The 144,179-nt window shown below is 31.7% G+C and overlaps 1 protein-coding gene and 3 long non-coding RNA genes across 7 annotated transcripts; all 4 read left to right on the top strand.

Moving 5' to 3' along the window:
- Positions 1-44,865: 44,865 nt before the first annotated feature.
- On the top strand, positions 44,866-52,245 carry LOC143043600 (uncharacterized). Its single transcript, XR_012968494.1, has 3 exons — positions 44,866-44,971; positions 48,637-48,680; positions 51,870-52,245. It is a non-coding gene; the product is annotated as an uncharacterized LOC143043600 (long non-coding RNA).
- Positions 52,246-59,193: 6,948 nt separating this feature from the next.
- On the top strand, positions 59,194-63,625 carry LOC143043599 (uncharacterized). The gene is made up of 3 exons (XR_012968493.1): positions 59,194-59,259; positions 61,762-61,804; positions 63,359-63,625. It is a non-coding gene; the product is annotated as an uncharacterized LOC143043599 (long non-coding RNA).
- A 14,238-nt stretch (positions 63,626-77,863) lies between these two features.
- Positions 77,864-98,181, top strand: LOC143042700 (uncharacterized). Of its 3 annotated transcripts, none has more exons than XR_012968096.1 (6): positions 77,864-77,949; positions 89,460-89,500; positions 90,750-93,438; positions 94,650-94,736; positions 95,441-95,461; positions 98,167-98,181. It is a non-coding gene; the product is annotated as an uncharacterized LOC143042700 (long non-coding RNA). The 3 variants fall into 3 exon arrangements; XR_012968098.1 differs by lacking the exon at positions 77,864-77,949 and adding an exon at positions 81,654-81,678; XR_012968097.1 differs by lacking the exon at positions 77,864-77,949 and adding an exon at positions 83,345-83,440.
- Positions 98,182-104,680: 6,499 nt separating this feature from the next.
- Positions 104,681-114,677, top strand: LOC143043598 (uncharacterized). Of its 2 annotated transcripts, XM_076215831.1 has the most exons (6): positions 104,681-104,806; positions 105,246-105,311; positions 109,292-109,401; positions 109,946-110,032; positions 111,882-111,949; positions 112,906-114,677. In XM_076215831.1, exons 1-5 carry the CDS (start codon positions 104,743-104,745, stop codon positions 111,909-111,911), a joined length of 357 nt encoding a protein of 118 aa, XP_076071946.1. In that variant the 5' UTR covers positions 104,681-104,742; the 3' UTR covers positions 111,912-111,949; positions 112,906-114,677. The 2 variants fall into 2 exon arrangements, with proteins under 2 accessions (XP_076071946.1, XP_076071947.1); XM_076215832.1 differs by lacking the exon at positions 111,882-111,949.
- Positions 114,678-144,179: the final 29,502 nt, after the last annotated feature.

Raw genomic sequence — 144,179 nt, 5'->3', positions numbered from 1 at the left:
TGATGAATTCTTGACTAAGGAAATGAAATAACAATAAACAACAATTAGTTTCATTATTGTCAGCCTTTCTATATGTTCTAGCTGTTCTTTTGCTCATTCTTTGTATGTAGACTATCAAAAGATACCCCCCTAAAAATTGAAACAATGGCCGTCTTTTCCCTCAGAGCTCTTCAGCTCTTTGATTTTATATATTTTGTAAGTTCTTCAAATAGAAGCTCTGCCAACTCCATGTAAGAGTCAGCATCTGTTAATGTTAATGCTGTCTGCTTGACAGGCTGAGGAACATCATTGTATGGCATTTTTTTTATGTAGGCCACTGGTTGCTGGCTGCGTGGTATTTGAAAATAGGTTTTTCTTTGACCCTATTTCACTAGGTCGAAAATCCAACTTGCATGTGATCCACCATTCATCGTCGAAGATCCAACTTGCATGTGATCCACCATCCATCGGCGAAAATTCAACCTGCATGTGATCCACCATCCATCGGCGAAAATCCAACCTGCATGTGATCCACCATCCATCGGCGAAAATCCAACCTGCATATGATCCACCATCTGTCGTTGATTTACTCCCAACTGACCTAGCTTACCTACTCTGTTAATTCAGAGTCCCTGACTAGGTTGCTCAGTTATCACCGGCTGAAACATTACAGGCAAATCTACCTGTGATGCTGTAGAACAATTCCCTCTACCAATATAAGTTATGTGATCGTATAGTTTTATGTACATCTAATCGTCTGCGTTGTGTCCAATAATCAAAGCCAATATCCAATACTGGATAATGGTTCTTAGTGGCTGGTTCTTGTAATGGTGCAGAAGCTATTTTAACATCTCTGGAGGCAGTACCATCGCCCTCAACATTAGTTGACACCATTTGATCGCCACCAAGGTGTCGTGTGACTATTTGAACCTCTCTATTAATAAATTCTCTTGGCTAAACACCTATTATTAAACTTAAGAATATTTTAATAACAAAATACCTATAAATATAGCAACAAAATGAATTAATACATTTACTAAATTTGATAGTTCAAAGTCGTCCTCAAGTTCTAACTGCTTTAATTTGAAAAAATTAAATTATCGATATGTTATCTATTTTAAATAAGAACAAAAAATAAAAATAAACTCAAATACAAAAACAATAAACTAATAAGATAAACTTTTCTCTAGTTAGGACTGAAAAATTATTTAAATAAGGTTTGACATCCAACCAACACTTTCCTTCCTTTTTCATAAACAAAGCTGTGATTCAGAGATTACTGATATTTATAGGATTTCTAAACAATCAATTTTTCAGCGATCTATCTGAAGCGAGAATTAAAATGATTAATCAAAACAAAATTATTTTATATACACATATATTCATTTAAAAACAATCATCACGAAGCCTACTTTTACGACATGTTAGTCGTTCATTTTATTAAGATAACAAGAAACGGTTGAGAGAAAACTTAAAATTAATTCGTCTTTCTTTTCAGACTTTTTAACATTTCGCGTATTTTTCTTTGGTATTATGATTTCATCAACAGGCATGTCTTGGCTATTTTCTAAATTATATCTATCAGAACTATTATTATTTGTCATATCACTTAAACCGGAAGTTATAGATTACCTTATGCTTCTCTTTGTCTCATTTTTTTCTTGGGTTGCTAATTTTCTTTTAATTCAATCAGGGTCACATTAAAATATTTGCGGAAGATGTATCGCGTTATAATTGTTTATAACGATTAATCATATGATACTTATTTCCATATTTTAAGTCCTAAATTGTTTTATTATGAAAACATTTCCATTTTCAACCCTTAGTATAGATTTATATACTCTATAATTAATCTTATATTTCATCTATCGCTAAATACTGTCAATACTTTTAAAACTTATAAAACCCTACATTTCCCTAAGAGTGGACTTAAACAATAATATCAATTTTTATCATTTAAGTGCTATTTTCCGAAGATAGTTCCGCAATTCTTTAAAAATACCACAATAACTGTGCGAAAATCAAGGTTTGGATTCTAAATACCATAGAATATTTTGTTTCTCTAAACAAATGTGCTTACGCACTTACCCAACTGCGCAACCATATTTTAACAACCATATGATTATAACATCGCAGAAATACCCTTAAATTCGTCGCCAAAAGTGTTCTTATGAAACTTTCTTATACCAATGTATATAGGCGCGTATATTCTAGAATTACAGAGTGTCTCTTCAGAAAACAGCTCAAAATATGAATTAAAAATTAAATTATTATATTCAAAATCAAGGTATGTTTTAATATTATCATTATTCCTGCAGTTAAATACTTTAAAATATAACCAACATCTTTAAAATATTTTTACCTATTGTTATTTAATTCTTAAATACTAATATTCAAGTGTTGTTTTTTTCTTATTTAAATATCTATTCTGTCTTTAAAAAAAACAGCATATAAAAACTTCTCATTATATCATTACAATATACACGCAAATCTTATGTATTGACTTATACTATTAAATACCTAACAAAGTTGCCAGTCTTTTATATTGACTAAAACAATCAAATACCTATTATAAGTACCTTCACCCTTATGATAATGATTACATAAAAAAAATATCAATTAAAAAATTAAACCTTCACCATTGATTCATAAAAAAAAATAAATATCTACATTTTCGCTTAAAAAAAAACATTATTCAATAAAACCTTTTTTTTTTTAATGAGTTAATCAGCATCTGGATCATGAACAATTGTGCTCACATCTGATACACCTATTCCTAATGTGTCTGATTTTGAACCATCAAAGCTTTTAATCGAATTAATGCCGTTTTTAAATACCTTTTGAGTGAGACTTTGAACTTGTGTTTTTAAATTTAGAAAAACAAACCCTGCATTAAATTCTTGTCTAGCCATTTTGAGAAATTAAGTAAAGAGTATCAAATAAAAAGTCACTTTACCTTAATATCCTTTGGTCACGGTTAACCAAAAATAGTTTATAACAAGATGGAATTTGTTATCGTTTATTAGCCTGCCTGAGCCGGTGTGATCATACAATAAAATCCACAAGTTTATATACAGAATATAAGGTGTCAAGGTTTCTATTAATTTGACCATTATAGTCTTAAATCAAAAGATACAGGGATGAATATATAATCCTAAATATAAATATAAATATATATCTATAATACTAAAATTACGAGGTCCAATTTGTCAGCCGTCATCGGGTAAAAACGACAAATCAAAGAATTCAACTTTATATATAGCTTATATAGGACAATGGTGTAGATTAAAAATTACACCACTCCAGACCCTTTTGTTTTCCACATAATTAATATTGCCAATAATTAACAAGTTCCGGGTCGAATCCGATACCGATACCAATAGTATATTCACCTGTTAGCTAATACCTTATCTGTACATTCCGCATTTGACAGGCGCACCACCAAACGGTGTATTTAGGATTTTGCTATATACACGGGTCATAATCAAAGGGCTGACACTACTAAATTCAATCATTGTCAAATTGTTCCCTATTGTAGTTTTATTCAGCAATCAGCAAAACTTTCTAAGATAACTAATATAGGACAGTGCTGTTGATTAAAAAATACTCCATTCCTGGATAGCCAGGACCTTTTGTTTTCCAAATAAAAACAAATAATATTACCAATAATTGATAAGTTCCAGGTCGACCGGTTCAAACAGAAAGATTTGAAAGCAGAGAGAAAACTGTGTATCTTATAATCGACATGACTTTATCAGATGACAATACCAATTACTAAAATAAGGCTTAGGCATAGTTATATACTTTAATTCAGTCACGGACCCGCGATATCACGGGTGTGTACTTGTAATATATATTTATATATACATTTTAAGCCATCATATTGTCACACAGTGCTTACAATGAATTACCATGGTTTCCAAGTGATATAAAATTAATGCGTTGTTCGGTCACTTGTTGACTATTTTTCTCTATTTAAATTCTTCCATAACTTTTTTTTAGCTTTTGATCATTCACAACCTTCTGTCCAAGTTTCGTACAAATCCAGGATAGTTTAAGAAAGTTATTAAAATTTTAAACTTTAGCTGCCACAGAGAAAATGAAATGTTTACTAAGAATAAAAACCCCATTTATAAGTAAAATAGTACAAAACTTTAACTGCAGAGTGAATATTTGTGGAAGCCGCTGCCAACGCAATGTAGAATCGTGATGTCTCCCTTCTATGACAAAAGTCGGAGACTCAACAAAAATGAGATGTGGTATGATTGCCACACATGATCAGACACAAAATGAAGTGGCGATAAGCAATGATATGACTTCATACATTCTTAAATAAGTTAGTGCTAATATTATAAGTAAAACAGCATATTCCAGATAGTAAAACTTACAAGTAAATGGTCAGTATGGACTTCTTTTACATCAACAATTGAAATAGGCAATGACCCAAGGAACTCATCATTTCAGTTTCATTTTTTCATGCCTCGTCTTCTTTATCGCTGCCATGTTCTTAATGCTGAGATATTTTAACCTACCCAGCAACTGTAAAGTGCTACAATTTTAATGTAAATAGCACATAAACAGTTACCAGCCAGGTAATATGGCATAATGCCAAGAGTTACCCTGCCTGATCTTCTAGGAAGCTATATATAAAAGTAAAAATAGCATGTGCATGTTGAATAAAAAAGTTTACATCAGCAAATACCATTAAATTACAAAACTAAATAACATAATGAATATAAACAAAAGTGGAAAAACTATATAATGCCTATGTACCAGACCGTATGAGTAATTGGACCGTACACGTTTCAGTCCGTACTTTTTTTTAAATACTCATATGGTCGACCGTACGCGAACGATCTGACTAATTTAATAGTCAAGTTTATTGGATACAAATGCATATAACAGATCAACATAACTTTACTCTCAAATTAATATAAAAAGTTCAATTGTAATTGAAATAAGATGCTTATTAAATCTGTTAATCTCTTATATTTAGCATGTCCATCAGTAATTCATTACTTGAATTATGGCCACTGAAATTGAAGTTATTTGAAGTAAATATAATGTGGGAGGGCAATTGTTTTATAATATTAAGCAACTTTACAAAAAGTGCAAATGCTTAGGATCATGCATGAACTGCAACATGTTAATATAAAAAAATATTACGTTACTTGTGGTAGCAAGTGTTACCTTGGGCGAGAGAACCAAAATAGCATTCAGATTTAAAATTAATAAAATATTTAATTTCAATTGTTCGCTTGTTCACTTTATCCATCTAATTGTTATAATTTCAACTTTTAAAACTAAAGGAACTTCAGTCAAAGATGTTTGAGACTGTATAAGATCCAATTTTAACTTTTAATACAGTTTTAACGTCAATTGCTGACAGAACTATTCCTAAGACCTCGGCAAATCCGAAACATCCCAGCAAACCATGGTTTGATGACGCTTGTGATCAAGCCATAGGTGACCGTAAAAAATCTGAAAGACGGTTCAATCAACAACCAACGACGGAAAACTTGAGTAATTTCCGTATTTTTCGCGCTATGGCACGGCGGACTTGTAGGCAAGCCCGACGAACATCCTGGAAAAAATTTGTCTCGGGGATTACATCTCGCACTCCGATGACAAAAGTTTGGAATATGGTAAATAAAATAAAAGGTAAAAATTCTAAAGCCACTGTAAAACATTTGAAAGACGGCAATGATTTATTAACATCTGAAAAGGATATTGCCAACAAGCTTGGTGAAACTTTTGCGAAATCTTCTTCTTGTAACAACTACAGGGAAGACTTTAAAAAAGTTAAAAAACAAAAAGAAAAAATTAAATTAAACTTTAAATCAAAAAATGGTGAAAATTATAATAAACTATTTTCTCTTGAAGAACTTAAAATATCTCTGTCAAAAGCCCATGATACCGCTTGTGGGCCTGATAATATTCACTACCAACTCTTAAAACACTTGCCAGATTCCTCGCTCGAAGCTCTCTTGCAGCTCATGAATAACATCTGGGAATCTGGTGATTTACCATCAATCTGGAAGCTTGCAACCGTCGTGCCTATTCCAAAACCAAGTAAAGATCATACGGATCCTATTAATTATCGACCAATTGCTCTTACCAGTTGTGTCTGTAAAACGGATGGTCAATGATCGCCTTGTTTGGTTCTTGGAATCCAATGGGCTATTAGCCAATATTCAGTGTGGATTCCGACAGGGCCGCAGTACTCTTGATCATCTTGTTCGATTCGAATCATTTGTCCGTAATGGTTTTGCGAAAAATGAACATGTGGTGTCGGTCTTTTTCGACCTTGAGAAGGCCTATGATACTGCATGGAAATATGGTATTTTAAAAGATTTATTTGATATGGGGTTGAAAGGTAATATGCCTAATTTTATTTCTAATTTTCTTTCTAACAGACAATTTAATGTTAGAGTAAATTCGACCATGTCTGATCTGTATGATCAAGAGATGGGTGTCCCTCAGGGCAGTATTTTATCTGTTACATTATTTAGTCTTAAAATCAACAGCCTTGTTGAAGTTTTAAAAAGTAATATTGAAGGTTCATTGTACGTTGATGATTTTTATGCAGTTAAGCTGCATTATGCGAGCACCCTAGATTTGTGTTCTACCCAATAAATCCTGAAATACTTGCCATTGTTATTATCTAGCTTGTTACTATGTTATATATAACTAATTAAACACTTTTTTAATACTTTTTATTCTGGATTACAAATAAAATGACCAGAAAAACCTTAAATGATCGTCGATTTATCCAAAAGTTTTAAAGTTACACATAGGAAGTAGTGCTTATTAAAAATCCTTGTGTAGTTCATTATGACTTGTGCTTTTAGCTAAGATGTCAAAGAACAATTGTATGAAATATTTAATCACCGAAAATCTCTTTAAGACAAGCAGTTTAAATTTCCCAAATGACAAAAGTCGTAGGAATATTGTTTGTCATCAATACGTAGTACAACTACGTCAGTAGTCTATTATATAATTCAACTGTCCATGCTGTTGGCGGCAATTTCAAATTAGAAAAAGAAATTTTCGTAGCTTTTCAATCTGGAGGCAGGTGTGCAAATTAGCGGTGGTCCGAGACCTTCCACTTATGCAAGCGGAATTTCGACTAGGATAGTTGGTTTCTAGCTACGCCCGACGTAGTCGCCTTACATTTGAAAGAAAATAAGAAATTACTTTGCAAACCTTTTCACCATGTTCACCAAAGTCTCGATCCAATTAAACGAGCTAAAAACTTATTTTTATCATTATTATTCATGACGGTGATGTTCATTTTGTTCAACCGCTAGCTTTATACAGAAAATCGCCGACAAATATTGTATAAATTCGAGTAAAATCGTATCTGATTGACAAAAACAACATTGTAAACACATAACAATGGCGGCCGTGAAGACAAAATTTTACAAATCGGAACCGATTCCGGAAGCGGATAAGGGTAATTCCGGGTTTGACGATCATTTACAAAATAAATCCAAGCAGGTGAAAAAATACATCTATGCATGGTTAATGAATATAAACACTAGTATTGTAAACCAAAAGGTATATGTAAAAGAAAGAAAAAGCAGAAAAATATTTTATTCAGAAACTAAAAATTACTTTTTGATAAATTTTAATTTAAAAATCCAATATAACGTGACAGCTGGGAACAGTATATCTAACAATATACATGTTCATGGTCACAGTCTAAATTTTCTTTATAAATGATAAATGATGATAATGCATGTGAGATGCTTTTAAAGTGTAAACATATTACTGTAATTTCGAGGGGTTATTTGTTTTTTCTCAATATTGAAGGGTCAATTAAAGTAGCTGAAAGTTTCATTCTTTATTTTCACAAATAATGCAACTATATGATATATACCTTAATGTAAGTAAATCATATGATATATAGGTGGCATTCTTTGGGCCACTCTACCCCCTCCTGTTTGATAACTTGGAAACGGTCGAGCTCCCCACCCCTAAACCATATGAGGGGCAGATCCAGGATTTTAGGTTAGGAGGGGCGCAAAATTCAATTTTTGCCGAGCAGAGCGAGGCTAAAAAAAATTGAGGTAAAATTATCGGACAACCCATGCTTTGCAAATTTAAGGGGGGTGCAAGCCCGCAACCCTCCCCCGTCTGAATCCGCCCCTGCATATATTCAAGTATAGGACAATATAATAAATAAAAAATGAAATATAGGGGGAGTCCCTGGAGTTACCCCACCCCCTCCTGTTTGAGAACTTGGAAACGGTCGAGATCCACACCCCTTAACCATATATATTCATGTTTGTGACAATATGAAAAATCAAATGAAATATAGGAAGAGTCACTAGGGGTCACCCCACCCCTCCTGTTTTAGAATTTAAAAATGGTCGAGATCCCCATCCCTAAACCATATATATTCATGTATGGGACGATATAACAAATCAGATGAAAGATAGGGGGAGTCCCTGAGGTCACTGTTCACCCTCCTGTTTGAGAACTTGGAAATGGTCAAGATCCTTACCCCTAAACCATATATACTCATGTATTGGACAATATAACAAATCAAATGAAATATAAGGGAAGTCCCTGTGGTCATCCCAACCCTACTGTTTGAGAACTTGGAAACGGTCGAGATCCCCACACCAAAACAATATATATTCATGTATGGATCAATATAACTAATTAAATGAAATATAGGGGGAGTCCCTTGGGTCACCCTACCCTTCCTGTTTGAGAACTTGGAAACAAATGAGATCCCCACCCCTAAACCATATATATTAATGTATGGGACTATATAACAAATAAAATGAAATGTAGGGGAAGTCCCTAGGGTCACCCTACCCCCTGTGGCGGATCGAGAAATTTTCATAAGTGGGGCCCACTCACTGACCTAAGAGGGCCCACTCCAGTCACGCTTCAGTGATTCCCTATATAAGCAACCAAATTTTTTCCCAAAAAGGGGGGCCGGGCCCCCTGCCCCCTAAATCCTCTGCCTACCCCTACCTGTTTGAGAACTTGAAAACCGTTGAGATTCCCACCCCTTAATTATATATATTCATATGTATGGGACAAAATAACAAATCATTTACATTTACTATGGGCAAGTCAGTCAGACCTCATCTTTGATCCCTGTTGTAGTGAACATTTGTCTGATTCGTGTCTCATAACTTTTGTACTATAGAACACAAACTCAGTTTTCTTTCCAGGGAAACCAGTCCATTCATACTATTACATGTTCATACTACGTCAAATTGAACTTCTAGCAGTCAAATAAAACCAAGGTTAACTACCAAGTAGAACAACTGCAATCATTGGGAACTTGTACCACTGCAGACTCACCATAAAAAATATACATTGATATATGCATTGCTTTTGAAACCTTGATAACATATAAATTATTTGCCTTAATAAATAAATCATTAGATAAACATGAATGTACTATATATGAATGTTTAATGTTGAAGCAACATTGCCACAGTTTTCATAATTACGGTTGCCTTGGTTTTAGATTAACTGCCTTCAGCGCTTACAGCGCTTTGATTTAAGATGTTACAGAGGCAAAAATATGAATAACATAGAAAGACAATTACAATTATGTCTTGGAAGAATTGAAAAATGGGCCTCGGAAAATGGTTTTAAATTTTCCACGTCAAAAACGGTCGGGATGCATTTTTGTAACAAAAGGAAATTGCATCTTGATCCAGAACTCACTTTGTACGGCAACCCAATTAAAATGGTTGATGAAACCAAATTTCTTGGGTTAATTTTCGATAAAAAGTTAACCTTTCTACCCCATATCAAAATGTTAAAATCGAGATGTTTAAAAGCTTTAGATATTTTAAAAGTTGTCGGCAGCACTGACTGGGGTGCTGATCGCAACATTTTACTTAATTTATATAGATCTCTAGTTAGATCTAAACTAGATTATGGCTCTATAGTGTATGGCTCTGCAAGGAAGTCCTACATACAGATTCTCGATGCTGTGCATCACCAAGGTTTGCGTCTCTGTCTTGGCGCATTTAAAACCTCACCAGTTGAGAGTCTGTATGTAGAGGCTGATGAGCACTCACTCTCTGACAGACGTTTGAAGCTTGGACTTCAATATGCTGTCAAACTAAAAGCCTATTCAGATAATCCTGCCTACAGCTGTGTTTTTAATCCGATTTATGAAGATATTTTTGCAAAACATGAAAATAAAATTCCTCCGTTAGGTATACGTTTAAAACCACATTTAGCGTCTTTTGATTTAAAATCTGTTGCTCAAGTTAAAATTTGCAAATGTCCTCCATGGGAACTTCCCAAACCAAAAATGATATTTGATCTCCGTGAACACAATAAAAATAAAACAAATCCTCTTTTAATTCAGCAACACTATGCTGAAATTAAAGCCGATTATCTAGATTTCTCAACTGTCTATACTGATGGATCAAAAGATGGTGACAGAGTTGCATCTGCTGCTGTCTTCAGGGACAGAGCTGCAACTCTCCGTTTGCCATCTGATGCATCCATCTTTACAGCTGAAGCAGAAGCAATACTTTTGGCTTTGAAATTTATTGCTTCTTCAGATAAATCCAAATTTATTACATCTTCGGATTCACTTTCATGCTTACATTATACGAAATACTAAAATTAAAAACCCAACAATTCTCAAAATTTTATATGTAATGAGGAATTTAAAAATTCTTCTGAAAGAAATAATATTTCTATGGGTTCCGAGTCATGTTGGAATCCTTGGAAACACAGCTGTAGACCTTGAGGCAAAGAATGCCCTGGGTGACCCTCTATCTAACTGTGATATACCATATACTGATTTTAAATCTAATATTAGAGAATATGTTTTTAATATATTGAAAAATAAATGGAGTAAAAAAGATGATAATAAATTGCATGAAATTAAACCTAATTTAGGCAAACCTTTTAATAATATCATGTGCAGAAAAGATCAGTGTGTTATTACTAGATGTCGTATTGGTCATACTAGAATAACACACGAGTATCTTTTAAAAAATGAAGATAAACCACAATGTGTTCCTTGCAACTGCAAGTATACTATTAAACATGTTTTAATTAATTGTATTGACTTTGCTGATATTCGTAAGAAGCATTTCAATGTCAATAATATGTATGATTTATTCAAAAATGTTCCTTTTACAAATATTGTTGCATTTTTAAAAGAAATTGGAATTTATTATAGAATATAAAACTGTTATTATATTTAAATCGTTTTTAATTTTTATCACGTTATTTTACTGTTGATTTTTATTTGTATATAATCAATTTGCTTTAGTCAAGAATTTTAGGATATTGAAGGACGTTTTGTCTTATTTTAAAAATATGCTTTAAATTGTAAAAATATTTGAATTAGCTCTCGCCGCGATATAGCCTTTTTGTGCTAATGCGGCGTAAAGCAACCAACAATCAATCAATCAATTTAAAACTAAAAATAAAGATTTTGATAAATCTTTATTTCAATTTAACTCAAATGCGGGGTAAAGCAACCAACAATCAATCAATCAATTTAACCCATATGATTCAAATACATGTATAGTCAGGTCCATATACTCATGTGGTCTGGAACACTGATATGGTTTTATAGCTGACTATGAGGTATAGGCTTTGTTCATTTTTGAAGGCAGTAAAGTGACCTATATAGATAGCTGTTAATTTCTGTTACATTTGGTCTCTTGTGGAGTGTTGTCCCAATGACAATCATATCACATCTTCTTTTTTTGTATATAAAATCTTGCTTAAATAACTAGATCATTTTAGTAAGTTGGTAGTCATCCAGAACCCGCTTCAAATATATTATATTCAAGATGTACATGTATAATGTAGGTTTCATGTTGGTACAAATGTACGTACATGTACAATGAATGTATTTAACTCAAAGCTGACATGTCAACATAGCTGGCTAACTTAGCATACATTTGAATTTTAATATTTATTTCTCACTTGCCTTCCTTTCTGGCATGCAATTTCTCGATATATATAGTAAAATTGTACCCAGTTATAGTGAAAGGACTGAAGCATTCATGGAGTCACTCTAATAGTGACATCATGACATGACAATCAGAGATCTATTGAAGTTTTTTAACATAGATGACGGGAAATGTTTATGTATATACAGTGTAGCTGGCACATGACTTCTTTTCTGGCATATATGTGCCTATGTATAGTATATTGATTTTTTTTGTCCTGTATGAAAATGAAACGCATTCAAAAATGATGATATGAAAAGCAATATGTCCATAGGGTTTTATGTGATAATTATTACTCAAACTGACTATATATATGGACCATAATTTGCTATTGGGCTCCGTTTCCTATAACTATAGAAAAGTGATAAAATGTGAATTACTGTAAGAAAAGTTGTAACTACATCTAAAGATGCCATTATTTTTATCAACATACAAGTGTATGCTACTATTCCCTAGAAAAAAATTCTACAACCGTATTTTTGTGTCGTTTCTCGCGTTACTTTTTGCTTCCGAAGAGCATAACGCTGACTGATTTATAGATAATCGTCACCGGCAAATTCGTAACTTTTGCTTTCAAATAACAAAGAACATCGACCAATAAGAATAGTGAGAAGAAAATGCCGAGAACTATAAGTATTTATGTAGCAGATGTAAGAACAGTGGCGTGATTTTTGTGTCCGATTTCGTAACGCAAATTTTAGATGATGTAATCTGCTTTGTTGTAATAGAATTCTTAACCAGATGATCCGCAGGGCGTAGCTTTATACGACCGCAGAGGTTGAACCCTGAACGGTTGGGGCAAGTATGGACACAACATTCAAGCTGGATTCAGCTCTAAATTTGGATTGTGATTAAATAGTTGACACAGCATAGGTTTCTGACACAGAATGAATGTGTTCTAATGAACTTAAAATTTTTATTTTCTCTTAGAGCAATTCACTATGCTGTTGAATATTAATCCTCTCAAAAAAATGTTTGAAGAAATTTTCTTTTTATTTATGAAATTTCAAATGAGAAAAATTGAACCCAATTTTTTTAATCACATCCCCCTTTCCCTTATTCCAAAACTAATCTCAATTAAAATTTCTAATGGAGTTTGCAACAATAACTACTCATTTAAATACATCATAAAATATTAAGATGTAAAAAAACTGCTTGTTATCACTGAATGGTAAAGATTATTTTAATTTATCAGTTGGTAGTAAAAAGTGAATATACATTGTATATTGTATATAACAACGATTTAAGTTGATTCTGAACAAAGAAAGATAACTCCAATTAAAAAAAAAATCTTGCTATTGCACAATATTGTGAATTTAGATATTTCTTGCTTACTATTCTGGACAAAGAAAGATAACTCTAATTAATTTTTTTTTAGCTATTTCACAATATTGTGCAATACTGTGCAATTGAAAAGACTTGCTATTGCACAATACTTAATATAATAATTTTAGATCCTGATTTGGACCAACTTGAAAACTGGGCCCATAAACAAAAATCTAAGTACATGTTTGGATTCAGAATATCAAAGAACCCCAAGATTTCAATTTTTGTTAAAATCAAAGTAAGTTTAATTTTGGACCCTTTGGACTTTAATGTAGACCAATTTGAAAACAGGACCAAAAATGAAGAATCTACATACACAGTTAGATTTGGCATATCAAAGAACCCCATTTATTCAATTTTTGATGAAATCAAACAAAGTTTAATTTTGGACCCCGATTTGGACCAACTTGAAAACTGGGCCAATAATCAAGAATCTAAGTACATTTTTAGATTCAGCATATCAAAGAACCCAACCCATTCATTTTTTGTCAAAATCAAACTAAGTTTAATTTTGGACCTTTTGGACCTTAATGTAGACCAATTTGAAAACGGGACCAAAAGTTAAGAATCTACATACACAGTTAGATTCGGCATATCAATGAACCCCAATTATTCAATTTTGATGAAATCAAACAAAGTTTAATTTTGGACCCTTTGGGCCCCTTATTCTGTTGGGACCAAAACTCCCAAAATCAATACCAACCTTCCTTTTATGGTCATAAACCTTGTGTTTAAATTTCATAGATTTCTATTTACTTATACTAACGTTATGGTGCGAAAACCAAGAAAAATGCTTATTTGGGTCCCTTTTTGGCCCCTAATTCCTAAACTGTTGGGACCTAAACTCCCAAAATCAATACCAACCTTCCTTTTGTGGTCATAAACATTGTATTTAAATTTCATTGATTTCTATTTACTTAAACTAAAGTTATTGTGCAAAAACCAAGAATAATGCTTATTTGGGCCCTTTTTTGGCCCCTAATTCCTAATCTGATGAAACCAAAAACTCCCAAAATCAATCCCAACCTTTCTTTTGTGGTCATAAACCTTGTGTCAAAATTTCATAGATTTCTATTAACTTAAACTAAAGTTATAGTGCGAAAACCAAGAAAATGCTTATTTGGGCCCTTTTTGGCCCCTAATTCCTAAAATGTTGGGACCAACACTCCCAAAATCAATACCAACCTTCATTTTGTAGTCATAAACCTTATGTTAAAATTTCAAAGATTTCTATTCACTTTTACTAAAGTTAGAGTGCGAAAACTAAAAGTATTCGGACGACGACGACGACGACGACAACGCCAACGTGATAGCAATATACGACGAAAATTTTTTCAAATTTTGCGGTCGTATAATAACAATATGCAAATATGAACTCTCGCGAGATGTTCAAACAGGTAAATCAGAGATGATTTACATTCTTGTTTTGATCTTCGTAATAATTAAGTAAGAAAATGTTGTTATCGTTATGCGTTACATTTCACACGAAACAGAAGTCCAGTTATTTATTAAAATTGTTTTTGTCCTTAAGTTCTAATCATTTCCGGTCATACGTGAAACATGTGACTAACATGTGATAACGCCATTACGGCCGGATGTACGAAATACTAGGTCTACACATTGTTTTTGTTTCCAACGGGATGTTAGCAAACATAATCTGTAGACTTGTTTCGTCTTGTGTAAAAGAGGAAAATACAATTGTCAAAGAGATTGCGCCGGTGGTCTGTTATTTTTCCTATGTGCATAATGTTACATACGATCCTGTGTGAAAATAAATGCCCAATGACTTGACAAAATCGATTTCATATTTGACAGACGTTAGAACACACTTCGTTTCCCGATAATGACGTGAAGAGTCCTTGGAAAAATCAATCGAAATTACGTCTCTTATCATTGTACCAATGCTCGTTGGATTGATTTAACTTCAGCAGTAAATATTACTGGATATTTTAGGTGAATAAATATAATTTAATAAAAAATACATGTTAATATACCGTTACACTTGGAATGTACAAAGTTGGCATCTTTGTCACAGTTTTTAATTAATATTTTTTATTCATGTTCTGCAAACACTTATCAGAAACGCAATAAACTTGTCAAAGGAGAAGTAAACTTTTACCATGCATGACTTGAGAGGAAGTACTTTATTGATTTTAGCCCACTAAAGTAGATTAAAATGTGGAAACCATGTAGATGGTGTACAGGTCACAAGTATCACATTGTGCCTATTTTATAGATTTTAATTCCAAGTTAAAAGTTTTTTTTCTTTACTGGATTTAAAGAATGTTACATTGCCAATGTTTTGGAATAAATTGTATATAACTGGAATATCAAAACCAAATATAAATACATTGTTTTGGCTTAAACATCAAGATACAACGATTATGGTATCCTGTATCAATAAAGAAAATATGGAAAATTCTGAATAAATTGTACTAATTGTTTTCAAAACAAGCACATATTTAGGAGTTTTATAATACTGTTAAATTTAAGATGGATTTTAAGAAAAAGTATACTGTTCAGATTATTTTAAGCAGATTTTGCAATAAAATAAAACTAAAAAAATGCTTTCGGTTTCTTATGGTTTTATTGTCAGGTTTAAAAAAAACTTTAATATAACATTGAAAATAGATTTTAAATATTAACATGAAGCAAGTAACACTAGTAATGGTGTTTATTTATGCCTTTTGAATTATATTGTGCAAAATAAAGAAAATAAAGATTGGTTTCCTGTTTGGTTTCATGTCACGTAAACGGTGAATCAAAATGTATTAATTTTTTCTCGAAAAACTCAATTGTTCCATTCATACTATTCTAACACCAACACAACCCACAAAATAAAAGTTAAAATTTTAGAACTTATAAAAAAGGATACAAAAAGAAACCAAAGGCCGAATACCAAATTATGGTCCATATAGAGATCAATACATGATCTTTTCCATATCAGCCTGGGTATCATCCCGAGACCCCCATATCATGTGAATAAACTGGAAGTGTACTGCAATCATTTTACGATATTGAAGATCTAAACACACTGCAGACACATCGGTATGGTTCGAGACCTTGTTATCACTGCATGCAGTTGCAAAGAATGCTAGTTTAATTGTCACTTACAAGCAAAAGATGTTAATGAAAAGATTCGTGCACAACCAAGACATGCAAATGCAAAAAAGCTATGATATAAACGTGTGGAAGTAAATGCCATCCTAAACATACATGCAAAAATAAAATTAGAGATGAAAACTTAGATCAGCTGACTGTGGTATCTATGTTCAATGTATATGTATAGCCTTTGATTTATAGAAACAATACATTTAAAATGTGACAAAGTGTATTGTATTATTGAAATGTTTCTAATGCATATTTAAAAAAAATACCTGTACTAAATGGTCAAAATACTCATATGGTCCGGCCCGTTCATACCCAAACGAGTATATATACTCATACAATGTATGGTCCAGAACATATATTATATATATATATATATATATATAATGTGTTTACCAATCTGTCTAGCATCAATATTTGAACCATGGTAACAGTATTACATGTCAACAAGGCTGAGCACAAGCATAGTGTGTTCACAAATCAGTCGTAGGAAAGTGTCATCTTATTACATGTATATGTAAAAATAACATCTTTCATGTATCTCAAATATTAGTATTATTATTATTTGGAGTACTGTACAGCTTAACTAAGCTGACAAGGTCATGTTTACAATTAGTTGAAGATAAAGTCCACGTAAAATATTACACATAACTACGGTACATGTATATGTCACGTGTTACATTTTTAAAACAACGCTGATCATTAAAAATAACGCTGATCAAAGAGTGTTTACAAATCAGTTGAAGAAATGTATCAAACAGACATGACAGACAAAAGTGAAAATAACATGTACATGTATCTCAAATATCATTATCGTTAGAAACTACTGACTCAATACTGTACAGGTTTTAAATATATGCCTCAGTTACTAAACTAATTCATGTAATTATTGAGTCTATTCCAATCGGTCATAAGAAAATGCCAAAGTAAAAATAACAAGTATTGAAAGTGTGACATCACAATTCTTAATAGGAAGAACAACCAAGAGACGAGGATAATATTGAGCTACGCCATTTTTAGAATTTTGAGAATTCTGGTATAAATATATCACTTTCCTGGCTTGAAGACTATATGAACATGATAAAGGGGTATAATTTCACCTTCTTGTAACAAATGTGCCCCCCCCCCTTTTTTGTGTATATCTTCATTTGTAAAGGAAATGCATCAAACATTCATTAAAATCAACAAAAATGTGAAAACAATAGAATGGATCAGTGCAAATAACTTATTTTATCCTAGAGAATGGATAAATTAGGCTTGTTAGACACCCAACAGTGTCGGAGGCACAAAATCGCAAGTCGGAGGCCTGATATTTGCAGACTACTCCGTTTAAACGTACCGTTTCCATTTTTTGTGATGTTGTTGGGTTAATTCTTACTAAATATCTATCTAGATTAACACAAATTCCACATTTCTGTCCATATTTCCTCTTTTTCGTCACATTACAGGTGCTCGAGAAAAATGTTGATGCAAGCTTCTAAATGAAGCCGGTATTTTTTGATTGGCTAAATATTCGTAGAAGGCGGGGCTTAATACTCGACAGAAAATCGCCTAAATCATATAATTTATCCATGACTTTTTATAATTTTTCAATAATTACCCTGACTTGGACCATTCCGCATCCTAAGGCAACGATTGCTGCAACGTTGTTCCATCAAAAACTGGTGAACTGGACATTTTTGTCTCCATCATGGCGTCGCGTGTACAACGACGCATGAATATTTAATGAAATTGAACGGAGTTATCTGCCCTTGTCGAAAGTAGTGTGAAAACGGCCTTAATGTAGCTGCGAATTCATATAAGCAAGATAAAAAAATTCAACTGGGAAATACGTCTAGTCGATTCGGCCCTGTCGTGCTGAATGGCTATATCACACGAAGCGTGGGAACAACTAACGGTTTATGGGAGACAACTGGAAGAAATTAATTTCAATCTAATTCAGTTCCTTCAAACGGTTGAAATTACATTTATCGTTTTGTGAAGAACTTATTGACTTTTATTTAATATTGTTTCGGTTCAATGAATTTTAATTCAGTTAAAGAGCTTGGGATCAAATAAAATGACAAGACAATTCTATAAACAGCAGTTTATTTGCATTTTATACAGGAATACTGTTATATTTAGATATATATGATAGTTTCGATTATTTTAGTCAACAACAAGTTTCTTTTTGACGGCGAATGTAAAAATAGCATCATGGTAAAACTTGTCTTGAACGGTGCTTACTGTCTAAGGTATCGTGTGCACATTTATATATAGTATATTTAGTTTTAAGAAATTAATAACAGAAACTAGGTTTTGATGAAACATCTATTATCTGACTTAAACTTGCCGTTAAACAAGTGGTCGAATTGAGTGGTGTATTCTATATGCTGTTTTATGCACTGTTAAAGTGAGACGAAATGGAATTGATCTCCTTTATGGTTGTGTATTCGAATCGTGATAATAGTTATCAAAGGTACCAGGATTATAATTTAGTACGCCAGACGCGCGTTTCGTCTACATAAGACTCATCAGTGACGCTCATATCAAAATATTTATAAAGCCAAACAAGTACAAAGTTGTAGAGCATTGAGGATCCAAAATTCCAAAAAGTTGTGCCAAATACGGCTAAGGTAATCTATGCCTGGAATAAGAAAATCCTTAGTTTTTCAAAAATTTCAAAGTTTGGTAAACAGGAAATTTATAAAAATGACCACATTATTGATATTCATGTCAACACCGAAGTGTTGACTACTGGGTTGGTGATACTCTCGGGGACGAAACGTCCACCAGCAGTGGCATCGACCCAGTGGTGTAAATAGTTATCAAAGGTACCAGGATTATAATTTAGTACGCCAGACGCGCGTTTCGTCTACATAAGACTCATCAGTGACGCTCATATCATGATAAAATAGCCTTATAAAAGTTTATACAAGTATTGTCACGAAAAAGAGCCAAAAGAACAATTAAAATGCAACTAGTCACTGGAGGAGTTGTCTCATTGACAATCTGCAATCATAAAGCTACTGCTGAATTTTTGAGTTTTCCCAAATATGACTAGAAACCATTTAATCCCATTAATTAAAAAAAAATGTGATTGTGTTTTGATAAAACACTCAGCTGAACGTGCATCTATTTCATACAATGCGTTTTAAAATATGATTGCATTCTCATACTTTATTTAATATCGGTTATAAGCACGTAATAACAGACACAAACAAAAAGTTTGAATATAATTAACTTTAATTATAAAAACTTGAATTTAAAAACGTGAATTTCATATTATTAATGTTTTGTAATCCTTCAGCCCTAAACCAAGTCAATACAAGACATCGTTTACACCAGATCACTTGAATTATTATGTCACAGCATGACTGCATAAACAGGATTGTGTAACAGGCTGCTATCTGTTTACACAAACAATGTATCCTGTTGACAAATAAAATTGATAGAATAAAAACTTAAAGTCGCCTACTTTTAAATCAAATTTGGTGCAAGAAGACAATAACCAATTTAAGATTAAACTACACCACATTAAACTATAACTTTTCATCTTTCTCTTGGTCACAACAACTAAGGAATGCCATCAGTTAAAGTATTTTATTTATTTTATTAAAGCTGACCACTTTTCCAAAAAAATACATTTTCTGTAAGAATAACAGCAAATGTAAGCCATTTGACATCACTGTATGCACAATCTTAATTTGTTGCATGAAGTTTAAACGTTATTTTAAAATAGTTTATATCATTAAAAAGAAGACACATTAAGGATTATGATGATCAGAACAGCTAAGAAAATCGAATATCGTATGTTAAAGATTATTTTCCATATAACTTTTATATAACGATTGTATCCATGTAGGGTATATGAATTTACGCATGTGCAATGTTGACCGGACTGATTCTTGACAATGAGAAAAAAAAAATAGAACAAATTCCAGCTGTATGCGTACTCACAGTACTTTTAATTTATTACTTTAAAAATATATAAAAGTTAAAAATATGTATGACGAACGATTCACAAACAATGAAATGAATTTAGTTATTTCTTTTGCTTGTGAAGATATTGTGCTTGTCTATTTTTTGGCAAACTCTCATAAACGTATTGGCTGCCTCAAGCAATAGACCTCTCTGAATTCCATCCTGACACACATTTAGTTTAAAATCGTGAGCCCTTGAAAAGTCAGGTATATCGACTCTACTTTCTTTCTAGAAACAATAGGCCTGCTAGATTGCTCTTCTTCCAGAACCAACTCAACAATAGTTTTTTATTGGCTTTTTTCACTCCCTCATCAACTGCTCTCTTTCTTGTACATTCAGCATTTTCAGTAATCAGGTTTGTTGAAACATGGGTGGACATGACAGTCATCGGTTCGTCCACTCATCAATATCGAATGAGTTCGTGGACCTGAACGATAATGTGAGGCTGGTTATGATTTCTTCAATGATTTGAGGTGATAGAGACATATAAGCACGAAGCATTTGAATCTCGGGTCTTTTTCTAAAATAAGTTCTATCAAAACTGTTGATTCTTTACCAAGAATACCACTATTCCCCATGTGAAATCGAAAAATCGCCTGAAAAAAATAGTCCACAATACATTATGAATTTGGTACCATACGCTATACATTTATTACTTACATATAACTTTTCTTCTTCAAATATATTTAAATATACTCAGTATTTAACCAAGATCAATAATAGTTGATTATAAAGATCATCCATTATAACTTAAATTTATTGTTGGTTGCTTAACGTCCAGTGGCAACTAGTTCATGCATGTTCAGGACGGGAACGAGATAATAATTAATACAATTGGTAGGTCTTGTCATACTAGAGGCTATTCGGGATGATGGTCGTGGAAATCTGGACTGCCATTGGACAACGAAGGTATATTGGATAGGGACAGAAATTTTGCCTTGCAACAGGCCACCTACAGACCACTCAAATTTACTTAACAAATATAAAACAAATAACAAAATTAAATATAACCACAAGAAAGATAATGATCATTTATGTATCATTTATTTTTGAACAGCGGTATACTACTTTTGCCTCTATTTATATATTAGCGACATTGTTCCAATTTAAACAATTGACAACACATTATTCGTCCTGTTAAACTGACTTTTTGTCCTGAAATTGTTTTCCCTTTATGTCCGTTTACCCAGAATTTGTATATCACATTTGGCCCCCAACGGTGACTTGGGAATAGAAATATGGTCGTTTGGTCTTTTCCCGCCTGGCAGTAAAACGCTTGCCGAAGTGGGGCGTCCGTTTGGCTTTGCGGGATGTATTAAGTTTTCAGTGACGTCCGGACAGAATGGGGACATTAAATCCGATGTCTCGTGTAAAGAGAGTACCACGTTCTTGGCAAGTTTAGAACCCTTGTAACAACTTTTTGAGTGCCCGTAGGTGGCCTGTTGCAAGGCAAAATGTCTGTCCCTATCCAATATACCCTCATTTCCCTGTGGCATCCCAAATTTCCCCGACCATCATCCCGTACGGCCACTATTATGACAAGACCTACCTATTGTATTTTATTGTGAACTTGTTACCGTCCTGAATATGCATTTAATAGTTGCCCCTGGACTTTGAGCAACCAACAATCAATCAATGTATATAATGTATATAAAATATATATATAATCTATTCTTCATATTGTCTCGCAGTGCACCCATATGCAATTGTGCATATGTTGATTGCCAGAGAAACACAAAGGCCAAGTTTCGTCATCACCTTTATCGTTTATGTCCCGCCATACTTAATTTTTGGGGTTCGTTTTTTTTATTTCATTTTGAGTGAGATCGAGGGGAGCTAATTCAAATAACCTGATAGTGCCTTATTTATGTCACTTCAGTCTCTTACCATCATGCTGCTTTTGTTAAATATCACGACGCTTTCGTTTAAAATACTTCAAAAAATCAGCTGTCATCCTCCTGCTCAAAGTGAAAGTAGAGAGTCAGCAGCAATGATTCGTCCGCCAAATATTAATATCATATATTTAGATGCATTTTAAAATTAAAACTACATAATATCTTGTTTTTATTATATAAATGACGGATATTCAAATTAAACGTAAAATCGGGTAGAATTAGTACTTCAATTCGAAACCAAAGAGTTGTTTTAATGATTCGAAACAACTTCCGGTTTGATGTGAATGGGCTGATCTGTTGATCCAACAGATGAAAAGTTGCCGATTTGAAGAGTTCTTTGCATAAAAAGGTGAGAATGATGGGTATCCAAACATTAATACCAAAAACAAAGATGATTTAATAATTACTAATGTGATCGAAATTGTCCTTATATCGTAAATCGACACTCAAGTAAGTGATCCCATACCCCAGCGCCATCACGGTGCTTGTAAACATTGGCAAAAACATGAATAATTTTCTCTTTTTTTTCTGTTTGTAACCGAACTTATATTTAAGTATAACAAAGTAATATAATTTGAAGGTAAGTGAATAAATTTTAGTGAAAATTAAAACATACTGCTTGAGACATAAAAATATGAGGCTTGACATTGACATCAGTACTAGTTAAGTAGAGTCATAGCAAGCATTTTAAAAATAATGGGTAGTAAAAGGAAAACGTCGAAAACCTTTGGACTAGGCTCTGGACCATCAAAGGGCAAAAGAACAAGTACAAGATGTGGAAGACCAACTGTTAATTTTATAATTAGGAGAAAAAGGATTAAGCGGAAGTCTCTGCCGCTGTCCCTTGTTTAAAAGAGAATCAAACAGACAATAATTAGTAAGAAAAAAAAACACCAAAGAATGCCATAAATTTTTCACTTCCGAACTATTAGAAAATGGATTAAAACTGAAAATCAGAGAAAGGAAAATACATAATTTAAGCCCACAAGGTGAATTTGGACTCATTACAAGGACATGTCAGTGAAATAACTATGCACGTATGTCTGTGTCCTTCAGCAATGGAGCTAAGTTCTAAAAACCAATCACCAATAAAACTTGTAAGCGAGGAAAGGAAATTAGGACTTGCAACCGTTCTTTGTGCTCGATGTGAAGGATGTCATAAACAATTTAAATTCTGCACTAGCCCATCATTGCCAGAAAGTAAAATGTTTGATGTAAACGCGAGAGCTGTGTGGGGAAGTATTACCACTGGAAATGGACCGTCTCACTTAAATGAAATCATGGGGACAATGATTTCACCAGGACTCTCGTCAACTTCATTTTCAGCAATTGAACAAGAAGTAGGTGGTTAGCAGCTCTCCAAGAAAATATGTTACAGGTAATTATAATTGATTAAAACATAATTGTAAAATGAATGCATGAACATCGAAAAATAACATAATATATAATAAATGTAAATGAGAATCCCCTCAATCCCCCCACCACACACACACACACACACTCAAAAAAAGAAAACTGAATAAATAAATAATATATGTTACTTTTCCTAGGTTGTCATTATAACATGTCATACATCATATACATGTATCAATATTAAACATGATCTTAATTACTGCCTGTGCCAGTTAAGTCACAAGATAACTTTTTTAAATAAACATCTTATATCAAGAAATGACCAGATGCAAGCCTTCATTGAATCTTGAACATTTTGTTATTTGGATGAGAAACACAAAGACTTAAAAAAAAAAAAAAATGCTAATATTGCAAACACTCAACAGATGCATGGGTTGGAAAGGGGGGAATTTTACTTAAATCTGTTCTTTTAATTATATGCATGTACATGTATGTCTGTAAAATTTGTACGGCTCCTAAACCAGTTGTCTATTCTAATGAACAAGCACTACAAACTGCTCAGAGTATGAAAAGACCATATTTTGTGCTCAACCAGTATTAAAGTCGGGCACATATTATACTTGACAAGACTTGACATAATCTTGACACTACTTAACTGCACTTGATTTTGGTCTCGACTTTACGTAATAAGTCTGATTGAGTATTTGCTAATCTTGATATAGTATGAATATGGTCTCGACCTTTCTTGACTCAGTCTTGAGCTTTGAAATTAGTCTAGAATGGTCTGAATCAGCCCATTTAACTCAATTATACATTGATCTTACAAAATTTGATCATTGCTGTCAAATTAATGGATACAAAACTATAATTGTTAATTCTGATTAAATTCATATCTATAGTCACCTTTAATTATTACTATTACTTTATCACATTAACTTTGATTTTTAGCTCACCTGCCCCAAAGGGCCATGTGAGCTTATGCCATCACTTGGCGTCCGTCGTCGTAAACTATTTCAAAAATCTTCTCCTCTGAAACTACTGGGCCAAATACATTCAAACTTTAATAGAATGTTCCTTAGGGTATCTAGTTTGTAAATTGTATCCGAAAATTTAATCCATCAACAAACATGGCCGCCATGGCTAAAAATAGAACATAGGGGTCAAATGCAGTTTTTGGCTTATATCTCAAAAACTAAAGCATTAAGAGCAAATTTGTCAAAGGTAAAAATGTTCAATAGGTCATGATCTATCAGCCCTGAAATTGTCAGACGAATCTAACAATCCATTGTTGGGTTGCTGCCACTAAATTGGTAATTTTAAGGAAATTTTGCAGTTTTTGGTTATTATCTTGAATATAAAGATAAACTGTAAATGTTTGGCAAAGTAAGATCTACAAATAATCAATATAATCAACGTTTAAATGGCAATTAAAGCAAAAATAATAATTGTGAAAGGTTTAGGTAAAACGTTTCAGGTGAGCGAATCAGGCTCTTGAAAGCCTCTTGTTATAAATGTTTGTAGCTATCTCAACTATATATTGGCCTTACAGAATGCCACATTGTTTGGTAGTTTGTTGTATTGCTGTCAAATAAAAGTATTAAATTAGTACACGTAATTAAAAATAAAACTAGAATTTTCAGTTTGGGCTCAATTCAGATAGTCACTTTTAAATTTTTTATAACCTTTCCAAATTAACTAGGTTTTACATAAAACTATACAGCTATCTCAATTATATATTATTCTTACAGAACGCCACGTTTTTTCATAGTTTGGTGTTTTGCTGTTTAATTTAAGGACTTTTAATTAATAATGTAAAAAGAGCTAGAATGTTCTGTTCAGACTAAATTTAGATAGTCACCTTTAATTTTTTTATAACTTTTTCAAATTACCTTGAAGTTACATAAAACTATGCAGATATCTCAATTATATATTGATCTTACAGAATGCCACATTGTTTTTTTATTTTGTGTATTGCTGTAAAATTCAAGGATTAAATTAATAGATAAAAAAAGATAGAATTTTCTTTTTTGACTAAGTTCAGATAGTCACCTTTATTTTTTTTTATAACTTTTACAAGTTAACTTGGATTTACATAAAACTATACTGCCATCTCAATTATATATTAATCTTACAGAACGCCTTGTTTTTTCATAGTTTGGTGTTTTGCTGTCCAATTTAAGGACTTTAAATTAATAGGTAAAAAGAGCTATAATTTTCTGTTCGCACCAAATTTAGATAGTCACCTTTAATTTTTTTTTCAAAAGTTTTCAAAATTAACTTGGATTTACATAAAACTATTCAGCTATTTCAATTGTATATTAATCCTACAGAAAGCCACATTGTTTGGTAGTTTGGTGTTTTTCTATCAAATTTTTTCCAATGTTAATTTCTCAATTATTATAAATAATAGGATAACTTAATAAGGTTAATATTTCGGAAGGTAGAAGACCTGGATACTTAATACTTTTATATAGATGCCTTATGTTACGAACTGTTCGTCTGTCATATGACCATTGGCCTTGACCTCATTATTATGGTTCAGTGACTACTTGAAAAAAAAGTTCATTTTTTTTGCAATGTTAATTTCGCACTTATTATAAGTAATAGGATAACTTTATTTAGTATGTGTGTACCTTGCAAGGTCCCGATGTCTGTCAGTCGGTTTTCACATGACCTCAACCTCATTTCATGGATCAGTGAACAAGGTTAAGTTTACAGGGTGAAGTCTATATCTCAGAAATTATAAGCAATAGGTCTTCTGTATTTGGTGTCTGGAATGATTGTAAGGTGTACATGTCCAACTGGCAGTTGTCATCTGACCGTGACCTCATTTTCATGGTTCAGTGGTCAAAGTTCAATTTTTGTGTTTAGGTCTATTTAAAGATACTATTAGCATTCATTCAATTATATATGGTGTATTGAATGATTGTAAGGTGTACATGTCCAACTGACAGGTGTCATCTGACCTTGATCTCATTTTCATGGTTCAGTGGTCAAAGTTAAATTTTGCAATTTTGTCTATTTCTCAGATACTATAAGCATCATGTTGATTATATTTGGTGTATAGAATATTTGTAAGTTGTACAAGTCCATCTTGTAATAATCATCTGACCTTGACCTCATTTTCATGGTTCATTGGTCAATGTTAAATCATCAATTATTTGGTCTTTTTCCGACGTAGTCGGTAGAGTTTCGGTTTGTGAACTTTGAACTTAAGGACGCTTCACTATGGCAACAGACTACGCATGCACGAAAATCCTTTCTGTGAATGGTCAAAATGCTGTCATGGTTGGTGATTTGGTTGTGTTTGAAAAAACGTCTCGAAAATTATATCGTGATGGAAAGCAAGTGAAAAACTATAAATATTTGATCTAGGTCTTACAACGATTTATATCTTTATTAAAATAATTGTTTCTACAATAGCTCTTTGCATCCATGACAGCTGTTTATTCGGGACAATTATATAATTTTTAATGAGAACCTTGTTGTACGAACGTACATGACTTTTAGAACGCACCTACACATGTGAGATTTCTGCGGGGTTTTGGTGAATGTAAACAGAAAGAAACTACTTATACTACCAATAGTTTCTAGCTTTTTTAACCATGAATTAAGTTTAATGTAAACAGTAGTAAATGTATATTTGTTTCTTTTTATTTGCACTAGATTTTTTGACAAATAATCAAGGGAAATAGACACACCAGAAATTGACTTCTGCAAGAAAGAACATCTATAGAGGAGTATACGCTCAAAAAGGCAGAACAACATGAGAATGTATCTGTTAAATCTACTGGTTTGCTAATTGCCCATGAACACCCATTTTTGGCTGCTAGTGCAGATGGTATAGTTTCGACTGCGTCTGGTGATGGTCTTTTGGAGGTAAAAAATCTTCTGCACAACAAACCTGTCAATCTCTACCAAGCAAGTGAAAAATCATCATTCTGTATGAAAACTGTCAGTGGTCATTTAAATTTGAAAAGTACCCACAACTACTTTTATCAGTGCCATGGTTTAATGAATATTTGTAATTATCCTTGGATAGATTTCGTTGTGAGGACTCTTAATCCACACCAGTTGTTTATCCAAAGAATATTTAGGGACAATACCTTGTGGGAAAAAATCATGCTGCCAAAACTAAAAGCATTTTACTTCAATGCTATTCTTCCGGAATTGTGTTCACCATGTAATGACAAAAGTCCTGGAATAAGGGAACCAGGAATCTGGGTGAGTATTTATGAAAAAAAGTGGAATGTCTCAAGCAGTATACAAATGTTCAAATGAATCGTGGTATGTATGGACATTGAACAAAGGATCATATGTGTATTTTAATACTACTTGTACATATATATTGAAGTGTAATGTGTTAGAGTAGATAAGACACACATTAAGTGTGTGCTTCCTTGTATGTATTCACCAATGCACTACCATGGTAGAACGTGGAGTATTCATTGGGGGTGTAGGGGGTGTACGCCACCCCACCCCCACCCCCTTTTTGAAATTCCAGGGTCCAACCCTGGTAGACACACATCTATATGAATTATGATGTTAAGAGTTATAAGGGATCTGTTTTATTTTTATTTTGTTACAGATCAACAGACCTGTTATTTTAGAGTTTGAGAAACTAATTTTTGATTTAAATTTTATTGCTGACTTGAAAATTACTCATTGAACATTTCATTTAAAAATTAATAGAAATTTGCAACTGAGTGCCAGATCTGGAAAGGGGATTCAATTGCATGGAATTTTGAATCATCATTTTATTTTTGAAATTTGTTCTTTTTCAACTGAAAAATTTGACAAAGAATGGTAAATAATGTCTTACGGACAAAACCACACTTTTTCTGAGAAACCAACAAATAACAAAAAGGTGTCTCACGATTAATGCAAAGTGTGAAAATATATTATACCCATACAATGTTCCTAGGTTATAAAATGATTTGTGCATAATCTGTTTTCTTTTAGTATATTTTAGATATTTATGATTTGAAAGATATATATTGGACCATACACTAAAAATGATGTGTTATTTTTTCTGTTACAGTACATTGCACCCACCCAACCTGGCAAAAACAACGACTGGTAGAAAGAAAAAGAATACAGCAAACATTGAACCATCAGCAGACCAAACACCCTGTACTAGAAGGTAAACATTGCTGATAAAATCATATGAATCAATTTGTTACATATTTTTTATCCCTTGGAATTTTGCATTTGTTCAATGTGATGATCTGCTGACTGAATAATAAGTGTATTTTTTTTAAGAAAGAAGATTTGGTGTAATTGCCAATGAGATAACTCTTCACAAGAGACCAAATGACACAGAAATTAACATATATAGGTCACCGTACGGCTTTCAACAATGAGCCAATCCCATACCGCATAGTCAGCTATAAAAGGCCCCGAAATGACAAATGAAAAAATATTCAAACGAGAAAAGTAACGGCCTTATTAATGTACAAATAAATGAACGAAAATCAAATATGTAACACAGCAACAAATGACAACCACTGAATTACAGGCTCATGACTTGGGACAGGCACAAACATAATTAATGTGGCGGGGTTGAACATGTTAGCGGGATCCCAACCCTCCCTTTAACCTGAAACAGTGGTGTAACAATACAACATAGGAACGAACTATAAAAATCAGTTGAAAAAGGCTTAACTCATCAGATCGATACAAATAAAAATACATCTTACAAAAACAGAGGGGCTCAGCACTTATACATCCTAACGACAAAAAGACTATTAGTACAGATCTGAGAGTACCCGCAGTTACTGACACCTAGTTCAAAGCCAATAACAACTAATAAAAAAAATCATGCATCTAAGACTAAACTATCAATCATTACACATCCAACATCCAATGGATTTAGAATAAAGACGTCATCAACAGTCGGAGATTGTAGATCCATGAATGTGCATATGTATATTTATATAACAATGATATTTAGTTTGCTTTTAGTTTACTGATAACAAAATCAATATTAATACCAATAAAAACAATATTCAAAGATCTAATTACAGTGTTGAATTGGTTACCTTTTAGAATAAGTTTATTTAAAGGACCGATAAGCTTACCAGGATCGTTTGTAAATTTCCGAGCACGGTAAACAACATCTCCGTAAAAATGAGGATGTGTTATACCGTTTGAAATAAGTTTTCTACAGGTACAACCAAACTTCTTTGCTCTTAAATGGTTTATTTTAATGTCACGACCACATATTTGAATATAACATATTGTTACTGATGTCTGTATGTTCATATGTCCATCATACTTTGTAAGAATGATATAGATAACAACAATTTCACATGACCACATTTTCAGTCTAACATACCATAAGAATCACTGGCAATAAGGTGTCCAGGCACTCATCAATTAGAGGCAAAGGAAATAAATCACGAGACGTAACTGAGTTCGGTTTCCTATAGTTTATGCACCAGCGTACTCCCCGTCCTTCTTCCTTATCAACACTGGAGCTGAGGCCCATTCTGACATGGAAGGTTGTATGACTCCAGCGTCTAACATCTTTTGTAAATGAGCTTCTTCCTCATCCACGAAACAAGCAGGGGTTCTCCTCATTCGATGTTAAATAGGCTTAGCCTCCCCTGTATCAATGGTATGTTCAATGGCGCTGAAGCTTCCAAGATCAAAATCTTCTTTGGTGAAAACATCCTTATATTTGATAAGCAATTGTCTAAGTTGTGTTTTTTGTGAAGTTGACAATACAGAACAAGAGTCTTCGTACAAATCTTTAAAATGACTTGGTATTCCAGACTTGGGACTGCCTTTCTCCACGGTACTATGGGTAGTGCAAGTACCAACACTTGACACAGGTTCTACGTCCATTGATTGTATGACACTGAACTCTTGTGTATATCCTACCTCATCACCCTTTGGAATTCTAACAGAATTATCTGTAATGTTTAGGAAACATAAACTTGGTTTTTGACCTTTTGCACTTGGTGACCAAATCTTTTGTTTATGTTTGAAGTGATGTCGGAAAAACTGGCTGTCCTGTTATTTTCTAGAAGTAAGATGTAGTACTCACTAGCCGCATCTTCTAAACACCAGCAGAGCTGTTCACGTTTTTGATCATCTGTCCACTCTGCAATTTTAGTATAGCCAGAAAACTTTGTATAAAAGGCTTTCCAGTTACCTTTCCCGTTGAACCGTAATGTTCTAGGGATGGAAGACAAAAATTGTCTTTTCTCTATTTTATCTTTCTTATGTTTACTACCACGGCTGTATCTAGAACGTCGTCCATCTGTGTCTGAATCTGATGGTGACTCAGTTAACCGTCTAGGACTCGCACGAGTCCGGTGTAGAGGAGAACTCCTTATACTCCTTATAGGTGAAAATTCTTCTCTGTTATACTCAGGCTCTGACCTCCGCTTATTTCTGGTCTGGCGAAATGCTAATACATCTGAGGTGTCAGAATCACCTGTATATCTATACCCTGGATCACTTCTTCGTTGTTTCCCATAGAAGTCACTGTTATACTCCTTAGGTCTTGCCGAAGGTTGGTTGTAATATGGTTGAGGCTCTCCTGATCGTAAAGGTTGTTGTTGAATACCAGGAATAGGTAATTGTTGGTAAGGCGTCTGTAATGGTTGTTGCTGAAAGCCTGTAAGGTTAGACTGACCTATACCAGAATAGGTAGCACCAGGTATGTATTGTTGGTTGTAAGGCGTAAAATTTGATGGTACCTGTGGGTGTGGTCCACCTCTAGGAGGTTGAAACATTGATGTTGGGTGACCAATCATCTTAGGTTGTTGAATTATCGGTGCAGAACGTGGTGGTTTGAACCTTGGTTCTGGATAATTTTGTTGATGGACAATTGCACTAACCTGATGTTGTTGATGCTTCCGTTGATGTAAAGAAACCGGCGCTGCAGCACGATGTTGGTGTTTTTCAGGTTGAACAGAATTATTCACCCCTAGTTGAAGATGATCTAGCCTTTGTTGTAGGCCTTGCACTTGGTGTTGAATTTGCACACTTCGTTGAATATGTGACAAAGGTTGTTGTACTCTGTTGACGCCTTGTTGTTGGTTGGTAGGACAACTCCCATGCTGCCGAAACGATGGTAACGTATGATGATCGTAGATATCATCTGGATTTTTAATGCCTGGTTGTTGACCTTGGTTGGCTTCTAGTCGGTGCGGACTGTTGTAGTCATGTTGATATTGGTTGACGTCTTGTTGACTGTGGTCAAATATTGGTTGATGAAGTTGTGCAAATTGTGGTGATGTTTTTGGTTGACGGTCAACAAGGAATGATTGGTCAAGAGGACTGTTGACGTCTTGTTGACAGTTAATGTTATCATGTTGAACCGGTGGTTGAAACGGTTGGACCCTCCGTTTGCCATCTGATGCATCCATTTTTACTGCTGAAGCAGAAGCAATAATTTTGGCTTTGAAATTTATTGCTTCTTCAGATAAATCCAAATTTATTATATGTTCGGATTCACTTTCATGTTTACAAGCTATACGAAATACTAAAATTAAAAACCCAACAATACTGAAAATTTTATATGTAATGAGGAATTTAAAAATTCTTCTGAAAGAAATAATATTTCTATGGGTTCCGAGTCATGTTGGAATCCTTGGAAACACAGCTGTAGACCTTGAGGCAAAGAATGCCCTGGGTGATCCTCTATCGAACTGTGATAAACCATATACTGATTTTAAATCTAATATTAGGGAATATGTTTTTAATATATTGAAAAATAAATGGAGTAAAAAAGATGATAATAAATTGCATGAAATTAAACCTAATTTAGGCAAACCTTTTAATAATATTATGTGCAGAAAGGATCAGAGTGTTATTACTAGATGCCGTATTGGTCATACTAGAATAACACACGAGTATCTTTTAAAAAATGAAGATGAACCACAATGTGTTCCTTGCAACTGCAAGTATACTATTAAACATGTTTTAATTAATTGTATTGACTTTGCTGATATTCGTAAGAAGCATTTCGATGTCAATTATATGTTTGATTTATTTAATAATGTTCCATTTACAAATATTGTTGCTTTTTTAAAAGAAATTGGAATTTATTATAGAATATAAAATTGTTATTATATTTAAATCGATTTTAATTTTGATCACGTTATTTTACTGTTGATTTTTATTTGTATATACTCAATTTGCTTTAATCAAGAATTTTAGTATATTGAAGGACCTTTTGTCTTATTTTAAAAATATGCTTTAAATTGTAAAAATATTCGAATTAGCTCTCGCCGCGATATAGCCTTTTTGTGCTAATGCGGCGTAAAGCAACCAACAATCAATCAATCAATGAAACGGTTGGACACGTTCAACTGTTGGTGTTTCAGGTCTGTATATATTTCTATATTGTATCATATGCTCACCAGTTGACGACCTATGATATTCCGGTGAAGCCTGTCGAAGATGGCTGGCTACCCGATGATCTTGTTGAAGGTGGCGCTCCTATTGAACACTTGATGAAAAGTGAACCTGTTCAGGTGTAGGCGTATGTAAAAACCTTGGTTGTTGGTGGTAGTTAATAAGTGGTTCAGGACTATATCTTGGTGGCGTCTGTTGCACCTCTTGATGACGGTTGCAATCCTCGACTACAGGGTGTGGAATATTCCAGTCAAGGGTATGCGGTGAGAACACTCTGTCATCTGGTTGTTTTGAGCATCACGGTCATGTTGACTATCTGGTTGAGGGCGAACAACCATGTTGGTTCTAGGTGATGGAGTACGATACTCACTTCGACAAACATTACTATCTGAGTGTAAACTTTCCGAAGATAAGCTTTCTTGTGGTGGTTCACAAAGCGACTGCTCGGACAAGGTGGAATATGTCGAAAGAAAAGAGGGACGAAAGATACCAAAGGGACAGTCAAACTCATAAATCTAAAACAAACTGACAACGCCAAGGCTAAAAATGAAAAAGACAAACAGAAAAACAATAGTACACATGACACAACATAGAAAACTAAAAAATAAACAACACGAATCCCACCAAAAACTAGGGGTGATCTCGGGTGCTCCGGAAGGGTAAGCAGATCCTGCTCCACATGTGGCACCCGTCGTGTTGCTTTTGGTTTTATAGCTTATTTGTAAGCAATAACCCTCTATCAAGAAAATCATGATAGGAAATGCAAGTGCGGGAATATCGTATCAATTGGGAGATATATACCCGTATGCAGGTGCTTCTGGAATGTTGCTACTTAGAAATGGAAAATTCACAGTTGGAAAGCTGAAATCATCTCTTTTGTCGTAAAGTTTTGTTTTCAACCGACCCTCACTGTCAATTTCTAGATGTAAGTCAAGATATGAAGCCGACTTAACTGTAGTATCCTTTATCTCCAATTCGATGGGATAGATGCGTTCCACATAGTCACCAAATTTTGAATTGTTTAGTGAAAGAACGTCATCTATACACATGGAAAAAAGTATTGCAACACCAAATTGAAAGAGGTAGAGCCAATTTGCCGGCAATTTGTTTCATTCGATAAGATAGGTAAATCATGTTTTAAATAGCCCGATAGATGATAATTATAGTACATGAAAATACGTCACATCATCTATTTTCATACCTTGAACAGGTATTCCAAAAAAAAACAAGGCCATGACTATTGATTTTTAATATTGATTTTATTTTATTATTAACATCCTTTATGCAAGGTGCCATACCATGTAACTTGTCAAGAAGCCAAATAATATCGAACTACTTCAAATCGTGATTTTCTCATTCTGAATATGTATATCTGTATTTGTCCTGGTCTTTTAAGGTTTTATCGTCTATAAGATAAGATAAGATAATACATGTATATATTTTAACCGGAGAACATCTTACATCAGTTGGTCATAGGTCACCCTGTGTAACTACCACATGTTACATTACCTGTTCTGTCATTTTAACAAATCGGCCCTTCGTTGTGATACAGATGCTACAGCTTCTTGATTTTTGTACCTACAATCACGATTTGTAGTGTAATTGATTTGTTCTGTTATGCTGATTTATTTTGCTGATGAGTTAGGTACCGGTGTAGGGACGGTGGTAAAAATGTCAGTACTAATATCTATACAGTTTGTGATTTGGCGACAAAATTGTTGTTGACTACATTTGTTACATATAATACCATGTTCAAAAAAGGTTTCGAAAAATTGTTTTTTGTTGTTATGAAACTTGTATACAATGGCCTTATTTTAAGTTATGTGTATATTACACCCGCAACATGTAGGCTTCATTTCTATAGAATTCATTCTCCTGTTATATTAGTTATGTACAGGCACCTACATCAGTTTGACGGCAGTTGTCTCTTGAATATATGTAATAAATGTAAACACATGAATAGAAAGTAATTCAAGAGTATGGACAGTCATAGGATTGCACACAATAAGCGATACATTATTTTTTCTTTGATACACGTAAAATTATATACTAGTAAACTAACTGAATAGTCTAAATGAACCAGAATGACTATGAATTAAGCAAACATCCGAAAAAATATGATAGAAACTTTAAAATTTAATATAACAACACAAAAAATGCAAATATTCTGAGCGAGGTTCGAACCCTTCCTTCAAAAACCATCATTTATTAGCAGTTCTGTGCTCTACTGGTGGAACTACGGCAATGCTTATCATTGTGACCCTTATTTAGAAGCTATATCTGTACAATTTATCGATGTTACAATTTTTTCTTTAGAAAGTTTTTTTCTTTTATGTAATAAGGACACACCAAACCATTTCATTTTTGAAGTAAAAAGTAGTATGAATAACAACAGTCATAAAAAGCATAACTTTTTTTTTGGTTTGAAATGTCCTTATTTGGTGATTCCCTGTTTTTTCCACTTAAAAACACTCGAAAATCCGGATATTGGACTTTCATCCTTTTTGAGGGTTAAATTAACTATTGATCACACATAGCATAATATATGTAAATCGAGATATTGATCAATTGTTTTATAGTAAATATTATTCTGTCGGCACGTTTTGAGATTGGCCCGTCTGTGAAAAAAATCCTCGGCATATTGGCCCTACCTCTTTAAATTAAAAAAACACTCTTTATTTTTTTGTGATATATTTTGGTAAAATTGAACTAGTTAAACATCATTTAAGTATCACCTGAGTTTAATCAATAAATATCGACTCGAAGAGTTTTTATCTGCACATGCAGCTACTGTACCCGTTAACAACAAAACAGATGTTTTTATCCTCATTGTTTTCAACACTTTAAATAACCAAGTTTTTAAAGTTATGTGATTGACACCATGTAATGGGTCCTTGCCAACTCTTACCTGCAGCAAGATGGCAGATTATTGGCATAAGAGAAGCAGGGATGTCGCAGTAACAACTGCATGCATTGTTGGTCATCACCATTCCACTATAAGTCGTTTTGAGAATAAAAATCAGGCAATAAAGGCTGTTAAAGACCTTCCGAGATAATGAAGACCCCCTATACCATTTGCTAGAGAAAATCAAGCATAATGAAGATTGGTCAGAAGGAAACCCATTGAATACAAGTCAATTTTAAAAACAGAGGTGGCCATACAGGAGCCTTTTAACAAGAACTCGTCGTGATCAACCTATCGCTACTGGTTATCGTGCGATAAGACCATTTCGGAGACCTTTGCTAACGAACAGAAACACATTTTCCGTATCCAATGTAGTGCAGAGCTCGCCAATGTTGGAAATTAACATCGTGGAGGAAGATCCAATGTTCAAATGGAATTTGGTTCATCTTCCTTGGCCCGATCGTAGCCCGGCTTTGAACCATATCGAGTATATATGGGACACTTTTGGGCGGAAAGTGCGCGAAAGGACACCCCAGTTCAAACACATCATGAAATAAACAATGCCCTTTATCAGAAATGGTTGCTGCTACCTTAGCAACAAATTAGTCGATTTATGGTAAGAATCAGAAGACGTTAAGATGCGGGTATCCGTTTGAATGGAGTACTAATTCGTTGGCGTATAACGATCAACCATGATGTGAACAGTCATTAGAAGATTAATTTTGAAATGTCTGACATTGTAAAGTTCGACTACAGTAAAAGTTGTAAAATGCATTTTTTTTGTTAAAAAAACACTTCATTTTGTTATTAAAATTGTGGTTATATAAATTTATTTTTTTTTCAAACATTTTTTGTTGGTTTCAATGCCAATGTTATCATAAACTATGTTTCAATAATATTATACACATATTTTATTATATTTCATCCAAAAAAAGAGGCTGATTTTTCAAGATTTAAAAAATCAAGGTGTTGTAATACTTTTTTCCATGTGTATATATAGCGGAAAGTAGAGTTAAAGGATATTGCTAACTTCTTATCTTTCTTCCTAAGAAGTTCCTACATGAAGTCAGCCTCATAATAATGAAGAAACAAGTCGGCAAGTAGAGGGGCACAGTTTGTTCCCATTGGGACGCCGACAGTCTGGTTAAAAACACGTCCTCCAAACGTAACAAATATGTTGTCAATCAAGAAATCAAGCATCTTGATAATATCGGTTTCAGAGAATTCTTTGTTTGAATCAGAGTGATTCTTTACAAAGTAGGATTTATCCTTCCCTAAGACAAGATATTTGTATCTACGTTGGCCATTCTTTTTTATGAAGCAAAGTAATACCAACTCTTTCAATTTGTCTTTTAGTTTGTAATGTGAATACTTGTGTAAAGAGTAGAAAAGTCAAATGTTTTAATACTGTTACAAGATGAAAGAGAGTTAGATTGTATGTACTCTAAAAGATCTTTGGAATTTTTAAGTATCCACATCTGATTCACGCCACCTCTAGAATAGGCAGTTTCACAATAACTTTGAAGCCCGTCTTTGATTGCTGATAAAATAGATGTTAATAATTAAGAAAGAGATTTCGTGGAGCACTTGGAAGACCCAGCAATGTACCGTAACGTTGTTTGTAAGGACAATTATGTAGTTTAGGTATCCAATACAGTGATGGAAGATCTAGTTCTTCATCTTTTGTTACCCCTAAGGGTGTTTGGGGTATAGAAATATGGTCACTTGGTCTTCTCCCGACCGGCAGTATAACGCTTGCCGAAGTGGGGCGTCCGTTTGGGTGTGCGGGATGTATCAAGTTCGCAGTCACGTCCGGTCAGAAGGGGGTCGTTAAATCCGATGTCTCGTGTAAAGAGAGTGCCACGCTCTTTGCACGTTAAGAACCCTTGCAACAACTCTTTGAGGGGTCCGTAGGTGGCCTGTTGCAAGGCAAAATGTCTGTCCCTATCCAATAAACCCTCCTTTTCCCATGGCAGTCCAAATTTTCCCGACCATCATCCCAGATGGCCTCTTTTGTAACAACCTACCTATTGTATTTATTGTGAACTTGTTCTCGTCCTGAATATGCATGCACTATTTGCCACTGGACGTTAAGCAACCAACAATCAATCAATCAATCAATCATCTTTGGTTGAAATACCACAGGAACAAAGAACAGACCTATAATTATCCAGGATTTCCTCTTTGGTAAGTGTCGTGAGGGTATATGTTGAGTTTCCAGGTGAATTGTCTATACCTAATTCGTTTATCAAGCAATTAATGTAATGACTTTTACAGACAAACACGATGTTATTGGGGGCTTTGTCTGCGGGGACAACAACATATTTATCATTGAGGTCGGAGAGGTGTTTAGCAACATTTGGGTCTTTAAAGATTGACGTAGCATGGGCATTGATGGACCCATTCAGTTTCTTAATTCTGATTTGTATTAATGACCTCACTGCCTTAATCCATTCGGATAAAGTGTCTACGTCTTCCTTCTCGCGCTTAGCCCATTGCCTGGAATAATCTTCGACTGAATCCATCAAAATTTTAAAGTTGTATTTCCAATTGATGGATTTAGGCTAACGATATTGCGGACTTTTCGATAACACATTTCGTAGAGAAGTGTTATTAACAATGTTAGGGTCACCGGTAATAACATGGCCAGCAGGATTATATGTGAATTGGGAATTAGCACAAGTGCAATCAGAAAGGTGTAATTGTTATTGTAAAGGACATTGTTCAAAGCTACGGCAGGTTACTTCCTCTGAGCAATATGATGTGTCTTCATCTTGTGTGTTGCATTCTTCCAATCATTCCCGTATGTTAGCGTTGACATCTTGCAGATGTGCTATCTGTTTCTGATCTTCTGTCCGTGTATCACTAGGGGCAGGACAATAAGGTGGTGCCTCATCCTGTAGGATGCATGACATATTTGTACCCTTTAAATCTGTACCTTGACACTCTTCTGGGTCCATATCAATAATAACGTGGTCAGCCTTTTGAGTGGACGTACTCACAGATCCTGGTCTATCACCATGTAACTCACTAACTTCTGCCTGTGGTCTCGGTGAGAAATCAATAAGGCCTAGGGTACCCTCTGTTACTTTCATGTATGGAATTTTGGACAAAACATCTTGATCGATATGTATACCCTTTTCCCTAATATCCATAATTTTTGTTGCTGTAGCCTCCCCGCTGCCAGGTATGCAGGTAAGTATAACTCTAGGGCAGGTGTTTATGTTGATCATATACCCCTAACGACTCTGCATAATGACTTATGGTTATTTACTCAGTTTAATAAATTTATTTGACTTTATTTCAATATCAATCAGAAACAAATATATATATTCAAAACAATAATAGTTTTTTATTCAATAAAAAGTCAAGTCAGTAATAAAATACACAACGGAACAATGTAAAATCGCTCTTCTGTTTGTTTACATCCGTTTGTTTACATCCGTTTGGTACAAGATGGCGTCCAAATCTCGCGGCAAAACACCTCGCGTGACCTCGCTATGAACTTAGAAACTTCTTTTTAAAATTTCAAAAAGTTTTTCCCGGCCCAAAAAGTACTCAAAAACGATGTAACTATCTAGCCTTTAATCGAAAAGTTAAATAAAGGAACTAACAATACCCCCCAAGATAAAACTACAATTCTCAGGGTTGACTGTCTGCACTCAAAATTTTGCAGATGCCAAGATGGCGACCAAAATTTAAACCCCCCGCAACTACCAGTAAAGTGTTACTTGGCCTGTCTAGCTGGGCTCTACGTATACCCCTAGGATTATGTATGCAACAGGTGTAAATATGTGTAGATATTTACCTTATGGTTTAGTTTCCTACAGGGATTGATCTCGTCTATTTGTAGATAGGTTTATTCCGTGATTATCTAGGTCAAGAAGAGGCTGTATCCGATCAAGCGTGACCCTTGTGTCATGTCTCCATTCGGGGCACTCAGTCTCTACCAGGCCATACACGTCCCCATTCGGGTCTCTCTGCTCTTTACCAGTAGACCACACCAGACAGAGGAAACCCCCTAGAACTACTGGGCAATTACACAACAACTTCAAGATTTTTTTTTTTTTTTCAAAACCAGTTTTTCTCTAAAGTGAATATTGATCAATATTTTCGAAGGGTTAAATATTTCTCAGTGGTGTCTTGCCATGGCTTTGTATGAACTTGTTAGTTTGCATTTTGGTCTTGAATGTTTGTCTCTAATATTTTATTAACTGTGCATTTGCAATCAGATATCGCAGATCAAATTTATTCGTTCATTGTGTATTAATTTACTTTTTTTGATTGAGTTAAGACTGACAATTGATATTTTATCGTGTGTTTTTCTATGTTGTGATGTTATGCTATTGTTTCAGAAAAAGAAAGAAGGTTTGGATCCATTAAAACGTTTAATCCCGCTGCAAATGTTTGCACCTGTCCTAAGTCAGGAATCTGATGTACAGTAGTTGTCGTTTGTTTATGTAATATATACGTGTTTCTCGTTTCTCGTTTTTTTATATAGATTAGACCGTTGGTTTTCCCGTTTGATTGGTTTTACACTAGTAATTTTAGAGCCCTTTATAGCTTGTTCGGTATGACCCAAGGCTTCGTGTTGAAGGCCGTACATTGACCTATAATGGTTTACTTATTTTTAAATTGTTATTTGGATGGAGAGTTGTCTCATTGGCACTCACATCACATCTTCCTATATCTATTTTTGTCTTATTTTAAAAATATACTTTAAATTGTAAAAATATTCGAATTAGGTCTCGCCGCGATATAGCCTTTTTGTGCTGATGCGGCGTCAAGCAACCGAAAATCAATCAATCAATCAAAATGTAAAAAGTTAACGCCGACGACCACGGACGCCAAGTGATGAGAAAAGCTCACTTCGCCCTTCAGACCAGGTGAGCTTATGATAGAACATAGGGGTGAAATGCAGTTGTTGGCTTTTATCTCATAACATTTAGAGCAAACCTGATGTGATGTAAAAATGTTCATTCGGTGATTTTCCTTGAGCTATACAATTTTCAGATGAATTCAACAACGCATTGTTGGGTTGCTACCACTAAAATAGTAATTTTTAGGAAATTTTGCAGTGTTTGGTTATTATCTTGAATTATATTAATGATAAAGATAAACTGTAAAGAGCAAAAATATTCAGCAAAGCTCAATCTCCAAATAAGTCTGTATATGAAAAAAAATGTCTATTGACCCCCTTCTTTTTTATGAGTTATTGCCCTTTAAATACACGTTTTCACAATTTGTTCATCAAATTTGCTTGCTTTAAAAATTAATATTTGCTTTTTCCGTATTGGCCCTGTTTATAAAGTCATATTAATATTAAAGAATGTACATCACATGGCAAATTTACCGTAATAGATTATTTATAATCATATCATGTAAAAAACACTTTGATAATATCAACTGTAATTCAATTGTCCGCAATAAAACCTAGATGCGGACTTGACATAGTAAGTATGTGAAAGTTTATTTTCAATGACTGTTCCCTGTCGTGTACATGATGTAATGATGTTTAGAAGTCAAACTATGTTTTACAATTTGAGTGACTTGAAATTTAAATTATCATGATTGCCATTCCAATGCACTTTATAAAAAAAAAACTTTTTTCGATTCGAGAGTCACTGATGAGTCTCTTGTAGACGAAATGTGCGTCTAACGCAAATTCAAAATGTACAAGCTTTATCTAAAGTTTTATTCAATATCTTTTTTCATTTGACTTTTTTGTATCTATTTACATTGATCATGAATGATATCCTTCTCATTTATTCCAATAAAATTACCGGTACCAATTTTCTTGCATCAGATGCGCATTTCCACAATATATGTCCCCTCAGTGATGCTCGTGGCCACAATATTTGAAATCCAAAGCTTATATAAAAGATGAAGAGCTATAATCCAAAAGGTCCAAAAAGTATAGCCAAATCCGTAAAAGGAATCAGAAATTTGCATGAGGGAGATACATTCCTTAATTTATAATAATTTCTATCATTTTAATAACACAAAAAAAATCCGTATTTTTACGAAACGCGCGTCTGGCGTATAAAATTATAATCCTGGTACTTTTGATAACTATTTACACCACTGGGTCGATGCCACTGCTGGTGGACATTTCGTCCCCGATGATATCACCAGCCCAGTAGTCAGCACTTCGGTGTTGACATGAATATCAATTATATGGTGATTTTTATAAATTTTCTGTTTACAAAACTTCGAATTTTTTGAAAAACTGAGGATTTTCTTACCCCAGGAGTAGATTACCCTAGCCGTATTTGGCACAATTTTTTGGAATTTTTGGTCCTCAATGCTCTTCAATTTCGTATTAATTTGGCTTTTTAACTATTTTGATCTGAGCGTCACTGATGAGTCTTATGTAGACGAAACGCGCATCTGGCGTATAAATTTATAATCCTGGTACTTATGATAACCAATTAAAGTTTTAGTTTCCTCAATAAGTTTAATGTCAATATTTTCATTTTGTGACACATTTTTTGCAATAGTATACCAAGAGTATGTTCCCTCAGTATAACAATCCGTATTTCCAACATTCCTGTCGTGTTGTGCTGTTTCAAATCTTGCTTTTACAAAAAAAAACAAAAATGCATTTGAACAGCATGTTTATTGATTTATATTTATACTAAAGTAGCCAATACACGATAGCTAGTGGTTGTTATCATGTATGTACATCCCGCACGCTTATAAGAAATTACATAACATTTGTTTTGCATTGTTTTGATTCATCATCTTTCAAAGTGGAAATTTCCAGGTTAAATATAGAAAATAAAATTTTGTCGATACGATGTTATAAAAGGATGCGATCAACGGTAGTATGTATTAAAATACAGTCTGTTACAACTGTTGTTGTTTTTACAAATATGAACATGTCGTATATTACTGGTAAGTCTTTATTCTATTTTGTATTCATGAATCACGAATGTCTTTTTTCATTTATTAGTTTTTATGTAACGTGTTTTTATTTTAATTTTTTAATATTTTTTTTCAAATAAGGCATTGATCATTCGTCTCAGGAATGTTATGGGAAAGGAAGAATAAAAACATTTTATCAATTATTTAGTGCTTTAATAAAAAAAAGATATAACCTACAGCAGACTATTACTTGTTGAAACTTAATGATTTATTTTTACTTTGCCATAACTCAGATAAAAAAAATGTGTATTGACTACTTTTGTATTAATATTAATCAAAATTAAGCAAGAGAGATTAATGGGATATAAATAAATAAAATGATATACAGTCATATATGATAGACACATTCCTTGACATACTTTATTTAACCATTTAGTCTATTTATAACTAGGAATTTCCATTATCTTATTTAAATATCCAATACTAAAAATAAAAACGCAAAAAAATACGATATATATTGTGTGGCGCACACTATTTTAATTAATGTACGAATATATGTAATGTTTAAATTAAACAATTTGTTTAAAATACTGATGATAATTCAAATTGAAAACAAGTTGAATATATTTAATTTGTTCACTATAAAACACAGGTTCATAGCTTTCTTTTGAAATACAATCAATTTTCAGACTGCTAATGGCTGAGGCTAATGGATTATTGTCTTCCGGTGCTGTGATTAGCCAAAAGCTTTTTTTATTTCATCCAAACAGGTCAAAAAAGTTAAAAAGAATTGGAAGACAAAACATAGTCAATAATTCTCTCATTTTTAACAAACACGTTTGAAAAGGAAACATGATTAGCACTGGCCTTGCACCATTTATGTGTTACTATTAATACTATCAATAGGAATTTCCGTCAACTATTTTAAGACATGAATTCCATAAACTATTTTTAGACTTAAAATTTTTAACCTCTATTTTTAAATAAAAATGTATGATCAATCACATTGCAATGATATGTGGTATTCCCGTGACCTAAAATCTAAATGGTATTTTTAAGCATACTAAGGCATAGAGGTAATTTTATTTTCAATTAAAAAAAAAGCGCAAATCATTAACATTTAGAGACTGGTGACAACATATGTGAAACTAATTATGTTTTCAACAAAGATATAAAAAACTATAATGTTGCTTAATATTTGTTGTTACTGTTGAGAGAATGTCATGTCACCCTACCCGAGCACGCTGCCAAGAGAATTTTAAACAGTTAAGTTAAAATGAAAAAAAAATAAAAGTGATACAAAGAAAGTAAAATATTGTGCTCTTGAGAAACTATGTATAAACAGCTTGTTGTAATTTAATATTAAGACTATTATGGTTATTTATGATGAAAACTAAACACATGTGTTGTGGTGTTTACTGACCTAATCTTTTTCTGTCCGAAAACTAAAAAAGTCTACTTTACATTTTATAATGCCCATGTTTTCAATGGAGTTGGCAATACATGTTTCCATTGTCGGTCCGTCTGTCGGTCTATCCGTCCGTTCGCACGCCCTAAAATTTGTTTCTGTTCTCGAATTTTAGTTTGTATCAACCAAATGTTATGAAATATATACTAGTATCCACAATTTCACAATACGCATCCCAAAAACAGATCAAGTTCGAATTCTGATGGCGTCACTTTTATTGTTCTTCATACATTCCCTTTTTTAACGTTATATGCCAAAGGGGGGATAATAGGTTTCTTTACTATAAAACGCACCTAAATCTTATGCACATTTTCTTACAATCTGGAAAGCAACGTCAATACATTCAATTGAAATGAGTACAAACAATTACCATTTTTGTTTCCGATTTATTAATTTATGATGACTTTGATCATGAATAAATGGTAGTTTTAATTATAAATACTGCAATTATTAATTAGTTAAATGTTGCACAAGAAATCCTGATTTTACAGTAAAGGGGCTGTATGACCAGACAGCTTTGTTTTTTTAAATGACAATGATAGCATCCACTTCATGTCGTCATATGGCCTTATCATAAAAATGGAAACACATATCGTTTTGAATAAGCAGACCCGGGATGACAAAATGTGAAATAACTAATAAAAAAGATCTCTCATTGTGCAATATTTGTGTGGTGACATCCGATGATAGTATATAGATGATTGTACTGAGATTTCTTCTTGCAGGACCTACTAAACAGAGGGTGCTTAAACAGACTAGCAGACCTGGTGTAAGTAAATTAAAACAATCCTTACGTAAACGGTATTCAGACAATTGGGAAGTTAGTATCGTTTATTAACGATTAATTAACAATAAAAATGATAATGCAACGAGATAATTCCAGTAAATTGATCTATTTTATCCCGATTCAATATCGGTCTAGCTGCAAATCGTGAAAATAAATTAAATGTTTCCCCATAATTTTTTTTAAAAAGAAATGGTCCAATTCTCAATAAGTACTTATTTCTTTCTCTATAGGTAGAAACGTTTGAAAATATTTGCTTCTATCCCCGTGTGTTTTTGGTTTATTGATACCATGGTATATATCATATACAGTCACCTAGAAACCTAGGATCAATATAAAGTTTGTGTCGTTTTGTCCTGCAATGACCTCAACATATTTACAGGTATATTAATATAATCACCATGTTTTCCCCTCCGGTAGCAATATCAATTAAATACTGGTTCGAATATTTGATGTGTTGAACAAATATTACCCGCACCATTAGCATTGGGATTATAAAGTCAAAGATATTTCTAAGGATAGTCTATACTTAGAAATAAATTCAATGACCGAATATATTATTATTTTATGTTCATTTTTTTTATATGGTTAAATAAAAGAAGTTTGCTAGTTTGGTTGCAAGATGATATTTTAATGTCATATATTTTTTTTATTTCTTTGCTCAAATTTATTTTTATAGTATTTTTTACCGAAATTCTTAGTCTCCATTTTTTATTTTAGTTACATCTTTGGGTTGGCTAATATTATCATCAGACCTAACATGATTTACATAATTATGTGAACCATGAGTGTAAAATATAAAAATGTTATTATATTAAAAACGATTTTAGTTTTAGTTTTTATCGCTTTATCTTACTGTTGATGTTTTTTTTGTAAATAATCAATTTGCTTTAGCATTTTAGTTAATTGAAGGACTTTTCGGCTGATCTTAAAATATGCTTTAAATTGTAAAAATATTCGAATTAGCTCTTGCCGCGATTTAGGCATTTGTGTGCTCATGCACAAAGCAAACAACAATATATCAATTAACTCAATGACTGAGGACGTCATTTTGAAAAGTTAACTAGCTACATGTCAGACATCAATGGATTATTATTTCTCTTTGAAATGAAATAAATAAACAGTTTGAACTAACACTTGATTATTACAATAAAAGTTATCATGGTTATATTTGTCTGTATCTATGAAAAAACTTATCATAAATACCAGGATTCAGATTTATTATTTGTGCCAAACGAGCGTTTCATCTACACAAAACTCATCAGTGACACTCAAATGAATAAAAATTAAATAAATGAAGTCAAAATAAAGTAGGAAGTTGCATGGAGGACCAACAATTCCTAAAATTTAATTTTGATATATTTCATTGTTATTAGCTCACCGTTCCAAAGGAACGGTGAGCTTTAGCCATCACTTTGCGTCCGTCGTCGTTCGTCGTCGGCGTCCGTCTGGTATAAACGTTTGTATAACGTGACGTTTTCCATTAAAGAACAAATTAAAATAGGGGCGAACGATACCAAAGAGACAGTCAAACTCATAGGAATTTTTTGCCACTGTAAACTATTTTGTAAACCATAACTCGCGACTAATATTTTTTTTAACTAAATGTTTTTATTTTTTCCTTAAAAACGCAAAATATATATAAAAAAATATATTTTAAATTTTGTTTTCACTAATTTGAGTTTTCGAAGTTATCTCAATATCAAACCAGGGAAAATATAAATAATAACGGGTCAGCATCTATGTTAAATTTACCTGATGGTTTTAGACGCTGCCACTAAAAATAATAAACTTTAACAGTCTTTAAATTATAACTAAAATAAAAACTCTTCAAAGAAGAAAATTGTATACGCAAGTTATTTGACTGGGGTATAGAAATATGGTCACTTGGTCTTCTCCCGACCAGCCGTAAAACGCTTGCCGGAGTGGGGCGTCCGTTTGGATGTGCGGGATGTATCAAGTTCGCAGTCACGTCCGGTCAGAAGGGGGACGTTAAATCCGATGCCTCGTGTAATGAGAGTGCCACGCTCTTTGCACGTTAAGAATCCTTGCAACAACTCTTTGAGGGGTCCGTATGTGGCCTGTTGCAAGGCATAATCTCTGTCCCTATCCAATATACCCTAATTTTCCAGTGGCAGTCCAAATTTCTCCGACCATCATCCTAGATGGCCTCTATTACAACCACCTACCTATCGTATTCATTGTTAACTTGTTCTCGTCCTGAAATATTTGCCACTGGACGTTAAGCAACCAACAATCAATCAATTTAACTGGCAAACCTGGAATCTGAAGTACAGTAATTGTTGTTGTTTTTGTGATTTATACGTTTTTCTCGTTTCTCGTTTTTTATATAGATAAGACCGTTGGTTTTCCCGTTTGAATGGTTTTACACTAGTAAATTTGGGGCCCTTGTTGTTCAATGTGGGCCAAGGCTCCATATTGAAGGCCGTACATTTACCTATAATGGTTTACTTTTATAAATTGTAATTTGGATGGGGAGTTGTCTCATTGGCACTCACACCACATCTTCCTATATCTATCTACTGGCTGAGTAAAGTAAATCTGTATGTGAACATATTTTCCACATCCCAGATTTTGCATGCGACTAGAAATACATAGAGCCGTGGTCTTGTGAAAGGATTAACGTTAAGCATTGCATGCGTATCTGTTGTATCTAATTCACTCGCTTCAAAAGTGCACTGGAATTTGTTGTACTGATTATAATGTAACATTGGCCATCAACATTTGTGTTTATCCCAGCCATCATGCTATTACTATGTCGATTTATTATATTCTATTTTTATAACGTCAAATTGTCAAACTCCAAATGAGCACTATATTATAACACAGCACCCGTTTAGTCTATTACTAAATTTAATTGCCAATATGTCTCCTTTTCCATCATGCCCCACCTACGATAATAGAGGTTCATTATGTTTTCTGGTCTGTGCGTCCGTCTGTCCCGCATCATTTTAAAAATTTTGGTTAAGGTAGTTTTTGATGAAGTTCAATCAACTTGAAACTTAGTACACATGTGCCCTATGATCTTTCTAATTTTAAGGCCAAATTAGAGTTTTGATCCCGATTTCGGGGTTCACTGAACATAGAAAATATTAGTGCAAATTTCAGGTTAAAGGTTTTGGTTAAGGAAGTTTTTGATGAAGTTAAGTCCAATCAACTTGAAACTTAGTATATATGTTCCCTATGACATGATCTTTCTAATTTAAATAGAGTTTTTACCCCACTTTCGGGGTCCAATAAACATTAAAAAAAAATGATAGTGCGAGTGGGGCTTCCGTGTACTATATACACATTCTTGTTTTCCTAAACTATTCTTCCTACTTTAACATATGTTTAAACCGCAATCAGATCTCCTGCAGTTCATCTGGCAATTAATAACGTCGTGATTGCACACAGTTTATAAGCAAAATGACAACTGTAAATTCCGCTCCTCGTCTCCTTTCGGCCTAATAAGAAAAAGAAGAAATACATGTTAAAAAAATACTCAATCATAAACCCAGGATCACAAGATGAGAAATATAATCATAAGAAAACCAATTCTGAATAAGCATAAACACTCATAACAATTGTGAAATAATAAGATAGTTATATATATAGATAGATAAGTGAAATAAGATTTCTTCTTGCAGGACGCAAAGAACACAGGGTGCTATAACAGACTAGCAGACCTGATGTAAGTATTTAAAAATAATCGTTACTTTAACTCATTTAATTGGTACGTTATCGATTATAAAGCAAAAACACAGCAACGAGTTGTTCCGGTAATCATATCTACTTTACCCTAATTCAATTTCGGTCGTATTGCAATGTCGTGAAAATCATTTAATATAACGGAATTTGATGAGACTGTTATTAAAGTGAGAGGGTTAGCGCTATAGAACCAGGTTTAATCCACCATTTTCTACATTTGAAAATGCCTATACCAAGTCAGGAATATGACAGTTCTTGTCCATTCGTTTTTAATGCGGTTTGTTATTTGATTTTGCCATATGGTTATGGACTTTCCTAATTGATTTTCCTCTGAGTTCAGTATTTTTGTGATTTTTACTTTTTAATGTTTTTCGCCTTAAAAAAATCCCAAAAAATAAGTTGGTTCTATTTATTTTATTTGTAATTGACTCCCACCTCAACTTTTAGTTTGTGTTTGTCTAGATGCAATATCTCTTGTTTCTATCAAAGTTGTTATCAGTTTTTATGGTATTTGGTTAGTTATTACCTTGAAACGTAGGATTTAGATAAAATATGTTTCGTTTTATCCTACGTTCACCTCAAACTTTTATACAAGCATATTAATATGATCACCATGTTTTCCCTCGGGTAGAAATATCAATCAAATACAGGTTCGAATGTTTGATGTGTTAAAAAAATATTACCCGCACCATAGACATTGGGATTATAAAGTCAAAGACTCAAGTAAGTACATTGTACTGAGTGCCATGCGCTTTGGATATGAAGCGATATCAATTGTCCCAATACACAAAATTCCACTTCTCCTGTAAGGTAAAAGTCCACCTTGGGAATTTTCAAAACTCAAATTGATTTTTGATATCTGTAAATATAATGAAACTGAAACAAATTCCTGAAATAACAAATGATTTTTCAACAGTTTATATTTCTACTAGTTCTGAGTCTTTTGAAATAAAATCAAATATAGCTATCTTAACCTTTTAATATATTTATGTGCAGAAAAGATCGGTGTGTTATTTCTAGATCTCATATCGGTTATACTAGAATAGCATACGAATATCTAAAAAAAAAAGAACCACGATGCATACTTTGCAACTGAAAGTGTACTATCAAACATGATTAATTGTATTGACTTTGCTAATATTCATAGGAAGCATTTCAATATCAACAATATGTATGATTTATTTGATAACGTTCCAAGTACAAATATTGTTTCTTTCTTAAAAGAAATTGGAATATGTTATAAAATATTAAGATGTCGTATAAATTCAAAAAACTATTTTTATCGCGTTATTTATGTAGTGTTTTTTTTTTATTTTTGAATAATCAATTTATTTTAAACTTGAATTCTAGTTTACTGAAGGACCTTTTGTCTGATTTTAGTCTATACTATACGGTGTTTATATATCTCAACTTGTTCGATTCGCTCGTGTATTTAACAATGTTTTAAATTTTAACAATATAAATTTATGAATTACTGAAAAATTATTACACCAGGGTTTTCGATATCACAAACTAGTCAAAACATTTACTAAATTTTATCATCGGTATAAGGACATCATTCGTTAATAAAGCTCCACATGCAGACTTCTTATATGTTCAGGTATTTCACATCCAATTTTTTATGGAAATATTCTTTATAAAGCACAAAGGTGTCAGTATTCACCTCAGAAACTTACAAAACCTTTGAATAGACTTATCAAGTAGGGATATAGCTACGATACTGTTGCCAGGTCATTAAAGATTGCATATTTTGGCGTTAATATTGATTCACTTATAGGGTCTTTGCATCGGAACTGAACACATTTATTCAAAAACCAGTTGTTGGCATGACACGGGTTATGTTTTTCTTATATATGTTATGATGGTATGATACTAAACCCCTAACGGGAAGGATTGTGCCTGATGTTCATATGATGAAATCATAATCTTTCAGTCAGTTTTATTGAAGTCTGGAGCTGGCATGTCAGTTAACTGCTAGTAGTCTGTTGTTATTTATATATTATTGTCATTTGGTTTATTTTCTTTGGTTACATCTTCTGACATCAGACTCGGACTTCTCTTGAACTGAATTTAATGTGCGTATTGTTATGCGTTTACTTTTCTACATTGGCTAGAGGTATAGGGGAGGGTTGAGATCTCACAAACATGTTTAACCCCGCCGCATTTTTGCGCCTGTCTCAAGTCAGGAGCCACTGGCCTTTGTTAGTCTTGTATTATTTTTATTTTAGTTTCTTGTGTACAATTTGGAAATTAGAATGGCGTTCATTATCACTGAACTCGTATAAATTTGTTTAGGGGCCAGCTGAAAGATGCCTCCGGGTGCGGGAATTTCTCGCTACATTGAAGACCTGTTGGTGACCTTCTGCTGTAGTTTTTTTCTACGGTCGGGTTGTTGTCTCTTTGACACATTCCCCATTTCCATTCGCAATTTTATACTTTAAATTGTATAAAATATTTGGATAAAGCGGTAATAAATTTTCCATCAAATCATAACCATGTTTACATAATTATAATACATGTATGGCCTTTGTTAGTCTTGTATGATTTTAAATTTTAGTTTCTTTTGTATAATTCGGAGTTTAGTATGACGTCCATTATCACTGTACTATTATGCATATTTTTAGGGGCCAGCTGAAGGACACCTACGGGTGCGGGAATTCTCGCTACATCGAAGACCCATTGGTTGCCTTCGGCTGTTATCTGCTCTATGGTCGGGTGGTTGTCACTTTGACATATTCACCATTTCCTTTCTCAATTTGATCAATCCCAATTTTAGATATATGCTTTGATTTGTTAATATATTCCAAAATATGAATTCGTTGTACTAGTTTGATTGTCTCATTTTTTAAACGGAACACGTCTTGTTTTGATATTTAAAAAAGCTTTCACCCGATAAAGCCTTAATGTGTCGATGCGGCCTGACGCAATTATCAAGCAACCAATCCACTAGTATTATAATACTTCTGCCTTTATCATGCCTGAGTATTTGTAAAAAAAAATCAATTATATTGATTAAATCATATTCGTATGAATATGAATGAAATATTATAAATCAAACGTTAAGAAACCAACAAGTAATCAATTATGATAGTGCCTCATTTAACAAAGTCTGTATTAGATAAAGTGCAAACGTAATATTTTTTCTCACAATTGTCATCTTATTCTATTTTAGGTTCGATATGAACAAAGCAGAATAAAGACTCAATGTGGGACTTTAACACCATGAAAATATTCGTCTTGTGGAGGAACGACGTTTAAATCATCGACTAAATACCTCCACGTTTCACAAGTGTCATATTAACTTTGTCAAGAACTTGCTTGTTTTTTTTCTACTTTTATATTCATATTTTTATATTCATATCCTTTCGCTTAATTCATCACTCGAACTACATGTATGGCTATTTTGAAACGTTAAGTGTATTGCTTTCAAAATGTTTTTTGTAAGAACTGTTAATTGTACTTTGTTACTCTAAATAGAACTCAAGGATTTTAATTTAAAATTTCACATGATTATATAATTCTTTTGAACGGCTCTTTTAGTGATAAAACTAGAGGCTCTTAAGAGCCTGTGTTGCTCACCTTGGTCTTTGCGCATATTCAACAAAAGACACAGATGGATTAATGACAACATTGTGTTTTGGTGATGGTGATGTGTAGATCTTACTTTACTGAACATTCTTGCTACTTACAATTATCTTCATCTTCAATGAACTTGGTCCATTACTTACAGAGGAAAATATTTTGTTACTTAATTTATGAAAATTGTTAAAAAATGACTGCAAAAAGCTGTAACTCCTTAAGGGGTCAACCGACCATTTTTGTCATTTGGACTTAATTGTAGATCCTACTTTGCTGAACATTATTGCTGTTTCTTTATCTACAATAATATTCAAGATAATGACCAAAAAACGGCAAAATTTCTTTAAAAATTACCAATTCAGGGACAGCAATCCAACAACCGATTGTCCAATTTGTCTGAAAATTTCAGGGTACCTAGATCTTGACTTCATAAACAATTTATCCCCATGTCAGAGTTGTTCTAAATGCTTTGGTTTCAGAGTTATAAGCCAAAATCTTTATTTTACCCCTATGTTCTATTTTTAGCCAGGGGGCCATCTTGATTGGTTGGCCGGGTCACCGGACACATTTTTAAAAACTAAATACCCGAATGATGATTGGGGCCAAGTTTGGTTAAATTTGGCCCAGTAGTTTCAGAGGGGAAGATGTTTGTAAATGATAACAAAAATTACGAAAAATTGGCAAAAAAATACTATAAAGGGCAATAACTCATTAAGGGGTCAACTGGCCATTTTGGTTATGCTGACTTATCTGTAGATCTTAATTTGCTGATCATTATTGCTGTTTACAGTTTATCTCTGTCTATAATATTATAAAAGATATTAACCAAAAACTACAAAATTTCCTTAAAATTGCCAATTCAGGGACAGCAACCCAACAACCAATTGTTCAATTTGTCTGAAAATTTCAGGGTAGCTAGATCTTGACTTTAAAAAAAGTTAACCCTTTGTCAGATTTGCTCTAAATGTTTTTGTTTCAGAGTTATAAGCCAAAATCTACATTTTACCCCTATGTTCTATTTTTAGCCATGTTGGCCATCTTGGTTCGTTAACTGGGTCAGGCCACATATTTTTAAACTAGATACCTCAATGATGATCGTGTCAGAGTATTGTTAAATTTGGCCCAGTAGTTTCAGAGGAGAAGATTTTTGTAAAAGATAACAAAAAGGAGAAGGTCCGGTAAGGACCGATTTTGGCCTCAAATTTCAAGTTCATCTGACGAAAAATTTTGACCACTTTTTAAACACTAAAGTGTCTATTTCATTTCAATCAATTAGTATATATGAAAGATTTTAACTGATTTAGTCATTTAAAACGATCCGATTCAAGCTCAAATATAAAAAATCTATAAATCATGCGTCAAAATGGCACTTTTCAGATGCTTTTGTCAAAAATGAAAGTGGCCGCATCCGTGTTCATCCTCAACATTTATATATGTTATGTATTATCATTTCAATATTAAGGATGAACACGAATGCGGCCACTTTTGTTTTATACGAAAACCGCCTGAAATTTAACTAAAATGCTAGAATTGTGAAGATTTCAGTGAATAACCATGACTTAATGGTGCTAGTACCCGATATATGTGCATGGCATTGTCAAAAACAGCCCATATGTATGAAGCAGAAGCATTCAACTGTCCAATAGATAACTAAAGATTTACATTTTAACAATTTTGTAAAACTGCTATATTTTTGGGCCAAAAAGGGGTCTTACTGGACCTACTCCTTTACAAAAAATTGGTAAAAAATGACTATAAAGGCAATTACTCCTTAAGGGATCAACTGACCATTTTGGTTATGTAGACTTATTTGTAGATCTTACTTTGCTGATCATTATTGCTGTTTACAGTTTACCTCTATCTATGATAATATTAAAGATATCAACAAAAAACTGCAAAATTTCCTTAAAATTGCCAATTCAGGGACAGCAACCCAACAACCAATTGTTCAATTTGTCTGAAAATTTCAGAGTAGCTAGATTTTGACTTGATAAACAATTTAACCACTGTCAGATTTGCTCTAAATGGTTCGATTTCAGAGTTATAAGCCAAAATCTACATTTTACCCCTATGTTCTATTTTTAGCCATGGTGGCCATCTTGGTTCGTTAACTTGGTCATGCCAAACATTTTTTAAACTAGATACCTAAATGATGATCGTGTCCAAGTATTGTTAAAGTTGGCCCACTTGTTTCAGAGGAGAAGATTTTTGTAAAAGATAACATAAAATTACAAAAAAATGGTAAAAAATTACCATAATGGGCAATTACTCCTTAAGTAAACTGACCATTTTGGTTATGTAGACTTATTTGTAGATCTTACTTTGCTGATCATTATTGCTGTTTACAGTTTATCTCTATCTATAATAATATTAAAGGTATTAACCAAAAACTGCAAAATTTCCTTAAAATTGCCAATTCAGGCACTGCAACCCATCAACCAATTGTTTAATTTGTCTGAAAATTTCAGGGTAGCTAGATTTTGACTTGATAAACAATTTAACCACTGTCAGATTTGCTCTAAATGGTTCGGTTTCAGAGTTATAAGCCAAAATCTACAGTTTACCCCTATTGTATATTTTTAGCCATGGTGGCCATCTTGGTCGGTTGGACGGGTCACTGGACACATTTTTTAAACTAGATATCCCAATGATGTTTTTTCAAAGTATTGTTATAAAATTTGGCCCAGTTGTTTAGAGGAGAAAATTTTTGTGAAAGATAACAAAAATTAACGAAAAATTGGTAAAAATTACCATAAAGGGCAATTACTCTTTAAGGCGTCAACCGACCATTTTGGTCATGTTGACTTATCTGAAGATCTTAATTTGCTGATCATTATTGCTGTTTACAGTTTATCTCTGTCTATTATATTATTAAAGATATTAACCAAAAACTACAAAATGTTCTTAAAATTGCCAATTCAGGGACAGCAACCAAACAACCAATTGTTCAATTTGTCTGAAAATTTCAGGGTAGCTAGATATTGACTTGATAAACAATTTAAACCCTCTGTCAGATTTGCTCTAAATCGTTCGGTTTCAGAGTTATAAGTCAAAATCACATTTTACCCCTATGTTCTATTTTTAGCAATGGTGGCCATCTTGGTTTGTTAACTGGGTCATGCCACACATTTTTAAACTATATACTCAAATGATGATCGTGTCCAAGTATTGTTAAATTTTGGCCCAGTAGTTTCAGAGGAGAAGATTTTTGTAAAAGTTAACAAAAATTTACAAAAAATTGGTAAAAATCACCATAAAGGGCATTTACCCCTTAAGGGATCAACTGACCATTTTGATTATGTTGACTTATTTGTAGATCTTACTTTGCTGATCATTATTGCTGATAACAGTTTACCTCTATCAATAATATTATTAAAGATATTAACCAAAAACTACAAAAATTCCTTAAAATTACCAATTCAGGGACAGCAACCCAACAACCAATTGTTCAAGTAGTCTGAAAATTTCAGGGTAGCTAGACCTTGACTTGAAAAACAAGTTAACCCATTTGTTAGTTTTGCTCTAAATGGTTCGGTTTCAGAGTAATAAGCCAAAATCTACATTTTACCCCTATGTTCTATTTTTAGCCATGGTGGCCATCTTGGTTTGTTAACTGGGTCATGCCACACATTATTAAATTAGATACCCCAATGATGATCGTGTCCAAGTATTGTTATATTTTGGCCTAGTAGTTTCAGAGGAGAAGATATTTGTAAAAGATAACAAAAATTTACAAAAAATTGGTAAAAAATCACCATAAAGGGCATTTACTCCTTAAGGGATCAACTGACCATTTTGATTATGTTGACTTATCTGCAAAATTTCCTTAGCATTGCCAATTCAGGCACTGCAACCCATCAACCAATTGTTCAATTTGTCTGAAAATTTCAGGGTAGCTAGATTTTGACCTGATAAACAATTTAACACTGTCAGATTTGCTCTAAATGGTTCGGTTTCAGAGTTATAAGCCAAAATCTACATGTTACGCCTATGTTCTATTTTTAGCCATGGTGGCCATCTTGGTCGGTTGGCCGGGTCACTGGACACATTTGTTTAAACTAGATATCCAAATGATGATTGTGTCGAAGTATTGTTAAATTTGGCCCAGTTGTTTCAGAGGAGAAGATTTTTGTAAAAGATAACAAAAATTTACAAAAAATGGTAAAAAATGACTATAGAGGCAGTAACTGCTTATGGGATCATCTGACCGATTTTGTCATGTTGACTTATTTGTAGATCTTACTTTGCTGTTCATTATTGCTGTTTACAGTTCTCTCTATCTATAATAATATTCAAGATATTAACCAAAAACTGCAAAATGTCCTTAAAATTGCCAATTCAGGGACAGCAACCCAACAAACTATTGTTCAATTTGTCTGAAAATTTCAGGATAGCTAGATCTTGACCTGAAAAACAAGTTAAACCCTTCTCAGATTTGCTCTAAATGGTTCGGTTTCAGAGTTTTAAGCCAAAATCTACATTTTACCCCTATGTTCTTTTTTTAGCCAGGGCGGCCATCTTGGTTGGTTGGCCGGGTCACTGGACACATTTCTTTAAACTAAATACCCTAATAATGATTGTGGCCAAGTTTGGTTAAATTTGGCCCAGGAGTTTCAGAGGAGAAGATTTTTGTAAAAGTTAATGACGATTGACGCCGGACGCCAAGTGATGAGAAAAGCTCATTTGGCCTTTTAGGCCAGGTGAGCTAAAAATGTTCCATCAACAGTTCTAATTCTATTTTCTTTTACATTTTTTTTTCTTTAGATTCCTCTATTGGCCGTTGTTTAAATGGTACTAAATAAATGTGCTTAATGAATCAAGAAAGATACGTCTGACACATTTTAAACTAAGACAATAACAATCAAAACAAAGGAAATTTGCACTAACAGTTATAAAAAAGAAATAAGAAACAACACGAACTCCACTAAAACCGGAAGGGTAAGCATTTCCTGCACCGTAAACGGCACCCGTCGTGTTATTTCTTTGTTCAGTTCGGTAATAATGGAAGGTTATTATGACTGAGGAAGAATATTAGAATATAATTTCTGACACACTTTTGTCATAATGGCCAATCAGCTCATGATGACGACCGAAAAAGTTCTCGAGTGATGACCTTAATTTGATTGATTCATAGCCCTGTCTTAACAACTTTTGAGAAAGCAGTATTCCTCGTTCAACAAAATCAACGTACTTTGAGCTAGCTCTAGAGTAACGTATCAATAGAGACACATATACTACATATATTAGAATATGCGTTTGTCATGAATTTTGGTATTCAATCTACCATCAGCTGACATTTAAAGAAAACAGTTTAAATATGAAGCAGATTTATCTGTGTCGGTAGTATCTTTAATTTCAAGTTCACTTGGATATGTCAAATGTAAATGATGACTGAATAATTTATTATTAAGAGACAGTACATCATCAATATACCGAAAGGGGACATTAAAAGACTGGGCTAATTAAACGACGATAATCAATCCCATAATTCGTTATTCGACGATATTGTTGACCCTGTATAATCATCACACATAATTTTTATACACATTGAAAAAGGTATTGCAATATTTTGATTTTTCATAACTTGAAAAATCAGTCACTTATTTTGGATGGAATGTGATAAAATATTTGTAAAATAATATTGAAACGTAGTTAATGTTAACATTGGCATTAAACGAACAAAAAATGTATGAAAAAAAAGTTTTATCTAACGTGACGTGACTTGTTTTTTGTACAAAAAAGGCATTTTACAACTTTTACTGTAGTCGAACTTTACAATGTCAGACATTTCAAAATTAATCTTTAGATGATTGTTCATATCATGGTTGATCGTTATACGCCAAAGAATTAGTATACTTTGTGCGCAGCCTCCATTCAAACGGATAACCGCATCTTAACGTCTTCTGATTTCTGCCATAAGTCGACTAATTTGTTGCTAAGGTAGCAGCAACCATTCTTGACAAGGGGTATTGTTTATTTCATGACGTGTTTGAACTGAGGTGTCCTTTCGTGCAGTTTACGTCCAATAGCGTCCCATATATGCTCGATATGGTTCAAATTTGTGCTACGATTGGGCCAAGAAAGATAAACCGAATTCCAATGGAACAATGGATTTTCCTCCACGACGCTAATGTCCAACTTTGGCGAGCTCTGCACTATATTGGATACGGGCATCTGTGTGCCTGTTCGGGAGTAAAGGTCTCCGAAATGGTATTGTCGCACGATAACCAGTCGCGATGAGCCGATCTCGAACATTTCTTTTTTAAAGGCTCCTGTATGGTCATCAATCTCTTTTTAGGATTGTATTGTTGGCAATGAGTTACCTTCTGACCAAACTTCATTATGCTGATTTTACATATAAGGGGTCTTCTTGACCTAGGAAGGTCTTTAGAATCGTTACTTGCCTGCTTTTTATTCTCAATACGACTTATAGTGAAATGATGATGACCAACAATACGTGCAACTGTCACAGCGACATACCGGCTTCCCTCCTGCTGATTATCTGCCATCTTGCTGAAGTTATGAATTGTGGATGACCAATTACAAGGTGTCAATCACATTAATTTATAAACATGGTTTTTTAAGTGTTGAAAACAATGAGGATCACAACATCTGTTTTAGTGTTTACGAGTACTGTAGCTGCTTGTGCAGATCAGAACTGATAGAGTTGATATTTATTGATTAAACTCAGGTGATATTTAAATAATGTTTAACTTGTTCTATTTCAACAAATTATTTAACAAAAAAATAAAAAGTGTTGTTTTTAATTTGAATTTCAATTTGGTGTTGCAATACTTTTTTCCAGGTGTATATTATCATTGGCCTAGATATATCTGCTATCAAAATAACTTTTAAAGATTAAAAGCAAGATAAGATACGGCCGATGTATAAAAGGGACTGAATCAACGTCTACAGGTAAATATCGACTTTTAACTACGGTTGAAGCTGTTTTTTCACAAATATGTGTGTTTCAAATATCACAAGTAAGTCTTATACATTAATCGTATTGAAGGGACTTGTACTTATTTAACGTGCCTTTTTTAACAGAAATAATCTGTAGTATTTTAAAATTTGCTAGCTGTTTATCCTAGTTTCAAAAAAACCATTAACGATTAGTATTCGTTTTTTCACAAGCAAATTTATTTATCCAGGTTCATGTGTTTTTGTCACCTTACACTTCAATACTATATATTTTCTTTTTAATATGAAAAAAACACATCTGGTTTCCCTATCTTCCCTTTTTACTTTTACATTAATTATTTAAAAGCGTGTCGCAGAAAAAAGGCTAATTAGTCATGTCAATGTAGCATACATTTAATCCTAACCTTGAGGTAATTGCAACAGAAGATTTTTTAAGTTTTAATCTTTAGCATTATGACCCATTATTACACAGAAAAAAGTCCATCAAAGGTAACTTGAGGAAAACTAAAAAAATCATGATTTTAACATTCCTATGAAGATTTACATTGATATAGAAGATAACTCTGCAAAAAAGGCAGAAAAATCAATAAAGTTGATACAAAATTGTAACGTTATGGCTTCTATTGAACAGAATGCATTGCTTCCTGATATTTTAGCCGTGTTTAGAGTATAAAAAATAACTCTGAAGGTGTCTTCACATCTTTTATCAAGCTACAACCTATATTTCATAATTCATTAGTTGACCATTTGATAGATTTTTCAGCATGTCAAGGTAGAGAATCTAAAATTGAATAACATTGATTAAGCATATATATATTCTTCTTTTTGTGGTTTAAAGATTTCTTTATACAACAAGGTAGATGCCGAAAAAATATAATTTACAGATAAAAAACAATACCCAATCTTCACATTATTATTTCAAAATGGTCACAAAGCCTTAAATTTCCAATTTTGTTAATAAAAATTTGAAAAAAAAACAAATAACAATTTCCATACCACTTCACTTTGTACATTTCATGAGCAGAAGATTATATAATATAGTCAAATATGAACTTATAACCCCATCAAAGAATCATATTTTGCATGAGTTTAAAGAAAATCAACCAACAAGTGACAAAATAGACTCATTTTTGCAGTGTTTTCTCGTGATTGCCAATCAACATATTAAATAAAAAAAATATTTGAAGCTTAATGTTAAAACAATTCGACGTGTCAATAAAAAAATCGAATAAGCAAAATATTTCAAAGTTATACTCATGCATTGCTTAAAATATTTTTTTCTTCTAATTTCTGTCAATAAAAGACGTTTTTACACTTGTATACACATTTGTCTGCCACTACATAAAATCACACAGGTTCCCTTAAATTTTGACCTCATAATTCAAAACATTTGACGTCACAACTAAAAAGTGATTGTTGCTTGACGTCCAAGGTTATTCGGAGGTGATATAAGGTCATTTGGAGGCACAATACAGCTAAATACTAAAATTGTAAATACGTTTATGTATGAGTGTTGTTTTGCAGCGACGCCATGTAGGATAGTCACGAAATATTTGAAGTGTTCGACCCAATCTACGCTTTATTTTATTTTTTGGCCTATTTAGTTAAAAGATAGCACCCCATTATTCTTTATGACTGCATCTCTAATTGATGACTGGGAACATACAATATGGTCATCATTGGTTCTCTTCCGAACGGCAGTAAAACCCTTGTCAAAGTGGACTTCAATTCGGTTGTGCGGGATGGATATCATGTATAAATTCACAACCACATCCGGTGAGAATGGGCAAGGCAAATATGACGCCTTTTGAGAAGGCGTTCCACGCTTACTGTTTGATTTCAACCCTTGCACCAACTCTGTAGGTGGCCTGTCAAAAGGTAAAATGTCTGACTTTATCCAAGTTACCTTCCTTTTCCAGTGGTATTATACATTTCGACTTTCTACTATAACTTTCAACACGCCTCTATTACAGGACCAGTTGTATTTTATGAACTCATCTCTCTCCTGAACATGCAAAACATGTTTGCTAGTAGACGTTAAGCAACCAACAATCAATCCACCAATTACTTATTCTATTCAAATAATTATCTATTCTGTAAACCTTAATCAGACGCAGAACAGCTGACACTTTTGTCAATAACTGCACCTTAAATGCGTTCAAGAATACATTAGAAGCGAATGGTAAATCGCAATCATTTTTCTGATTTGTCATACGATGATGACATTAAGATGGTTATCTTATAAACAATAAACTGGAAAATAATCTGATGAAAGAAGCAAGAAACAATTCATAATTTCTAAAAAAAAAAAAGAGGAAGTAGCATAAGTGAGTCAAATATCTACAAAGATAAACAAAAACGATGTACGCAACTGCATACCCCCATATGGCCTTAAACACAAAACTAATATCGTTTTCTAAGTAATGAAAGGCTTGGGATGAAAAAGAGAAAGAAAACTAACGGCCTGGTTGAAACTTAAACGTTAAACTGAGACTTTTTTCCCAATATTTGTGGTGTAAAAATGAGTTATGTAAAAGGCAATTGCATTTATATTTTTCTTACAGGACTTAAAAAATACAAGAGCCATACCATACTGCCAAACCTATTGTGAGTATTTAAAATAAATGCTTAAGTTAACAGTTATCGTTTAACTTGATAATTACCTAGTTTTAAGCTAACCTGGCCCGAAGGGCCAAGTGAGCTTTTCTCATCACTTTGCGTCCGTCGATAACTTTTACAAAAATCTTCTCCTCTGAAAATACTTAGCCAAATTAAACAAAACTTGGCCACATTGGGGTATCTAGTTTAAAAAATGTATCCTATGACCTGTACAAGCATCTAATATGGCCGCCAAGGCTAAAAATAGAACATAGGGGTAAAATGTAGATTTTGGCTTATTTCTCTGAAACCAAAGCATTTAGAGCAAATCTGAAATGAAGTAAAATTGTTTATCAGGTCAAGATCTATCTGACCTGAAATTTTTGGATGGATCAGAGAACCCGTTGTTGGGTTGCTGCCCCTAAATTGGTAGTTTTAAGAAAATCTTACCGTTTTTGGTTATTATCTTGAATATTTTTATAAATAGAGATAAACTGTAAACAGCAATAATGTTTAGCAAAGTACACATGACCGAAATGGTCAGTTGACCCCTTAAGGAGTATTGCCCTCTATAGTTATTTTTCTTACAATTTTTGGTAAATTTTAGTTATCTTTTACAAAAATCTTCTCCTCTGAAACTACTAAGACAAATTAAACCAAACTTGACCACGCTCATCATTAGGGTATCTTGTTTAATAAATGTGTCTAATGACCCCGACTGCGAACCAAATTTTGTCATGAATCCTTCTGTGTCCTTTGCTCAATATACACATAGACCAAGGTGAGCGACAAAGGCTTTTTAGAGCCTCTAGTTTTAACAACGAGGATTTTCGTAGTTTGATTAATGCCAAAACAACTGTTTCCAATTCAAGCAGTGTCGATTTGGATTTTTAATAATTGAAACTTTTACAGGTAAAACTTTTCTATATCAATCGATTAGGACTATCTAATTAGAAAAAAATCTTTGGCAAATATAAAGATAAAAAAGTATGGTATAATGAACAATAATACAACTATCTATCAGAGAGCGATCTAGCACAAATGTAACTGAGATGCCCATTCACTAGCCTGATTTTTTTTTGGTTTTCATGTCAATGTATATCGGTCATTTCGCTTTAACAAGGGTATACGAGTATATCCATCATTGATGTTTTTGTGTTTACATCGTTAGAAAATCCCTAAATAAAATGGTGTAGGGTAAATTAAAACCATCCGCCTGGTTAAAATTGTCACATCTGATGCCTAGGGTAAGTTTTGTACGAATAACAAAAGGGAAGTTGTAGATATTCACTACTGTATCACTTCAACAATATTAATGGTGGTAATATTGTGCCAATTCTACAGAACAATCATACTGATTAATTCGTAACCAGACCTGAATATCTTCTTCTGTATTGAAGAAATCAACAGACAACATTGACTCAGTTGTACATATTTTGATGTAGCATTTATCAATTGATTGCAAACTATAAAAATATCTTCTTTTTTTATTGTGTACCACAATTGATGTAGCCCTTATTACTTAATTGAGTAACATGTAATACTGTTTTTATTATATTGTAGGTTCGAAATGAACATTGTGAAATAACGTCTCGTTGGGAGACGAATAAGCCATGACAATCTTCGTCTTGTGGAGGAACGAAGTTCATAGCACCTACAAAATATTTCCACGTTTCACAAGTGTCGTATCGACTTTGTCAAATACTTGCTTGGTTTTTTATTTCTTATTATGTTTTTAAAAAGTTATTATAGTTCAATGTCATGTTTAATATAGTATAAATTATATAATTTTTTCAACTGCAATTTTACTGATAAAATATTTGTTATTAATAGCATTATTCTATGTTTGCCAGTCTTATTTTTTTACTCTTCTCAGCACTGGCCTCCTGTGAATATTTGATCGTTGTGAAAAGATACAAACAAAAGCGTTGAATGATTTTGTACATACCATACATTAAAATGTTGAACAAGTTTTAAGTTAAACCGACCGTGGCTTATGTTGCTTGGCAAGAATATATATATAAATACACGTGTAGAAAGACCTATTTAAACGTGCTCAATATCTTTTAAAGCACAAGAGCACTAAGAGAGGAATTATTTGAAGAAATAGCAATACTTTGTATAAACGATATGTTATACAAAAAAAGAAATTGGGAGTGGAAAAATGTGAATGTAGAATATGTGAAAGAAACAACAACCCGACCTTACAGCCGAAAATACAACAAACTGAGGTGGGTCTCGGCTGGCTTCCTGATACATATGTATATTAGTTCATTAAAAATGGACGTCATACTCAACTAAGAGCAAAAAAAAACCCAAATAAAATCAAAAAGCATACATACAGTGAAACTTAGTTTAAAAAGAAGACCGAGTCCGATGCCAGAATAAGTAATAAAGTAAAGTGAGAAAAATTTCGATTATACACAAATTAACAAAAACTACTAGTAGTTACAGACATGACAGCTTCAGACCTCAATTAAACTGATTGAAATAATAAGTTATTCAAAGTTTTGTTTTTTGCAGTTGATGTTGGTATCTAACACATGTTTTCAAAGATCAACAAACATAATTAAAATTAAAAGAAAAATAATTCTGTGAACGTAAAAGTGAATGTTTTGATGCGGGTAAATTCAATGACGAAAGGTAAATAAATAGATTTATACCAGCAACACCTATGACTTACGTCAGCGTGTTTTCCTTTTTATAATCAACAGATAAAAATAGATCTTTAAAATTCCCATTTCTAAAAAAACTACGACAACTTTATCAATGAAATCTCATGTACTAAATATCTTAATTTTTATTTATTGTTTTGCTAAACAACCTAAGTCTAATGAAAAATTCAATATTTTGTAACCCTTTTATATTGACCGTTCTATGGCATATCAACACGTGAGGTCTTACTGTACTATCATGCGTTGTAAAAATTGATAAAAGATACCGGAATTTCATTGCGATACATAGGACGCGTGATTCATTTTCATTAATCTCGACACTGCACTGAAATCAGTAAAGCAAACATTAGCATGATTAATACATTTAAGACACAATCATTGACATACTTTTTTTAACCATTTAATCTTGTCACACTGGGAATTTTCATAATCTGTTGTATCCAATACTTAAAATAAACGCAATATGGACTGACAACCCTTAATCATGTGGGGTACAGTGTGAAGTTACGTACGAATAATTAATATCTGTATATAACAACGTGTTTAAAGTTCATATGATACTTCAAATTAAAAACAAGTTTAAACTGAGTGTTTCATGTACATGATAGGCTACGATTTACTACAAAACACGCGTACATTCACTTTTATTTTTAATTAAAAAAATCAATTATTGACTCATATTAGTTTGAAAAGGAAGCATGATGAACATAGGCCTTGCAGTATTAAGTTTACTATTAATACTAGTAATTGGAATTTTCATTTACTATTTTTAGCCATGAATTCCATAAACTATATTTAAACTAGGACTTTTAAGAGCTATTTTTAAACGTGATTTTTTTATCACTCACATGACAATATAACTTAATATTCCAGTGACCTACAAATAAGAATATTGTCAAATGTTGCCGGGTACACTTAGGTTAGTTATTTGTATTTCAAGTTAAATATCAAACGAAGAACCAATTACCTTTGCTTTTGATTGTATGATTATTTTTTTATATCAATCATTTGAAATAAATATGCAACATATATTTCTTTTAATGTCTTCTGAAATTAATTGATGAATTCTAAACACATGTGTTGTGATTTTACTGTCCTATTACTTTACTGTCCGTCAATCTAAAATTATATACTATATTTCTACATATTGCTATGCCGCATATTTCACAAGAGTTGGCATTTAGTGTAATACACACGCCGTCCGTCAATCTGTCTGTAAGTACGTCTACAATTTGTATAAGTTTTCCTCAATAAAATGTTATATGCTTGAAAAAGGGGGTCATGTGTATACCATGGTTACATTATCTAGTTAATAATAATATCAAATCGGTATGATTTACGTGTTTTCATGATTTAACTAGGTGTTACGAATTATCACACATCAATTAGTTTATGGATTCAGGAAATTGCAATTCTAGCTATAGACTATCTTTATATATGCTATTGTAAATAAGCTTTTGTCCTAAATAAGTAGACAGTTTAAACAATACTTTTTAAGATAAAAAAAAACGGTTTTGAAAGGATATAGGTCTATATTTAAAAAAGAAATCAAGTGGTATCAGAACTCAATTAACTGTTCACCGAATTGACCCGTATACTCAGGTATTTAAGAGGTTACGTACATTAGCCTAGTATATCAAATGAAAAAAACCGAAATACAATGTATTGAAATTGATAAAATACGTCTGGATAAATAAAATAATCAGTCGAAATGACCTTCGAATACTGGCGACGGCTATATATTCCTAATACAGAAAGATAGATAGGCTAGCACGTGCGATGGTTAAAAGAACGACGATTTTATGATTGTATGACAACATATTCTAGGTATGAAATAAATATACAACATGTGTAATAATACATGGTCAACTAAAAGAATGGTTTTGTTTTGTATCATTCAGTCACCCATTCATCAATAGTGTTATCTCGGGGATATCATTTTGAAATTTTACAAAAAAAATTCTGTTTAGTTTTTCAGTATATTTCCGTGTAAACCCTAATACATCCTATCCTTCAAACCGATACATTTTGATAATAAATTCGATACCTCTGCAGCTAATGATGGTTTAAAAAACTTTACGACTTAATTGATTAAAATTGTTTTACTTGTTCTGATAGTTTTCACAAAAATACTGAACTCAGAGGAAAATTAATTCGGAAAGTCCAAAATCGCATGCTTAAATCAAAGAACAAAACGCATCAAAACCGAATGGACAAGAACTGTCATATTCATGACTTGGTACAGGCATTTTCAAATGTAGAAAATAAAAGTATGGTATAATTTACACTAATAAAACTCTCTATCAGAGGGTGAACTAGCACAAAAGTAGTTAAGATGTCCATTACACTAGCCTGATCTTTGTTGGTTTTCAGTTCAATGTATGTCAGTCATTTTGCGCTGCGTTGACTCCAAACTTTTACAAGGGTATACGAGTATGTTCATCTTTGTTGTGTTTGTTTTGACATCGTTAGAAAACCCCTTATTAAAATGGTGACTGAATAATGCTATAGGGTAAATAAATACGCGAACCATCCGTGTGATTGAAATTATCACATCTGATGCCTGGGGTAAGTATTGTAGGATTCACAAAAGGGAAGTTGCAGTTATTTACTGCTGTATCACTTCAACTATATTTATGGTGGTAATATTGTGCCAATTCTTCAGAATATGCCAATTATATTGATTGATTCGTAACCAGACCTGACTATCTTCTTCTGTATTGAAGAAATCAACAGACATCATTGATTCAGTTGTACAAAATTTGATGTAGCATTTATCAATTGAGTTCAAAGTATAAAAATATCTTCTTTTTTTTTTATTGTGTACCACTATTGATGTAGCCCTTATTACTTAATTGAGTAACATGTAATAATGTTTTTATTATATTTTAGGTTCAAAATGAACATTGTGAAATAACGTCTCGTTGGGAGACGATTAAGCCATGAAAATCTTCGTCTTGTGGAGGAACGAAGTTCATAGCACCTACAAAATATTTCCACGTTTCACAAGTGTCGTATCGACTTTGTCAAAGACTTGCTTGGTTTTTTATTTCTTATTATATTTTTAAAAAGTTATTATAGTTCAATGTCATGTTTAATAAAGTATAAATTATACAATTTTTTCAACTGCAATTTTACTGATAAAATATTTGTTATTAATAGCATTATTCTGTGTTTGCCAGTCTTATTTATTTACTTTTCTCAGCACTGGCCTCCTGTGAATATTTGATCGTTGTGAAAAGATACAAACAAAAGCGTTGAATGATTGTGTTTATACTTTAATTTAAAATGTTGAACAAGTTTTAAGTAAAACCGATTGTGGCTTATGTTGCTTGGCAACAATATATATATATAAATACACGTGTAGAAAGACCTATTTAAACGTGCTCAATATCCTTTAAATCATAAGAGCACAAAGAGAGGAATGAAAAGGCATAAAATTTGACGAAATAGCAATACTTTGTATATATGATATGTTATACACAAAACGAAATTGAGAGTTAAATTTTGAATGGGGAATATGTCGAAGAAACAATAACCCGATCATACAGCTAAAAATCCCACAACCGGAGATGGACTCAACTGGCCTCTACATTAACATGTATATAAGTTCAGTAAAAATGGTGGTCATACCCCCTAAAAAGCAAAACAATAACTCAAATAAAAAAGCATACATACAGTGAAACTCACTTTAAAAAGAAGACCGAGTCCGATGTGAGAATAAGTAATAAGAGATAGGGAGAACAGTGATACACAAATTTACAAAAACTACTATCAGTTACAAACATTGCAGCATCAGACATTTTTTTGTCAGACCTCAATTAAACTGATTAAAATAATAAGTTTTAAAAGTTTTGTTTTTGGAAGTTGATGTTGTTATCTAACACATGTTTTCAAAGATCAACAAACATAATCAAAATTAAAAAAAAAATATTCATTGAACGTAAAAATGAATGTCATAATCCGGTTAAATCCAATGACGAAAGGTAAATAAATAGATTTATACCAGCAACACCTATGACTAACGTCAGTGTGTTTCCCTTTTTATATTCAACAGATAAAAATAGATCTTTAAAATTCCCATTTCTAAAAATGTAATAAATATTTTATTTTTTAATTTATTGTTTTGCTAAACAACCTTTGTCTAACGAAAAATTCAATATTTTGCAACCCTTTAAAATTGACCGTTCTATGTCCATATGTCATATCAACACATGACGTCTCATTGTACTATCATGCGTTGTAAAATTTATCAAAGATACCAGAATTGCGATATATAGGACGCGTGATTCGTTTTCAATAATCTCGACTTTGCACTGAAATCAGTAAAGCAAACATAAGCATGATTAATACATTAAAGACACAACTGGGAATTTCCATAATCTTTTATATCCAATACTAAAAATAATTACGCAATATGGACTGATAACCCTTAATCATGTGGAGTACAGTGTGTAATAACGTACGAATTAATATTTAATATCTATATGTAACAACGTATTTAAAGTTCATATGATACTTCAAATTAAAAACACGTTTACACTGAGTGTTTCATTTAGTGAAACCAGGTTCAATCCACCATTTTCTACATTCGAAAATGCCTGTACCAAATCAGGAATATGACAGTTGTTATCCATTCGTTTGATGTGTTTGGACTTTTGATTTTGCCTTTTGATTTTGGACTTTCCTTTTTGAATTTTCCCCGGAGTTCAGTATTTTTGCGTTTTTACTTTTTACCTGATAGGCTACGATTTACTACAAAACACGCGTACATTAACTTTTACTTTAAAATAAACGAATCAATTATTGACTCAAGAAACCAGTTTGAAAAGGAAGCATGATGAACATATGCCTTGAACTATAATATTTTACTATTAATAAAATCAGTCGGAATTTTCATTTACTATGTTTAGCCGTAAATTCCATAAACTATATTTAAACTAAGACTTTTAAGAGCTATTTTTAAACGTAAATTCCTAATCACCCACATGACTATATTACGTAGTATTCCGGTGACCTACAGAATAGCAATGGTATTATTTAGTGTTAACGAATATATGTATTTTAAGACAAATACAAAAGAGGAACCCATTACATTTTTAAAGTGATTGACATGATATGAAACCAACTTTTTGTCAACACTTTATACTGCTGCTTGATTGTACTTCTTGTTTTTCTATTTGCTGTTACTTCTAACAGGATGCCAAGCTGTCCTACCAAAACACATGCCGATTCAATAGTACAGTCTATGATTTGAACCTACCGGGAGCATTGAGAATAGTTAAGGTTAACATTTAAATAAATAGTAAGAGGGATACATAGAAACGGAAAATTAGGCTCTAAGAGAACCAATGTACAGCATTTTTAAAGTTGATATAATTATAATTTATCGAGGGCGGATTTACGCGGGGGCGTAAAGGGCGTGCGCTCCCCTTAAAATTTGCAAAGCATGGGTTGTCTTCAACATATTTTAGTATCAGAAGAGACACTTCCATCTTTTTTAACATTCAAAGTATATAAAACAGTCAGTTCAACATAATCAACGTGATTACTAATCAACTGACCGGCTATGATTTATTTAATTATATAAATATTATATACTTCAAAGGAAGGTATCAAAGGCGGAGCTAAGTTTGGTGAAAAAAAAAGGTTTTTAGCAGTTAAAGTACAAACAATTGTTGCATTGTGTTTGCGGAAAATCCATTATCATGCGTGCCACACTCCCTATGTTAGAGTTTAAATAGTTACAGAGAACAGTATAAATAATCAAACATGAATACCAATAAATGTTCAACTAAGAGTATTTTGTAGTTTTGTGCCATTCAGTTGTCTATTCAACAAATTTTTTTTTTGTATCCAATATAGCCCCAAATCAAATATATTTCTACTCTCTGCTCCAATATAGAAATATATTTTTTTTTCTCTGGATCTCATTTTCCTTCGTAAATCCCCAGTTCAATCTCATTCTATAACAGTTATTTTTATAACTGGTCCATGGCCATGAAGCTATATAAATTATTCCGCTGTATTTTATATATCTTAAACGTAAAAAGGAAAATCTGTTTAATTCTCTAGAAGATTACAACTACTACCAGACTGATTAATAGACGTTAATAAAGGTACATATAACGACATTGACATTGGCCTAATTTTTAAATAAATTGTTATCAATTCAATTACAGTGCCAAAATAAACTCCCCGTAAAAAACCTAGTAACTATATCTTTCATTCCGATACATTTTGACCAGAACTTCGATACCTCTGTAGCTTATGGTGGTTACAGCTATACCGATCCTCGAGTAAATTTAGAATATGGTTTTACTGGCCCTGCTAGTTTTTCCTGGTTAACGGTAAGACTTTTTTTTTAAATGACATAACATTTATTGGACAGATTTTATAAGCAGGTAGTTTATTCAGGTCGGCTTCAACTTAATGTTTTATTGATTGTGTTGTTGTGTGGAATGAGTGTTAGTTTGTTGAAATATATTCCCAATTGTGTCTTGTCTAAGTTACGTGTAACGATACAATGTTAACCCAATGTGTTTTAAAACGTTCATAATGGAATGTTTTTATGGTGTGGGTGTGTATTTAAGGTCGATCTAAATTTCAATGTTTATACAGCATTTTGTAAACCAAATATTAACAATACTAAAAGCAAAAACATAATTTTTTTAAAGCTTTAATATAAATATGGTTAACTGCATATATCAGACGTATCAAGTTAAATTTGACCTTGTATTGAATTACTGTTCACAAAGGTGTATATACAAAACAATATTAATATAGAATGGTTTAAGGTAAGTGCATTATATAAAGTAAAACAGTAACTTTGTTGGTTGTAAAAAGTTAATATAAAATTCATACAGCGGGCTCTAGCCGAATAAGACAGAATGTGTTTAATATAAGTATTGGATGATTACTATCATAGTTCCATTTTATGTTAATATGAGGTTTTATTTAGTTCTATTACGTTTGTATTTTTTTCTTCAAAATTTTAACAAAAATTTCAAAAAGCAACCAACCATCAATTAATCAATCAAAATTTGAGAGCTAGCAACGAAAGACATTTTCGCTCTATTTTAAATTGATATATGTGACTCTTTTCTTTAAAATATTTTATAGCAATCGAGAATGTGGCCCTGTTATAGATTCGAGGTTATTTTATTGGACCTAGGAATCGAGGAGTAGAGATCCAATACAGCTGATCTATAATATATAACAGGGTCAACACAGACACAGCCAGTTTATAGCACTGTTATTTCATGTTTATAACTTACCTTGAAGTTAAGGAATATACAGAAATTCATATCTGAACATGTCTTTTCACCACCCGATGGATTTTTTTCCAACATTATCAGATGAAATTTCTGAATTATCATCCAAGTACTTACATATAATCTTATACTTTTACAATTCATTTTCTATGCTACATATTGTGTATTACTAGTATATTTTGTCTGTTTGTCTTTTTTAAGTCATGGCGCTGTTTGTTTATTTTCAATCTATCAGTTTGAATGTCCCTCTTGTACCTTTCGCATCTTTTGTTTTATCTAGCAAATAGAAGATACCACGGAAGGATAAATCAGACGACAGTTTAGCTTTTCTTGCTTTACAATCGTCTGAGTACTAATAATTGATCAACGGCAATAAAATAGTCGTACTCGAAAAGGCTTTAAAATATTTCCGTTGTAAAACACTGAATATCATGCAGTGAAACTTTTTTTATAATATAGAAGTCAAAAATATGAGTACAAATGTATGTTATGCATAATGATACGTCCAAAATTAAATTGCGAGCAAGTGTTCTGAAGTTATTTTCGGCGTTGAATTCGGAAGTGAACGTCATGGGCAGCCGTATTGGCCCCCGTTTTGGTGCTGTCCAAAGTTTAATATTAGCTCCTGCTTTATATCGATAGATCAACTTCTTGCACATGCTAATTTATCCGTATTGGGACTGATTTGCCCATATCATTGAAAATAGTATACTGACATGAATTATCATTGATATTTGTTATATTTTTAAATTGACTGTTTACAAAATTTTGAATTGTTTTGAATAACTAAGGCTTTTCTACCTCAGACATAGATTACTGTAGCTGTATTTGGCAACACTTTTAGGAATTTTTGAGCTCATTGCTCATCAACTTTATACTTTATTTCGCTTTTTTAAACTTTTTTGGATTCGAGCGTCACTGATGAGTCTTTTGTAGACGAAACGTGCGTCTGGCGTATATATGAAATTAAGTCCTGCTATTTATGATGAGTATAATTATATATTTATTATACTTAGAATAATACTAAGGACAGATAATGAAATGTATAATTATTGTTTTGGGCTGTTCATTCGCGTTTTATATAATATATGTGAAAATTGATTTTATTTATATCGGCGAATTTCAATTGATCTTACGACGGAAATTGAATAGCGTTAACATTTATTATTTGGAAACATGTCATTCATTCATTCTAAGTCTTCCTTTGTAATTCTTTCCCTCCTTCCTTTATGCATTCATTCAGGTGTAAAAGTATGCAAAATACGGTTTAGAAATAATAGGCTATATATTATGATCTACTGCATGATCTCCTGAATGCATATATTGCTTACTCAATATGCTTGTAATATTTGACACTGGAATTAAAATATCCGTTTGATATCATAGCCATTAGCACATGCGTTACTTCTTGTTTTTTTTAGAAACGTAATCATAAAACTCTGATTTTTTGTTAAAGACATATCTTTCTTGGTTAATATTCATATACGGGTATACTTTGGATTCATTTATTTTCGGGGGTATCAACTTTCGTGGACATTTGATTTTGTGGTTTTGCCGATTTTTTTAGAACAAAATCTATAACAAAATTGTAATTCGTTGAACAGTTGTACTCGTGGTTAACCTGTACCTACGAAACCCATGTAAAATGGTATCCAACGAATAATAATGGATCCACAGTAGTGCGCTAGCTATTGTGGTTGTTTTCAATTTTATGTTACCTTAGATTTTTTAACAATGTATATGGTCATTGGAGATGTAAATTAACAGTGCTTGATATTTTGAAATACTACCTTGTTCCGGTTGCATCTTCTATTTTGTTAGGTATACTACTGATTGTATGTATTTCGATATATTTCATGATATATTAATATCTATACACTAATTTTGCTTAGAATATCTGTAAGTAAACACATTCATTGAATATCGTCTTTACCTGAATATATATCAATACAAATTTTTCAAAATACCTTTCATTTAAACTTAACTATGATGCAATTAAAACAAAATGACAATTGTTAAGTGTAAGACCATTGTCAAAACATGGCCAGTTTTTGGTCACAATATTTCCTCTTAAATGTTTTAAAAGAAACGATTATACAGAATCTTACAATAACCAATTGAATCAACGTTTACATGCCAATATCGAAATAAAGTTTTCTTACATTTCTCTGTCTATGCAATTCGAAGAATGAGTCATGTTAACAAATACATAGTAAGAAGTTTTTACCATTACTCACTCGTTCCCTTATACATCAATGTGGTGGACCGTAATGGGAAAGATTTTCCAGATGTGATATCTGTGTCGTGTCATTACGCAAGAGGTTTGGCTTGCCATAACACCGGGTTCAACGCACCATTTTTTTCTTAAAATGTCCTGTACCAAGCCAGGAATATGGCAGATGTTATAAAATTGTATGTTTCTATGTATGTTTGCGGTACTTTTTGTAACATTTTAGTTTTTCTGTTGTTACCTTGTAATCTTTTTATAGTATGTGTGTCCCTAGGTTTAAGTGTGTGACCCGGATTTGTTTTCGCCTACTTTTTTTATTTATGTTTAAAAAAAAATGCACTACGAATTAATTGTGGTCTCGGATCTAAGGGTGACGTCATCAGATAAAGCTGATTTTTCCGTGACGTCAACATTGAATATTCAGAGGACAGCGATAACAATTGATGTCATAACAGAATTTTGACTGAAAACTGAGATCAAACGTCAGGAAAAGGGTGAAACATGTACGAAATAGCTTCTTTTTTTTTTTAGATATATTTAAATTTCATAATTTATGTAAAAGAAGTGTTGTTCCAAAGGAGCAATTCGACCTACAACATTGGTCTAGAGTTGCATATACAAAGTATACATCTTCCTATACATGCTATATATATCTTTACTTTATCTGACATTACCTGTATTGGGCATCTTTCTATTTTAGGTTTGACAGGATGTTTTACAGTTTACTAAATGTGATATCTGATGGAAAGATTTCTCAGCCTATGGATGGCATTTTGTAAATTCTATATGATGACATGTGGTATACTCTAACATGTTTAAACATGTTCTAATCTACCTCTTCAAAAAATACGATTTAAATTGAACAAATTATGTTATGCTTTTCAAAGATATCATGTAAACATCAATACCTATTTTTTTGTTATTGTCTTATATTTCCAAATTTTACAGTCAGCAATTTTTTAGGATGTGTTTAATCTTTCAGATACTTTTCCACTTCGGTAAATTCCGTATTGTTTCTTACTCTTCTTCAGTCAATACGTTTAGTTAATCTGCAAAATTTCTAATTTAAACAAGACTTAATGCTTTAAGTTCCTAACTGTTCAGGAAGTGTTTAGATACAAAATTCCCATTACAAAAAACAGTAAGTTTCCAACATTGGACGTTTATCGCAATAAATGGTTATTAATGATGAATCTGTTAATTAACAGTTTAAAATAATCAATAAAACATGCAATTCTTAAGTTATAGAAAGAAAACTAAACATTAATTTGAAGACATGCATGACTTATTTTGTTTATAAATACAATGTAATTTATTATAAACAAGCAAGGAAACTGAAAATAATTTACTTACTTTCAATAACATTTACCAGCAATATTCAAGGCAAAAAATTTGATGCAATGGATAAACAAACTGAGGTTTAATTAATAGCCACTTAAAGTTATCCTGCAAAATAATAGAAATGTCGTGGTAGGTCAATATTTTCCATGTTTCACAAGTGTCCCTTGAAATAAAAAAAAAAACAGGGGACTTGCTTGGACAGAGATATAGTTTGTGTGTGTTTTGTTTTCCTTAATTTTTTTTTTTTTTTTTTAGTTAAACATTGAGTAAATCAAATCATCTATGTATATATGTTTGTTCTTACTAGTTATAGTATGTATGGTATTCACTTCTCTGTTTTAGAATAACAAGCTTTTTAAAAGACTGTTCTAAGTTGATCGCATTTATTTCAAGGAATTTAAATTAAAAAAAGTCCATGTACTCGTTTTGAAACATTATCAATTGAGAATTTGACGGGAATATCCATTTTACCAGATTTGTCATGCATTTAACATAGACAAAAAGATTTCCAAGTCATTTTTAAACTATATTTAATGAAATTGTGAAAAAAAAATAGGGCGGGACCATTTTCGATAGCAATACATGGCTAGCATTAGATGATTCCGAAACTCTGACAAAAGTAAAAATGAATTGAGAGTAGCAATCATCATGATAGACACACTATTCTAGAATGTTTAACGATACCATGGGTTTAATTATTTTCGATATTATATTTTTTTCTTGTTGAAAATAAATTTATAAATAAAAAGATCTACAGTGCAACTGGTCTTTTTCGACATCTGCATATTCAAATATCCTGCTTCAACCATCACATTTGTTCTTGTCCCAAAATACGCATTTCCTTGCAGAAAAAAACCTGAGTATTCCGACACCCTGCTTATTTCGACATTTTTCCTGATCCCCAGTGTATCGGATAGCACAGATTACACGATATTTTTGTTAATAATATTTTCACAAATGCCAACATCAGCCTTTCTTTGTATTTAGTATTCAGATTTGTCATTTCAACCTGTCAATTAAACAAAAACATCTGACGAATATAAATGCACCCACATTATATGTTCAGATTTTGATTACTACATAAGACGGTTTTATTTTTTAAATTATCAATGTATTTTATTTTGATGTACACCTTTTATTGCATACTTTGATTAAATACAATATACTTTGATAATGAGGGAAAATAGGTTTTTCACTAAGTCTAGATGTAGGCATATCTAGTATACGAACTATAGATTATCTGACGACTGTATGTATTTACATTCAAATACTAGTAACATAAACGAATTCAGAGCCTTACTGAATTCAATAAATTAACTGTTAAGAACTAAAAAAGACTTTCTTTTTGTATCGGGGAATATATTTGATTGTTTAAAAAAAACAAAATATTGAAATTGCTTCTATTTCTTTGTGTTATCAATGAAATCTTATGTATCATGTGTATATTACTAATTAAAATTTATATTAAAATGAGTTAAATATCATCATTAATATATATGTGTCACACCATGTAGCATTTTAATATATGATAATAACAAAATATTTGAAACAGCACATTTGAATCGGGCCAACGCCTGCTTAAAGTTAATTGAAAGATACCAATGAAAAACCCAATAGTCGGAAAAAAAAACCTGACAATAACCTTGGAAAAAAAAGAAAATAAGGTCAATGGACAAACACAGCAATGGGTGACTATGCTGAACGCATCTATCCAATCGAACTAGAGATAAAGGATACACCAGGTACAGTTAAGTCGGCCTCATATCTTGACTTGCATCTATATATTGACAATGAGATTCGGTCGAAAACAAAACTTTACGACAAAAAAGACGATTTCTTAGTGGGTACATTCCAGCAGCACCTGCATACGGGGTATATATTCCCAATTGATACGATATACATGCGCTTGCATTTCCCATCATGATTTTCTTGATAGAGGCTTGCTGCTCACAAGGAAGCTATTAAACCAAGAATTTCAAATGGTGAAGTTGAAATCACCCCTTCGTAAATTTAACGGACGCCATCACGAGTTGGTTGAATGTCATGGAATAACCGTTTCACAGATGATATAAAATACGTTCCTAACGTCGTAACTACAATCCCCGTCTTATTTATGAATGTGATCTACCGAATAGACCAATACCGGCTCTTCTAAATTCAAGGTTTGAGACTCATTACTAGTATCTGAAAAAAAATATTCGTTCAGTTCAATAGTTCCGTGGATAAGATATATGTATAATTGAATAGTATTAATAAAAGCAATCAAAACAATAATTTTGTTGCAGAAAAGTAAACTGTGTTGTGGTAGTCTAAAATAAATATTGATTGTCATTGCTGTTCACTTTGACAAATACATGTTATACACAAATATTAATAGCCTAGTTTGAATGGGACGGTTAACTAATGTTCTACATAATATAACACAAAACAAATTAATATAGGTAGGTTAAGGTGACAGCACAAATAACGAATCAAAACATCAGATTGAAAATATATATGTTAAATATAGATCCATTCGAGGTATAAAAGGTATAAACAGAAAATAATTCTGCATAATTATTTGAATTAAGTGTACATTGGTACAGTTTTGACTGTTTTTAGCTACTGGCTTCAACCCACATGCTATGATATAAGGTAAGCCAACTTTGTCTCAAATACAATAACATTCATATTAAAATTTATGATTGCATCCGTATTTTCGTGCAAACACTAAATGAAGTGTTGTCTAATAAAGAGATTAATTGATAATGGTTTAATTAAGTCTTTTAAAAGTCCTAAATTTTTTTTGTTTTATGGTTTTGTTTTAATGTTTTTTTGTTAATGGGAAAATGTTTGGATAACATCCGTCTGATTCAGTAGTTAAGAACGATTTAAAATGAATAAATACGATTCAATGCAAAGCAACCAATAGTAGAGTATTGCAACCCTAACATAAATAAGAATATGTAAACACTTATAATAATAAAATACTTGCTGAACGTTAGCAAGTTTATAAAGTTTCACATAAATAATTTCACGATTCTTCAGAAAAACAAAGGATAAAGTATGATATAATTTTATTATACAATTGATAAGTTAAAAGAGAATAAATAAGTATATCCATATCAATGATAATTCATGTCAACCCATAAATGTGGACAAGAGACTTTTCTAATTAGGCTTATTTAAGTTAAATCTCAATTCAATTCTTTATTACTTTAAGCAAATGATGCTCATCAGTACAAATATAATAAATATGCAAGTACAATATATCATAAATAAATACATAAAACATACATAACTGATAAATGAATACATCCGAGAAGAATAATAATCTATATTAAGTATTGGTAACTTATGACATGTCTGTTCTACGTTTAAATGCATGGAAAAGAAATTTACAAAGGTTACATATGTCTTTTACATTTTCTGTGCTCAACAACTGTATAAGCTTAAATGACGATGGCCACTTATAATAATATGGCTTAACATACTGCCTCCTAATTGCATTATAACAATCACACTGTAAAATAAAATGAAACTCGTCTTTTATTGTATTTAAAGTACATGGGTTGGTATTTTCTTTCTGAGTGATCTATTAACACCGTGATATCGTCCTGTTTCAACAAATAAGTTATGTGAAGACAATCTTATTTTAGTTAGATACACTCTAAAATTCACATGTTTATTAATCTATACAGCTTATTACATTTCTTAACATGTTGCAATCTTGTAAAGGGTTTTACTGACACCCATTTACAAACACGGACATATAGCAAAAGGAAATAGGCTGAATTAATGAGACGGTAGCAAATGGAATCACATAAAGCAATGAATATTTCTAAAGCTCCACAAACAGTCTGCAGCAATAGGCAGTTGACTTAAAAGTAGACCGATCTTAATCAAGCGATATAAAACAATTAATACTTTTCTATCAGTCCCCGTAATAAAATATCTAAACATTATACTTTTTCAATCATTAGACTGCCGTTTTTAAACACAAGAAGGTAACATATAACACAGAAATGATAACTCTCAGGGACAGTTTTAAATGAAACAAAAAAGGCTAATCTTTTACAACAAACTATTGTCAATAGTTTTTTGACTGAGATTAGTATTTTTCAAAATGGGCCGGATGATTGAAAAAAGGCAGAGGATTATTTTATCGAAGTTAAAGGTGAGTGTTTTGGTGTTTAAATTGAACTTATTCATAAGGATTATAGCGCTGCTCACGTATTGATGTGACCATATTATGTCTTTATTTAAATAGGTTATGAAATCTCCGGAAATCAGAATTGGATTTTAAATTACGAATTATATCCGTTTTTTTAGAAGTATGCTGGTAAAAGTACTGTGTTTTTGCCATCAAGATAAACTATGAGAAATTTAAAAAACAAAACAATACAGTAACAACTTTGTGATCTTGAGACTTTGCATTAGAGCATTATACATAATTAATTTTCTTTTATATATTATTTCGTTGTTTTTCTCCTATAGGTGAAGTGTTTCTCTCAGTTTAAGTTTGTTACCTGAAAATTGTATTTGCTGAATCGAATTATGTCTATTGAACGGCGGTATACTAGTGATGCTTTTCAGGAAAGGATATTTCGTGTACAATGTTTTGCAACTTTAATATGAAATTATTCATTTCAATAAATAATAGAGATAGGCCATTTTGTACATGTTCAAAGGGGAAACTGATGCAAAGCATTATTTTTTACTGTTTCATTGCATTTGATAGAAAAAGAGGACTTTGTGGCAAATAAATCAAGATTTTTATATTATAATTGTAGTTTTGATACAATTGAAGTTTGAAAAGTTCGTACAAAAATGGCAACAGAAGGGTACATAAACCTTAAAGCACCATAATTATTACTCTTTATTTTAATGAAAGAAACTTTTGTAATTGTCAAAACAAAATTTAGATCAAAAGATTGATTAGTAGGATGCTAAAAATCTAATTACAAACTATTTAGTTAAATTTGGAACACAGAATTTATTTCAAAATAGCCAGAAGCAATTTGTGTTCTAATATCTTGATTACAATACAATGAAATCCTACCCTTGTGTTCATTCATGCGTAGTAACTTAGTACACGGGAAAAGTATGTACTATGAAAATAAAAAGGCAAGTTCAAGCAATATGATTGGACGAGAAGTTGTAAGAATGTGCTAACATTGTGAAAACAGTGTAATCATAATTTGAACAAAACATATACATTATACTATTCATATTTTCAATCGGAATTTCCATTAATTATATTTAACCATAAATTCCATAATCTATTTTTAATCTAAACTTTTTAAAAGTTATTTATAAACTTAAATACCTGATAACTCACGTGACAGTGATACGTAATATTCTCTTGACATTAAAATTTTAAATTGTAGTTTGCAGTGTAAAAGGGTACAATTATATAACTGTATTAAAAATTTAATACAAAAGCACGAACAATTAACTCCTAAGAGAATGTCGCGAGGATATCTGCCAGTAGATAACACGTTTTTTCCAACTTAGAAATAAAAATCACATTTTTTGTTTGAATGTCTCCGTTTTAATAAGTTTGTGTATACTGTTTACAATAAGACGTATCATCATACCCGGACTCTTGACTCCGAATCCGAGCAAACCAATCTTAACTGTCCTTATGTAACCAGTACTCATTAAATCCGCTGAGAGACAACAGCTACCGATTTCAAAGCATTTGGTTAAACCGGCCGGAGTTTGATTCCACGGTCTTTCGCACTCGGGGCGAAAAAGCTACCACGAGAACATTTTTTTTCAACTTTTCAATTTAAAATAATAGGATTAAATGTCGAAATGTCAGGGTGTCTCGCTTTTAAGGTTTATATTTTATGATAAAAAGGGCATCTATCACTTTCAACTAAAATACAACGACCCTCCCAATGCAATGCCTTCTTAAATTAATTGAACTTTTATACACGTATTATGCTGCGTACTGTTCTATTCGTTTTCTATCTTTAAATAAATAAAAATTTTCTGCTTTACAATTTTAATGATATCAGATGTGAATAATTTACGCTATTTATATTTAAGCAAGATGTAGGGAACTATTAAACATCACTTGGTCATTATTCATTTATCGTGAAAAAAAATGAACAACTTGTAGCGTATAACAAATAAAATTTAAATGTTTTCTTGGATTCACGTTAAATCTTGGCTTTCTGGAAGAAGGTTTTAACTATAAGCCCCTTTTAACTCTTAAACTTTGTACTTTTTTTCTTTATGTTTAAATTAAAAAAAATAAAATCTGAAAAAAACTATTTTGCGCAGTATATGGTGGTTGCATAAAGTTTTACTGACTTAGTTTTACTTATTCACATAAGAAATCCTACTGGCTCCGCTAGTTTTTACTGTTGAACGGTAAGATTTTCTTTTCAGAACTAACAAAGATTGCTCTTTTTTCTCATTATTTTCGCCATAAAATAGAAAATGAACAGTAATATAAAACAAAATCTGTATAATCTGTTAAATTATATTTACGATGACATTTTCTTTCGACCTATCATGTTGTGTAACACAAAATGTTAATTTGAAATGCATATATAAGCATGAACAGGACTATTCAATTTGTGGTATAACTCTCCACGTATCGATTAGTTTAAATTGATGCTACCGATTCTTGAAAAAAACGTCGTGATATCAAATGAAAAGATATCACTTCATTTGACTTATTTTGTAAAATCTATGACCTCTGACTGAATACGAAACAACTATTCAGTATTGTTGCATTAACCTATATTGCGAAATCAATATTATTATGATTTCATTTGCAAAGCTTGTGTTTTTGAAACTTCAATTGACGATGGTATATTTAGTTTGACATCAATTGACTGTGCATTTTTTGTTATTTATTCAGGGTATATTGAATTATAACCTGTTTTTTCGTGATATTACGTATTGCGATACAGTTTTTCCTGTATGTTTTATAGAACTTATTTGTAAGTTTTATGTTAATATAATCCAAGGATATTCTTTTGTGAGAAAAGTACAAATGTTATAAACGTGTTGCCGTCTAAAAATAAGGTTTTTATTTCTGTTATAATTAAATTCAAGGTAATTTTTAGAGTGTTAACCGCAAATTTTATTAAAAACTTTTTTGTAAAGCTTTAAATGGACCAAAGAAATGTGGTTAAATATTCATTGATCAAATGATTGCAGGTAAAATATATCTGTCTAGGTCATATTAATCATTTCTTTTTTTAACTCAAAAGTTCCATTTGATTCTATGGGCTATGTATTTTAAGAATCCAAAAACATAATCGGTGACCTAATTGCATTATATATATGGTAAATTGAGTGTCTTTACGCCCTTTAGGTCAGAATTTGCATTATATATTTATTGAAACATTTGTATTATACTGACATTCAACGTTGTGCTGACTTTAGATAGAAAGGTTTAAAATCTAATCATTTATTTAATAGCTTTTTAAAAAAAAAAATATTAGTTAACTTAAAAAATGTTACCCCACTTTTTTTACATCATATTAAATTTTATAAAAATTACTTTCATGAATTGAATATAATATTGCTTCATGAATATTATCGCTAAAATCATACTATAGACATAAAAGGACATCTTATTTAGTTACAAAATCTGCGATCCGCTTAATCAAATCACTCACCTGCGATATTTGTAAAAAGCAAGATTAGGGATAGGTCACTTGCATTTAAAAAACAAAACTATGTAAACGATGTCAATTGTGATAGCTGTGTAAATGTCAAGCAAGCAATCGCAAGAAAACTTTAAAAGATAAACATATTTTTTTTAACAGAAGTTTAAACATGTACATCAACACAGACTGTCGAAGTAAAATTGATACCGATCATCATTTTTGTATCCTCCAAATTCGTGTAAAAACAAACCAAAACATTATCAGTATATTTATATTCTAAATTGAATTGAATTGATTGATTTGGTTTTACCTTATGTAATTGAAAATAAAATCAATATTTGTACGTTAAAATGACTGTTACCAATCAAACAAAAGATTGAAAATTACAACATTTAATATTGATTTAACCGACATATAAAAGAAGTCGAGGGAAAATATTCCTGTATTATTCACACGTCATTGAGCTTACTTACAGTTATACTGTTTTTACCAGCAATTTATCGTTACAGGTAAGGTCTTATTTTTGATTTTAGTTTCTTGTGTACAATTTGGAGGTTAGAATGGTAATTATGACCACTGAACTAGTATATATATTATTTAGAGGCCGGCTAAAGGACGCCTCCGGGTGCCGGAATTTATCTCTACCTGAAGACCTGTTGGTAACCTTCTGCTGTTGTCTGTTCTATAGTCGGGTTGTTGTCTTTTTTTCACATTCACCATTTCCATTCTCAATTTTATTTTTATACCGAATTGACGATGATTTATATTTACAAACTCTCAACTGCATTAACATGAGGGAAATATCATATATTAACCTATCTACGATACATATTATAGTAAGATTGTTACTATGTTTTGAGAAATGAAATGTTGACTAAAGCAAATATATGATATTCGCCGAGGCCAAGGTATAAATAGCAGTTGAATTTCATGAACTGACGTAAAAATTAACAATTCCTTATTATATGCAAAAATTACTTGTAACATGTTTGAAATTGCTACCTGTTTTTTTTTACTTAAAGGGAAACTTCGCAAAAAAATCAAAAAATGATATTATGTTCATTCTGTATAAAAATGCTCAAATTTATAAATATTAAAGTTTTATTCCGCTAGATAAGAGATCACCATCGATTTTAAATTTTGAGTATCATTTCTCTGCCTTCCGCCATCTTGTTATCTTGTCCAAATAAAAATCACGATATGTCTATAAACCACAAAGAAACAAAACTACAGTAACCGATGTAGTCTTAATTACGTGTCGATATCTTGTCAATCGTACGGTTGTTTTATCTGACTAACTAACTTGATACGGAAAATGTTCTTATTTTTTTAATAACCATATAGTCTGTTATTTTTAAACTGTTAATATTGGAATTAGTTAAAAAGTCAAAGTTCAAATCATAAATAAGTGTTCCGTGAAAATTGTTTTCGAAAATCTAATTTGTTCATAATTCTTTAAAGTAATATACTTTATTCAAATAAATTAGGATCTTCGCTCCACTGATCACCCGCATGGCTTAAGGTATTACTCCCAAAGGTATTGTGAGGGGTGTAAGGTGACACGTCCAGGTATTCAAGCGATTTCCTGTCGGGCTTGCAAGTTCATGCATCGTTTCACTTCTGTAGGTATTGATCAGTGTACACGGCCGATAACTTATAACTTATAACTTTCCATTTTGAACTATCAGGTTCTTAATAGAATGGTACTTGTAATTTATATTTGTGTATTGTCTGTTTTATATTGTGTATATACTCTGTATGTACTGTATATTTATGTATTGCAAGTAGTGAGACTTTAATAAAATATTGAATCTGAATCTGAATCTGCATGTATAATATACATCTCTGTCTTGCGTGTCCGAAAGTGATATAATATACTAGTCATTACTTAACTCATACGCTTGTTTATAAATAAAATTTCTAGTGTAAAGAATATTATTTATAAAAAAAAATGATACCAAAAAAAAAATCAAAAAAAATTGAAGATATACAAATATACGTATTTTTTCCAAGGGTTAATTTGGGAAATTCAGAGACATATAATTGTAGTATATGTCTCTGGGAAAATGTAATATTTACTCGTTGTCAATAGTAAAGGACATAGTTGGATCATTCCAGAAATGTTGATTAAAAAAATGTGCGCACTTGTCGACGATTCGTTTATACGCCCGGATAGAAAGTTACGGAACTACAGCGCAATTTAAAATATATACATGTATACATTGAACATAAGAAAGAAACATACATTTTGTGCAAATTGGGGTAAAAGTTTTGTAAATAGACTAGTCCACGTATACCAACAGTATGTAATCATCCAATTCGATAGACTATTGTATACCAAAAGAAGAAGAAGAAGAGGACCAATTTGATTTAAATACAGGTCAATCTATAACTTGCTTTGGTACATAGAAGTTATGAACATAGTAAAATCACAGATTTATATATCAATTAGATTGTTCTCGAATAAAGAAAGAAATTCGTCATCACCACAATTGTTCCGACATATGCAACTGGACGTACACTAATAATCCCCGAGGATGTGAATATTTTCTAGGAAAGCTATTGAGTATTAAAGTTTCAAATCATTTTCGGGATTTATTTTCTCTCTTGATATTCAATGACAGCAAATCTAAAGAATAAACTGCTTGTCAGATATTTGTCCGCTTTAGGGGTATTCTTGCCAGTTGAACAGACTTATAATTACATTCGAAAATAGGGAAAGATGACATTAAATTCGTTGTCTTTTGTTTTTAAACATCTTTGGTCAAATAGTTATTAAGTATTATAGGTTGTGAGACGAAGACTATTTTAATAAGGACGTCCCCGATTATGATTAAATTTGGTTGACGTTTTTCACACTTGATAAAGAATATCTATTCGTAATTTTTCGATTCCATTCCAAGAAGACCTTAAATTTGCTGTCAATTTTTTAAAACTACTCAAGTAGAAAAATATTTTTTCTTTATTCGTTCATATTATATTCCGCTTCGGTAGAGTTATCTTCAGTGAGTTCCAGTTATTAATTTATACGTGGCTTTTAAAAAGTCTAAATCTAAGTGTTCTCATTCATTTATTTCCCTAATAAAGACAAATAAAAATACTTTGGTAAAGCTATTTATAATTTCTAAGTTCTCCTTTTTATTAGACATCAATCAAGGACAAAAGGTGTAAATCATTTCAATCGGACATATGATTTAAGTTTCCCGTCTTTAACCGAAAATTATGTATTTCTTAGTAAATTAACTTATTTGAATTCAAATAAATAATAGCACCAAACATAATTAAATAATTCCACGGCGATCAATTTTTATTTGTCACCAACTTGAATATATATTTTAAATATGTGTATTGAATGCTCCCTTGTCTTACAATTCACTGATCCGAATAGACAGTCACACCTGGCAAGGTGTGCCCGAGAGGCGTGGTTAAACACCGAAGTGCAAATAACAATTTACCTTTCAGCAAGCCATCTACGAGTATTGCCACAGAATCGTGAATACACACATCGTATCAACCAAGTCATAGCAGAGATAGTAAAAGGTCAATAAGAGTACACCAACATATTGTCTTTACAGATTATTGTACTGTTACTTTGTTCACCCAGGAACATATATATTAACACTGTTCCCAGGTTCACCTTATCAGTCCGAAAATATATTAATTAAAAATAAATTTATAACTTTTTGTGTTGTCTACAAAAATAATTCGAATATCTACGTTTAACATAGACAATTTATCTCATGAATATGTACAATTGAACGCCTGTGCGTTTTATCTTCTTATTATCGGATGGTTATTTAGATATAGCATAAGTCATCGGCGCGCTTACGATTACGTTAAAATATGATTAAAAACCAAGACTTTTAATGATTGTATTTTAAATCCCGGCATGCAAAAACCAGGAGAAAACGTCACGACCTACAGGAAGTAGTTAATATTTTTTCATTAAATATTGAATTTCTCCTTTATTACTGCACATATAGCGATAAAACTTTGTGAATATATATATTATGTCATAATGAACATATTTAAACCATAAGTAAAAAATCGTGAATTTTCCCTTTAAAATATCATTTCCAGTTACTCACTTTTAAGAAAAGTATTAAAAAGTTTTTCAAAAAGTCAACAAAAAATATGAAAACGGAAAAGGCACAAATCTACGTCATTGACATTGCCTTGGGATATTCATATATTAAAGTATACTGTTTTTTTTTTAAATCTGATTATTACCTCTCATGATTTTTGCAGCGTCGCATATATTCTATCAAAAAGGATTTTCTATGATTTTAGCCAATTATAAGATAGAAAATTACCAGTCATGTAATCAAATGTGTGATTTATTGTTCATTAATATTTGTTTGAATATTTGAACATATGTCAAACATCTCAAACAAACCATAATAGTTGTATGACTTTTTCGTGTTTGTGTACTTTTTTTATATTTCGCTCTAATGTTAAGTTTTACTAAATTGAAAGATCTTTTTGTCTTAACTTAAAAAACTCTTTTGTAAATGTATTTGAAATCGTTCTTACTGTGAAATAGCTTCTTGTGATGATATGGCGTTAACAAATCACTAACTAGATAAATAGTAAATGGGGAAAAAAGCTATCTACGAAAGTGTAATGTATTTCACACCAGTTTGACAGACTGTGTTACAAAATGTGCATCATCTAGTTTCTCTTGAACAGTCACTTTCTCGTAGTAATTACATTGCCTGTAACATTTACTTTTGCAAGTTATCACTGACAATTAATTTCACGAGTAACATGAAATGGTTTTTTAAGATAAAAATCCGTAAATTTTTGGAAAAGTACTTATTATTCATGTTAAACCATTCGGTTTGCCGTAAATTTTATTTTTTATCTGTTCATTTACTTAAAAAACTTTATGTAAATGAAAAAAATAGAATTATAACAACATGTGTACCATGACACCATATGAATCAGAATATATGGTTTAAACACTCATCAGTGGAGCTCCAGCTAAAAAAAGGTAACAGTAGTATACCGCTGTTGATAATCGATAGAGAAAAAACAAACTAAAACTGAGGGAAACGTGTCAAATATAAGAGAACTACGACACAACAGATACACAACAGCAAAATGTAACACAGACAGAAACGAACTATAATGTAACAATGTTCATTTTCCTGACTTGGTACAGGGCATTTTTTGAAGAAATGGTGGGTTGAACCTGGTGTTGTGGCATGCCAAACCCGCGCTTTAATGGTAGTGTTAATTATAAAATGAAAATGACAATGATACACGACATCTGTTTACAATAAATAAACAGATAAAAGGGAGACACTATAGGACAGAGAAACAAACAAATAATAGACATAAAAAAGTCACAGGTTAACAAATATTTTTAAACACCAGACGCGCGCTACGTCCATAAACAACTATGCTCTGAGGTAAAGAGTTTGAAAGCCAAAACAACTACAAAGTTGAAGATCGCCGAGGACAAAAAGTTAAAAAAAGTTGTGAGGTCATGGTTATCCGCCTGAGACAAAAACATTATTATCAAGAATAATGCATAATTTTGCCAAAAGTAAATTTCTTAAAATGACTATAAAATTAATATACATGATTAAGCTAAAGTGGTGACTAGCTATAGAATAAAAAAAAAAATAACACCAAATGCATAAACTTCGGAGTTAGATACACTGACTTTCAATTTGGCTTCAACTACATGTGCTGTTAAAGCTTTTGTGAGTAGGCACAAACATGCAATCAGCTGATTATTGATTATTTCTATAATAATAGTAATGGGTGACGAGATCAAGGTCAAAAGCAGAGTCGTCTCATTAAGAACAAATACTGAGAAAACTATATTAAAAAGAGGGTCGAAGACAAACCGTCATATTGCTTTCGTAAATAATGAATGATAAGCGCCATTTTTTTTTATTTCATTGCAAAATGCGTAATAGTGACCCCAGGCAGAAAGCTGTTTCTCCATTTTAAAATGAGCAAAGAGCATGGAATGATATGATTATGTCGATTGTAATTATTAAATTGGATGTTTTGAATCGGATATAAAATACACATTGAAAAGGCAGTCACGTTTTATGACAATGAACCTTTTAAAGATAAATATAATTGACTTTATGTAATTTCTTAGGTAATAGCAACAACGCAAAAAAAATTGAGAAAGGAAATTGGGAATGTGCCAATGCGACACCAACCCGCCCAGAGAGCAGGCAACATTTCTTTTAATATTCCCAGCAACATTGGAACATAGTTGTGCCGTCAATAAATAAAAACAACAGAAGTAAAACTCTGTTTAATAATCATAACTCGAAAAACAAAAACCGAGAGAAACACATCGACTTAAAGAGAAAGAACAACAGAAAAATTGTCTGCAACAAAAACAAACGTCAACTTTCATAGCAACGCATTTGTTCAATACCAACTGCTATATTCCTGTATTGGTACGTCAATCACAACAATCATGGCAAAGCGAATAAAGAACCTCATATACATACAATGTTTATTTACGTCTAACGTTAACTATACTGTTTCTTACAGGATGTTTGATTAATAAAAATAAGAAGATGAAAATGTTCGAGGTAAGTGATTGTGTATTTATCTTAATTATTATTTTTTAATGTTGTGTCGTCATTCTCCTCTTATATTGTATGGGTTCCCAAGGTTTTGGTTTGTGACCCCGATATGTTTTTTTATCGATTTATGAGTTTTGAACATCGGTATACTACTGTTGCCTTTATTACGTGTACATTTATCCATTTAAAAAGACAGTGAGATCAAACAATGATGCTGTCATTATATAAATAAACATAGCTGAGAGGGTGATAAAGCAGATTAATATTGTTACCCCGAGAAAACTTAGTCAACCGCGGCGTAGCCAAGGTTGACACTGTTTTTTCGAGGGGTACCAATCTGCTCTATCAGTCTCTCAGATATGTGTTATTTAATTTATTATGCTAAATGTCCTATCATTATTGTCTTTTACAGATACATTTTATTTGAAAGAATTTTCTATGACGTCACGTACATAACAACGTTATGGGTATTAGAAAAATCAACAGAAGTGAAGCAAAATGTTTTTGTTTTTTATTGACATTCAAATAATAGAATCTTAGCCAAAACGTAGAACTTAATAACTTGATGTGAATTCAATTTATCGTCCTTTAAATTATCGATTTTTGATTGGTCTGGGCGAGAGGGTGTCATTCACAAAAAATGTCACCCGTTCAGTCATGTGATAGAGTAAATTAACGCCCTCGTATCAGCTAATCGAAATATGGCATTATAACAGGAAGCATAATAATACATTTTGTCATTGATATGTGTTTTATTAAGTTTTGAATACTAGTAAACACACGTTGATAATTATTTTGAGTATTCCATGTCCTGTATGGATTTAGGAATACGTAAAGAAATCCGAAATTTAAGTTGATGATAATTTAATTGTCACTAACTAAAGAGTAAATCTCTACAAATACATTTCTTATCAAAATTAGTATTCATCAGACTTATAGTGTATTTGGCAGATTATATGAACAATGTCTTTAATGTAGATAATATATGCGTGTCGTATACCAATATGACAGATGCATTTTCCATAGAAAACAGAAGTCAACTCTGGTATTTGTGCAAGATGCGGGTTTCGTCTTCAAAAGACCCATCAGTGACGCTCGAATGAAAAAAAAGTTTAATAGGCAAAATAAATAATACAACATATAGACAATGTGGTTTTTTTCTATTTCATTTAAAAATACATATTTGAGTTTAATATGATATTTTAAACAACCTTTTCATAAATCTGTTTCCGAATTCTCTTTTTTTCTTTTTCAGATAATTATAAAACATTATGGATTCTGGTCCTGATGGAGGACGTTAAATTCCATCAATTAACAAACAGTCGTCTGGTGGGAGAACGACGTTATACAATGATTAACAGTAGCAAAATACTTCCACGTTTTACAAGTGTCTTTTAACATCATCACAGACTTGCTTGGCTTGTATCTGTTTAAAACTTGATATGTTAATATTTTGCACCTGCAAATAACCAGTTTATCATTTCAGACTTTCGATGACCGGGTTTATTATTTTGGACTTGCAATTACTGGATTAATTTGTTTAAACAAGCGATATCCTGCATTATCATTTTAGTTTATAACCGGAACTATCACTTTGGACTTGTGATAACTGGATTGATCGTTTTGGACTTGTGATTACCAAATCTATACAGCTGAACTTCCAATAATCATATTTATCATTTTGGACACCTCCAGACTATTCTTTGAATACATGAAAACAAAAAAGTGTTGACAAATAAAATATTAAATCCATTTAAAAAATAAAAGTAAAATTTTTCTTACAGTCTTCCTTTAACAAGTATATACATGGAATTAACGCATATACATGCAATATCAGTGTTTAACACACGATTGGAATTTGCACAATATGTTGTCTTGATTTCAAACTATAATGTAAGCTTTGGGTAAAAATAAAAATGAAGCAAAAAAGCGAATGAAGAAGGAGAAGAGCGTGATCTTAAATTAAAAGAATAATTGAAATCGTTTATATTATTTTCGATTTTCGATTTTTTTTAAATCAGCTCACGTCAAATTGATATTTTTGTTTCCTAATTCCATGAAGGACATAGTTGAAACAAATTTTACACTAGTTACCCGTGTTATAGGTTCTTTTGAATTGCATGGTATGACATTCAACTTGAAATGACCTTGGAACAAATCCCTTGCACCAATCTACGTATACAACGCAGACAAGTGTATATGTAGGAAGTAAAGTTAACTCTATTGAAAAATCAATGTACAAGTATTGTAATATACATGTATTTCAATTAATTGGTTGGAATCAGTTCACTTTGTCTTATAATGTATTCTTTAAATAGAGAATTCAAACATATAGAACTTTAAAGATGAAAAACAGAAAAAAACATGGTTAGAATATATTTAATGTATTGTTGAACCTTCCCACATTTTCTACATCACCTATTGAGTCAGTTTTTTTTTTTAATACAGATCAATATATTTATTTTAAATTTCACAAAAAAAACCACGTTTAAAATTATACAAATCATAATGTCGTATGTATAAAGAGCTATAATTGTATGGTGTGTTTATATTGCAATCAGTGAACTGAACAATGTGTGTTCAGCTTACATTGATGTTATACTGAAAACAAAGTTATTTTTGCGGATACTGTGTTTCACGTTGGGGCTTTCATGCCAATTTCACGGCCATTCAATTTTGCAGTTTTCAAATAAACTTGATGTAACCCAATGAGGTAGTTCAAACCAGTATCATAGTGATAGATTCAATGTGACCTCTAGTCCACTGTTTGTTATATTTTATATCATTCATATTCAAATTTCAGTTAAAATTTCCATATATGTTTCCGCCTTTGTTTTTCCATATTAAATAAAACCATCAATTAAAAAATGATTGAAAGCCGGAAGCTAATATTGAATCATCAATTATAAGACGATGAAATATAATGATATGAATCAAAACATAAAGAGTGGTCAAATAGAATTTAATCTTTTTTCAGAATTTTAAATGAAAATTTTGGTGACACATACGTTGAATAGAACAGAGTTGGTTCAGAGGTTCACATATAAAATCATTCAACAAACATATTGCGTCCATGTATGTTCCTGTGAACCTTGTTTGCTAAGGATGCTTCATCTCATAGATATACCGACATTTGATCAAGATAAGTCGTATATATAGGGATAGACTGTAATGTTTAATCATCGTAACCACATTTCCGTCCTTTTTCCCTAATATCATAACTATCATATTTATAGATGATGTGAATGATGGAATCATAATAAGAAAACCTGATTAGGATGGCAGAATTGATGCTCAGTCATTTTGTTCCTAGATAAAAGGAAATTTAATTTACGAACATCATATATTTTATCTAATAATCATATAAAAAATACTTGCATATGTTTTATAATAGTTATTCTTTAATCATGAATTGTATTTAAGAAAACAGATGTTTTATCACAACAATGTTATTTCCATAATAACTTATTTGAATGAAAACCGTGTTTAAAACAAAATCATTGCATGTGGCGGTAGTTCAGGAATAAACCGCAACTGGAAAAAAGTTACGTTTTATATTCAGATTAAACTTGGTTTTACGTTTTGTTAAATATATTACCATACACATTACGATATAAATATTTCGCATGTACACTATTTGTACAAACTGACATTTAAAACAAAGAATTATTTTTTTGATTTTTAAAAAAATAAACAGACATACAACCCACGATGTTTCTTACTGATAGTTTTCCCTTTTATAGACGGATTGTTTGGCTAGGTTGATATGTTTGAATAACCCAATTGGTTTGGTATGACTAGGAAACAGAACACCCCAATCAAATGTGGACAAAATGTTTTCCAAAATAAAATAAACATTTAAACAACAACGTGCACAGGGACCAAGCGCAAACACGTTTGTTTTTATTTACGTGCGACAACTTTATCAGATTATAGGAAAAGAGGTTAGGAAAATTGCATCTAAATAATGATCAGCCATTATACAAACATTAAATTAGTAGCTTTTGTGTTGCTTTGGGTTCTGAAAACGAGTTGTTTGTTCATTCTGAGAACGGTATTTCTTTAGTAACACAAATCCAAGTGCATGATCATAACATTCTAATTATCCGACACCTTTTTAATCAAGCGATCATATGTTTATACAAACATGATCAAACCTAATATAAGATATGATTCGTGTAAACGCATTCGATTTGAAAATGTCCTGTTATTATATGTTGTGGTTTTAAGATTTTAAGATACTAGTAATTAATTAAAGTGTATTAGTCTTGTTTGCTTTATATGTCAACCTTTTGTAATTTCCTAGCATTGTTGTCAGTGTGTGTTGTTTCTGTCGATACTGCGACCTATTACAGACATTATAAAAAAAAACGCGTTTCCATATATATTTCTTCTAAAAATGTTAGGAAATTGCTTTGTGCTCTTAGTTTTAACCTGATATTTTTACGTTGTGTATGATTTTTTCATTGGTGTCTTTGATTTTAATGAATATCATTCCTGTCCGGTAAAAACTTTTAAGAGAGGAAATAAGTCTTCTATGTACAACAAATTTTGTTTGATTTGTTAATTTTTGTGATTACAGTGTTGTTACAACTAGAAGATATTGGTCTAAAAAAGTTGTTCTTTTTAAAAATTTGAAATTCACGATATCACTTTTTAGTTTAAACATATTTTATTGTTCAAAATGAAAAATCGATTACACACTAGTATCACAACTTAGTAACGTCTTCTACAAGCTATTAATTTGAAATCTACTATATTAAAGTTGCAATAAGAAATTTAAGTAATGTTTTTAACAATTGAAACTTTCATTTATTCTCAATGTTTTCCTTTGCTTTTTTTGTTATTCAAAGATCCCATTGGTTTAAAGAACTGTAAGCAGTGACGCCAATACTGACGTTTCTAAATTTAATTTTTGATTATTTGTAGGATTTCTTCCTCCTTTTTTATTTACATAGATACTAAAATCATCTGCATTTTATCTGTTAATTTCTATTACATGCTTTTATTTCAATGACAAAAAATGTTGTGTTACAACTTAAATGTATATTTAAGTTACTATTGTAATGTGATGTTAACTCTATTGGACCAACATGTCGTAGTACATCTTGGTGATGTGAACCTGCTTATATTTTTTGCTCACTTTATATTGTAGATCCGATATATGGAGATATATTGTGGGATGCATTGGTGAATATATGTTCTAATTATAACAGAGAGTGTTATTCTGCCGGGTTGGAAGGTAAGTGGAAGAAGAAAGTTTCTGTCGGAAACAATGAAGTTATAGCAAATACATGATTGCCTTTTCTATAAAAACAAATAAGTTCCTGCTTTTCATGTGATACTGTATTTGATTTTCATTATATATACCCTTGACCTTTATTAGTTTATGTGAATTGCCCTCTTTGTTCGTTTTTATTCATTTCAAAGTTTTCTATTAAATTATATTAAAAAAAATGCATCTTCACAGAGTTAATGTTGAATATCACCATTAAATATTAGGATATGAATTGTGCATCCGAATAGTTATCAAAGGTACCAGGTTCATAATTTTATACACCAGACGCGCGTTTCGTCTTGAAAAAACTCATTAGTGACGCTAAGATCAAAATATTTAGAATGCCAAACAAGTACAAATTTCATTCTTTTGCAAACAGTAAATTTATACAAATGGCTATATAATTGATATTCATTTCAACATCGAAGTGCTGATGTGATACTCTCGAGGACGAAACGTCCATCAGCAGTAGAGTAAATAGTCATTAAAGGTTACCGAATTATAATGTAATACGCCAGACGCGCTTCCGTCTACATGATATTCAATTTGAAATTTTTGATATCACTTTAATTTTTTATTAAGTATATTATATATTGTCTTAAAAAATTTAAACTTTGATTTATTCTTCATTTTCTTAATGTTGTCCTTTGTTTTTTTGTTATCTATAGATTCCAATGGTTTGAAGAACGGTAAGCTACTGTCGTCCAAAATTGATTTATCTACATTTGATTTTTTTGCTTACTAGTAGGGTTTCTTCCTCATCTGAAAATCATCTGCATTTTGTCTGTTCATTTCTATTACATGCCTTTATTTAAATGAAAAGAGAGAATAATGTATGTCTACCTTATTACATATTTATTATACTATTTGAATGTGTAATGATGTACCTCTATTGGACCTAGATGTCGTATTATGTCTTTGTGATGTTAACATGCATGTATTGTTTAGAATTGAACAACACGTGAGAGCAATTAAATGCGTAATTCGTGTACCGCCATTACGAATAAACTATTCTATAATTACTTATCGCATTTTTGTTGGCAAGTGTTTTGTTCCGGTAAATATATAGGTTCATACGAATACAAATGCAGCTTACAATACCTATACAAACTTTTTAAATAACCAGTAAATCGGGACATCTGAAATATATAGATGTATATTACCTCCAATGAAATGTGAAACTGTAAAAGTAATACAAGTGCTTGACAAATAAAATTAATTAAGGTTAGAACAAAAAGAAACAAGTAGTGACCAAAACATAACGAGACATAATAAATTTGCTAAATAAATTCAACATAGATATCAGGATTTAAATTTAGTATATCCACCAGACGTGCTTTTCGTCTACAAAAGACTCACCAGTGACGCTCGAATAAGAAAAAAAAAGTTAAAAGCAAAATAAATTGCGACAATGAAGAGCATTTATGATAAAAAAAAATGTCTTTAAGGTTTTCCAAATACAGTTAAGGTAATATTTTTCTGAGTTAGTAAAGACTTAGTATTTCACAAATTCAGAGTTTTGTAAACATTTAATTTATTATTATGACCATATCCATGATAACTCGTGTCAACCCAGAAGTAAAGCTCGAATAATAAAACTTTGAAAACGTCAAGATAAAGTACCTTTAGTTCAAAATAATTAATAAAAAATATATCAGATAATGCCTTAAACTAACAATCCATTGTTTGATGTTATTTAATATTCTACACCTGACCGTTACATTTTTTGACATATTGTTTTTCTTGTTAATTTTCTTTTTGTATAATTTAATCGTAAAAACACTAGTAATTTTACTCCTACCCTACATGCCCTAGCTAACAACCAACACAAACAATACATAGCATTTAAACAAAATTGTGTTTGGTTGTTTTCAAACAAAGACATAATTATTTTCCCAAATCGAATGAAGCTTTGAGTGTTTTAGATTAACACTGTAACTCCTTTACTTATCATGCTTATAGAATTATTGTTGCATGTTTTTCGGAACGAACGCAATCAGATAGACTGCAGAAGCAGATTTTTTCCCGTGATGAATGGTAAGAACTAGTATACACTTGTAGTGATAACAATTTAGCATTATCAAATCTATTTTAGCTTTCTTTTTTAAACAATTCTGTTTCTGCTCCAGGTAAGTCTATATTTATGTTGTAATACATTCCATGACGTGTTGTCCTCTTATGTGAAATGCCATCTTTGTTCTGTTTGAATCAAAGTTTTAATTCTAATTCTATTTCAAGAAAAACATGTTGAAATTACTGATTTTATAAATAAAAAAGTTTTTGTTTTTGTTTGACTACTAGAGATCATCATTTTCAAAACAAAACTTCTAATTGCTGATTAAGAAAGACTTATAAAGCTACAATGTACTTATATGTTGAAGTATTATACTTTCGTGTTGGTTTTGCGCTTACGGTTGTAAGTTATAACCATTTAATATTAGGATATGAGTCTTTTACACTACATTTTTTTATCCTGTAAGTAAAGAAAATTGTAAATGGTTTAGCAAATGAAATCACACGTAGAATTTAAGTCCTTTTTAATTTTAACTTTCCTTTTAGACTAGAATGTTTAATAAGCATTTTTATGCGGTGTTTGAATTTTCATTGATGTTTGATTTTAATAAAAATCATGCCGGTAAAAGCAAAACAAACATTTACTGTTGGCTTTCTTGCGATGTATAGGGATAACAATCCGAGGCGGCGACGGAGTTAAGTATTTGTTTAAAGTTCTGAAGGGAAAAAAGTTGACGCTTCATACTTTGTATGCAAATGCATCATGTTCGGAAGTTCTATCTGGCATAGACCCATTTTGTTAACCATGTTAACCTCATTTCATAATTTTTAGAACACTTTTTTCTTTATATATATACGTGAATATTTCTCTTATTATGTTCCATAGGGTAAATGTGTTGATACATCGATTCCTTGAGAGATATTCATGTTTGTCAGACCGGGTACATTGACCGTAACCTCATTTCATGGAACAGTAATAAATGTTTAATTTACGTTTTTAAGTGCGAATATTAAATACTATTTGCAATAAGTCAATAACATTAATATTTGGTATATGAAATGATCGTAACGTGTTCATGTCATAAAATAATTTAATTGTTCATTGAATTATCTGAATTATTTTTTTCATATGTAGCTCATTTTTCAGAAACCATTTGCAAAAGTTAATCTATAGTTGGTGTATATTATAAAAAAAGTTAAATCACAAAAAAAAAAAAAATCCGAAGAAAATTCTAAACGGAAAATTCCAAATGATAAACCCAGATACAGATAAGACATATAAATAATGTTTTTTAGTAAATTATCTGTTCATATAATAAGCTATAGTAAAAAAAAAATACTTAACAGAAAACGATCAATAACACAACTTTCATATTTATAGATGAAGTGAATGATAGAATTACAAATAGAAGCACTGTGAAAGACGACAGTACCACTAAAGAATCGGGGTTTTCCTGGTTAAAGGTAAGCAGTAGTAAATATTTTTTTCTCTTGTACGACTTATGAATTTCAAATATTTTGTCTTCTTTTCGTTAAAAAATAATTTGTTTTTAATCATATAATCTTTTATTAATATCAATTGGTATTATGTACCCTCTCTGGTTATTCTATGTATTTAAAAGTTTTGTTTACAAAATGAAACTTTCGGAAAAACGTTTAGCACAGCGATGATATTTCCATTTTTACTTATTGTCTTTACATGGAAATGGAGTTAACATCGGCTTGACAATTTAAATGTCTTAGATACTTTGACATATTGCTGTTAATTGTTATGTAGCTTTTTTTTGTTAACAAAAGAAATGAAAGAGAAGCAATCGTACTTTTTACTCCGCTAACAACCAGAAAAAAAGAGTACAATTGTTGATTTTATATAAAATATCAAACCAAAAGCACAGTTGTATTTTTCTAAATCAAAATCGGTTTGAATTGTTTATTTTCAAACAAAAGCAAAATAATTATCCGAAAACAAATAAATATTTGAATCTACTCGATTTATTTCATAATCTTATATTTGTAGATAAACTGTGGTGTTGATTTGGAAATGTAAGTAACATATATTACAATGTTTGATAACTAGAAGACACGTTTTATGTATCAATGAAGTGTTATCAAATATATAAGTAGCTTTTATAAAACGATGAATCATGTCCTGCTTTTCTTGTCATAATATGCATGCTATGGATGTTTCAATCTATTTTTTATCTTAAATTATATTTTCATATTATCTCAATAAATACAATTTTATCTTGTTTGTTTATGTGAAATACGCATTTTGCTTATTTTGAGCACTTGTCCACAAAAGAAATGACAGCCATTGCTTAACGGTCTTTATATAGTTCTATGTCAAAGATAAAGCTCCGATACTGTTGACCTATGCCACACAGTTTATAAGGTCTATCTCTTTATTTTAGGTTTAACGGGAATGGACTACAGTGTGCCTAACTATGATCATTTATAGACTTTAGGCAATTTAAATGAGACATCTGGTGGAATGATGGCTCAGCCTTAGAATAACATTTTGAAAATTCAACATGGATGACTACGTATATACTTTTAACTTGTATTTACAACTTTAAAAAAAGATGTTTCTTTCTAACCAGAAATTGACATTAATTTGATATCTTGTGTATCTAAACATATGGCATTTTACCATTTATCTTAGTGTAATCAGGGATGTACAATAGGACATGAAGAGCAGCCGATGGTGTATGTATTTTTAACACCGGAGTAAAATCCGTGTACACCTGAGTAAATCGAGATAAGGCATGTATTTCTTTTAATGCGTTTCTATAGTAGAATTGAAAAAAAAACTTAACATCGATGTTGCTGCGCATTGTTGAATATTACTTTTTTTTTATTGATTACATTTATTTTCCGGAAGATATGTGTTGACCATGCTTTCATTTTTTAGGGATGAGGTGGTACATTTTTTTTGAAAATTTAGTCTACTAAGTATTTGTTTTGGTAAAATTCTTAATTTGCTGAAAAGTTTAGGTGTTTTGATAATTTGGCAAAGTTATATCTCGGGTAAAGAAGGATGTTGTGTTATTTACACGTTGGTAATAAACGTATAGTGTTTTAGGATTTTCTTGCTTCATAACGAAAAATAATTATTAACGAAGTCTGATTTTGGTTAAATATCAGTGTGAATATCATTTTTAAATTAAAATCAATGCGTAATTTAAAATATATCAGGCAGGCATGTTAATTAACGTTTTTCCCAGTCAACTTCAGAAAAGATAAACAACTTCAGAACATTAGTAAACTGACGGAAATCAAATAAGTGCAACTTAATATTGTGATAAATAGACTACAAAACTGACGAAACTACGGCCTACTACTTCACCATATACATCAACTATATAAAGTTGATTGTAACAAAGAGTGTTGTTTCTTATTTTATTATCAGTGGTTATAACTCATTAAAAGTTTTAGATTCGTTTGCCAAAGAATGTTCACGTCTTTAATTCCGTCCAAAGTATGATACACTAAAACAATATCTGGTTTAAAATTATTTAAGACTTTCTGCTTAACTGTGAATTTATATTCCCGTCGGTACTGACAATCCCCGACAAGTCAAGCTAAGTATACACAATCGAACCTTTTTTTCCAAACTGGATCGTGTATCATTACTTTTGTTGGCTAGTAACTTTAAATATTGCTGTCCTAAATGCGATTTGTAATGTAAATAAAATATTAATCACTGTTAAATTGTGTATTATTTATATTAATAAATAAGCAAGCTAATCTTCGAATTACATTTTATCAAATTTGTATTAAATGTAAATACCAGTAGAATAATCAAAATGTCGTTTGAGGTGTTTATTTTTCATGTTTCACAAGTGTCCTTTGTAGTAAAAAAAGGACTTGCTTGGACTGATAGTTAGATTGTATTGTATATTTCACCAAAAAGGTATTTGTAAAAAAAAAATTATGGAAGTTTTTCCGTATGAAAAATTGTTGTAAATCAATCTGATACAGAAACAACTTCTCAATTATTTTGATCTTAAAAAAACCATTGTTATATTTTTTCAAAGATAAACTTAGATCGTTCATTTTATGCAAACAATTTTTATTCTTGAACTTTAATTTCGTTTTTAGAAATGTTTTTAATTTATAAATGTACGTTTTTGCTTATATTTCATTGTATCAATGATTTTGATTAGTCACCCTTTTTGTTTTCTTTAAAATATGAAACATATCAACAGTATATTTTTGTATCCTACAATTTCATTGGTAATGCTTATTATACAAATCATTTTCCTCGGAATATGCTTGCGTCAAGTCGGAACTATGGCAGTTGTTTCTTTTTTCACTCGTTCCATTAATCGATAGCGTTTAATTGCGTTCTTCGTTTTGAAATTGCTTTGAAGTTCAGTTTTTAGTGAACGTTTTATTTTTTAAATTTGGATTTTGATTTAACTTTGTACATTCGTGACATTCGAAATTTGGTGTCATTTTGTGTTAAAACACAATGCATAATTTTCACAGTTAGAACTTGATTTATAACAAATATATATAAATAGAAACAGAGGAAAATAAAAAAAAAAACATATTAAACCTATATTTCATATCTATGTATATTGCATATTTTGCATTATAAGAATAAAAAAAATGAAAATGCAGTTATTTCTGTGTGTTTAAATTTTGCATTATTAAACATGACACAAAAATCACCGGGCAAACAGGAAGGTAAACACGAACAGACATAACATAAAATACTGGAAAAGAGAAAACAATGAAAAAGAAGGCACAACATTATAGTAAAACGCGTTGGCTTTCGCATTCTTACCGTATACAGGTTGTTTATATACGATAGATATCAATCAATTAGAGATGCAAACGAAATCATTTTTACCAATATATATATCGTGGACTTATTAGTATTTGGAATAAGTGTACAACTAATGTTATTGAGGCCAAAGCACAAAAACCCTAGCCCTTTGTGGCACAACGATTCTGAACTTTTGGTCCTCAGTGCTTTTAAACTTTGTACTTGTTTTGGCTTTCAAACTTTTTGTATCTGGGCGTCGCTAGTAAGTCTAGTGTGGACGAAATGCACTTCTGCATGTTCTGGTGTATTAAATTTTAAACCTGGTGCCTTTTGTTAGCTATTTTTCATGTGTTTCTTTGTCCAATATGTTTTCCTATTTATTTGTATTGTAGTCCTGTAATTTTAGGTTGTCTGTTAAATGTCATTAAAACGGGAGGTTTGTCTTGCAACAAAACCAGGTTCAACCCACTATTTTTTTTTTCAAAATTATGTCCTGTACCAAGCTTAAGTCATGCTGGAATATGGCCATTGTTATAATATAGTTCGTTTCTGTGTGTGTTACATTTTAATGTGTGTTTCTGTTGTGACGTTTGTGTCCTGTTATCTGTGAGTGTGAATTCGCATTGATATGAGACGTGTCACGGTACTTTTCTATTCCTAATTCATGTATTTAATTTTGATGTTATATTTGTTATAAGGTTGTAAGGTTGAAAGGAAAACAACCAAAACGATTAATAAAAAGTATCAAAGATAACATAACCCGACAATAAATCAAAATCAAAACAGAAGGCAAAAACATTATAAGCAAACAGTGAGTTGTACAAGCAAATAAGTTGTGTACGTGTTCATGTAAACAATTGTACACTTTTGTACACATTAACAATATGTACACGACATTTTCATCTTAACCTCCATACATAGTTTGTAGCAATAGCCCGTTGCCTTAAAACTCGACTTATCTAAATAAGGAATCATAAAATCAGTACATACTTATCGATCAAAAACCTTCCGTCTCTAAAAAAGACCATGTTTTTTTATCAAACTTTAGACTGGCGTTAAAAAATACTAGATGTAACGAATTAATCAGCTACATGACTAATATAAAAAAGAAGATGTGGTATGATTGCCAATTAGACACTCCCCACAAGAGACCAGTTGACACCAAAATTAACCACTATGGAACACCATACGGCCTTAAACAATGAGCGAATCCCATACCTTATAGTCAGTATCAAATCCTCAACTTTCCTGTTTTTGACTTTTCTACAACAACTAACGAATTGACCCAGTCTGTCGGTTTATCGACCTTTTAGATTACTTCTTTGTCTACCATTTCTTTTAATGTGCCTTTGGTTTTTTTCTCGAAGTGCGGCTGGTATCTCTCTGGGAGGGTTTATTACAGGAATGACGCTTAAGTCTAATTTAATATGGTACGATTTTTCTAGACATAATCATGCATGTACAGACTTTCGGAAACGATTAGACAGGATCGTCAACACTGTCATAGAAGATTTCACATGTTACAAATAAAGGTAACACTTTAAAAATAGAATGTCCCTTTGTCACTTTTTAACTCTTGATCTGTTGGATTGTGGAGTTTTGATAAGCACTGTTTTAATAACGAACATATTTGAACCAATCTAACTTGTATGTCATTTTGTCTATTCTTTTTTATATTTACAATTAGTTTCTTATTACTTTCAATGAAATGTAGTAAAATAAATTAAAAAAAAATGCACATATGGAAATAAACAAATGTGATATTTGTATTGTAGTTTAACTTAAATATGTGACCAAATATTGAAAAAAGAGGCAGATAAAACCAAAGAGTCAGTAAGTGCATAATAATATGACAATGTCATAGCAAAAACTAAAAACGCCTACATACAAACAAACAGTGTTATTGCCCTAACCACAAGCAAGTCTAAGTCAAAAGCTTGTTGTCAAATGGTTGTTGTTGGTTGGTGTCTGTCATATTTTGTATTTGTTCTTTCGTTAATTGTTTTGTTTTGAATTATGACGTTAGTTTTCTCAATTAAGCACCTGTCCCAAGTCAGGAGCCTTTGGTTTTTGTCTGTCTTGTATGATTTTTTATTTTAGTTTCTTGTGTACAATTCGGAGTTTAGTATATCGTCCTTCGGCTTTTGTCTGCTCTATGGTCGGGTTATTATCGCTTTAACACATCCCCCAATTCCATTCTCAATTTTATTCTAAAGTTGTTTTTTTGGAATTTCCCATAAATTTTGCAAGCTCTTGTCGGCACACCAGAATAATTCAGTGTTTTTTTTTTATATTTATCAAAATTTATCTTACTCTATAAAAATAATTTCTGTATTTGATTGAGAACCTTACAAACAGCATCAACATGCTTTTATGTAAAATTTATTTTTGAATTATCGTTCAAAATGCATAATATCAAGTTTGTGTGTAAAACCTTAATTTGGACACGATGAACGAAATTAGTAAATCTAAGTTAGTAGTTGCATTTATATCATGGGTGGATGCCACTGCAGGTGGACGTTTCGTCCTTTGGGGTATCTTAGAAATCAACACATCGGTGTTGATATGAACATCAATTATATGGACATTTCCATAAGTTTGCTATTTGCAAAAAAATGTTGAATTTTCGAAATGCTTAGGATTTTCTTATCCCAGACATGAATTAACTTAGTCGTATTTGTTACAATTATTTTTAGAACTTTGGGTCCTCAATGCTCTTCAAATTGATACTTTTTTTGGCTTCTTTACTTTTTTATCTACGCGTCACTGATGAGTCAGAAGTAGATTAAAAGCGCGTCTGGCGTATCATTTTATAAGCTTGATATATTTCATAACCCATTATACGGTTTTGAATGCAATTCGATATTATCATGATAATAAACACCGTCTGTTGTCGTTAATTTTATTCGTTTTTATTTATAAGTTAAAATTTTCAGTTATTTTTATCTCTTGTTCATAGTTAAAAAATAAAGAAAACAATAGTTTAACAACAGGGTCACTTATGTTATTCATTGTTATTTTTAGTATTTTTGATGGAAATTTTAGGTGACACAATAGCTGACCTGATCATATATGGTTCAGTGGTTTAAATATAAAAATGAGACATACATTTTGAACATTGTTTATATTCCCGCAAACATTTATTAAACTGGATGCTTTCGTGTATAATTGAGATTAAAAAAAATGTTTTTATTGATGGAACCGAGTTTATTTGGATTGTTTTTTCAGAATGTATGGACAATTTTAGGTGAGTCATGTTAAAGTAAGAATAAATAATTTAACGTAAATTGGTATATATTTTTTATTTCAATGATAAGATGCTCCTCGTCATAGTTTGCTTAGCTTCATCATTTAAACACTTCTTAACTAGTTATCAAAAGTACCAGGATTAGTATTATGCTTTTAATTGATACAAATCAATACAAATTGTTGAGTTAAAAAAAAAAACCAACATATTTTGTTTAGGGGATACAAATAAGAAATGTGATTGGCAATGAGACATGTTCATATATCTACTAATAATTAAAATGGATACAAACAACTAGATGTCACTGTATTGTATTGCCATTGTATTACTTTACAAAAAGTCAGATATAAAATAACGAGATAAGAAAAATTGACGGCAATGAATTCGAAATGACAAAGGTTTGTTTCATTTAGTCACTGTATTTCACTTGATACTACAGATTTTCTCCTGATCTTTAAAGTTGACGACGAAAACATAGAATCAGCAATGGAATCCGAAAATTCAGGTTTGTAATTTATGTCTTACGTTGTTTCTGATAAAAATCAATTATGATATTTTTTGGCCAAAAGAAGGATCATTATTTCATATAATGATCATTTTATTCTATCGACAGGTCACCTACATCATTACTGAGTTTTCGTATGTTAGAAGTTACGACAAACAGTAGTTAAGCTATATTCAGATATCAGCAATCTAATCAGAAAATAAATCAAGATATAAAAAAAACCAATGAAGAGTCAGTTTAGACGATAGAGAAAACGTCTCCTACCAAGCTTGATAAACCACCAAAGTAATACTGGGGCCTCGGTGGCCGAATACTCTATGTGGTTCTACTATCATTACCACTATAGCAAGTCAACATGTGACCGTGGTTGTGAGCTCGAACCCCGCATGTGCGATTACACTTGCCTTCAATCTTGATTGACGAGGGTTGTCAGTTTTCCTATAGAAGGTAAATGGTTTTCTCTGGGGACCCCCGTTTCCTCCACCAATAACAAGTTCTCCACAAAATAGCACAAACGTGCTTAAAAGTGGCGTTTAAAAATAAACAATTATAAGAATTAATTAAAACGACATAAATTCAATCAAAGTGACAGTTAAGAAAAAAAATTCTTTGAAACTAACATTATTAGGATGCTTGATTTCTGGATTGACAACATATTAATTACGTACGGAAGACGTCTTTTTCAACAGATTGTTGGCATCCCAAGGGAAACCAATTGTGTCCTTCTTCTTGCAGACTTGTTTCTCTATTATTACGAGGCTGAAATACTAAGGAAGAAAGATGAGAAGTTAGCAATATCCTTTAATTTTATGTTCAACTAAATAGATGATTTTCTCTCACTAAATAATACAAAATTTGGTGACTGTGTTGAACGAATCCCATCGAACTAGAAATAAAGGATAATACAGACACAGTTAAGTCTGTCTCATTTCTTGACTTGCATCTAAAAACTGAAAATTAGGGTTGGTTGAAAACAATTTTTTTCGACAAAAGAGATGATTTTAGCTTCCCAGTTGTAGGCTTTCCATTTCTATGTAACAACATTTCAGCTGCGCCTATTTACAGAGTAAATATCTCCCAATTGAAACGATATTCCCGGGTTTCTGATGTCTATCATATTTCCCGGAAAGAGGGTTGCTGCCTACAAGGAAGCTGTTAAAACAAGAGTTTCAAAATGGTGAAGTTGAAATCATCCCTTCGTAAATTTAATAGACGCCCTCAAAGGTTGATTGAACGTTACAGAATAACCATTTCACATATGGTATCGGATATCTTCCTTATGTCGTAACTACAATACTCTTCCTTTTTTTACGAAAATAACCTACCGAATAAGACTCTTTACCGGATTTGTTATAACATAATTAACACGACGTGTGCCACATGCGGAGCAAGATCAACCTAACCTTCCGGGGCACCTAATATCACCCCATTGTTTGGTTGGGTTCGTGTTGCTAGGTCTCTCGTTTTCTATGTAGTGTCGTGTGTACTATTATATGTCTGTTTGTCTTTTTATTTTTAGCTATAGCGTTGTAAGTTTGTTTTCTATCTATGGAGTATCTTTCGTCCCTCTTTAACATTTTGTTAAAATCATAATGTTGAGTAAACAATCGAATTGATGCTTATTTTGTCATTACTCAACGATTTGCTCGTGTATGTCACAACGTACTTGATGTTATCGAGAGAAAAAATACCTGTATTACTGAACAATAACTTCCCCAGGGTTTTCGATATCACAAACTAGTCAGAATATTTAATAAATGTTATCATCGGTAAAAAGACATCAATCATAAATATAAATAATATGCAGACATCTCATACGTTCAGGTATTTCATATTGTTGTGATGATATTCTATACAAAGCACAAAAGTGTCGACATTCACCTCAAAAGCTAAGCAAACCTTTAAACAAACCTAAGGTATACATGTTGGTATCGAGTATTAAATATGGCATTTGTTGGTAATAATTTGTATTCCCTTTAGATATAAGAAATAAAAACGTGTATTTTCAAACCAGTTGTTGGCATGATACATGTTATGCTAACCTCCCAAGAATATGTTTTTGTTATATTGTAAATCCCTAACGGGACAGATTGTGTTTGATTTTCATATGATCCGTTTCAATTGTGGTCTGAAGCTGGTATATCATTAATTGTTAATAGTCCATTGTTTCTGTATGTATCATTTTCATTTGCTTGGTTCATTTTGATAACTATTCTAACATCCGACTCGGACGTCGTATTACATTTTGTTTGTTTAATCTTGATTGACTATAGATATAAGGAGAGGATTACGATCTTATACAAACATTTCTAATATCGTTGCATTTTCTTGCCGGTCCTAGCCAGTGGTCAGTGGCATTCGTTAGTCTTATATTCTATTGTTTTAGTTTATTTATGTTTAAAGCATAGCATGACGTCCATTTTCACTAAATTTGTTCACATTTTTGTTAAGGGGTAAGTCGACGCACACACACATTCCTGCATTCCATTCTGAACTTAACTAAGTCCTATGTGCACGTTTGCTACATTCATACAACATTCAATACTTTAGTGTACAATTGCTGATCAAAATCGTTGGGTATTAATAAGAATAAAAATGATAATCAATGAACACGGAATCATGGACATATGAAGATAAGTGAATTGATAGATTACAGTATTCCTTTTAATTAATTTGTCATAACAGTTGATTGCTGATATGTAGCATTGGGTATTTCAGATTTTATTAGTGTAGTTTACCTCGTAGAGTAAAAGCCATTTCTTTGATGACTTGTTTCCCTTCGAGTTTGCGTGGTGCTGTTTTATAATTTGTCATTGCTTATGTTATCGCAACAGTTAACGCTGTTGGTGTATTCGAATAGAAAAATATATAGACAATAATAGTGCATTGACTTGACATATCAACGATATAAGGATGAGGCTTAGAAACGGGGAAAGCGAGGCTATGCCGAGCATTTTCCCCGTTTCGTGCCGAATCCTTATATCGTTGATATGTCAAGTCACTGCACTATTATTGTCTTTATACTGCAATCTAAAAAAAAACATTTTCAAATGATGTTAATTGTGTTAATTTTATTATTTGATTTAAATATTGGGAAACTCCCCCTTTTATAAAAAGGCCTCATATCATGCAGGCGGAGAAATAAACAACACAATGAAATGTACACTACATTTCCTAATGAAACCCTTAATCGTTGATGAAGGAGTTATTGTTTGAGAATGAACTATAAAATATCAACAATAAGCATAAAACATAATGATTTAAGTGAAATATTTTTTTATTAAAAATTGTAAAAGAAATAAGTTTGAGTCGTCGTATACATTGGAAACAAGAACAAGTTGAATAGGTCGTATAAATAATTAATTACAATTTCGGCAATTTCTATTTAAATATTCATGAGGAAAAGTGATATCGGGTCAGTGACTGTATATGACATAGAAATATACAGTCAACGCATTTTGACTGCTCAAATAGAACGAGTGAAGTATAAATTGATTTAATACAATGTACCAGTATATTTCTTCAATTCATGAATACGTGTTTTACATTAAAATTTCACAAAGAAGTAGTATATGTCTTAAAACATAATTATTAAAAAAATGTCTCTGTAAACATTCACTGCATCTGAGGTGAAGGTCATGTTATCCTTCATCGAACACACATAAGGCCGAATGTTGAAAAAATAGGTACTGACATTTGAAATATAAAAAAAGAAGGTCATATCAAGTAAAGGTGCAAATGTACATTTTGTTTGATTGACACACTAAAACATGAGAATTGTGATAAATGTATGCTACTGCAAGATGATGAACATCTAAGCAAACTTGATTTTTTGTACATTTTGCCCCTCTTTCTTTGATTGTAAATGTACTTGAACCCTAAATTAGATTATACTATCCAACAAACATGTAGTTGATAAAAATGTAATGTTGATATACTACTATTTTTATTGCCTTATTTGCAGTAGTTTTCTTTTGTAGTTCAAAACCAAGATAAAGTTAAATATGATGTCTTCATATCTTATTCATGCACTGATCATGCTGATAGCAATTGGACAATAGCCTTTTACAAAAAATTAGGATGTTTAGAGGTATGATTTAAGTAAAACCTTATGCATCATTTATAAATATTATGTTTTACGAAATAGGTTGTATCAGAAATGTATTGCTATCAACATGCGTATACACGAACTGCTAATAATGCCTTCCAACACTTTCCATGTGATTTGAAAACAAATTTTCAGGCATAAATTAATTAAATTGTAAGTAAGTAAATAAAGCTGCTGTCATTTTCCATTGTTGTTTACTAAGTCACTGTATGGCTTTTATGGTAAACGTTTTATGTTCAGGGTCCCACGGTTTATCTGAAATTCCCAAACGTTTAATTAAATTTTGCATTTGTTATCCAAAGAAGCGAATGATATTATATAAATTATATGTATATGATACAGTATTCATTTGGTTCAAACCTGCCAAAAAACCCCATTTCATTTTATTCATTTTATTTTCAAACATGGACACTGACTACAGAATTTTACCAACATTGTTAATTTGAAATAAAAGACAATTAATTAATAACCCGAAAAAAAAGTTTTTTGAAGTGTTCAAACTTCTTTTGTATTTTTATACATTCAGGCGGAATGCGATGTGGACGTGGACATGCATGCTACAAGTTTGATAAAACCGCAATACACTGCAAAGACATTGTTTTCTTTGTTGAAGGTAAGCATTAGCATACCCTAGTTTAATTATGAATATCAACAAAGCAATCGTCTTTTTTTTTATTTTAAACTATCGGTGCTTGCTCTTCGTGTTATACTATAACTATTTCTAAAACTTTGTATTCAATTCACTTTTTTAATATACTGTAATATGCCCGCTATGGTTGTTCTGTACAGTATTATAAGAAACGGTTTTTGTTTAACTAGATTTTTAAAAGTAATATATTATCAAAACACGGATTATATTTGAATTAAAGCTGAATATAAGGTTCATGTAACGCATCTGATTTTGGTTGTCCTAGTTTTGTGAGATCGTCACTAACAAAAAAAAAAGTATGAAAACGTAATGTTTTTCAGTTGTTACCCGATAAGATACGGGGTCTTTACATTACTTCAATCTTAAGGGTTGCACAAGATACATGCTTTCCTCTAACGGTGTACTTCGCTTAATCTAAAAGGTGATACACTACTTTAGCTCTTAATTAGCTAGATATATGGATATACTGACGTTTGATAAAATTGTGCTTATTGATACCCATGATCGAATTGTATATTAATTTATGACCAGACATATGTGTTTATGATATTAGACGAAAAGAATTAAAAAAAATAAGTTGACTGTATTAAGGGGGTTCGCGGGTCTAAATAATTTATATAGGATTTCTCTATATTTTTCTATAAATGAACTTTATCTTATAGTTAATAGAAAATTAAAATAAAAAAAGTGGGGTCACCGTTCATTTGCGCTCACAATCTGCCTTCGAAAGAAGCATACATTTTTGTAAAGGTGGTTGAAGTAATAGGAGAAATATAGGTAATATCGAAATAAAAAAAGAAATTTATTACAGAAATCTCTCAAATTTTACAATAATTTAGTTTAAGTACAGCTTATATGGAAATTATATTAAAAAATATATGTCACCGATGAGTTAAAAAAGATATTTCAATTTTAAAGCCAAAAAAGGGCATTTTTCCACCAAAGGGAGATAATTTGGAACTTTTTCAATGATGTACACATTTTAAATGTCATCTGGGGCCAACACGAATTGATTGTTTTGAATGATTTTTGTACCATATGATAAAGTAACAACTACAAAAGGTAATAAATAAAATTTGTAGTGAAAAACAAATGTTTATTTTTTTCTGAAATTTTTATACCCTCGAGCCTCCTTAATTACCTTAACAATATCAATATAGAATACAAACGGTTTCACATCTTCTTGAAACACATTGTCTTTCCTATCTGTTACTACAGGTTACTGTCTATGATCTTAAGAATTTACGGTACATATAAATTCCACTAAGAGTTAAGGACCACCTTAATATGACTGTTCATATATATTTTGAACTATTGCGAAAAATATAAATGTTTGGTGTTATGAATTGCCTTTAAATAAAGGCAACAGTTGTATACCGCTGGTGGAAATTCATAAATCGCTAGAGAAAAACATAAGTCCGGGTTACAAACTAAAACTGAGAGAAATGTATAAAATATAGGAGAACTACGACAAAACAGAAACACAACATTAAAATGTAGCACACACAGAAACGAACTATAATTTATCAACGGCTATTTTCCTGACTTGTAAAATATATAAGATATATATATACAGGCGTTGGGCAAATGTTGTTTTGGTCATATGCAGTTTTCTCGACATATATATAGTTCTCTTATATTTGATGTTTTTTCCTCAGTTTTAGTTTGTAACCCGGATTTTTTTTTCAATCGATTAATGAATTCCGAACAGCGGTAAACTACTCTTGCCTTTATTTATAAAAATAATTACACGAAAACAAAGATATAACTATTTTAAAGTAATCGATCAATATTGCAAGTCTTTTACTTATAGGTGGATTGTGAAGTATTCTTATTGTTATAAAGTGTACTTAATTCGGCAGTTTTTTTCCTGGTTAAAGGGTAAGTATACACGGGAATGATATCTGTGAAAAACAACAACTATGGTATGGTCTTCATCCATGGGGATTAAAATGAAGTTCTTTTTTTTTAAATTGACGTGTACCTGGTACTTTTGATACTATGTACATCTTTAATTTGTGGTATTTGGGAATAACATAGAATGCACTAGTTAGTAGATGCAATATCCATGTTCCGCCATTATTATTTTAAGAATTTTCTAACTTCAAAAATATAATTAGATCAATGACACTGATAATAAATATCCAATGCATCGTTCGACAAACTAAAGAGGTTATTCTATATAAAAACAAGATTTATTGTTCTTGTTTAGAAATATTTTTTGTACAAATTGACGTTCGCAATACTTGAGATTTTTACAATTTGATTCATCCTATAAATCTTTAAATAAAATGTAAATGATCCTTGTTGATTTCTTGTTCAGTTTGGTTTGAAATTACTCGCTGCTTACAATATCCGTGGCCATTGCATTTTGGTTGCCCCTTCTTGCAATCCACTGATTGTGTTGGTTACCTAGACTTAAAAAAAAGCAAACGATACAAAACAGACTGGATTGTATATATGTGCGTCGTTATCTGTGAAACTGATATACCACAAAAGTCTCGGGACGGCTTCGGTAAAGTTTACCATGTTTAAGAAAGAATTATTTCAACTTTAGCAATTGGAAATGTAACATAATAAGAAGTTTCCTGGTGAACAGCAACCAACTATAACCTGGAAATATATACTGACTATGCAGTCGCTGTTGGATTTTTGCTGCATTAAATAGAAATCTTACAATTTTAAAGCTTTTGATTTCACTGATTTAACATCCGTGAACTGATTTGCCAAAAACAACAGAAAATCCTTGGATTATTTTTTAATCTTAATTTGATTACAACATGAAAAATGCCAAATACTTTTGAAGTATTCTAAAAGAATCTACTATTTTGTTTCAGGTTTAACAGGAACGGACCATAGTATGCCTTATTGTGATTTTTTATGGACTTAAGGCATTTCAAATGAGACATCCTGTGGATTGATGCCTCAGCCTCGGAATGACATTTTGAAATTTCAAGCTGATGACTATATGTATACTTTAAGTTGTTGAAACACATAGCGCGAAAATGATGTTTCACACTAGACGTCAATTTTAGAGAGTTTAAATTCAATTTCACAATTAATATGTGTTTTTCAACGATATCACGTTATAATCAACTACTGTAGTTTTTTAATGCAGCATCAATGAGTTATTATTTTTAATGCAATCGATGAATAATTCTTCAGATATAACATTAAAATATTCACGTCATCCTTTGAAGAAAAACATGACATCATAACATGTTATAAATCATGAATTTTCCAAAAACAATTTGAAATATTTACAAACACATATTATTTTAACCAATAAAGCATTAACCATTTGGGATCTTACATTTAAAAAAAATAATTTGCAAATCTATCAACGGAGAACTTATTTATTATTTCCGTGTTTTCACAGATGTATAAGACCTAATCATGCAGAACTACATGACAACAAGAAAATAATGTTGTAAATTATATTAGTACTGTACCACTGAATATTGAGTTATTGATACTTATAGACTACTAGCAGAAAGAGCAAAATGTCATTCGAGGTGTACATTTTCCATGTTTCACAAGTACCTTTATAGTTAACACTTACTTGGATTTTTACTTTGTATTTCGTGTATTTATATATTTGTATTCCCTATATTATTCTATTTTTTTTTTATATAAACTATGTACAAATTTGTAGATAGTGAACTGTTAAGGTATAACGACTTTTAATGGAGATGTTTGTCCAGTTAAATTTTTGTGAATCAATCTGATACACAAACTACAGAATAATTTTTATAAATTTTAAAGCTATCCGTGGTACATTTTTCAAAGATACAACTATGTTATTAAATGTAAAACGCAATCCATTTTTGTTCTTGAACATTCATTTATTTATCAAAAAATCACAGGTAAATATTTGTGATCTCAATACATTAGTCATCGCTATATATTTTTGATTTATATACATTTGCCATCTTTGTATATTTGCACATATTCAAAAAATAATTCAGCTTTTCTATTGTATCGATTATTTTCATTTGTCATTTCATCTCATTTCTAGCGGAAGTTTTAAAAAAGATACATGTTCAACCCAACATTTTCCTCTAGGCATGACAGTACCAAGTCAGAAATATTGCAGATGTTTTTCACTTGTTCCTTTGATTAATAAAGTTTGATTTTGTCAGTTTTTACGGACTTCCCTTTTTTGTTGCTTTGTTATTACTTTTTGTTTTCATTTAAGTAAATCACATTTAAATGAATATTTTTGATAGTGCATGTCTGATATATAACATTACTATAGTTTGAAACAGAAGCGAATGAAAATGACTACAGATGATCTGTTAGGATGATTAATAACTATGTTAATGGAAGAAATGAATTTGACCATTTATGGTAACATGGAGCAAATGTTCTGAGTTCAATAAAACTTGTGTGTACTTTCCACAATAATTGAAATTATCTAAAAGGTGTATGTTTGATCACACAAATAACTGAACAGATGAAAACCCTCATTCCTGTATATAAAGTCTGAATGACATTTTTGACATCATTTACACAATGAACTATATCATATTATGAATCTTACTTATTCAAAGGAAGATACATATACTCATTGATATATGACGATTATATGAAAATAAAACTTAACGAATATGTATTTATTTGAGTATTTTAATATATATATATATATATATTAATGACGTTTAGCACGATATTGTGTTTCAATTGATAACATGAAAGGTTGACGTTAAACGCCGATTATTGTAGACATTTTTTATATCGTTGGCAATTTGTTTGTTGCACATCAACATGGATACTCGTCCGAGTACATATTTATCATCCCTTGATTTTCGTTGTCCATGAATACAGTCCCTAGTGTGGACAGTGTGTTACTTGCCAATCTTTTTTATACCCCTTCAAAATTTATTTCACTGTGAAAAAATTGGATTCATGAATTTTAAAGTAAAGTAGTGATTTGGTCTAGCGGGAAAAGGTTAAAAATAAGTATTTCGGAAGCTGTCGAAAGATTTCAAGACCCCCTGAACTTAAAATTGTCCATATTTTTAGTTAGAGCTGGTGACGTTTTCTATATTTTTTATATAACTTGTCCCACCAGTAGTACATACCACTGTAAACATATAATTGAGAAAGCGCAGGTGGGATTTTTTTATTTCCATTTATTGTCTAATAGAAATGCACTACGAAATAACTGTTTACTCGGACCTACTGCTTAATGTCTTGTTGCACTGAACATTGATGAAATATTTCCAAGGGGAAGTAAGGCAAGCAACAAGCAATACCGTATATGTATTTGGGTACAATAACCATGATAATAGTTTATACAACAAAAGAAGATATGGTATGAGTGTCAATTAGACAATTACCAGAAATCAAATAATATAAAACGTAATAAAAGGGGGAATAAAGATACCAAAGGGACAGTCAAGCTCATAAATCTAAAACAAACTGACAACGCAATGGCTAAAAATGAAAAAGATAAACAGAAAAACAATAGTACACATGACACAATATAGAAAAACTAAAGAATAAACAACACGAACCCCATCAAAAATTAGGGGTGATCTCAGGTGCTCCGGAAGGATAAGCAGATCCTGCTCCACATGCGGCACCCGCCGTGTTGCTTATGTGATTACAAATCCGGTAAATAGTCTAATTCGGTAGGTCAAATTCATGAAAGGGAAGGGGATTGTAGTTACGACGTAAGGAACATATCCGATATCATATGTGAAACGGTTAACCCATAACGGTCAATCAACTCGTGATGGTGTCCGTAAAATTTACGAAGGGATGATTTCAACTTCACCATTTGGAACTCTTGGTTTAATAAAGTGCAATGTCTCCCATATAAATCCACAAATAATTATCCAAGGTACAAAATTTATTATGTCATACGGCTTCATAAGACTCACCAGAGACGCTCAGACGCAAAAAGTTAGAAAGCCAAACAGTATAAAGTTGAAGAACATTTAGGAACCAAAATCCTAAGAAACTGTTCTAAATACGCGGCTAAGTAAATATATGCCCGTGATAAGAAAATCCTTAGTATTTCGAATTTTTCATACTTTTAAAGGAAGGAAATATCAATTTTGCTTTGATGAAAAAAGGTTTATGTTTTATGTTAAACTGGTCTTACTTCTAAAGTTAAATTCATCCCATATGTTTACCAGGTATGATGTAGATAAGTAGATAGCCACTATTCACTCACAATAATGTTATTCGCACATTCATGTTCTTTATATATGAATCTTATTGCAGATCGAGAAAAAACAATTTACAGTTTTACGCCTCAAAAATTGGAAAATTTAATTGACGATTCTTTAATTTCTTACGTGTCTCATCTTAAACGATTTGCACTACAATTTGTTTGTATTATTGAGTGCAAGTCTGTTTAGAAGATTTACAATTTATATTACAACCAAGGTTCTCCGACTTTCTCTACCATAGAAAACTGTCCGATATGATACAAAGAGGTATGCTTAAAGTTGCATTTCACTCCGAAAACAAAACAAGAATATAATTTGATTTTGAAAGACATAAATAGCGTCCAGAATCAACCACGTAAGAAAATGGTTCACTGGACAAACTTTTAAAACATTTGATTTGCTTGATATCCAATTCGTTTTCACTCTTCTAATATGGGTTCCCCTCTGTCCTAAATATATATTTTCATTTTTAGGAGATAATGAACGTTCCATCATAATATTCTAAAGAATTTTTCAGCACATCAAAAATAAAGAGACAAAACAAATGTCAAAGATTCCATACTAGATGAAAAATCAATCTATTTAAGATATGACACACTACAAGAAGTACGTCAATCTTCCGAAGAGGTAGATGTCAAATTAGGAGATTGGTTTATACAAATGATCGATCTATACTGTGGGATCCGGTAAATGATAAATATCAGGAATGTGTAAACTTAATTTCCAGTTTGATTGGACACATGACGGGTGCCACGTGTGGAGCAAGATCTTCTTACCTATACGGTGAACCTGAGATCATCCCCAGTTTATAAGTTGTTGTTTTTTTATTGGAGGGGGCGGGGTTTCGTGTTGCTTAATCTTAAGTTTGCTATGGTGTGTCTTGTGTGCTATTGTTTGTCTTTTCTTTGTAGCTATTGCGTTGTCAGTTTATATTTGATCTATTAGTGTGATTGTACATTTTCAATCTCTCTCCAAGATAAAATATTTGTATGTATGCTGGTCATTATGTTATGAACGAAGCTGGACCAACTATTTTAGTTTAGTCTTTTAGTTTGGAATGGCAAAATACTTGTGAACATTTAATCAGGGGTAGAAAAAAGCCAACAGAACAAGTACAACACAACTGCCATATTCCTAACTAGGTAAACGATTTTTACGCAGAATATGACATTCTTGTCCATTCGTTTTTTATGTGTTTTGTTATTTGATTTTGCCATGTGATTATGGACTTTCCGAATTGATTATCCTCTAAGTTCAGTATTTTTGTGATTTTACTTTTTAAGTTTAGCCTGGTTGTATATCATAACGAAAAAGGAAACAAAATTGAAAAAATATATTGCGATCAAACATTCTGTCGTAACATGTGATAAAGACATTTCATAAAAAAAGGCAACCGCAAAAATGTTGTTGTTTAAATTAAAACACAACCATAACGGTCCATCGAATCGTGATAGCATCAATCCTATGTTATCTACTTGGCCACTTGGAACAAATAGTTAAATTGTTTCATTGTACGCAGCAATCATTTATCAAAAAATGTAAATTCTCGAATATTGTTGCAAATAGGAAATATGTACTAGAATTTAATATGAATACGCTGTTGAATTATGCTACACGATTTGGTTGGCTGTTATGCAATTTTTTACTGTCTCACAGATAACATCGGATATGTTCCGTTTTTCCTAACTACAACCTCCTTCCCTTTTCACGAGTGTGACCTACCAAATTGGACTATTTACCGGATCTGTAGGAAAAATATGAAACATCGTTGAATTGTTTTCAGAGTGATGTTATTTACTGTTTTCACTGCTGCTGTCCAACTGCAGACACGTTTACCAAACGGAAAACACATTTGTCCATCAATACTCACAATAACCTCCCATTACGTGGGACAAATAAAATTGAGAAAGGAAATGGGGAATGTGTCAAAGCGACAACAACCCGACTATAGAGCAGACAACAGCCGAAGGCCACCAATTGGTCTTCAATGTAGCGAGAATCTCCCGCACCCGTAGGTGTCCTTCAGCTGGCCCATTACAAAATATGTATACTAGTACAGTGATAATGGACGTCATACTGAACTCCGAATTATACACAAGAAACAAAAAGTATAAACATACAAGACTAACAAAGGCCAGAGGCTCCTGCCAGGCGCAAAATTGCGGCGGGGTTAAACATGTTTATGAGTTCTCAACCCTCCCCCTTTACCTAATGTAGAAAAGTAAACGCATACGATACGCACATTAAAATTCAGTTCAAGAGAAGTCCGAGTCCGATGTCAGAAAATATAACAAAAGAAAATAAATAACATGACAATAATACATAAATAACAACAGACTACTAGCAGTTAACTGACATGCCAGCTCCACACCTCAATTAAACTGATTGAAAGATTATGTTTTCATCATTCATCTTTATCAGGCACAATCCCTCCCGTTAGGGGTTTAGTATCATACTATCATAAAATATGTGAGAGGAACATAACCCATGTCATGCCAACAACTGTTTTTTTTTTAAATGAAAATGTTTAGTTCCGATTCAAAGACCCTATAAGTGAATCAATATTAAAGCCAAAATATTCAATCTTTAATGACCTGACAACAGTATCGTAACTATATTCCTTCTTAATAAGTCGGTTTAAAGATTTTAAGCGTTTAAGATGAATACTGACATTTTTGTGCTTTGTAAAAAATATTACCATAAAATATTGGATGTCTGCATGTTGAGTTATATCTACGAATTATTTCCTCAAACCGACGATCAAATTTAGTAAATGGTTTGATTAGTTTGTGATATCGAAAACCCTGGTGTAATAATTTTTCAGTAATACATAAATTTCTCTCGCTAAAATCTAATACGTTGTTAAATACACGAGCGAATCGTACACATTGAGATATATAAACACCATAAGATGGTGACAAGGGAACGTCACTGCATCTAAAAATGGATAATTAAGGATAGGAAATGAAAAATCATCTCTTTTATCATATTTTTTTGTATTAAGCTTACGTTATATGTGATTACGTCGAACGAGGCTTGTATGGATGAAACGGTCTGCATGTATAAAAATAGGAAGATGTGATATAAAGGCCAATAAAACATCTCTCAATCCAAGTCAGGATGTATAAAATGTTAACAATTATAGGTCAAAGTACGACCTACGACATTCACACACATGTGTTGACATTGTCCACTCGTAGTATGTTCTATGTATAAGTTTATTGTAAATGATTTAGTTTAAACATGTTGAATCCCTTTCTATTTAACGTGTATATCACATTTATCTGTTTTACTCTCATATTCGAAGTATCGTATCAAAGTGTGTGCATTTAATATAACTTTAGGGAATCTCGAATTTGTTTTATATGTTAACGCGTGGAGTCCAATGTCTTTATGTTAGTTCATTCCGCATTATGTGTTTTATGAAATGTACATTAGTATACAAATCTAAATGGAAGACTATTTTAAGTTTTTGTTCTTGATGTTTTTTATAAGTTATCTCTTATCGTATACCTGTTGTAATATAAAATATTATATGAGTACTAAAACTTAGGTGATTGATTGGCCGATATATTTATAGATTAGAGCCAAACTGTACAATTGAAATCGTGTCTACAAATAAATCATTATATCCGATTATGATGTTTTCTTTCGTTTAAATTTCGAATGTGTTTTTAAAAACAATATACCTGGCTTTCATCAACACCAAAAATAGTCTATTGTTTCAAACTTCAGAAATACCATAATGAAATAAATCAATTATTGAACTTCAATTTTTTAGTTTCATCAGAAAATGGGAAATCTCGGATGTGATTTTAAAAACAATATACCTGGCTTTCATTAACACCAAAAATAGTCTATTGTTTCAAATTTCAGAAATACCATAATGAAATAAATCAATTATTGAACTTCAATTTTTTAGTTTCATCAGAAAATGGAAAAAGGTAAGACTTTTAATCATAGTGTATTATTCATTTTTTTTTTACATAATGCATAAGACACCCTACGGTGATTCCAACATGTTGGGCATATTGTTGTCTTGATTTCTTTTTGAAAAAGATAGAAAAAAACAATCATAACAACTGTAAAAGAATGCTAAACCCAGAAAATAAATATCATGTTTTCATCTACAACGTTTGATGTTGTTATGGCGAGCGGTTTAATAATGGGATTCAATAAAAAAACGCGAATATCCGTTTGCAATGCCTTATAAATAGTGAACCAAGTAATTACGAACCATAGCATAATGATCTAATTTAATTATTTTGAATTTCTTTTGTGCGCCATCATAATAATAATGACCATTCTCCGTCGCATATAATAGTGATTTATTTTACAATTGAGTCACTACTTCCTTGATGTAAGCATCGTTGGTTTCGCCTTATTACTGAATGTTAGCTTCACACGAGTAAAATAACGAATGCATGAAGTGTGGTGTACACAATATAACGACTGAGAGTACTACTGCTGATTAAGAAATATTGATGCAAAATGTACATTCGTAAAATTCAGTATTAAGTTAAGCCCTAAGAAAACACGCTAACCCCTTTAAATGTTTTGTAATGTGAGATGTATATTAGGTAACTATTTATTTTACTTCCAACCTGAATCATACATTCTTTGCCTTTTGTATGATTCATACAAACTAATTTTATATTGAAAAATCTATCATTCCAAACACAACGATTCTCGGATGGCCTACATCTTTTATTGAAAGCAGTTTCTAACACCTATTTCGTGTATGGGTGATAAATTAATATTCTGGTCTCATTCGATAAGTCTGCACGTTTATTTTCATAATAATATTTTGCATCTCTTACAATTATTCTTTGTACATTTACACTTTTTCCGTTGGGTTTCTGCCAAGACATTAATTTCAAATCGATTTTATCTTAAGTAAAACAAATGTTCTCATATACGGAAGAATAATATTTTTTTTTTATTTTCTTTTATATCAGTCTTATTTCTACCAACAAAATATAAGAAGATCAAATACGCTGATTAAATAGTTTTGAGTTGATCATTAACGGAAATCTTAATTCCAACTTCATTCATCACATAGTCATGCATGTTCATGACAAGAACAAATTAGAAATAAATACGATAGGTTTTTTTTGTTGTTATTGAGAATCTCGCTATAATCATGATAATGCCAATGTGTTCACTGGAAACTGAGGTTAAATCAATTTGTTATATCTACGAATTATTTCCTCAAACCGATGATCAAATTTAGTAAATGGTTTGATTAGTTTGTGATATCGAAAACCCTGGTGTAATAATTTTTCAGTAATACATAAATTTCTCTCGCTAAAATCTAATACGTTGTTAAATACACGAGCGAATCGTACACATTGAGATATATAAACACCATAAGATGGTGACAAGGGAACGTCACTGCATCTAAAAATGGATAATTAAGGATAGGAAATGAAAAATCATCTCTTTTATCATATTTTTTTGTATTAAGCTTACGTTATATGTGATAACGTCGAACGAGGCTTGTATGGATGAAACGGTCTGCATGTATAAAAATAGGAAGATGTGATATAAAGGCCAATAAAACATCTCTCAATCCAAGTCAGGATGTATAAAATGTTAACAATTATAGGTCAAAGTACGACCTACGACATTCACACACATGTGTTGACATTGTCCACTCGTAGTATGTTCTATGTATAAGTTTATTGTAAATGATTTAGTTTAAACATGTTGAATCCCTTTCTATTTAACGTGTATATCACATTTATCTGTTTTACTCTCATATTCGAAGTATCGTATCAAAGTGTGTGCATTTAATATAACTTTAGGGAATCTCGAATTTGTTTTATATGTTAACGCGTGGAGTCCAATGTCTTTATGTTAGTTCATTCCGCATTATGTGTTTTATGAAATGTACATTAGTATACAAATCTAAATGGAAGACTATTTTAAGTTTTTGTTCTTGATGTTTTTTATAAGTTATCTCTTATCGTATACCTGTTGTAATATAAAATATTATATGAGTACTAAAACTTAGGTGATTGATTGGCCGATATATTTATAGATTAGAGCCAAACTGTACAATTGAAATCGTGTCTACAAATAAATCATTATATCCGATTATGATGTTTTCTTTCGTTTAAATCTCGAATGTGTTTTTAAAAACAATATACCTGGCTTTCATCAACACCAAAAATAGTCTATTGTTTCAAACTTCAGAAATACCATAATGAAATAAATCAATTATTGAACTTCAATTTTTTAGTTTCATCAGAAAATGGGAAATCTCGAATGTGATTTTAAAAACAATATACCTGGCTTTCATTAACACCAAAAATAGTCTATTGTTTCAAATTTCAGAAATACCATAATGAAATAAATCAATTATTGAACTTCAATTTTTTAGTTTCATCAGAAAATGGAAAAAGGTAAGACTTTTAATCATAGTGTATTATTCATTTTTTTTACATAATGCATAAGACACCCTACGGTGATTCCAACATGTTGGGCATATTGTTGTCTTGATTTCTTTTTGAAAAAGATAGAAAAAAACAATCATAACAACTGTAAAAGAATGCTAAACCCAGAAAATAAATATCATGTTTTCATCTACAACGTTTGATGTTGTTATGGCGAGCGGTTTAATAATGGGATTCAATAAAAAACGCGAATATCCGTTTGCAATGCCTTATAAATAGTGAACCAAGTAATTACGAACCATAGCATAATGATCTAATTTAATTATTTTGAATTTCTTTTGTGCGCCATCATAATAATAATGACCATTCTCCGTCGCATATAATAGTGATTTATTTTACAATTGAGTCACTACTTCCTTGATGTAAGCATCGTTGGTTTCGCCTTATTACTGAATGTTAGCTTCACACGAGTAAAATAACGAATGCATGAAGTGTGGTGTACACAATATAACGACTGAGAGTACTACTGCTGATTAAGAAATATTGATGCAAAATGTACATTCGTAAAATTCAGTATTAAGTTAAGCCCTAAGAAAACACGCTAACCCCTTTAAATGTTTTGTAATGTGAGATGTATATTAGGTAACTATTTATTTTACTTCCAACCCGAATCATACATTCTTTGCCTTTTGTATGATTCATACAAACTAATTTTATATTGAAAAATCTATCATTCCAAACACAACGATTCTCGGATGGCCTACATCTTTTATTGAAAGCAGTTTCTAACACCTATTTCGTGTATGGGTGATAAATTAATATTCTGGTCTCATTCGATAAGTCTGCACGTTTATTTTCATAATAATATTTTGCATCTCTTACAATTATTCTTTGTACATTTACACTTTTTCCGTTGGGTTTCTGCCAAGACATTAATTTCAAATCGATTTTATCTTAAGTAAAACAAATGTTCTCATATACGGAAGAATAATATTTTTTTTTATTTTCTTTTATATCAGTCTTATTTCTACCAACAAAATATAAGAAGATCAAATACGCTGATTAAATAGTTTTGAGTTGATCATTAACGGAAATCTTAATTCCTACTTCATTCATCACATAGTCATGCATGTTCATGACAAGAACAAATTAGAAATAAATACGATAGGTTTTTTTTGTTGTTATTGAGAATCTCGCTATAATCATGATAATGCCAATGTGTTCACTGGAAACTGAGGTTAAATCAATTTGACCTTGTAACATGCCATTCATAGAACCTTCAAACAGTTGTTGCTATGGTTTTGTTTAAACGTGAAAAGAGTTTGACTCAATCTATACATAATGCATGGTACATAGTAATATCCCCTTATTTTATGGCCGTGGCTGTGAACTTGATACAACCTGAACAACCAAACCAATGCTCCAGATTGGAATGGGTGTTACTGCCGGGCGATTGCAGACTGTAGTGACCATATAAATATTTGTCAGTCAAGCGCCAGGAGGTGGAATATCGACGAGTCCACCTCCTATCATTTTAATGTTTTGTTTCTTGACGCACGATATTTCGTCACCTACATAACAGTAATTGTACATTGTGGGTAAATGATTAATTTATATTAGCAGGGCAACAAGCGAGACTGGCAAATGTTTTTCTTGTTTAGTAGCGAGTACAAATACATTTTACATTTCCAATGTTCACATATTGTTTATATCCTGCAATTTACCATGCGGCACTTCAAGCTTAAGTTGTTAAACCTAAATCATGTTCTCTGATTTTTCAAATTTCAAAACACTTTAAATGCAGACCTCGAAAAGAACCCCAACATTAACTTTTACTCAAACAGAAATATTAACATAACCATGCGGCACTTGAAGCTTAAGTTGTTAAACCTAAATCATGTTCTGATTTTTCCAATTTCGAAATACTTTAATTGCAGACCTGGAAAAGAACCCCACATAGATATTAACATAGCCATTAGGCTATTGAAGATGAAGTTGTTAAACCTAAATCATGTTCTCTGATTTTTGAAAATTCGAAATACTTTAAATATAGACCGCGAAAAAAAAAATTTACTCAAACATAAATAATAACATAACCATGCGGCACTTGAAGCTTAATTTTAAACCATAATCATGTTCTCTGATTTTTCAAAATTCGAAATATTTTAAATGCAGACCTCGAAAAGATCCCAAAAATTTTCCTTTCTCAAACCTTAATATTAACATAACCATGCTGCACTTGACATGCTTGAAACTTAAATTGTTAAACCTAAATCATGTTCTCTGATTTTTCTAAATTCGAAATACTTTAAATGCAAACCGCGAAAAGAACCCCGCAAAATAATTTTACTCAAAAATAAATATTAAAATAACCATGCGGGACTTGAAGCTTAAGTTGTTAAACCTAAATTATTTTTTCTGATTTTCCAAAATTCGAAAAACTTTAAATGCAGACCGCGAAAAGAACCCCAGAATTAAATTTAACTTAATCAGAAATATTAACATAACCATGCGGAACTTGAAGCGTAAGTTGTTAAATCTAAATTATGTTTTCTGATTTTTCAAAATTAGAAATACTTTAAATGCAGACCTCGAAAAGAACCCCAAAATTAACTTTTACTCAAACAGAAATATTAACATAACAGCTTGCTGAACAAGGAAACCGATGAATACGAGACTTGAATTGCAAAAGTACAAAAAAAGCAAAAAATGTATATGTGTACATGTTATTGGTACCAAAGTTTGCTGAATGTAGGATAAAACGATATAGATACATATAGAAAGAAAATTTTGTAAAAGCATTGATCTACAAATTAAGCATGATGAATAGTGTACATTTAGAAATATCGACAACATTTAAAAATGATAAGGATTGAAGATTAAGCAGTAGATATTTAAAACATTTAAGAACCATAATTCAAAAACACATATGATTTGATATACCCTATCATACTGTTTTTTTTTAGTTTATATTTTACTATATGGTGAATGGTGGTAAGACCAATAAGTGGATGCTAAGTCGAAAATCTTGATGATCCTGATTTATATTGTCTTCTTTTCTTTCGTTAATATATACAGTATATGATAATGCAATATTAGCTAACCAGTGTTTCAAGATTGGAGAGCTGCATCGCTTTGCCCTATGGTGATAGCAATGTGACAATTTAAATTTTTTCTCTACATGTTGATATCAGAATTGTCACCTCGAAATGTAAATTACAATGCAATAAGTAGTTGTATTTACATGTGTATAGCAGGGAACATATTTATACGATTTTTCTCTTAGTATAGGTATTAAATAACATATGTATATTAATATGCAACTTACTAAATGTAAAGTAATAGTTTCGTCTAGAATTGTTTAAATAGCCAGAGTAATCATTTAACATGTCTTGTGCGTGCACTTAAATCTATGAAAAAAAAAGTTTCTGTTTATGATACAATGGTTAAATTTATTTTTAATAAACAAAGAAAAAACAATTGAGAATAGAAATGGGGAATGCGTCAATGGGACAACAATCCAACCAAAGAGCAAACAACATTTGAAGGCCATCAATGCATACAATATAAGTTCAAAATGCTGTGTTATATGTTAAATAGCAAACATACATGTTATGATCATATATCGAATAGTGGTTTATCTATACTTATAAGGAACAAAATGTGATGCTTATTGTGAACCCATCTGTACGAGTTTCATGTCTTTTGATAAAACATATCCTTTTTCACGTTTAAGGAAAACAAATGTCGCAATTTTTGGTCTGCTTACAGCAAAACATTCTGAACACCAATAGTTATGCTGATCTCTGTTTGTGTATATTCTAAAGTATTTAAAGAGTTTTTTTTCTCAAATAGTTGTGTGTACGGAACCATTTTATCCATACTCATTAGTATCTCCTTTTCTACCAACGCTTTTACCGACTGATACAACCGTAGGGTACTCTGTTACAGTCCAAAATCAAAATGTTTTCATATTCGGATTTGCTTCGCATGCTTTAACAAACTCATACTTCGGGTTGGCAGGGGGCAGACGGACTCCATAACCAGAACAAGCTTCAATTCCATTTGCCTCCGCATTTTCATTACCACCCATTGATCTGTCATAAGATAAACAACGGCGTTGATTTATTAAAATTACAATAAGTAATTAATGCAATCATTAACTAGATTACAACTTTAAGATGCAAAGGTTTATATAAAAACGCTTTAAAAACACAAATAATGTGTCTATGTTTATTTCACTGTAAATTATGTTGCAAAACGAAATCGACATTTTTGCTGAGTATGCTAATAATAATAGTAATAATAAATAGTATATTTACGAGAACACAATAAGTTACAACAAACCAATCATCCCCGAAGACCTTAGGAACCTCGTTATTCATACTGTATAGCTATATTGAAATGTTCATTATTAATATATATAAATGTTTAGGGGTCAGATGATTGAAACTCTTTTTAACCTTGTTGCACATATACACTACTGTTTGAACTGTAAGTAATTTGAACATTTGACCTTTCGTACCTTTTCAATCATATTTCAATAGCATATGGCAAAGGTATCGTTCACATGATATATTATTGTCGGACTCATATTCTATATAATGAATTCCTTTAATTAATTTGTTGATATTCACCAATATACCAAGGTGCCAATTGTTTGTAATGGTAAAGGTGAAACAATTTCTTCTTATGTTAAATATTATGTATATTTGTCAATTGTTTGTTATGTAAATTTAATACTGACCAATACTGATCGTTTATACATGTGCCAGCCTAGGCCCATAGTCGTGAATGCATGCCTTGTGTTTTCAGTAGAAGTAGCAAATACCAAGGTTATTTTCTTTTGTCACAACTGCTCCAATATCGAAACACTACGTCTGTAAATAAATCAGTCTATTTAAGAATTAGTTAAAACTAGTCAACGGCACAGGTATCAAAGTCAAATTAATATTGCAACTCTAAAGCATCGATACAAAAACACTCTAACATTTTTTCTTTTAATAATTTTTAAAAAGAAACTACTTACCCTTTTGTTTTTTTCTCTCGTGTAGAATGTTACACACACGACTACAGAATTGTAAATCAAAACTAGTAAACGTGTTATAAGGCGGTATTGTATTTTAGTTTGATAAATTCCCCCAAACCTATGACGCATGAAAATCGGAATCATTCAAATATAGTTTAAATGTTTTCGTAGAAAAAAAATTCAGAGAATATTTTAAATATTCTTTAACTTTGTTTGTTCATTTTCTTTCAACTATGTTTAAGTACAAACCCATTTACAATGATCGTCATTTTCAATACTTCACCTTTGTCGTCTTTCAAACGCCTTATTCATGTTACTTCTGAGAAGAAATACCATAAGGTTTTTATAGATATTTTTTCCCCTCTATACTGCTTAAATTGGACTTCAAATTCTTAAGGGTACGCAAGTCTTCATTCACAAGCTCCTTTTTCTTAAGATTAGAACGGTAGTTTCACTGTTTGAATTGATTTACATTATTCATATAGGGGCCCTTGATAGAAGGCTGGTTAGTATAAACAAGGGTTCCGTGTTGAATGCCGTTCTTTGACCTATAATTCATATCTTTTTTATACATTATAATTTTGCACTATCATACAAAATCGTCTTACTTATTACTATAGCCAGTGCTTAAAAACTTCGATTCCGATATATCACTATAAGTTATTTGAATAATAAAACATGAAATTGTAAAGATCATAAAAGTATTACTCCTTCTGATAACGTGTTTTTCATATGATTTTGGTGTTCGGGTCCATGGTTCTATATTTCTATTTTTTCATTCTGCTTTTATGTATATCTGATAATGGTTGTGCCAAATGCACGTGTTATGTGCACATTATAATGCAATTTTGTATCTCTTTTTTGACCAACACTTATACCAGCTGATACTCTGCTCTAGTCCAAACACAAAAAGGTTTTCATATTTATTGTAGGGGCAGACGGACAGCACAGCCTGAACAACCCTCAATTTCATTTGCCTATGCACTTTGATTTCCACCTATTGATCTGTAATTCAAAATAGTATAACAGCATCAACGGTTAGTTTATGTCTAAATTCAACAAATCTTACAATTAGTGTTGATGACGCATGTTTACTTTTAATATTGAATTATTTGCCTTGAACATGTTGAATTATATCAGCTACAGTGTGTTCTAAACGTGCATACGTTTTTTAGTATTTTTAAAATTAAAAGATTGATAGTAAAAGAATAAGTCATTGTTTATTTCCTTGTAATTATTGTGTTATATATATATCCCATATTTTCATGCATGTGTTTTGTCATATGACCTCTTTATGTCTTATGATATGTTAATTGTTAAAGGTTTAGGTTATATGTATATATACATATGGATATCTCTTCAATGTGTGTTTTGCATAACTACTGATTTAGCATGTTAATCTATTGTAATAAAATTCATAATATCTAATGAAATTTGTAGATTTAGCTAACAAAGTCCTTATATTTGTATACAGTAACATTCTTTTATAATGGAAACTTGTTTTAACGTTAAATAAGCTACAATTACAAATTGCTTGCTAGTTCGATTTGGCACAACTTTTTGGAATTTTGGGTCCTCAATGCTCTTCAACTTTGTATTTGTTTGGCTTTTTATCTATTTTGATCCGAGCGTCACTGATGAGTCTTATGTAGACGAAACGCGCGTCTGGCGTATAAAATTATAATCCTGGTACTTTTGATAACTATATAGTCCCTCTTTGTGATTTATATTAGATAAATCGGGTTGATATCCCAATTAATCTATCATGAAGAAGATAAATAGTTCGATTGTTCGATTATCATTTATAGTCCTTTTCAAAAATGGTGAACGGTTCTTTGTATTGGTATGTAATAATTTTAAGGTAGATTCATGGTATACCGCCATCTTGGATTGCACAATCGCAGTACAAAATCGGTCCAATTATTTGCCTAAATCTGCAAATTTGGAGACAGATTTGCAATTCAATGGTTAGACTGTTTTTTTCTATTTGAAGACAAATTGTTAGTTAATCGTATTATTCAAAATATTTTAACAAATATCAATTTTTTTGGTATAAAATAAAAATTATTTTTTTCAAATGAGCCATTTAAGGGGAAATAACTCTTTTAGTACAAAATTTATACTGGGCTAATAGGGAAATTTTTTATTTTTACTTGTAGCAAGAAAACAAGTTCGGTGACACCATGTTTTCTTTTTATTTTCTTAAAACATATTATGAAACCTTTCTTCTCACAATTTATTTCAAAATTCTATCTCATAGAATTTTTTTTATGCACCCTAATTTGTTTTTTCATGAACAAACTAACCAAATTTTGGCAATTTTCAACGACCCATAGCTTAAAAAATAGCACGGTGACCCATACTTTTTATTAAATTTTTGAAAAGAGCATAATAAAATCTTCATTTTGGCAAATTATGAAAAAATTCTGTCTCAAAAAATATATACTTGTGATCTACCTTAAACGTTTCAAATTTGTGGAATTACATTCGTACATCAATGTTTTTGAAACACCAATAACAAAAACTGAAATCTATTGAATTGATACATTTTGTAATTATTAAAAGTCAAATCAGAAACCTATACTTACTTATAAAACAATAAACCTGTTCAAGGAAGACAATCCCGCATTGACTTTTTCGAATCGGATCATAATACAGAGTAATGTCACTCTTGCATACAAATGGCACATCAATATAATTAATTAACTGTGCATTCGTGCTCCACCTTCAATAAAGATTCTAAATTAATAAGATAACCAATAAGTTATTAATCTATAGGATAGTGAAGAATAGTGAAAGCTAATCCATTGTAAAACATATTTCTTTGAAATTTTTTAAAACTTACTCAGAAAAATGCTCGAGCCTCTTGACTTTCATAGCTTATAATTAACGTTTTTACACAATATTTTAATAATGTAGTTAATGATTATTTGCTTCTCCAAGTGTAAGACGCAATACAAATCGTATGCTTGCATCAACTTTCCCAAATACAGATTTAATTAAGTCCTGAACATTTCGACATAGTTTGTTTAAATTTATCAATACCGGTTTGTAAACAAATACGTGTTAAGATCCGACTAAATACCTTTATCCCGATATCGTCAGGTTAATACGCTAACTGATTATACTGCAAGTGATTACAATATGTTCCTGTCTCAGAATTCAGGACATGCCAGAACAATTCAAAACAAAAAAATCAATCAAAGAACCTATAATGATAAATTCGTTTGTTACAAAAATGTTTCCTTTGCATAAGAAACATCAGGAGCAAAAGGATCAAAACAGTTGAAAGGTTAATTGAATGACGAATGGGTCGTCTATAACGGACTATGCTGAATGGGATTTGCTCATTGTTGAAGGCCGTACGGTGACCTATATTTGATTATTTCTGTGTCATTTGGTCTCTGATGTAGAGTTTTCTCATTGGCAATCATACCGAATCTTCTTTTTAAATGTAGACTGAATGGCATAATAATTATAAAATGTGCAGTGTTAAAAATCTACTTACGTTATATTTGTTTATATATATATATATATTAAACTATTATTATTATTATATTTAGTTATATTAACGATTGCAGTATAACGATATAATTGCGGGATTGTATTGTATCTTGATAAATGTCTCTTAAGTTATGAAGCATGAACATTCTGAGTTAGCTAAAATGCTTGAAAAGACCTTCATAAGGTTAACATTTGTCTTAGATTACACCCATTAACATCGTTTAAAAGAAATTCTTGGAAGACAATGAGCAAGCTTTCGAAGAATAATGCATTGTAAGTTCATATTTGTTTTTTTCATATCTGAACTAGTTCACACACATTGACAACGATAAGTATGTTCTTTAGGTCCTTTGATGCTTGATTTCTTGTTTGTAAACATTTGCTACGTTTGGAGGACGTGTTTTTTAACAGACTGTTGGGATTCCAATAGGAACCAAATATGCTCCTCTTCTTGTCGAAATGTTTCTTTATTATTATGATGTTGACTTCATGCAGGAACTTCTTAGGAAGAAAGATAAGAAGTTAGCAGTGTCCTTAAACTTTAAATTCCGCTATATAGATGATGTTCTCTCACTAAATAATACAAAATTTGGTGACTATGTTGAACGAATCTATCCCGTCGAACTGGAGATAAAGGATGAATGTGACCTACCGAATAAGACTATTTACCTGATATGTATCAAAATAATCAACACGACGGGTGCCGCATGTGGAGCGAGATCTGCTTACCCTTCCGGAGCACATGAGATCACCCCAAGTTTTTGGTGGGGTTCGTGTTACTTAGTCTTAAGTTTAAAATGTTGTGTCTTCTGTGCTTTTTTTGTCTGTTGTCTTTTTATGTTTGGCCAGGGCGTTGTCAGTTTATGAGTTTGACTCTCCCTATGGTATCTTTCGTCCCTATTTTAGTTGACATTTGTGACAAATTTGAACTGGTGCAAATGATTTCTTTTCGAATAAAAATTATAAATTGCAGTGTAATGCATTCTTCTTTTTGACAAAACCGTGATGTATATGCTAGTAAACTCATAAATGCATATCAACCCATTATAATTGCAGAAAATGAAAACAGAGGATTCAGGTTTTCGATCAAATAAAGGCAATATGGATTTTTCAAATACTATTTACAAAGAATCATCAATTTAACAAAACAAAGTCGCATCTACGGGTTAGTATACAACTTGGACAATTAACAACACGTCTAAGGTTTAAATAGACCAAAATTAATGAACATTTACAACAAGCATGTCTTTAACAGGGACACGTATGTTGTTGTTCGCTTATTCACTTGTTATCGACGGTATTTTTAATGGTAATGCTGATATCGTCTCTTTTAAAGTTGTTCATTCGTACAAATTATATAAACAAATACAATATGTATATGCTATATGTGGCAAAGGTGTCTGTAACCGTGTCCTGTTCATTGATATACTGTATTTTGTTATCCTGGAATGCTAATTCATTTATGAAGCTCAAACTACTAGTCCACAGGAAGACACGTTAACTTTCCGGAACACATGACATTGACTTCGAGTAGAGAAGTCTTTGTTCTTATTATTGAAAGTGTCGTTGTTGCGGAGAGACTAGCAAGAACACAAGTTGTTTGGTTAGATCTGGTCAGGTATAGAACGCAAGACCGATCGCATAGCACGTACAGCAGTTGTAATTAGACCATGTGAATGACCTTTTAATTGAATTCCATATGAAATCGTAAAATTTGCACATTTGTTTCATCGGGAAAAACCCAACTTATTCTATTCTTATTTTTATTTCGCGTGTACCAAGTTAGATAAACGATTACAGAAATGTATATTTAAACCAAAATACATTGGAAATGGCGGTATTGAATTCTGTTTTAATGAATAACTTCGAAGTTATGAAGCATGAACAATCTGTGATTTGATTTGAATATCTTCAATTCGGAGAATTCAGAATGATTTGAATAGAATTTAAATGAATTCATAAATAAGTAAACACACATTTCCGACGATTGTTATTTGCAATACTACACCTTTATGATCTTTTGAATTCTGGGAAAACCATGGACACAGGTTTCTTAGAATACGTTATTGTTGTTACAAAATTGTTAAAATTTAAACAGTTTAAATCAATTCAAAATGGCTATTCTAAACCAAACCACATCATGTGAAAATTGTTAAGCACAGACAATGGATTCCTACATTAGAAGAAACCATAAATGGTTGCAAGAAAATTTCTAAGTTTACGTAGATATCCAATTATCCAATAAAAGAAAATAATAAATTTCAAAACCAAATATAGCATCCGTGTTGTAGCAATAACTGTGAAATTGTATCAGTTTAAAAAAAAATATCATAACTCCACTTCCTGGAACTATACATATATAGAATAGGGTAATACTCCTAAGGTGTGCCATATACCTCATTGTATCATATTGAAGACAAGGTGTAGTTGTCATTTTCAAGAATGCTGTAATTGAAATAAAAAAAAATCAATTTTTTCCACGTTCGCATAATATGATGTAATAAGTTGTCTTTGTGATTTGTTTAATGCAGGATAACTCTTTCACTGACATCGCTCTAGTTAGAATTTAGTAAAATTATGAAGCCTCCAATTCACCAATAGTATTGTAAGTAGCTTATATGTTTACAGTAAATATATATGTATTCATAATGTTAACCAAAATGTTTTTTTACTATATTAATATGTTTCATCTTTTTATAAATATTTAGTATGACAATACATTTTCACTTCTTTACTCGTACTATCAATTAGTTTAAACTATCAACCAAAATATTTCCGTAATTCTACCAACAACATTATCATAATTGATTTTACCTGGGTGCGTTATATTATTAATGCAATTTAGTCCCAGGTTAGACATTGTTAGAACTGTCTCTTTGACAAGTTTTTTTTATTATTGTTAGGTCTTTTTATGTTGAAAGACCTTTTTGGTTTTAATCTATTTATTATTAATAATTTGTTTTTCTTTCGCCATATTTTAAGGGTGTGTAATGATTTCGATTAAGTGTATTTCTTAGAAAAGTTTAGACATTCCGCTTTTGAGACTAACTTTGGTTTTTACTAAACACTTTTTAATACACGATCTATCTCCCAAAACATTGTTTGGTGATATTTGGACATCTCATTCGCAACCGTAAAAAAATAAGACAAGATTAGTTTACCAGTTTTCTCGTTATATCCTCAAAATCTAAAGAATTATTTTGGACAGAAGCCATCCACAGACTCAAAATGAGAGTTATTTCCATATGTGCCTTTGATATAAGTGATATGCATATGTTACTGGTGAACCGTTTGTGACAGAGACCTATGGTTTCTTAAACTTTGGTCCTTGGTCAAATAAAAAGAAAAAGTTCAAAGGTCAAGGTCATGGTGTGATTGTTAATATAAGATTCATATCGCTTCTTCCTAGGAAGAGTTGTAGATATCGACATAACAATTCTAACCAACATGTGTGTCGCGACATGTCCTCACCGGACATTTTGTTAATGTCCCCGAAGTGTTCAAATTAATTATCGAAACTTCAAACTTTGCAGCTATCATGTAAATGTATATTATCTAAATTATCTACCAAAGTCTACCACAACTATTTCTCATTTTTTCCAACTTATTTTTTTCAAATGCTTTTTATTGTTGTCTTTTTTCTATGAAAAAAATTGACAATTTCAATTAAATAAATCTAGTATGTTAACCACATATGTATATCCTCTTTCATGCTAGCAGAACATTTAATAAAATGTTCTGGTTTACCTACTCCACACAAAATCGCCTATTGAAAGCTCTCACTGAAGGAATTGCTTTTCTCCGAAATTCAATAAACCAACTAGTGATTGTAAACGCCTTCAGCGTAACATTTTTACTTCTTAAACCAACAGTGTATTCTTTGTTTCTCTCAACTTATCAAGTAGAATTTTTATGATAGTTTTGATAGTGTCAATTTCTAAACCCAGAAATGTAATTTTACTTGATGGACCAATTATTTTATCTTCCTCTAGAGGAATGTCCATTTATGTACAAACATCATGAAAAGTATTCGTAAGTGTTATACAATTGTGTGAATCTACATTCACGACAAAGAAAAAAATCATTCAGATAATGCTCCACAGATTCATGTCCAGATCTCAACCTTACCAACCATTAAATTAAAAAAATAATTTTTCCAACAAATTACACACAGCCACTAACTCTATAGGCATCGCTTTTTGGAATAATAATAATCATCAAATGTAAAACCAATTAGATATAAATCATCGGGATGTAATGGTATCAATATAAATGCCGAGGATACGTCCATTCAACCCATCAGTTATGATGGTCCTATTTCACTTATAGTAGTAAGAACCTTGTCAAAAGAAGTGTATTGTACTAAACAATTTTTAGGTCCAATAAAAGTATTACACTTTATCAAATCGATATGACAAGTTATGAATAAAACTCCATTCAGATTGGGTTTTTTATGAACAAGAACTATTGGAGATAAACGAAGATTTTTGAATGGGCTGTATAAAAATGAACCTGCAATTCGGTCCGACTCTAACTCCTTTTAAAGTTTAATATAAACTTCTTTTTTGTTTTGATATGCCGAGATTAAATTTTGACAGTGTGTAGCCAACCTTGATCCTTGATACCCAACTTTAAAACCATATGTAGAACCATCAGATACAAGGTATGTGTCCACCTGATTAGGATAATGTGTAACCAATTTTAATGAGACTTATGATAATAGTTGTCTTCCTGCATCTGTTCCACGTCTGAAGTGCCTGATATTTGTTTTTTTGAACGGACAAAAACTACCCATTTGCATCTTGAACCAGCCACAATTTGAGGGATCCTACGATTAATGGCAGGATTGGGACCAGTGCATCTCAAACATTTGTGAATGTATCATCATTGTGGTAACATACATGCATCTTTGTTATTGAACATTTCCTTTTAGTATAAACCAACTTAACTCCAGAACTAGGACTGCCTGAATAAATATATATCAGCCAAAGTTCTTGGTTAACTGTAGACCATGACATAGCTGGATTTATTTTTTTGTCAGACGAAGCTGTTTATCATAGCCCTATTGAATGACTTGCACCCAACGTAACCGAATACATATATTTAACGATATTTGGAATTTGTCTAAATGCACAAAATAAATATTGTAAATAAGGAAAGGAAGTATCTATGCGTTAATATCCGTAATCTTTTTACTTGGTTTAGGTTGCATAACCAGCTGTCAATATGTATCGAAACTTACACAACAATATTTACTCTGAGTACAGAAAAACCTGTGCACTTGCAAAAGTTTTAAGGCATGGCTGGACCTAGATAATTTTTAGAATACATTTTATGGTTCAGAAAATTATAAACTCTTCTGGTTTTTACTTATTTATATGGTCAGTAGATGGACAATAAACACCTGTAAACAATAGGTGATTTGAACTCTGTAAATGAGTGGACCGTATCAAACGAAACTCGTGTTTTTGTTTATTTCACTATCTTCTGCAGACTGGAAGAAAATGCACGTCAAAACCCAGGAAAGTAATTACTTTTTTGAAACATTGACTTCAAATAACTTTTATATACCTAGGTCAAGCCATGCCCTAATAGTTATCAAAGGTACCAGGATTATAATTTAGTACGCCAGACGCGCGTTTCGTCTACATAAGACTCATCAGTGACGCTGGTATCAAAATATTTATTAAGCCAAACAAGTAAAAAGTTGAAGGGCTTTGAGGATCTAAAATTCCAAAATGTTGTGCCAAATACGACTAAGGTAATCTATGCCTGGGATAAGAAAATCCTTAGTTTTTCGAAAAATTCAAAGTTATGTTAAAATGGAAATTTGTAAAAATGACCACATTATTGATATTCATGTCAACCCCGAAGTGTTGACTACTGGGCAAGTGATACCCTCGGGGACGAAACGTCCACCAGCAGTGGCATCGACCCAATGGTGTATATAGTTATCAAAGGTACCAGGATTATAATTTAGTACGCCAGACGCGCGTTTCGTCTACATAAAACTCATCAGTTACGCTGGTATCAAAATATTTATTAAGCCAAACAAGTAAAAAGTTGAAGGGCTTCGAGGATCTAAAATTCCAAAATGTTGTGCCAAATACGACTAAGGTAATCTATGCCTGGGATAAGAAAATCCTTAGTTGTTCGAAAAATTTTAAATGTTATGTTAACAGGAAATTTGTAAAATGACCAAATTATTGATATTCATGTCAACACCGAAGTGTTGACTACTGGGCTGGTGATACCCTCGGGGACGAAACGTCCACCAGCAGTGGCATCGACCCAATGGTGTATATAGTTATTAAAGGTACCAGGATTATAATTTAGTACGCCAGACGTGCGTTTCGTCTACATAAGACTAATCAGTGACGCTGGTATCAAACTATTTATTAAGCCAAACAAGTAAAAAGTTGAAGAGCATTGAGGATCTAAAATTCCAAAATTTTGTGCCTAATACGGCTAAGGTAATCTATGCCAGCTGGGATAAGAAAATCCTTAGTTTTTCGAAAAAATCAAAGTTATGTTAAAATGGAAATTTGTAAAAATGACCACATTATTGATATCATGTCAACAATGAAATGTTGACCACTGGGCAAGTGATACCCTCGTGGACGAAACGTCCACCAGCAGTGGCATCGACCCAGTGGTGTATATAGTTATCAAAGGTACGAGGATTATAATTTAGTACGCCAGACGCGCGTTTCGTCTACACGAGACTCACCAGTTACGCTGGTATCAAAATATTTATTAAGCCACACTTTCCGAGAGGCATCAGCTGTCTGTACTCATAGGAAATGTTTGAGAGTAAAAACGGACCAATTTTTCATTCGCTTCAGATGAACCTTAAGTGTGGTGTGACTTTCTATAAACTATATATATTTATTCATTATTGCTTTCACTTTGAATTAATTGCTGCGTAGTTGGTGGACAAATTTCATAAAACGATAGTTATTAAATCGCAGACGTACATGCGACACGTGTCTTTAAAACCATGTGTTTTCTTTTTTATCGAAAATTATGAGTCTGTGAACATATCTATTTTCTGGAAACGAAATACATGAAATCAACTGAATTAAACCAACATATAAAAAGTTTCAATAAAATATCTAAGTAATTCTCGGTAATCTTAACAGAAGAGAAAACAAAATGATAAAATCTTTATCTAATTACTGGATCTAGACCATGTGCTTTTTCTATCTTCAAAACTTTCAAAATCTTTTCAATAAAATTTGAATTGTTTTGAAAGACATTCATTTTTAAATATAATAAGTGAAAGAAATATATTTCAATATTTATTCAATTTTGTATCTTTTAAATATCTTTTAAAACAACATTTGTTAATTTATACTGAACCCAGTTGTACACGTCTTCTTCTCTCTGCTGCAGCGCTCGAAAAAAAGAATGACGGTACATTTATCATCGTTTTAAAAATCAATGTCACTCATAATACATTAATTCCACCACGAGCAAAAAATTGGAACAACTTCCAAAAATAAGGACCGCTTTCCTCCGATTCATACGAATAGATCTTATTGTTCGGTAAACGTGTTAAATTAAGGTTATCCGTTAACTCTGGTTTCTGTTTCGTTTAACTTCAATACTGCTTCGAATGAAAATACATCTGAAAGGTATGCATAATCTTCAACTCCAGCATCGAAACAGTAACTAAAGAGCCATAAAGAGATGAATAAGTTGTTTATTGTGACAGATAAAACAAAAGAGCAATGAGTTCAGATTTTAGATTAAAGATAACAAGATTATTTGTGTATGATTTCGCTAAAATTACATGAGCACAAAAGCTTGTGTAATAATTGATTCATAGTATTTTAAATATTCTTTTGAACAATTATCGTTAAGAAACATTCGAAATTCAAATATGAACCGCAAATTATACAGGTACAAGACATTTAAATAATTAGATGTTTCAGGCTTTGTTGAAGAAGGGACTATTCATTGCAGTGATTTGAAACAGATATGACATTAAACGAAGATTAAATAAGTCTCCGATATAAATTAACGTCATTGAATGAACCAACGTTTAAGATAATCATCGAGATAACTAATATCGTTGTCATCTGATACTAACAATGCAATCTGAGTATTTAAAGTTCTACCTTATATATGCAGTTAATGTGTAGCCAAGCTAGCTTTATATTACTATGTATTATTTCTTTTTCTCATATAAAACCTCTATTTCCTTGATGAAATTATATATCCTATCACCATTGCATCGGTTAATAGACGGTTGATTATTACAAGGAAACTATTATACAGAGGGCTTAAAGTTATATTTGCACGTAGTTAATTGTAATTTGTTTTTAAGAAAAAAGCTTTTAGTGTATTTGATTAAAATAGACTTTTCACTCGCATTTAAGCTTTTAAAAACACAGTGCACCAGACACGCGTCTACAAAAGACTCATCCGTAACAATAGAATAACAAAAGTTAAAAAGACCGAATGAAGTCCGAAGTTGACGAGCATTGAAAATAAGATATGATAACAAATGAAAATTTTCAAAAAGAATTATTTAACACCACTACAATCTACAGTCCAGGATGAATAATCATTCGTATTCACCTAAAATATCAAGAAGATAGTGTTACTAATGACTCAATTTAAACACAACAGAAAAGACAAAAGACAAATAAAAACAGATCAGCATTTTTTTCTTGTAATTGTGTTAGTTAGTAGATTAGTTATATGAATGAGAACCTTAAAAATAATTACAAGAACATGAAGAATGACTAATGTAACAGTAGATTTAACATTTTAAAAATCTTTTCGGGGGGATAATTTTCACCGTTACTTGTCCTTACTTGGATATTCAAACTTCCGCTCGATACGCTTATTTTAGGATGGAGAAAACTTTCGTATTTGTAAGTATGAGTTCTGTTTTTTGGTGTTTTATGTTATTTGTTCTTAGAAAATAAATATATTAAGAGTAAAAGAAAACATTATATGTTGAAACCTTTGGACTTTGTTAGCGGTAATGTAAAGTAATTATTGAAATCCAATGCTAAAAAAACAATTGATGTGTGTGTTTGGATGTGATATTTAACAGTACACTTATGTTGCCTTTGTTTATCTGGTTCATAAATGTTTCTCTCTTTCTCTTTTTTAGTATAGATACGATCGTTGGTTTTTCTGTTTGAATATTGTTTTACGCTAGTATTTTAAGAGTCCCTTTTAGCATGCTGTTTGGTGTGAGCCAAAACTTCGTGTTAAAGGTCGTACATTAACCTAACATGGTTAAGCTTTACTAAATATGACTCGCCTGGAGAATTGTCCCCTTGCACTCACACCAGAAATTCTTATATCTACTTAATGTTTACTTGATAAACAGTAGGTATATTCTTAACTGCACATTGATCCCTTTTAACATGCAAATTTTCCACCAAAGCTTAACTCTTGTATAAAAACATTCGGGAAGTCGCTCACCTCTTACAAAAAAGTGAATTAACAACATATCGAACTCCAAGCTCTCTGTATAGTATAGTATTGTGGAAGATATTAGCAAGCAAAACCGAAGGAATTGTTAAAAAAAATTGTTACAAGCATGATAATATAAGCACGACGCATAATTATTATATACTTTTTAAGAAAAAAACTGCTGACCATAAAAAAAAATCATTTTTTCAAGATGGTCACCACCTTTTCTAAAATGACTGTTTTTTGAAGATTGAAATACTTATTTTTTTCTTTTACCTTCTTTCAGTAAAAAAAACATTAGGTTTGGTGGATACCTTCTTCACATGTGACGTATATACTAGAAATGAGTATTTTACATGTTCTAGGTTTGCGCATGCGTGAAACTGTTACAAAATTAACACAAAAAAATTGGAACTATTTATTACATGCTTAGCGAGTTATTAATGATGTTATGAATTTGTTTGATGACTTTTATAAGGTTATGATACACGTGCGTTTAACAATTTCGCACATGCGCAAACTATTTATTATAAAGAACGAATTACACGCACAACAAGGACACAATGACGGAAATCGTAGTTCATCTAACAGATGAGGATTCGAATTTCTTAAACATAACTTTGGTCGTCATTAATTAACACAGTAAATAAAGTGCATGACTCTGTGACGTTAAAGTATGTGATCATCAACGTCTGTAACGACAAAGAGTCATATAAACCACAGTTTAATTTCTGGTGTTCAATTATAAATAAAGAACTTCATGTGCCTTTTATAGTACGCTCATTTCACGAGTCAGAAATCGTACTTTACAATCAGTGCATACGAAGCATGATACCAATCTTAGTCTCGATCGTGTAAATTATGCTCGATGTTTATCGTTCCATCTCCAAGATAAAGCTTCCTTTCATGAACACTACACACAGGTGGCAATGAAATTTGCAAATGGTATGTTGTACTATACATAAGAACAGTTAATTTTTTATATTATAATTGATCAGGCAAAAACTCAGAATAATGAGTCGTGAACGGCAATGTTGGTACCTTACGTTTTATCGTATATCCCGTCGACAAAATGGATGGTAGCTGGACCTGGTAGATGAATTTTAAAGTTTTAGTGGTTTAAGTCATTCTTAAACAGATGAATGACGTAATGAAGACTCTACGAAAACACAAAAGGATTTTTTTTAAAAGAATTTAAGGCTCTTTAACTTGATGAACGAATTTGGAAATCCATTTCTCGTCTCTTAAGGAAATTGTTTATTCAGAAGTAGGTAAGATGTGTACATAAACTCCAAGATATTTGGTCCAACAGTACGATATTTTGACGCAAATGCGAAACGAAAGAGAATCTGTTTTGTTAACCAGATGAATAAGAACTTTTCCATATAAAAGCCGTAAAATGAAACTGGAAAGTTCTTTGTAAAAATAAAGGCTAGAGAACCTGAACACTGATAGCGATCTCTTCTCTAGACTTTCATTCCTTCTTAAGCCATGGAAACCAAACTGCTCCTCTATCTTTGTGTCAGGATGTGATATTAAATCGCAGCAAATGCGTATACTTGAAACATTCTGCGATTTGCCATCAACTGATTCAAATTCTGACGCATTTATCGTTGGTGTGCCAACAATGGTTAATGTATTGCCTCCACTTGGGGAAAACATATTTTGTGATTATGCAACTGATATCATACTGTCTTACATAAAATCGTTCTTCTATAAGTATCCAAGAGTAGGCATCAATTTCATGTTTACTAAAATAGTTATCCAATGGCTTGGACGAAAACAAAAGGCAAAGTACTTGTGCTAGACGGAAAAAAATGGTTGTAACAAGTAGTTTCAAGTAGTACTGACATATATGTAGTAGTATTAGGAGTTGCAGTACTCGCAAGATTAGGTGTTGACAAATTGTGGATACGTGTTTGAAGGATTAAAGACTTTCGATGGCTTCCTGTACATGTCATAGCAAATGCGTTTGGTCCTCGTGTAGCATCTTTTCTATTTTTCAATGCATTTAGTGGGTGTGATACTGTGTCGGCATTCCATCGGAAAGTGAATTCAGCTTGGCAGACATTGGAAGTTATCTCAGATGCAACGGACGTTTTGTCCGATTTTGTATGAAGACACAGACATGGACATTAGTTTAAACATATTTTATTGTTCAAAACAAATGGATTAGACACAAGTTTTCCAACTTAGTTCCGTGTTCTCCATAATATACATGAATATACATTATATTTATATAGACATGGACATTATAGACACAGAAGGAATTGTTTGTATCATGTACTGAAACATCATCGTTTTCTGTTAAAGAGGCAAGATTTAAATCGTCTGTAAGGAAGCAGTGGCTATATGATGCTATCCTACCTACCACAAAATCATTATCATTACTTGTGGTAGGCGGAATAACATCATAAGGCCGCTGCTTCCTTGCAAACGATTTGAATTTTCTGTAGCAGACCAAAAGAAAGGCATATCAAGGTTGAAATGTTTGGGCTCGTCCGGATTTGTGCATTCCACAGGTTCACATGCCAAGTCATGAACACAGGAGTTGGGTTAATGAAAACATAAATGACAATTGGAAACCAAAAGACTTCTTTGGTGGTCCGTGATCCTCATGTCATGATTTTTTTAAATGCGGATGCAAGAAATTCAGCTCTGTTGGTAACTGTAAATGCTTCTGTTCTGGCTTTACGTGTACAGGTTTGTGTATTGGCAACTTTCGTATAATTATAAGAGAAGCAACCTGTCTGTCAAAACAAACTATATATGCATTTGAACTTAACAAAGTCAGTAATATCTCTTATTAAGTTGATAGAAATGATAAAATTTACATGTTTTTTGTTTTGCCGCCATTTTGGGACCGGAAGTTACCTTTTCCCTTCATGTAGGTATTGTTTTTTGTACTTTAGGAACTGTAATTGAAGTTGATCAAAACTAACAGTGAATTATACCTATTACACAGCTTTCAAAAGATTTACGAAAAAAACGATTTTTTATGGCCAGCAGCTGAATTTTTTTATTATCATTTGGTCTACCCATATATCAAATTTCATGCTTGTATATCACGATTTGCACAATTATGTCCATACTATCTCCCACTATCAATTAACATATACTATGCAGCACATTTTCCTCTAAAATAACAAAACATAATTGACATATTAACATGTATTGCTCATGCAGAGAGAAAAAAAATGTTTAACGACTGATTGTACTACAAACGGCTGGATATAAATCAAACAGTAAACATATAAGAGATACATGAGTTATAGGCATTCTTATATTACTCATTTCAGGGATTTCCCAACAATAGGAATTCAATTATCTGTACGTAAATGAGATAATTTTTTCTTGTTTTACTGTTATGATGAAAAACGATAAAAAGTGTTTGATGTTGACGAAAATAATATTTGTGCATGCCGCTGCAGCTTGGACCCAACCGTCTAGTAGAAGTAAGTAGTGTACTGTACAATAGAGATACCATTATTAACGTTCATCCCTCACTATGTTCAAATATCAATGAATTGATACTGAAAAGTCTAAATATAAATGTATTA

The sequence above is a fragment of the Mytilus galloprovincialis genome, chromosome 8 (assembly GCF_965363235.1).
Source record: "Mytilus galloprovincialis chromosome 8, xbMytGall1.hap1.1, whole genome shotgun sequence".
NCBI lineage: Eukaryota > Metazoa > Mollusca > Bivalvia > Mytilida > Mytilidae > Mytilus > Mytilus galloprovincialis.
This window is presented reverse-complemented; position numbering and strand designations above follow the sequence as displayed.

What these genes read in the sequence shown, in the direction of transcription:
- LOC143043598 (XM_076215831.1), top strand. Translation starts at nt 104,743, where the DNA reads ATGTTTTTATTGATGGAACCGAGTTTATTTGGATTGTTTTTTCAGAAT. An exon ending in AAAAATTAGGATGTTTAGAG is followed by an intron (nt 109,402 to 109,945) that starts GTATGATTTAAG and finishes TTATACATTCAG; the next exon opens with GCGGAATGCGATGTGGACGT. An exon ending in CATTGTTTTCTTTGTTGAAG is followed by an intron (nt 110,033 to 111,881) that starts GTAAGCATTAGC and finishes TTTTACTTATAG; the next exon opens with GTGGATTGTGAAGTATTCTT.